Here is a 144,179-nt window from a genome sequence, read left to right on the forward strand (position 1 = left end):
TGGAGCCTATAGCTTTCTTTCCCTTAGGAAATGGCATCAAATCCCAAGTTTGAACACAACCATTTTTCATCCATGGCTTTTTTCCAATGCACATGACCAATAGCTTGTGGAGCACTTTACGATCCCTTTACATTAGCCTTGTCTTTTTTCATACCGAGTGCACACATAAGTGGAATACCAAAATTCTATCCATGCTTTAATTTAAGCCATCACACTCACCGTCTACATGTGAATAGCCTACAGAATCATGTTTGGCACACCAAGTGGTTCAATCCCTTTTTCTTTTTCCTTTCATGACATATTTTCTACACTTTTAGGAGTGCTATTTGCATGCAACCTGCTAGTTCACAATCTCTTAGTAGGCTTACTAGACAATGACTCTTCTAGCCCACTCAATATTTGTGACTATGAACCCATATTTTTGGCAATCACCTTTTTGTTTGCATAAGCTAACAATATTTTTTTTAAATCAATATACCAACTTCTCATCTCATCAAATACTACATCTCTACTCATCCATGTGTTATGTGTTTTTCCTTAGCTCATTAGGCACATATATATATGCAGCATATCCAAATACTTTAATGTGTGATAGATCTGGTTTCTTGTGAATAAACTTCTCCTCTCATATCACAGCATGTACTACAACAATGGGATTCTTGTTCATAATATGCACCAAGGTAGAGAGAGCTTCAATCCAATAATATAAGATGTGATTTTTAGTCAAGCTTTTACAATCTCTATAATGTGCATGTTCTTTCTTTTAGCAACACAATTTTGTTGTGGAGTACACTTTCATGTAAACTGCCTTTGAACTCCATGTTGTTTCGAAAAATTGCTAAATTTATTAAAGATGTATTATCCCCCTCCATCTGACCTTAGACACTTAATCTACAATACTTATTTCTTAACTAGATTTTTAAAATCTTAAAAGTGAGAGAATACCTCATTTTTCTCCTTCTTGAAATGCATCTATATCTTCCTTATGTGATCAATCAACAAATGTTAGATAATACTTACATCTACCCATTGATATAGTATTTATAGGATTCCATATATTTGAATGTATAACATCAAGTAAATGCTTACTTATATATTTATAATGTGAAAAAATGTATGCCTTGTTTGTTTTCCAAATTGGCATGCTTCACAAACTTTCTGCATATCAATCACTTTAAATGTAGCTAAGCCTATCACAATTTCACATGTCTACATATTCTTCAATCGATACACATTTACATGGCCAATAGATTTATGTCAAATGTCAAAATTAGCTAAAAATTTTGTATCTTGTGTAAATATAGCGGTCTCATCTCAAGTACATTTACATCCAATCTAAATATTATTCCCACATGCTTGCCTTTTGTAACAAATTTACATCCATTCTTGGAATCTTCTATAGAGTAGCCATTCTGATTGAATTTTATTTGCAATCCTTGCTCAACCATATGCCCAATAGAAACCAACTTCTTCGTGATATTAGGCACATGCAGCACATCAATCAAACACATAACTTTTTTTATCTTGCATAGGTAATGGGACACTCCCAATATGAGTGATAGAATACATTGTATTGTCACGTGTTTCCTATGAAAATAGGCATTTCAAGTTTTTTAATTCTCTAAACCATTCTCCATGAGATATCATATGGTTAGAGGCACCTGAATCTACGTACTATACATGATCACTCACTATTGATGTTTTTGCATTCATTGCATTCATCATGTGTTGCATAACAAAGACCTTATTATCAACCTAAATACTAGTAGATGCATAACTGTTATGCAATCTTCTCCCATTTCTATTATTTGTACATCTATTCTTTTTTGGATAGTCATGTGCAATATGATCTTTGTAACCACAATTATAGTACTCTCTGTTATGATAACTTGTGTTTCATCTTCCACATGCTCTATGGCTTCCCCAGTCTCAAGAGACTAGTCTCTACCACAACATGTATGTGATTGCTCTTGTGAGTCATGAGATTGCCCTTTATTTTTTCCATAATAGGCATCATCGCTGCCTTTACCACCATGAGTCTACCTCTACTTGTGTTAGAGTGGAGCACCTAGTTTGAATTATTCTTGCTTTGTGACAAGGATGCAATAAGACCTAAGTTTTCCTCTTCTAATTTTAACATAGATTTTCGATCTATAGAATGAAGGATGGTGTATTGATGGAGATTAGAAACTTCTTGTACTCCTCACCCAATTTATCCAAACATGTAGCCATTATATTGTCATCATCAACATGCACTTTAATAGATCTAAGAGCTTCAACAATGCTCTTAATCTTCAATGGATAGTCATTGATAGAGAGATTTCCATGCTTAACTTAGTCCTCAATTGTAACTTTTTGACTTTAGTATTTGTACCATAGCTTTTTGATCCATAGCTTTGGTATTTGTACTAATAATAAAGTGAAAGTACAACAAGCATAATACACAAGCAATCCATCATGTGAACATGCTAACAAAGAAGATGACTAGATAGATATTTCATAACTTGGACATGTGGACTTCCATCTATCCATGTTGAGCTTGACATCTCAATAACCATGCTCTCTTACGTGCAACCAATGGGGTAACTGCTATGTATTAAAGAATTAAATGAAAGAAATGAACTTAATTTCTTCAACATCCACCTTAATGTGCACTTCTTATGGTGTTTAACACTTTTCAATCACTCTTTCATTTTATTATTGAGTTAGTGCAATTCCTTCATTTTAAAACCCATTGACAAAGTAGCTGCTCCTTTTCTAGGTTACACATTATGGTCATATCCATTCTTCTTTGCCATGTTCATGGTCTCGTGCTCCACCAATTTGTCAATGAGATTAATTAGGTCATGTAGATCCACTTCTCCGATGGTGTTTGTCCTTGCTGCACGCCTGGCTTCTCTGTTGCATTTTCAACTTGGTCCTACGCTTAGGGGATCAATCACCCAACTATGTCTCAGGGTCTTCTCCTACTGGTGGGTTCCTTCAGGTTATTACATCTGAGTGAGTTCCTTATTAGTTACAAGCAATTCTCAATTACAATCACTCAATGTGTGTGTGTGTGTGTGTGTGTGTGTGTGTGTGTGTGTGTGTGTGTGTGTGTGTGTGTGTGTGTGTGTGTGTGTGTGTGTGTGTGTGTGTGTGTGTGTGTGTGTGTGTGTGTGTACTCTTTTCCGTGCACTATGCGCAATCAGGCTTTCAGCTTTTCTTAAGTGTACTTCAACTGGCTAGAAAATAGCATGAGTGTGAAGACAAGATGACTATTCAACTTCCGCACTCCCGCTTGTGTTTGTGACCTGATTGGGCTCTAAGCTCAATTCCTGGCCTTTCTTGCTATGCTTGCTAGGGTCTATGTTGTGTCATTTAGTTTGTTCAATGTCAATTTGTGATCAGTTGGTCAGTCTACAGCTCTAAGCGTGTCGAATTTGTTGCTAAGTGTGTCAGCACTATTCCCAATCATTCGGCTATGATTTCTAGTTCTGAAACTACCTATAAGGCATTAACTGAATTCTCCTAGTTCGAGTTGTGCTCTACATTGTCCGAGATGTGACAGATTCTCAAATTTGTCTTTCAGGGTGTGTCCAACTCTGCAGGGTCCGATTCTAGAAATCAGATGTCCAATTTACCAGTGGTCTAATTTGGTCTAGTCTGATTTAGATATGTTCAATTTAGCTATGTCCGATTGTCATAATCAAACAAGGTGTGCCCAATCAAACAGGGTGGCTGGCCCAATTTGGATATGTCTGATTTTTGGGATCAGATGGGTCAAGCGTCCAATCGGCTAGGCAGTGGGTCCAATTCTCACATGTCCCATTCTTGAATGTCTGATTCTCAGGATTGAATGTCTAATTTTGGGGTTGCTCCGATCAGTCGATCGGAGGGGGTTCGAGTTTGAGTGGTGACATAGCAGATTCCAATTCTAATTGTTCGATTTTCAAAATTAAACAAGGCATTTGGTCCAAGTGTCTGATTGTGGGAATTAGACACTAGTAAACCTGTGTGATTCCGACAGTCGAAACACAATTTTGACTATGATTTGATTAAAATCTAGCGATTCGAGCTATGACAGCTAGCAAGACTTTCCAGAAATCAAATATGGGTGTAGGACAAGGGCCTCATATACCTGAATCTCACAAAAAACTCCGACATGCTCCGATCAATTCAACGTAAGATCATGGCCTCCAAGCTCTCTCTCTCTCTCTCTCTCTCTCTCTCTCTCTCTCTCTCTCTCTCTCTCTCTCTCTCTCTCTCTCTCTCTCTCTCTCTCTCTCTCTCTCTCTCTCTCTCTCTCTCTCTCTCTCTCTCTCTCTCTCTCTCAAAGCTAGGATTGCATATGAGGCTTTCCCTAGCCTCTCGAGGTCTTAAACCCTTGCTAGGCACAACCTTAATCTTCCCGATCACTCCCCTTGTGATTCCAATACATCTAAGCACTCATTTTTTCCCTATTTATGCCTTGTTTAGACATGTTTCACAATAGCAAACCCTAAGCTTTCCACTCTTATTTCTTGATCCTAACCTACTCTAAATGCAACAAAAATAAAAAGTAAAGTACTGAAATGATTTCTCCCACTCAACTAATTATCAAAAACCAAAAATACTTACTTGTAGTATAGATTAAAAACCCAAAACCTCCTATCTAACTCAAGCTTTGATTTGGGGATAAAACCCTTACTTCGATGCTCGATTTGAGGCGCGCAAGCGCTCAAGCTTGAATTCGTTGGTCCCAGTAATGGAACCAAAATGTAGAGGGAACTCACGCTCAACCGCCAAGACCCACGAACCATTTATTCCTTCAAGTGTTTCAAGCGAGCACCTATGTCTATCTCTCACCTAGCGGATGCACCTTCCATCCTATCGGGGTGTAGTGAGCTTACTTCAATGCCCGAATGAGCCTCCTCCCTCAAGCACGCCGGTACCTCCACGATTCTTGATGTAAGCTCAAGCATCCTCAAGCCTCCACCTCCAAGGTCCATCCTCCATAGCCGCACGCGAGACAAGAGAAGAGAAGAAAAGAGAAGAAGAAGAGAGGAGATGATGGAGAGCTTCACCTCCAAGATCCCACACAGTCTCACACTCCCTCTCTCAAGCACACACAAGCAAGCAAAGAGAAGAGAAGGAGACAAGAAGATGAGTCCACTTTTGCCACACACCAAAGGATGGGCTCTCATTCACTTTTTGGAGTTTATATACATGCCCTAAAATCCATTGGGCACCCATCTCTTTTTTACATGACTAGCCATTGTGGCAAGATCCTCTTTTTCATTTCCATTCTACTTGCCCTATTCTTTAGCCTATGCCTGCCTACCTTTTACATTTTTCACTGGAGGGAGCCTAGCACTCTTTTACAACAATCTTTAGGGTGCCTTACATTTAAAAATGTGATTTTTGCCTTCGACTTGATTTTTGAGACTGCACTTTCACCTTGCTTGTTCTCCATCCTACTTCTTCCATTACATCTGTATTTTACTTCTTTCTCTTTTGGTGAAAAACTTATGGACATATTATCTGAGTACCACCTTTTTAGTATTCAGAAAATGGAAATTGGGAGATTCCCAAACTCACTAATATTGTGTTGAAGATAGCTTATATAGCATTTAGGGTAGATTCCACCTTTAAGTAAGACAACAAGATTTGACCATATGGTCAAATAATAAATGTATTGGGGATTCCCAAAGTGCATGTAAATTCCCAAATTCCCTAATATAGTGTTAACAGAATTTCCGACTCTCTATGACCTTCTTAACTATGATGCACTATGTGATTCTCTCTTATGAAGTGGTCAAGCTGGGGTTAACACTCAGTGATATGACTAGCACCGCACGATCAATGTTAGCCAACCAAAAAGTAAACTTAGAGGAAAAGAAAGCATTTGAAGAGTGCAAGCTCATTATAATGGATACACTTGCCTCCTCTGTATCTAGTCTATTAGATGTAATCAAAAGTCTTAAAAAGGAATGATGGTTTCAATAGTAGATGAATCTGGAATTTAAGTTTACTTATACATCTCTCTTAAATTGTCTCATAAAATTTTGTCAAATCTTTTGACAGGTGAATGGACAATGAAAGTCTTTTGATAATGTGTGTCATCGGTGCTGTAGTTGCTATCATGGCAATGTTTCAACTATTGTTAAGTGATTTGGATGATGAGGACGATGACGGTATGCAATTGCATACTTTGATGGAATGCATGGCTCGAGGTTATGTTGCACATCGAGCTAGGATAGGTCAATGAAGGCACAATCTACGGTCATAATGGGCCTATCCAAGACCACAAACTTTTATGAAGCAGGGGCTTCTAGGGAGTTATTAAAACCGAATGTTTAAAAGTAGGTTACGAATTAGCAAGTGTACATTTGAATATCTCGTCGTAAAGTTAGCACCACAAATGCAACACAAGAACATGAACTATAGAAGAGCAATAGCTATGGAGAAGTGGGTCTATGTGGCTCTACATCGCCTGGCAAGTGGCTCAAATTTGGAACTTGTCATTGATTTGTACGAAGTATCAACTTTGTTTATAAGTTGGATGTTATGCACTTTTGCGATACACTGGCCACATCTAGATTGCATGGTATATACATAAAGTGGCCAACATCACAACAAATGTAAAAATATGCAGATGCATTTCAGGTCCTTTGAAACATAATATTAGTTAGTTTGGGAATCTCCCAATTCCCATTTTTGGAATACCAAAAGGGTAGCACCCGGATAACATGCCCATAAGTTTCTCAAAACCATATAATGTGACCTATCATTGGAAAGCGCTTGAAAAATGGAATCTATTGAGCTATAGAGCTCTTGATTTGTAGTTATAGTGTTCAAGTTATGACAAATCCAAAGATTTGACCATGTGTCCCAAACTTATGGGAAGTTCCCATATTCCCCAATATGGTGTTTTGAGGTATATCATATGTTGTTGGTGCAGTAGTAGATGGTAGACATATACCCATCATTGCCCCAAGAGAGAACCATGAAGATTATTTTAATAGGAAGGGCTTCCACTAAATTATTATACAAATCAGTGTGGCAGCCAATTGTATTGTTTGGGACTATGATGTTGGGCAAGTTCTATGCACAATTGGAATGTTTTTCAACATTCAGATCTAGAAAAACGATGCACAAACAAAGCTCTGGGACAATACTGTCTACTAGGCGATTGTGCTTATCCTGCACGCTTTTAGATTCTTCCTCCTTTCAAGGGTAGTAAGGATGGACTATCTCCAGGGATCTCCGGGAATGTTATTATTGGAATTACATACAATCAAGTACTCGTATGCCAGTTGAGAGCATTTAGCATCCTTAAAGAGTGATTTTGTATATTGTTGAAGAGATGTGGCATGATTTTAAAAAATGTACCGAAGATGGTGGCAACATGCCTTGTTCTACATAATATATGCATTGTGCATGGAGATAGTTTTGATGATGCATGGATACATGAAACGACAAAGCGAAACTTGAGAGAGAAAGTAATGCACCTTTTCAAGACATGGACTAGCAAAATATCTTGAGGAATGGATTAGCAGAGGTTGCTACGCTAACAAACACAAGTACCACACAAGCAATACAAAGAGCTCAAACAGTTGAGCCAACATCGAGGGCAAGCAATCCTAGGGGAGCATCTTGAAGAGACAACATTGCTTGAATCATGTTTCGAGAGAGGGAGAATGCAAATGTGAGAACAGTCCTTGGTGATTCTGACTCTGCGGAGGAGATCAACGATGAAGACAATGGTGAGTAAACTTTTGTAGCATCTGCAACATTGGAGGTGGAAAGATGGAAAGAGAGGTGGTATGCTAATAAATTTTCCCTCTTTCCACCTTTCCACAAAGAGCTAGATAGAAGCATCCCTCAATAGCATGGTGAAGGGGTTCAACTCCCCTGCTCTCTTTTTCATTACTGATTTGTGTTAGTTTTTTAGTCGTTTTTTAAAGTTTTGTAATGCTTTTAGTTTTATTAGTCTTTTTTTTAATATATCATCAATGATTGTGTTTAATCAGGTATTCAAATAATTATTATTATGTCAATAATGATCAACATCCATAGTGTCCCTTCATTCACATGTGATCCAGGAAGTGTCTGGTGCATAGGTGGTGGCCGGTGTGTAAATGATTGCGAACGAAAGATGGACGGACACTTATTGACCACAAAAAGTGTCTACCACCACCCAATCTGTAAGTAGTGGACAAGTGACCGCCCAAATCAACTTTTCCTGTGCCCACACCACAACTGGGCGCAGATTGGGGGGTGGCAAATGGCGATGTGTAACCAGCCTTAGAGATCTCTCCCAAGATATGCAATGCCCTCTTATGGAAATTTCCCATAATAGGAAACTTCTTATTAAAGGTTTAGCTTAGAAGCATTAAATACAAATTGTTACTTAGGGTGCAATTGCAGTTCCTTTTAGCTTAGAAGCATTAAATACAAATTGTTACTTAGGGTGCAATTGCAGTTCCTTTGAGACTTCAATAGAAAGACAATTTTATCCTACAAAGTACAGTGGGAAACATAAGTTAAATACAAGAGTTCACATACTATGGATTCTATGATCTATTGTTCTTTATAAATTTTATTGAATTGTCTGATGCCTAGAATCTCTTATTTGAGTATGCTAGTACAAATATGACACTACACACTAAAGTTGTGAATATCAAACTAGGTGACACGAAAGCTATATGGGAGATCTACAATGCTAGTTGTATTATTGCAAGTACTTAAGATGAGATCCTCTAAGTTGGAGTTAAATCATCTCTATCTCAAACTAATTATCACAAAATAAAGGTAAATCTTCTAGAAATTAGATATAATAATCAAGTCCTTTGAGGTTATATCCTTCAATTCTAAGGGGTTGATTGACCCTTCCAAATCCAAATATCCTTAAACTTTAAGGAGTTGATCGATCCCTCAAAATCCAAAGTCATCAACAATTAGATGGCTCATAATAATTCTTTTAGCATTATTTTTCTACAAAATATGAAGCTACAAGTTTTGTTATAACCAAGAATCTCAAGAGCATCTCTATCAATTACTCTTGGCACCATATGAAGCACATTCATAGAAGTGGAATGATGTATGATGCTCTCAACCTATAATAAATCCCCTTGTTCCTAGAGGGGTCCTTGGATAGTTAGTAAAAACTTGTGGGTCAATGAGCAACACCATCCAATCCCCTTGTTGAGAACCATCTACTTTGCAAGAGAAACATCAAGAGGTCATCCTACAACTTTTGTTCAACACCCATCCAAGACTAACCAATAGAGGCAAAGGGTGAATACCACTCTTCTTAGTTCAAGGAGAGTGTGAAATAAGGGGGATCTAAGCATTGATCTCCTTTTTGTAGCATAATCACTCTCCTTTTCCCCAAAAAGAGTGTTGGGCTAGGATTTACTACATTGGGAGTGGTTACATTCTAATACCTTTTCCCATTTATTTATTTTTGGAATCTACTTGTCTTATCCCCATTCAATTAATCCAGAAAGATACCTACCTTATCGAGACCTCTCATCCCTAGATTTTGATTATCAAGATTAGGTTCTCTCACTTTATATGCACTCACTCAAATATTCTTTAGTTTTATAAACTATTTATGTATGCTATCACACTATGAAGCACATTTCAAAATTTTATTTTATTATTTGCACATAATTTGTCTTGCATTTTCATAGACCAAAAGAAGCAATTGAAGCACATTGTATTATTCAAAGGTGTACCCAATATCTTACTCCTAAAAGAGTGGCAAAAGTATCGTAGTAGGATGGGACCTTCTAACATTAGGCCATGTGTGATCTCACTCTCATTCTTGAATAGAGGGGAAATTATATTCTCAAAGTTCCACTAAGCTCCCTTACACTAGAGTACTATCATACACTATTGGGGCACTATTGACTTGGTTATTTTCCATAAAGGTATTCAGTCTACCTAGTGCCACTAGTGGATATAGTTCTATTATGATTATAGTGGGATAGACTAACAAAGTGAATACATTTCATCTCACTCTTGTACAAGACTACCTATAACACTAAAAGGCTTTTCATCAAATACATCTCTAGATCACATGGATTAACAAAGATAAAAATCAATTACAAGTATTCAAAGTTCACATCTAAGTTCTACACCTTTCCAATTCTAGGCTATTGGAATCCATCTTTGTTTTAGTACTATGTACCACCCTCCAATAGATGGATAGGAAAAAAGAGTGAATTAATTCATTTATATACATACAATCTGTTATGAGTGTAAACCATGAAGATGAAACAAATGTCCACATTTAGTAGAGTTTGCCTACAATCGTCTGTCAATAAAGTGTTAATTTGCCACCATTCTAAGCTTTATGTGACCAAGAACTTTTGTCACCCTTGAACTTCTCAAAACTAGCTCTTCAAGTAGAAACCGCAATGTCATTCTAGGAGAGATAGAGTAGCAAGTCACCATATTCCCCAAGATATCAAGGTAGCCACTCAAGATTGGACAAAAGACTTATTAAGATCCTTAAAGAATTGAGTGGTTGTATGAAGCCTTCCTTAATTAACTACCTTAGACATTCCCTAAGTTATTGATTTCGATGAGCCTCCACTATAGACATCTTATAAGGCCTTTTTTAAACTCTAGTTCAGATTAAAGAATTAACTCAATTTTATGACACTTCCTTGTTAGGAAGTAAATTTGTCAACTCATCAAGGAATACATCACAAAGTTATTTATGTGTGATGATTTGATTTCTCTTCCTTGATCTTCTATTTTGTTTTGTCAAATCAAATAGATGGGTTGGCCTTTCCTTATCCATTTCTAAATTCAACTAGCTTTGGCTAGTTAAACTCTAGCCTTTCTCCTACTTTCCATTGGGTTATAACAATTTTATTGAGGATATTTTGAAATATTATCTATTTCTCAAGGCACAATAATCAAAATCATTTTGTTTAAGTCAATCCATGCCCAAAATAATCATAATATCCTAGCAATTATACCTAAAGTTTGGTATAGTTTTTTATTCACCTAACTTGATATCAATTTGTACTATTATTATAATAGACATTGCCTCTTTCCTACTTATCATCTCAATAGGACCCTATCCATGAAATAGTAAGGTACAATACCCAATGCATTTAGGAAATATTTACAATTTCTTCATTTTAGATGCTTCATGTGTTGCAAGGATTAGCTACCCCAACAATGTCCAATGATTTCAAGGATATATGAGATGTAAATGAGATGCATTTTTGCTACCCTAATTATGATCCATTTCACAAAATTTTGATATGTATTCCAAATTGTAATGAAGACTTTGTGTTGTCAGTTCCTACGTGTGATACTTATTCCCTATAAACCCATAGATTTGTGCATCACAGATACTTTCATGCATCTAACCCCTCCTTAATACCATGATCCACTAGAGATTGGAGTAGGAGCAATGGGGTTGCATCAATCATAGATACACAATGGAAGGACTTGTTTATCAACCAAAACACATTCACCAAAATAAAATCTATTAAGATTTTAATCTTATCAATTTTGGTACAAAAGGATGATGATTAATAGTTAGTTGACCTAGCACATTCTCTTAAGCCTTCCAACCAAGATGAGCACTATTATGTGGAGTATTGACTCTCATTGACTCCAAAAATAGCCCTTGAAACTCATGATGCATTTCACACTTATCTACAATAGTTCTCTCTCTCATCCATAGCCACTTCTCTCTGATCTAGAGATTCATCTAGCATTGACACTGAGCATCACGCTCTTCTCCTTAGTCTTGTGCTCTCCTTCCCATTTTTTTGACATAGTCTTCATAGAAATCCTAAATGATAGCAAGGATGCAATAACCATTCTCTTGAAGCTCAAATGTCTTGAAGATTTGTCAATACTTTGGCTTGGACACTCCTCTACAATGCTTATAATTCAAGATTGAAGCAAGATTGCAAGTTTTTATGGTCATTGGGCATCAAGAGACCATTATGGGCTAATATTTAGGGATTCTTCATCTCATGGCTCATTTTCTTCATGAATGAGCTTTCCACAATGTTGAAGGCTCTTCTATATGGAAGTTCTCTTGATCTACAAGCATTGTGACTAGTCTATTACTTGGCATTGGAGCTATTAGGTCATTTTAGGAGCTCTCCTATTTGCATATCGATGAAGATTGATTCATCAAGCTCCAATAATCATTTGATGAGATAATCTACTACACTTAACTCTAAAATCTCTCTAATTCCACTTATTGTAGCCTACATCCACTTGGTGATGATGAGAGATTACTTTAGTTGTAGCCTTTAATTCAATGTTAAACTAGAGGAATACATCTTCTAAGATTGTTAGAACCTATTAGAAAAACTCTCAACCTATTTTTCATTCTAATCAAGCTTCCATTTCAAAGTATTTTGCATGGATTGCATAACCATGTGCTTGGATTCTTGGATATTCTCAAAATATATTGTAAAAGGGTAAGCTAGCGCAATCAATGATTTATTGAATTGTAGGGGTAAACCCCTATTCCAATCCTTGATTTTGATTCAACCTTTGCACATCATCAAAGTTCAAAGATTTCCTTTGAAGCAATACATGTCAACTTGAATTTCTTGATCTAGAATGCTCTTGCCATGCTTAGAATACCCACCAAGGAAAAAGGTGGATGCCAAGGGAGATAATGGAACAAAAGAGAGGTGACCCTTCCTCATTGTTAATGAACCCAAAGGGGCACAACAACTTGACCTGAGGGAAACTTTGCCCACCTCCCAGTGATTCGAAGTCCATGTAGGGAGCCTTATTCCTCACACAAGTAGTACAATGAGAGAAGCATGGAAGATAGAAGTTGGAATGAAGAAACAAGGTATTTGTTTAGAGCGTACCATAGCCTAGAGATAATAGGTTACATGTGGATACAAGTGAAATAGGGAATTTCAAACATTCCATAGGTGTTTCTCAATCATTACAAGGTAATGTAGGGGTTTTTTGGGCTTACACAAGTAAAATGCAAGCGTTATAGTATTTCTTTTAATACGTACAAGTCTTATAGTGATTGTTACAAGGTTGACACTTCAAGATATAGGCCTTATACTGATATTAAAAATGACAAAAATGTAAATAAAGAAACTTACCCCCGTCATCGCAAAAAGCATCGTTATTGACAACGCCATGGAACAGTCGGTATTAGCATCGTTATCAGCGTTGCTATTTGTGTCGGTATATCAGTCGCATACCGACACAAATAACAACACTAATAACAATGCTCTGTGATGCTAATAACGACATCAATAACAACGTGTGCAAGTAATTTTGTGACGCTGATAGCGACGGTAACAGGGGGGAAATTTGTGGCAAGGTAGCTTGGGCAGGGCAGCAAGCTACCCTGCCACATATAGCACTATGTGCTATATTTGGGCCATACAACATAGTTTCTGCACTGTGTACAATGCTCATGTAGATAAAAACAAAGTGTACTTAAATCATAACACTGATACATGAAATAAATACATGATCGCATAATGAAAGCGATTGGTACAATGATGGCAAGATATCATTAGTACATAGAAAATGTCTACACAGATCAGGCAACCAAAAAAGAAGGGTGTGTTAGCTCCAGGGATCCAAGGGCGAGCTATACATCCTCGCTGTCTAAAATCCCATCCCGTTGCAAAGGAGCATCAAACGGACTCTGCAAAAAAAGAAACAACTACACATCAGTCCACCATACAATAATGCATTCTAATTAAACATGGTAACTACAGACAAGAAAGATGAGTGACTTATAGGGCCGCCGCGTCTATACAATCGGTCGATCAATGCAATGAGACTGTGCCTCTTTGCATATTGAGTCTCAATGCCGGTCAGATCGCGATTTGTAATGGAGTGCTACAAAGAAAACAAAATACTAACTGTTAGAAACATGATTGTCCGTACAAAGGATATTGCAAAAAAATAAGCAAGCAAAACAAAAGAAAAACTTACAAAGACCTCCAGATATGTCGTGTGGCCGCCACTCCCAAGATGATGGGCCACTCCGGCCTCTAGTCATGCCCTCGCCGCCTTGCGCTGCTAACTCCAACATCTTGGAGAATCTGTAGATTCCTTCCTCATTCGGCGCCAGTCGTCCACGTCTAGCCACTCGGGCTTCGCAACCCCACTCTTGAGTGCCTTGCATACGTTCGATCGTCTGTGTGACATATATGCATACATGTAGTCCATCATCCATCCTGTAGCAAATCTATTTGCTGTGGCTGGAACTGGAAACTCCTCATGCAAGAATGCTACTATGTAGTCCTTGCTCCCCTCCGGTATGTTTTTCCAATGATCTCAGACGTTGTGTCGAAAAACTTGTTGGCACAACTCTCTCATGCGAGCCATCACCCTTCTCCCCTCATCATTTATGATGATGGCTCCTGACCTATCATCGACAAGATAGGCATATCCCTCTGGGGTATGCCTAAGATGGGTCCTCTCCCACGTGCGACCACGCTCCTAGGCATATCCAAGAGACCCCTGTACATCTGGTGTACCGACCAGGGTAGTATCTATCGGTGTAGCACCCATAGGGGTGCCACTTGCAAATGGCTGAGAAAAAGCCAGAGTAACTAGAGTAGACGTCCCCACAAGTGTGGCAAATCCTGGAGGTGACGCAACTCCAGCAGAACGATGAGACGGAGACACCGCGTTCGTGCCTCCACAGCAACCACCTGAGCCACGCTCCCTAAAACCACCACCAGAGCGTTGTAGCGCTTGTAGCGCTTGACATATAAGTTAGGATCTGAAGATTAAGAGATAAAATCTTGTTTTGTAAGGAAGAGATCAATCTTTTGATACCAAGCTCGTGAAGATTGTTTGAGACCATAAAGGGCCCGATGAAGTTTGCAAGCAAGATTTTCATTATGTTTGACTACAAATCCCTCTGGTTTCTCCATGTATATCTCTTCCTTTAAATCACCATTAAGAAAAGTAGGAGTAGCACTTGATCCCGTGCCGATCGTGGGCTCACTGCCTCCGTATCTCTGCAGCATCCCCCTAACCCTGAAGCACTCCCTCCCTCTGGCCCAAGTCTGGAGTGTCGACCTCGTTTGCTCGAAGCTGAAGCATCTGATCGCGTCGAAGTAGATCTAATAGAGCAGCCTGATGATGTCCAAGACAGCTCCTGGTCTGCCATGTCTCTAAATCTCGCCATCTGATCTGGAGACATGCCCGTGAAGATATCCTGCAACTTCTCATCGCTCATCCTTCGACTCATCCCGATGATCTAAGTATCCAAAAATGTCACCTACACAGACAAAAAATAATGTTAGCATAATCAATTTAAATCATACAAAGCACAGTAATATAAATCCTAAAAAAATGATCTCACTTAAAATGCATATCTTATGTACCCTTATAAGCAATTAGTCAACGAATTGAGTAAGTGGATGCTCCAACTATGAAGTATCCTATGGTCCCATGTCAATCTCCTGACACAACTCCGCATACACTGGAAGGTCGATAAACATGTCACCACAAAAGGATGAGTCCACCTCATTCTCAAAGAATTCTTAGACTCCTGTATTTCCATCATTGTTACCTGATACTGGCTCCTCTACATGCTCCAAGCTTTCGATGGCCTCCACCCCTTGCAATATCGACCCCTCTATTTGCATATTGTCCTCTTCTATGCATGGAACATCGCTTTGATCATATACTCTCACACTTCGAGGAGATGAAGGTATAACATACCACCATCGAGGTTGTCGAGGGTTTGGATAGAAGATTACCTATTCACAAACACGTACAAGAGAGATTAAACTATTGTGACATGTACCATGTCGTAATACAATTAACAAACAAATGAGTTCATGCACTTGTTCACAATGGGCCGACAACACAAAGGTGTCACGCAAATCCGTCCATTTTTTTTCGGAATCTATTTTGAGAAATCCAGATGAACCTCGTCGAACTGTTGCTCCAGCTCCTTCAAGTACCACTTTGAACCACTGCACATCGAATAGTATCATGGAGAAGCTATGGTAATCCACCGTAATAATACTTTGCAAGTTTCCAAAATACTCCATCTCATCTATAACCGTGTTTGGATCTGTTGCTCGTCGTCGGCTCTCTTGCTCGAACCTTGCCATGATACCATAGTCCATTGTGGAGCGCATTTTGTCAATATGCTCCACGCGAAAATGTAGTCCACACGTCCACGCTACACTATATATTTTGTACTATACATTGAAACACTCAAATTAGTTATCGCATATAAAATATAGATACGACAAATCCTAAACACGCCATCACCTTTGGACTACATCTCCTCGAGAATTTCCACTCCTCGATTGAGACCTCCGCACCTTCGAAAGATGCTGCGGTCAAAGTTCCATGCAACCATCACGTTGACATGAACCGCGGCATCTCCTCCATGCCCTCGAAATATCAAATCGGTCGATAGCGCGTACTACATCGAAATTCAGATCGCACTTCCTTTCGATCTTGCCTAGCTTGCTGGTACCTGGCGAGCCACGTCTCCATAGAGGCATGGTACAACATACAAAAGCGATTCACCTTCTCCTCCATTGCAGCATCCATTGTTTTTTCTACCCCATTTCCAACCACCACATCTCCGGTCAGTCTATCATCGTCCGCGATCATAGCATTTTGTTGTCTGGATCCACCGTTGGTAGCCATTGTGAAATATACACTAGCGCCTCAGACACCAACAAACCTTTAGCCATGCTACCTTCTGGCCGAGCTCATTGTCGCACAAAGCCTTTCAGGGTTTTCATGAAGTTTTCCAAGAAGAACATCCATTGCATATGGATAGGTCCAGCAATCTCCACTTCATCTAGAAGATGCACAAGAAGGTGGATTTGTATCGTGAGCATGCTGATAGGCATGTATTTCTCAAAGAGATGGACCATCTCCACTACTCCCCGCCTCGCGGATTCAATAGAGGACATCTTAATCTCCTTCTGTGAGATCCATTGCACTAAAGTCAACAACCTTAAAATGGCCCCGCGTATTTCTAGAGTAAGGTATCCTGCGATCGCGTTCGGTAGTACAAACTGCCACAAATGAGAAAGAACTATGAGCAATGGATACACTCCAAATAGCAAAATGCGCACGCCAATTACAATCCATTCATAGTACAAACCTTACATATCTTATGCCAGTCATGGGATTTTAGCCCTGATAATTGGTCATCTTTAGAAAATGCAGACCTGAGAGAATGCATCATATCCGTTAGAATGTGGATAGATTTGACTATTTGCTTCACAACGTGTTCTTCTTTAGTGGACAAAACCCAAGGAGTGCGAGGTAGCTGCACATGACCATCAGCACTCGACTGCGGCCAAAGCGTCTCAATCTTTCCTACCTCCTTCAAATCCATTCATGCCCCTATAGTATCTCTCTTTCCTGTGATGTGATCGCATAGCAAGCTGCCCACGTTCTTGAAAATATGCATGGGATCCAACACGTGATTGATCTGTAAGTGAATCCAATATGGAAACTCATAGAAAACTGAGAGCCGTCACATTCCTTTTGGATGTGACTCTGCGTGGACCATTTTCAGCTTGTACCAGCTTGCGGCATTCATACGTGTTGGAGGTCGTCTAAGAAAACCTTCCCTGAGTTCATGACCCTCTGGCAAGAAAGCGTCGTGTCCTTGATATACCATCTTCTTCATGGTTCGTGACCTTCAGGAGTCTAATTGTGGCCCGCACAATGGACATGCATGATAACCTGAGGTAACCAAACCTGTTCCAACACCTCTATCCAGTGAATACAAACTTGAACGAGCTATGATAGATATTACCAATCAGAACAGAAGCCTATTTACCTGAGCACTCTCTGAATCCCGAAAAGTCATGCATCATCCACATGAGAATGGCTCGAATATTGGCAGACCATTGACCATCGCGCTTGCTCATATCTTGCACAATGACCCCCTCCTCCCACAAAATCTTAATCTCATTGACTAATGGACGAAGATACACGTCCATATTTTTGACTTTGTAGCGACCGGGGACGAGTAAGCTAAGGATGAGATGTCCTTTCTTCATAGAAAGCCATGGAGGGATATTGTAGTTGACAAGGACTATAGACCACACACTGTAAGAAGTTGAGCGCAGACCGAATGGGTTCACACTATCCATTGCAAGACCGAGCCGAAGATTCCTTGGCTCTCAGGCAAAGCCTGGGAAGGTAGAGTCAATGTGGCTCCATGCGCGTGAATCCACTGATATTCGTTGAACTCCATCTATGGGCCTATTCTGCACATGCCACGTTGTCAAGCTCGCCATGCTGGACGTACAAAACATGTGGTTTATGCAGGGGATAAACGAAAAGTTTCTAATAACTTTTTGAGGGATGGTTTGCCCTTGCAAGTCCTGTCGATACCTGTGAGCACCATACTTTGGACATGTCTCCATAGTCTCGTATTCTCCTTGAAACAGTATGCAATTGTTGATACATGCATGGATGCTATTGTAGTCCATGCCAAGCTTTCGTAAAACATGTCGTGCATCATCACGAGACTCAGGCATGGTATTTGCAGGTGGTAATATATGATATTTCAGTAACCTCAAAAAAAATCATAAAACACCTTGAAAAAGCACAAATATTTTTAATGATAGTGCCGAAAAGAAATCAACTCAGCATACGTACAAGGTACCTGAACAACTCGGTCACACTCACATCGCTCCACCCCTATTTTGCTTGCACACTTAGGATTGCAAGCAGTGTCTTCAAGCGAGATACTCGGCACCCATCATATAATGGTATGGATGCTTTCTCTCTAAGCGGATCAGAAGTCTCGACATCAATGGGAATCAATGCATTGATCATTGTCTCCATTTCAGGCTCCAAGATTGTAGGTAGGTCTGGAAGGCTGCATGTCTCCTCTGGTATTGATGGTATAGATTGGGTAGTACCTTCCAAGTGGTGGATTGGCTCAGGCACTCCATCCATCTCATGCCCACGAACTCTTCTAATTGGCCACAAAGGATGCACTCTTCCTTGGGACGAGACGTCACCTCCCTAGATAGAAAATTTACCAGCCACACCCAATCTTCTTGTATATGGTATTCAATTAGCTTGCGAGTATAATGCATGATTAATATTAACTTTTCTTACCGTATGCTGAAAATCCAAGATCGCCTAATCAATTATCTCAGATCGAATCTCACCGAAGCATCGTACGTGTTCTATAGACAATCGACATTTTCGCCTAATTACCAGCTTGCATTGAGAGCAAGGACATGGGACACGCTGATTATGATACGCCTTGCTATCTTGAACAACGACCTTCATCATTTTCCGTTTTGTCTACGTTATGACAAACAATTTGTTTTTATTATCATTCTTTTTTTCTTTCTTAAATTGTTTGAGAAGGGATTTCTTCTCTTGTAACTCAGCAAAAATTAACATATGTAAAGTCTCGACCCACCCACCCACAAATTAATGTATATATGTCGAAGTGTTTCCCATCTCGTGGTGTTGCACCCAGACCTTGCCACCACTCTCTTTGTTTTTTATCCATTTATTATCTCCTCTCCTTCCATCTCTCTCTCCTTTTCTCTTTCTTTATTATGTTATATGTTTATTCCCTGTCTCTCGTTCCTTCTTCTTTTTTCTCTTCCTTCCCCTCTCTCATTTTATTTAACAATCACGACCATGACCACGACCACGACCAGGGTTACTACTACAACAACAACAAACAACAACAATTTCATTTTCTCTCTTCTTCTCCCTCTCATTTCCTCTCCCTCCCTCACCCTCTCCCTCTCTTTCTCTCTTTCCCTATCAGGTTTAATGTTTTTTCTCTCTTTTTCTCTCTCCTCTCCCTCTCTCATTTCCTTTTCTCTCTTTATCTCCTTCCCTCACCCTCTCCCTCTCTTTCTCTCTTTCCCTATTAGGTTTAATGTTTTTTCTCTCTTTTTCTCTCTCCTCTCCCTCTCTTATTTCCTTTTCTCTCTTCCTCTCCCTCTCCCTCTCTCATTTCCTCTCCCTCCCTCACCCTCACCCTCTCCCTCTCTCTCTCTTTCCCTATTATGTTTAATGTTTTTTCTCTCTCTTCTCCCTCTCTTTCTCTCTTTCCCTATTATGTTTAATGTTTTTTCTCTTTTTCTCTCTCCTCTCCCTCTCTCATTTCTTTTTCTCTCTACTCTCCCTCTCTCATTTCCTCTCCCTCCCTCTCCCTCTCCCTCTCTTTCTCTCTTTCCCTATTATGTTTAATGTTTTTTCCTTCCTCTCCTTCTCTCATTTCCTCTCCCTCCCTTTCTCTCTTTCCCCTATTATGTTTAATGTTTTTTCTCTATTCCTCTCCCTCTCTCTTTCCCTATTATGTTGAATGTTTCCCTCTCTTTCCTCTCCCTCCCTCTCCCTCTTCCTCTCCCTCTCTTTCTCCCTTTCCCTATTATATTTAATGTTTTTGCTCTCTTCCTCTCCCTCTCTCATTTCCTCTCCCTCCCCTTCTCTTTCTCTCTTTCCCTATTATGTTTAATGTTTCCCTCTCCCCCCCTCTCCCTCTCCCTCTCCCTCCCCCTCTCTCATTTCCTCTCCTCCCTCTCCCTCTCCCTCTCTTTCTCTCTCATTTCCTCTCCCTCTCCCTCTCTCATTTCCTCTCCCTCCCCCTCTCCCTCTCTCTCATTTCCTCTCCCATTTCCTCCCTCTCCCTCTCTTTCTCTCTCATTTCCTCTCCCTCTCTCAATACACACGAATTATACCAAAAACAGGTAAAAGAGAGAGAGAAAACACAAAAGCAAAGCAAGAATGGAGAATGCACTCATCGTAAAGGCTTGAATAAGGGTTTGGCGGCTCCTCTTCGCCCTCCGTACACCTCCTCCTCTTCTTCACGAACGGCGGCGGCGGTGGTAAGAGCCTTCTTTCTCCCTCTTTCTCTCTTTCTCTCCCTCTCAGATGCAAGATGTTCGCTCTCTCTTTTGTCAATGCACGCAAAATAACATGCTTGGTTTTCGGGCCGCATTTTTTTCATCTGAGTACCGTCGCTATTTACATTGCTATTTGAGACCATATATAGGGTGGCGTACATGTGATTTAATATATGAAATAAAATTATTGGACTCTTATGTACAACCATTAAAAAGTATTCCTAGCATATTTTGACTTTATTAAGGACTCGGGGGGGGGGGGGGGGGTCACTTATGAATATATGTATATATAACGTAAGTTCAAAATAAAGGGTTTTTAAAATACAATTTTTATACATTTTTTACATACAAAAGGGTATCATATAAAGGGGTTACTTACAGATTGAATAGAAAAGGGTTGTGTTTTATTCAAGAAAATTTCACAAATAAAGATATTTATAAATAGTCCATGAACGCACGTTATATAGAGAATATATATATAGTGAACCCCCCGAGATTAAGGACAATCCTAATAGTTCATCTCAAAGAGCTCATCCTTAGTTTTGATTTGAATTAGAAAACATGTCATTTGAATATCAAGATCAAAAGATATTACCATTTTTGTGGGAATGAGTCTATTTTGATAGTACTCAAAAATGGTATAAAACATGGGCAAGAATAAGGTTAATGACAATGTTTAGCAAAAATTTAGAGATTTCAAAGAAACATTGACTAACTACCCACAAGGTGAGTATATTGAGGAGTCATAAAAGTATGGAACATGTAGTGTACTTAATGCCATATTTTGTAATCATGAGACGTGACATTTGGTTGGGCACCTTGAATAAGCGTTCAAATTTTTCCCAATAGTGAAACAAATGGCTCATTCTAGTGCAAAAACCAAATAGGCAATTGAACATATAATCCAATCCACAAAGGATTCTTTGGACAAGTTAATGGCACAAATCTCACAACTTATGGCAATGCAAATGGCTGATAAAGAGAGTATGGAAAAAATTAACTCAAGACACTCATTTCATCTCTCAAATTTGAACTCTCAACTAGGTATAGTTGGACACAAAGGGATTTCTAATAGCAATGATGAAATTGATGAGCTATCTCATAGAACTAAGGAGCCCATTGTAAGTGTTGATGCAAAAAATCCACAATGCATAAGGATACAACAAGCAGGAGAACACTACATTAGGGGGGATTCAGGAATTTCCACGCACTTTGGGAACCCCTAATATCTTCATTATTTGACCACATGGTCAAACCTTCTTGTCTTACTTAAAGGTGGAGTCTATCCTAAATGCTATATAAGCTACCTTCCCAAATCCTACTTTCAAATATGGATCAAAATTTATCCACGTGCTCAAATATTTATCACTTATTTGAAATTGGGACTTGGGAATTTTCCAAATTCTCTAATATGGTGTTGGAGGAAAATTGTAGACTATATCAAAGGAGTTCCTCTAATAATTTAGTCCCCCACCCCCCACTAAAAGTTATTTGGATCAACATCACAAGCTTCTAATGGACAATGAGCTTTTGTTAAAAGAGAGCTCCATGATAAAATTGTGTTGACTAAATATAGTGGGCACTCATCTTCCACATTTAATTTGAAGGAATGGACACCCAAGCTTGAGCCTACTTTGATATTTACCTTAGGTGAGATGATCAAAAGATTCACTTTGCTACTCTTCATCTAGAGGGCTTTGCACATACATGGTGGATGTATGTGAAGAGAAAAAACCCAAAAATTAATGGTTCGAAATAATTTAAGGCATAGATGGCCCATGTATTTGTATCTCTAGTTGAAAAGGAAAAGCTAGCTAGAAGGTGGTACCAATTGGACCAAATGAGCATGACAATTAGAGAGTATACTATTCAATTTTTGAAACTCACAATGTATTTGGAGAGTGCAAGTGATAATGCCAAGTTGCATAAGTATATCTATGGTTTGGAGCCTAGCCTCTCAATAGATATTATGCTCCCAAAACCAACCACGCTCTTCTAGGCAATAGAATTGGATAAGGTGTATGCTCAAAAGTATAGAAACGAAGTGAACATTTAGCCATCATTGAGGCAACCTAAGGCTATAAATAAATAGGGTCACTTTTGGGGAGACTTTTATGGATCTAGCATATCATATGGTAGCCCTAGAGTCCCTATATGCCCACCCTTCAATGATGCAACAAGACAGTAAGGTAACTCTAAGGTATCAGTCATCCCCAAAAGTGAGAATAATCAAGGAGACAATAGGCAAGGTAGCACTTCAACAAACGGTGGGCAAAAATTCATTCATGTGAATCTCTTTAGAGAAAGAAATAAAATGGCCTATGTTTTAAATGCGGATAAAAGTATTCAACTGACCATGCTTCAAACTGTACCCTCAAGAATGGAAAGGTAAAGAATTATAATATGATTGTCCTTGAGGGTGTGGAAGAAGAAGAAGTTGAGGATCCAACTATTGTAATGCATGCTGAAAATGAAGATTATGAGAAGGATTGATCAAGAGCATTTTTATGATCCTTTGGATGGCTTTTCTTTTAACACCAGTGGATATGTCTCTTTTGATCTGAGTGGGATTGAGTCATTAACTGCTACCACTACACTTTGTTCTATCTCTATGGATGCAGGGGTATATTCTAGGAGCCTGAATACAAGGTAACATCCATGGGAAAAAATGTATTCATTTTGATAGGCAATCCCAATACTAATAACTTTGTAAAAAAATCAACCATTGACAAGTTGAATTGTCTTCTCATCGACTTACAGTAGCCCATTCAGGTACATGTAGTTGAACTCAAATGTGCTCACAAGTTTCCATACACTTGGCTCAAAAATATGATGCAGGGAAACTTGATAGCCTTGGAAATGGACCCATAGGTGTGGTAGTAGGGTGCAATTGGTTGATGATATTGAGCAAGATTACTATGGATTTCTCACACCTATGTATGGAGTTTTCCAATGATGGATAGATTTTATGATATGATGAGAATCCATTATAGATCTAATTTTTAGCTTATTACTACAAAGAAACTCAAGAAGAAGTTGAAAAAGCACACTAAAATATTTTTATCACACTAAATAAAGAGGTATCAAATCATCCAAAGAATCATTACCTCCTAAGAGAGCAATTGATCACCCCATTGATTTGGATCCTCAGTCAAAACCAATGAATAAGCCACCCTACAATTTCTCTAAATGTGAGCATGAAGAGATTGTCAAGAAAATCGAGGAGCTATTGGAGATGGAATTCATTGAGCCTAGCTCTTCACCTTACGCCCCACTAGTATTGTAGTTGGTTAAGAAGAAAGATGGTTTCTTCACGATATGCTTTGATTATAGAGACCTCAATAAGATCACAATAAAGAACATGTATCCCATTCCTTGAGTAGATGATTTGCTAGACGAGCTCAAGGGGACAAAGTATTTCATGAAGATAGACTTGACATCAAGTTACCACCAGATTTGTATGAGAGAGGGTGATAAGTTTAAAATAGCCTTTAGGACTCTGATGAAGAGCTCTACCATTTTTTGGTTATGCCAATTGGGTTGAGTAAGGTCCTATCCACTTTCTAGAGCCTAATGAATTAGTTACTGCTACCATTTCTCTCAAGAAATGTTTTGCCATATTGTCACAAATTTTCATGAGACTTATGGCCCATTTATGGAAGGTACGGATCCAAAACTAGTGAAGTGGGATGACGCCTTTGACATGGAGTGGTTTACTATTTATAAGCAATCATAGGAGAATAATCACTACTATATCAAGAGTACAATTGCATTCATGCCAAAGTCTATAGGTAATCATGTTGTTTCACTATAGTGTCTATTAGAAAACACCCAACATTATAGGGATTACTTTAGCATTTGCTAAAGAATTTGTCAAGGAGTTTAACCATATACAGTTCTTTCGAATGGGATTGCCATGAAATTTAATTAGGCATTGATTGCATTTCAATATTTGCAAGACCTTCAAGAGAAAAGGTACTTTGATGGCCACCTCAACAAGTGGAGGACTTGTAACCAATATTCTGGGGCTTCAAATGAGGATGAAGAGAGCACAAATATGGGTGCTAAGAAATACATGGATGGCATATCAACTTGCAAGGCCACACCCTATCTCACCAAAGCACCGAGCATATATTTCCCAAGAGGCATAGAAACTTGCACTCAATTTAGTTCAAAAACTTGCGCTCAATTTGAGGAGAGAATGGATGAAGATCCCACAAGCCCTTACATTAGAGTGGTGAGAGTTAGGAATGGTGAGGATGCAATAACCTAGCAATGAAAAGGTCAACTTAACCATCAATTCCTTGAGGAAGAAATTGAAGGATGCAGAGGAAGAGTTATCTTTGACATAGAGTAATAATGTAGAGATAAAGAAATAGGTGAAACTTGAGATAAAGATTGAATTGTTTAAAGAGAGTTTGCAAATTTTTGATTTTTTGCAAACTAAATATTCATTCCTTAATCAATATAATGTTGATGTTGACATTGTCCACTACCTAGTAAATTTCTAGCAAGACCTCTCGTGAAATTCGCCTATCATATTTCACCAATGTAGCTACTTATCAGCATTGATTTTTCTTTTTTTTAGCATTTGAGTGGGAGGAGCTTTAGAATTATAAGTTCAAAACTATTAACAACACATGTAACTCTTTATGCATTTGGAGAACTACCTCTAAGCATCTTTCTTTCCAAGATGTTTGTGTAATTTGGCCATTACCGCACTAATAAGGTGTGGAGTCTCCACTAATGAACTATTGTAGTGGCTATGGCCTTTTTCTTGATTCAATGGAAGTTATGGGAATGGTCAAGCTTCCTTGTGGACATGTGTATCACCTACTACTATTGCATGCTCCCTTGGGTCAACTTGCAAGGCTCTCAATTGCAAACAAAAATTGACAATGAAATGGTTGTCTAAGGCTACTAGGGAAGACATTCTCAACAATCTAGCCTCAAGTGAGTGAAAACTCTGGTATATTAGCTAACATGCCATATACACAAGAAAAACAATCTATTTTCCATACTTAATTTGATCCAAGTATGATATTTAGTATGCTAGCTATGCCAATATACCTAGTGAGTAAGCTAGCTAGCATACATTCAATGTTAACATGCATACATGGTAATCTCTTACTAGAATGCTTACTAAAAGTATTCAATTCTTGTTGATAGGACTCTCGAATGCATAATATCATATAAAGTGACTAATTAGCGATGTTAGTTAGCATTCAACATATGTTGGTTTAGCAAATTTGATATGCTACCAATTTCCATTCTAGGAATGTTAGTTAGCAAGCCATGCCATTAGTTAGCTAACTATTAGCATACCAAGTATCTTAGCAAGCATACTTCAAATATTAGAAAGCATACCAAATTATGTTAGTAAGAATACTAGGTATGTTAGCTAACCAACATACAAACTATGTTAGCAAGCATAATAAGTATGTTTCCATAGTAGGACATGTTAGTTAGCTAACCATCATACTAGTTATGTTAGCAATCATACTTTTAGAAAACATTTTATGCTAGCTATATTATCCTACATGCTAACGACCATGCTTGTAGCATATTAGGTGTGTCAGCCCCATCATGGTTAGAGTGATCATATCTCTTTTCAGATTATATAAACCATGTGTTGTGTCATGCAAAGGTATGATTAGTAGCATAACTCATCTACTCTAAGTTTGCTAGTTATGCTACAAGTAACGCTAACTCACATGCACGTATGCTTGGTAGCATACCTTTTGTGAGCTTTGAATACTTGATATCATACATGTTATGAATTTTGTATACTTGAGCTATTGTAGACTTCTTAAGATGAGTATCAAGCAGCAATCTTATAGCAATTTGGTTGAGTTTTGTATATGCGGTCATACTAATTTTGTATACATGCATGTTAAAGTTTTGTATATATGCTTGTTTATGGGTACGTCTTATATATAGCCATATTCAAGTGTTGTGTATGGTCTAATATCATGTTTTTCTACAGGTATTACAAAACAAAGCTATGATGATGCAAGGGTGATGCACAGATTGAGTTTGATCAGGTCCATGATGAGTTTGTTGTCATGAAGAAAGTGGAGATGAAGGAAAGGAGCCTAGTGAAAATAGCCCTCTTGATTTGATATGTGAAGATTAGGATACTAAATAGGAAAGGCCCTAATGGGAGCCTTCAATGCCTTTAGCTAGACTCTTTGAAAGTTTGAAAGTGGCATTCAAAAGCTACAAGACAATTACTAGATTGTTGCAATAGGAAAAGAAAGCCACCCATTTTTGTGCATGCAAAAAACAATATTTATTGGCATTAATTGGAATGAATAATCAATTATGCCCTTTCTAGTTGTTACCTTCTTTCTTTGATGGGCCTTTTGTAAACTTGGGAAACTTCTAATGAAAAATATCATTCTTTTTGCTTGTGTTATTGTATGGTTTGTTGGAACAATGCACTCCTTATACTATAGGCCTAGCATTATTAAGTATGTCCAAGCCCAAGCTTAGCATGTATGTTGACTTATGCCAAGGAGATGGTTAAATAAGTCATGGACAATAGGTGTTACATCTTCTTTTGACCAAATGATCAATACTTTTTAGAATTGTGCATCCACTTTTTCCGTGTACATATGGAGGACAAGCATTCTTTGCAAAGTAATTTAGTAAAATTGCCTTGTACTACAAGTATATCATCATAGGAATAGTATCTAGCATGTATATTAGAATATGTATATTAACATAAGAATAGTATATAGAAAGTATATTAGCATAGCAATAGTGTGGTGATGTTGATTAGAGAACTTAGGATAAACCTATCTTCTTCAAAGTACTAAGTAATTTTGGAGCAAAAACCCTAGTTACTTTTTTGAGAGATGATATATAAAGTACACTTTTTGTTGATGATAATACATTGTTTGTAATAGCAAAGAAAATTGTAGAGCTCTTTGTCAAAGCTCTATAATTTGAGACCTTTGTGATGGAAAGAAGTACTTTTCTAATGGGGACTATTTTTTGAGGATCTTTTGTGATGAAAGAAGTACTTTTCTAATGGGGATGTTATCGCTTAGTAGTATTGTAGTCTCATAACTCTCTAATTATTCTTTCAATTGGTATTTTCTTGATGTCATAATTGTCATGGTACATGCATACAATACAATACGGCACGACATAGTTACATTCGTACTCATATTATTGGAATTCCAAATGTATGAAAAACGTATGGAATAAGGGAGTATGAAGAAATACTTCATACTTGCTCTTTTCTAGGGCAAAAGATAACATGTTTTTCCTTTTGGATATCAAGAAATTACTTGTAGCTAGTAGTTTGGATATTTGATTCTTCAATCTTGAAAAGTTGAATGGTTGATATGGTAATGATGGTGAATTTTTCATTGTGAAACATAAATATTTTAGGTTTTTCTTTTTTGGATGAGCATATTAGGTTGTCTAGTACAAATTTTTGAATCGAGTAGTTTACTCAAGTTGTTGATCAAATTTCTCAATCTTGTATATGTGCCTACATTTAATCACATAATCCTTAATATTTTGAATAAAAACTCAAGGCAATGTATGATCCAACCCAAGTTTTGAATCATAGTTGGTAAATAGTGTAAGTTTTTATAAATTTAATACATTATGATAAATACATGGCAATTCATTACAACTTTTAGAGTACTTTAAGATCTATCACCTCACTTGATATTGGTTATTGCTTTTGTTGCACACTCCTTAAGTTAATTAGCTTACTCAACACCTTATACTACATTAATTATCATCTATAGTATGATGACTATTATGGAGCATGTTAAATACCCTCTGCACTCTGCAGTATGTTGACCAGTATAGTGAAACTAAGTTTGTTTCTATCTTGATAAGCTAAGTTGAGCTAAATATTCTCAAAGACACTAAAAGGACATCCAATTAAACATAAGGAATAAAAATGTATTAAAAGAAAATATATACTTACCATGCTATAAGAGTCCTCACCTAGTACGAGTTCCTAGTCTAGTTGTCCTAAAGTTGGGTCCGTAGTTTGGGCCACCACCGAGGATAACTACCATACATCTGAATGTACAAGGGTCATGAGCTATTTCGTAAATGTCTCATAAATGGAAACTGTGTCTACTTTCCAAACTGACATGCATCACATACATGTCCAAAGTCATGATACTTGAACTTAGGTAGTCCAAGCACAATCTCCTTCTGCTGCATAGATTTCAGCTTTTGTACATTCACATGGCCAATCTGCTTATGCCATATCTCAACATCCCGTATAGCACTACCATCATGTGCAAACATGCCTACTTTCAATTCTGGAATTGACGCATCAAGAGTAAACATTCTGCCATCTCTTCCATCTCTAGTAATCAATTTGCAGCCATTACCATATTCTTCAACAAAGCATCCATCTCTATTAAATCTCACATGCAGATTCTATTCTGCCATGTGTCGAACTAAAAAAAGATTCTTGGTTATTGTAGGTACATGTTGTACATCATGCAGGCTCTTTTTCTTGCCATCAGGCATCAACAAAGGTACAGCTCTTTTATGTTGAATAGTATGCTAGGTGTCATCCCCAGTACAAACATGTGTATTGAGCAAGCTATTCCATCAATGATCACAAACGAAACTTCTTCAAAGTTTTGAAGTCACTATTGAGAAACATTATGGGAAATATAAACCAACAAAGCAATTAAGCAATAAGATTGGAAATTTTGAATTATGAGAAAAACAACAATACACTTTTATCTATAGCAATTTGCCTTGACCCTATAATGCTTACCTTTGATGAGATGTGAGACAATCACAAGCCTAAGAGCTTATCTTGGCTGCTCTAATACTACTGATCTATAGATCACACCAATACATAGATCACATGTGAGACACATACATAGTGATCTCTCTCTCTCTCTCTCTCTCTCTCTCTCTCTCTCTCTCTCTCTCTCTCTCTCTCTCTCTCTCTCTCTCTCTCTCTCTCTCTCTCTCTCTCTCTCTCTCTCTCTCTCTCTCTCTCTCTCTCTCTCTCTCTCTCTCTCTCTCTCTCTCTCTCTCTCTCTCTCTCTCTCTCTCTCTCTCTCTCTCTCTCTCTCTCTCTCTCTCTCTCTCTCTCTCTCTCTCTCTCTCTCTCTCTCTCTCTCTCTCTCTCTCTCTCTCTCTATACTAAATTCAACCTAGCACAAAAGGGAAAGTTGTGCATGACATCAAATTGGTACAATATCCCCCTCCCCCCACATAGAAAGAGGGTCCTCTTCCATTTACATAATATTTATGTGTAATGGCTCTTGTAATTTCTATCCTCTTTCAATTTTGGCTACTAAAAATGTAATCATTATAATATATATGACTATATAGTCATAATAAACCGTTGGTGTATGTGATTAAATCTGATAATTGGTTATGCACCTAATCGTTGAAAAAATAATAGTTACAAATCTCCCCACTAAGTAAAACTCACTTAATAAATATCTTAATTAGACAATCATGATTTGCCACACCTTTCTACATCAACTAAATCAGTCAATATATAAAAGTTAGCATAAGAATCAATAAATTGAACTACCACATTGAATTAAGAATGTGAAATAGGCAACCTGACCATAAAAAGTAATAATTAAGAAAAGCTAAAATCACTCTAACAAGATAATGCACTCTCCAAATCACGACATCTTGGAAAACTAATTATCTAAGTTATGAAATCACCTACTTGTGCTTTCAACAACATATATATCTATAATCTTGATGACTGAAAAGAATTGTTGTCTTTGTCAACTCTCTACCCAAGAGAAAACCATATCTCTTAAGAATGTGACCCTTATGAAAGGGGAATCCATTAAGGCACTCATCCTTTCAATGACACACACAAGAAGAACCATTTCAGATACTCATCCCCTACATAGGTGCCTCCTTGCAAACAAAAGGTGCACATCTCTGTGTGTTTATGTTACAACAAGCGAGTAATGAGTCGATAGTAAATTGACTAAAGTAATAGGTTGACTTAGCTAGAGATTATTCTACACTACAACATAAATCTTTGCATAGGACTACCATCTCTCTTTGCAATAAAACCCTTCTTCCCTCATGGAAAGAAAATAAATGGGGTGAAATATCATGAAGGGATTTTCAATCTTATCCATTCTATAAATTACATTAATGCCCATGCATAGATATGAGTGTGATCAATTGGGATGCATGGTTGTAAACCTCAATATTAATTACGTTTTCCCCTTCTTGGTCTATTGGCACACAAGCCCACCATTACTATACTATAAGGACTTGTATTATTAATGTTTGAATTGCACTTATGTATTTTGCAACAATATTGTCTACTATAATGATATAGAACACCATCAGCAACCTATGTGAAAAATCCCTCATCAAGAACTTCTACTAGAGTTTGTGCTTGAGATCTTTCTACATGAGCATATCCTTTGCAATTCCAATATTGAACATGTTAAAGAGCCCCATGGCAATTGTTAGGGAGAGTATACAAGAATGTTGATTGTGGTCTTGTTTGGATACTTCCTCCAAAAGGGAGCATTACACATCTCTAAAGAGCTAAGTTATTGTAGACCCCATTATTACATGAACAAGGATAAGCTAGTCGAGGAAGTTCAAATCTACTTATAATAGTTGCAATCACCCGTAAGTGTGCTTCTTGTTGAGTAATTCATAATGGAAGTGGTAATAGAAATATATTATTGCAAGTAAGGTAAAGAGTTTTTAGTATGCCTCTCAAGTGCAAACTCATTATGCAAGTATATATTCTACATGAGAACCTCCTTGATAGTCCTCTTGTCAGTCTCTATCTTGAATCCCTTCACCCTATTTTTCCAAAAAAAATATTGAATGTATTTGTAGTTTTTGTCTTCTCATTAGGGGAAATTTTGAGGCCTCAAAAATTCCCTCTAAGGAGGTTTGACCAAAATATTCCCTTAGAAAATGGGGGCACATTCATTTTTTTTGTAAATGGACTCCAAACATGTCAAAGATTGCATTTTAAGAATCTACTCTTCAAGAGCTTTCTAGTGATATATGGGTTAATAAGGTTTGGAAGTGGAATAACGAAATTACATCAAAGATTCTCTTTTGCCTAGGGAATATTACCATAATAGAATCTTTTAAAAGAAAATAAATCTTTACAGAATCTAACCTCATCCAATATTGAAATCCCATTATGCTATGCTAAGATACGGTTGATGATGACAAGATTGTCAATTAATGCGGTGATCAGGCGTCACATTTGCCTGACTTTATGCTGCTTGTGAAGAGTAGGTCCTAAAAAATGCAATTTCTTACAAGTTTGGAGTTCATTTGCAAAAATTTTAATGTGCCCCATTTTTTGAGGGAATATTTTGGTCAACAAACTCCCTTAGGGGTCATTTTTGACACTTCAAATTTTCCCTAATGCTTAGGCCTTCGTGATTTCATGAGAACCTAATAACTCTTGCTAACTTGAACTTCAATCCACTGATTTTGCTCATCTATAGAGGTAGGTGTAACCCAAAAAAAAAAACTACAGAGCATGATCTTCTACCCCCCTTGCAACCAAGTTTTCCATGTTTCACATATAGGAGTGAAATGTTGATATCAGAAACTAAGAGTCTTTTTCCATTAGATGAGCAGATGAAAAGGATGGATATGGAAGAATAAACAAATGGTGTAAGATCGTGTCAAAACTAGTAGAATCGAGAAGGATTGAGTTTAAAGATGAGGAGAAGGTGGGATTTGTGGTTGATTTCTCCAAAACAATAAGTGTGATAGTATGGTGACTGCAATTTCAATGAATAAAGAGAAGCCTATTTAATGTCCCTTTTCCACCATTTATGTATTCAGCTATAAAACAATCATCTTTGCATTAACACAGATAATGTTGCAAGTAAAAATGGATATGGTTAGATAATTTACACTCCAAAAACCATTATTGAAATGTAAAGTTGTACCTCCTCTCATTACACCCGATCTTCTCTCTTCTTTAAGGGGTCCCTCCACATGAGCTTCAAAATCTCCTATAGGTTCTTTCTAAGGATGACATAGATGGGACTAGATATTTGACTCGATTCAAGTTGGTTAGATATTTGACTTTGATGGGACAAGATATTTGACATAGATGGGACTAGATATTTGACTTGATTCAAATTGACTTTCCACCATCCTATTGAAGTTTTTTGTATTGGATAATCATTATCTACTAGTAATTTTTTTCATATCATGACTCATATATCTAATGAAAGATCGTCCATACCCAAATTGAATGAATTATTAACTAAATCAACTATTTGATTTGGGAAGGTTGTTAGCTCATTCAAACCTATGGGAGAGCTATATTAAAAGCATAAGGTGAGAATCATATGAGCCATGTATGTTTCAAAACTTTTAAGGGTTTCTTGTAGCCATTGAAACATGGTCCTTGAGGGTTGAGAACATTTCAAGTTTATGAGAAAAACAATAATATGATAGTGTAAATATTCCAAAGAACTACTAAAGCCTTTTCTTTCGTGTAAAACAATGAGATGGACTTGGGGAGAAGATGCTTAGAATACCTTTTCGAGTGCAATCAAGAACATGTTGCCTCATATTTTCTTATGGTAGAGTCTTTTGCAAGTTTTAGCAAGTGGACTTATGCAAAAAGACTAACATAGGAGATTCGTGTTAGAGTGCAGTGATGTGGAAGCATGGGACCAAGACTGAGAGAGTAGGGTGGACACACACACACACGTAGAGACAAAAGAACAAAAAGATTTGTTTTATGAAGTATGTTGAATGCAAAGGAATACAAATATGTAAATGGGTGCAATTTGTATGTGTACGTATCTTGACCTCAACCATGTCTCCCTATTAGACACCTCAAAAACGAAAAAACTATCAAGTCGACTGCATTAAATGCAACTGACTATACTACAAAACTGGACAACTATACTACAAACCCATTGTGGCAATCCAACCGCACCTTGCCTATCTGGCTACTAATGTGGCACTGCTAATGTGGCACTAGCACATGGTGAGCCTACTCTGCACACCCAAAACACTCTCGAACGACTACTCAGCGCGGCTAGAAAAATACATATATACACAACCTAACTGAGGAAAATGCATGTCTAGGGGATGACAATCTCTAACACCCCCTCTTTGATCCTGGAGAAGGTATAAGGCTAAGGGATCTCGAATGTCGTCAAAGGAGAGCCTTGGGAAGTCCCTTCATAAACAGATCTGCAAGATTGTCCTCCTTCTTGCAGTACTCCACATCTATGGTCTCATCCAAAAGCTTCTCCTTCCTAATGAAGTGGTACTAGATCTCTATGTGCTTCGTTTGGGCATGGAATACGGGATTCCATACCAAGGCAATGCATCTCTCATTGTCACACCGCAAAATAGTAGGACAAGTCATTTGGGGGCGACCAAGCTCCTCCAACAATATCTGAAGCCACACAGTCTCACATGTGGTATAAGACGCAGCCCGATACTCCACCTGAGTTAAAGATAGGGCTATTGTGTGGGCTACTTCTTACTACTCCAAGATATAACACTTGCACCCAAGGTAAAACAATAGCTTATAGTAGACCACCATTGGTCTACATTGCCAGCCCAATCTGAATCACTCCAACCGGCAAGGACAAGAGCGAAAGCACATGTACCTACTATGGGATAGTAAATCCCTAGATCAAAGGTCCCCCTCAGAAACCATAGTATCCTTTGATCAGCCTGCCAATGCACCTACTTAGTTTCACTCATGAACCCATCCGAGAGACCTACAGCAAAACATAGATCAACATGTGTGTTGAGAAGCCAAATTAATGATCCAATCAGCTGACGGTAGCGGGTAGCATCCACCAAAGGAGAATCTGAGTGTGAAGTGGTCTTCTAGTTCGAGATCCATGGGAGTAGAAATGGACCTGCAATCCTTCATCTCAAAAGTCACCAAGAGCTCCTGTACATATCTCTGTTGCGAGATGAAAATCCCCCTCCGAGTATGATAAAACTTGTGGCCCAAAAAGAAATGGAGAAGTCCTAAATCCATCATCTCCAACTTCTCATGTAAGGCTGTGTTCGTCTCTTCGACCTTCTATGCATGGTCACCTATAACAATCAAGTCATCAATATACAAAACAAACAACACATGATCACCCACGGAAGTGTGCACATAAAGCTGCGGATTGGCCTTGGAGTGCCGATATCCTAACTTCTCCTGTAGGAATGAGTCAAACTTCTCGTTCCAAGCACACGAAGCTTGCTTCAGGCCATACAAGGCCTTCTTCAACCTACAAACCTTCCCACCATTTGAGGAATCAAAGCCAAGAGGCTACTCTACATAGATCTCCTCCTTCAAGTCGCCATTCAAGAAGGTCGACTTCACATTCAACTAAGGACCATCTCCTATGACCAGCTAAGGCAAGAACAGTACGGATCGTCACCATATGAGCAATGCGAGCAAAAGTATCATGGAAATCAATGCATGGGTGTTGAGCAAAACCTTTAGCAAAACAAGGTAGGCCTTGTGCTTGTCCAAAGAGCCATCATTATGGTACTTGGTCTTGAAGACCCTTTTGACACCAATCACCTTCTAATGAGAGGGACAAGGCACAAGGTACCAAGTGCCGTTCCTCTCATAACCTCCAATGCAACTTCCATTGCTTTTCGCCCCAATGATTAGATTGTAAAGCCTTTTTTTCACAAGGTAGGCTCTCTATCGTGCATAACACAGGACATCAAGCAATAGTTAGAGCAAACAAGCTCCATAGAATGTGCCTGGTGCCACTGTGACCTCTACGATCCATTCTATTGTTGCCACTCCTCAAGGACCCCCTCAATCCTTGAAATCTCAAAGCGTGTCACGGGCCCAACGAGGAGGAGGCCAGATCTCGCCTCATTGCTCTCCATCTTACTAAAGTTTCTGGAAGTTCCACCAATGACAAAGCAACAATTGGTGAATCCGATGGCTGAGAACTAAGCTTCTCATCAGAAGAAGAGTCCTCAAGAGGCAAATGCGCCAAAGGAACGGTCACTGGGGCCCATCTATCATCGGGATCTCCAAGAACAGGGTGATCCTCAATCCCCTCTATTGGGGTTGGAACTTCCATGAACTAAACATTAGGCTTGTATAGACATCCCACTTGACTGGATCATACAATCGGTAGCCTTGAGACTACGAGCTATAGCCCACAAAACACCTATCTTTTGAAAGCTACTTCAAATTTGTCACACCGTGTCTTTGGGATGTGAACATAGGTATCACACCCAAAAACCTTGAAATAAGAAACATCTAGCTTGGACCCAAAGTACGCCTCATAGGGAGTCATACTAACAACAACGGAAGTAGGGGAATGATTAAGGATGTGAATTGTAGTAGCCAAAGCCTCCATAGACATTGAGGTGTCTAACAATGCTCTAGCATGGTATGGGCCATCTCAAGATCACACTGCGATTCTTTCACTTCAAGTTGCCATTCTCTTGAGCAGTGTTTGCATTGGCAAACTCATGGTGAATACCACGATCTGCACAAACCAACCAAATGCATTAGAAACAAATTCTCCGTCGTTATCCGATCATAAGGTCTTCAGCTTTCAATCTGATCAGTTCTCCTCAAAGAGCAACCAATCCTTAAAGTTGGAGAAAGCCTCCGACTTTTCAGCTTCAAGAAATAGGCCCATGTCATCCTGCTATAATCATCCACAATGAGCATGAAATACAAGCTCCCTTTAAGGGACTCCATCCTCATCGGTCCACCAAGATCGATAGAAACAAGCTCCAAGGGTGCTGAAGACTGCCTCGAAGCCTTGCTAGAAACAATGTCACAAGTCTGCTTCCCACCAGATGCAAGATACACAAGGCTTCTGGCTCACCACAATATCTAGCAAACCTCAAATGAGTTGTCCCCTTAGACGCCTTCCAAAGATAATCATAATTGAGGTGACCAAACCGAGCATGCCAAAGCTAAGATTGAGTTTCTAAGGTAAGAAGAAGAGAAGTCAAGGCAAAAGAAGACCGCAACTTGTAGACCCCATTCTCTCCTTAATAACCTGAAGAAAGAACCTGCCTCGATCCTTGATTAAGAATCCGAAAAGAATCCACATCAAATTTGACCAAAAGGCCGAGGGCACAAATCTTGTGCACTAAAAGAAGATGATACCCCAAGGCTAGCGCATAAAGTACCTCGAAAGTATGGGCACCATCTTGTCCATCTGGAATAAGATGCATGTTGCCCCGTCTGTATTGGAATAAACAACCTATCACCAATGAGATTCTGGCCATGCGAAGGCCGCAAATGAGCAACACATGCTGAAGGAGTCATGTGCCAAGAGGCACCATTGTCAACAATTCACCCCCGAGTGTATGGGGCCGTCAACGCAACATCAAAAGCCATTTGGGGCAAATCCTCAACCACCTCCAAATGGAGGAAAGCAATTGATGAGGGAGAAGCCACCGCTCTAGAATCCTTTGAAGATTTCTCATTCTCCTTCTTCTCCTTGTTGAGGCAATCCTTCTTCCAGTGACTTGTTTTGCCACAAATGTGACAAATAGACTCCTTGTCTTTGTCCTTCTTAGATTTGTCCTCCTTCTTCTTCTTTTGGTCCTTCCCCTTCTTCTGAGAGGATTGACCAACCAAGGCCTTAGATTTCGAAGCATTGGTTCCTTTCAGTTACTCCACTTGGTCCAAGACCATAGGAACCAACTCTTCCCACCGAAGAGTCTCAGACCACCCTAGAGCAATCAAGGTAAAATAAAACCCACTAAAGCGGAGCAGTAACTGTGAAAGGAGAGTTATCACCATGCCTTCAGAAGTGATCACCTTCCTTGCATCTTGAACCTGCATCTGAAGCTACCTTAGCTTGTTGATATGCTCCCTTATGGAAGATGACTTGTTGACTTTCATGGTCCAGCATCTGCACTTCCACAAAAACTCACTTCATGACGGCCATCCAATTGTACATCTGATCCAACTCCAACTATATCTCTTGGGCTGCCGTCAAATTGTCAATATTAGACATAACTGTTGTAGTACATGAGAGAAATAAAAACGAGTGAATGCGAGCATTGAGTTTATCCCAATGTGCCTGAGCCTTTGCCAACTCCACCTTATCACTAGAAGAGAGTCTAGACTCGTCTCGCAAAGAAGGACAATGAATAGCCTCTGTAACAAGCTCCGCCAAATCATAGGACTCCGAAATGGCAAGCATCACAACCCGCTAGATGTCATAATTCTCGCCATCGAGCTTTTGATCTAATGGAAAAGTCGATAGGACACCTTCCGGTCCATAATTGCCTAAAACTCTATCTCAACCTCAAAAGACATCTTCACCTACAATGACTGCACAAAACACAAAAAATGGCCCCCTCTGACTATCAAAAGACAGTTGTCACTAGGACTATGGTTCGCTTGTCCCGATCCTTCCTCACTCACTGAAGGCGATGAAAATGTAAAATTCACACTTGAAGGCCAAAAAACTCAGTCTTCCTCCTCTTGGAACAACAATAAATAGCAGCAACTTCACCAACTTTGCTCCATTCTCACACGCCCACACTCGCTTCAGTCTTTTTCAATGCACAGCCCTCCCGCTCACCCTCAAGCACTGGAAACACAGCCTTGTGTCACACTGAAATATCCTCTTCATATGGGTTCTTCACTCAGTCAGTCCTTCACTACTATGATACCATGTCATAGTGCAGCAATGCCAAAGCGTGGGACCAAGACTGAGAGAGTAGGGTGAACATAGAGAGAAGTGAGAGAGAGAAATAGACAAAAGAACAAGAACATCTATTGTATGAAGTATGCTGTATACAAAGGAATGCAAATATGTACACGGGCACAATCCATATGTCTGCATATCTCGACCTCGAAAATGTCTCCCTATTGGACACCTCGAAGTCTACTATAATCTGCTTAATCTCTACCCTGAAATCTGCAATTGCAAGTGTAGGAGAGTGTGCTGGAGTCATGTTGTTTATAGCATGCTAAAAAAACGAAAAAATTGTCAGGTTGATTGCATTAAATGTAGCCAACTATACTACAAAATTGGCGAATTGTACTATAGTTCGACTGGGCTGCCATGTGGTAGCGACTACACCCTACCTATCTGGCTACTGACCTAGCACTACTGACATCAGTGGCACTGGCAGATGGTAAACGTGCTCCACACACCCAAAACACTCAACTGCCCAACTGGAAAAATACATATATACACAACCTAAGTGAGGAAAATTCCTATCCAAGGGATGGCAATCTCTAACAATTCAAAGATATGAAAATTTAATATCAACTTTCTTATTCATCATTCATAATAATACATTCAATTTTATTGTGGATAATGAGCACCAATTATGGTATATTAGCAATACTAGACACCATGAGTTTACATCTGAATTATGCACTGCATGTTTCAAATTGATATATGATATGATTTCTTCCTATATAGAAAAAAAAATTGTGATGAGATTGTAGGATGATTGTTCTTAGACATTGTGGATTTAGATAAGACTTCAAAACATGTCTACTAATATGAAGGCATGTCCATTATAAGGATGTCTACTATTAGTGTCTTTGAGGATTCTATATGGATTCAACCCATTATGGCATTCTAAACATTTTTTTGGACATTTTAATTGCATATAACATATATAGAGTCACCACCATTGAGAAACATAAAAGGAATACAATAAATGTTGTCACTTCACCTAGCCAATGCCATCATAAGATTAAGATACTACATACCTTATATACTAATGTTTAGTACAAGCATACGATTCTATTTAACATCTGTTTCTATTCAAAGCTACTCGTTGATAGCCAGCATTGTTTTATAACCCACATTGTATCCTAAATGGATTCATGCATCATAGGTTAGTATTGTTATGGCTTGCAAAGGGTGAGAATTTTCTTTTGTTTTTTGCTTGGAAAATGATCCTCTTTACTATCTTGATATACTGCATCAAGACATTTTGGTTTTTCTATTATCTCTCATGGTTATAATAGTAAGCACAATGTTTTTAGTGATTAAAACTTTTGAGATGAATGACAAAGTAATGTGCTTACTTTGAAAACACCATGAAGCGTCATGGACTTAAGGAAACATCAAATCAAAGTCTATTGTACCATATAAGCTCTCTCTCTCTCTCTCTCTCTCTCTCTCTCTCTCTCTCTCTCTCTCTCTCATATGAGTTACATGCAATAACAATGAAAATTTTCTACTCTTTTTTGAAATTGTAAAATACCATATGCATGAATGTTTAGTCATGAAAACATGTATGCATTTAATCTCATTACAGAATACTTCCCATATTCACAAGCTAATCAATAGTTGGGTTTATTGCCTTTATATTGGTTGTTCAACTCTCAATGGAATATGTTGATGTGACTCATTTGCTCTGCAACAATGCCTAATACATTGATGTATGCATGAAAGCATTATGAGCAAATATAAATTGACAATGCAAACTATTGTTCTAACTTGTACACTCATCAGTTTATATGCACAAAAGCACTATGATCAAATTTGAAGGATGCAACCTTTTTGTGTAATTTGTTTACTCGAGTTATAGCATTAGCATATGTTAATAATACAATCATTGGTTTTATTTGTATGCTCTACTCTATTTGCATAAAAGCCTTATATGATCAAGTTTGAACTAAGAATGTAATCTATTGTTGTGATTTGTTTGTTGTCATATGCTAATAATCAATGTTTGGCATATTTGTAATCTATTTGCTCATGTTAAAGTATTTACATGTTTACATAACCTGTTTGCCTAGATAAATGCATGTGTGCCTCTTGGCACATAGTCTATGTTTTTTAAACCTCATTATAGTCTATGTTTTTTTAACCTCATTTGTTAAGTACAAAAAGCAACATGAGATTTCCATCTCACAAGTGTACCCCAAACACAATCCAAATGAGAAATCTTGAGTGGGCCAATGAGAAGAGGGACAATGTTTGATATGATTAGGGGTGAAAGCAAGTTAACGTCATTTGTTGAGTGCAAAAAGCAACATGAGAATACCATCTCACAAGTGTACCCCAAACATACTCCAAAGGAGGAATCTTGAGTGGGCCAATAATAAGAGGGACAATGTTTGATATGATTAGGGGTGAAAGCAAATTAGCCTTTAACCCCTTTTTGTACTCTTTGGTAGTAACATGTTGAAAAAATAGGTGTATATAATAAAATTTCTAAAAATACAACTGTCATTTATCAAAGATATAAATTATGTGGGACCCCTCTTCTAATATGTGGAGAGAGAACTTTTTTTAAATCATTATCTTCAATAAATGGCAAACTTTACACAAAGAAAGATCAATTGCACATAGACATCACTCTACTCATACCCTTCATATACAATGGACAACAACGAATACGACTCCAAATACTATTTGCCCTAATCTTGGGGATACACCTAAGCAATATGTGCAACAATGAATATATTCTAAGCGAGGATTTGCCCTATCTTGAGGCTACACCTAAGCAATCATTGGCCAACAAACTTTTTTCAACGTTTTAGCTATATGCTTCTCTCAATCAAGTACACAAGTGATACAATGGAGATATCCGGTGGGATCATACCACCCAACTCCCAAGTTACAACTCCTCAATGAACACAATGGATCATTCACCAAATACATAAGATCAAAAAGCACATCCCATGAGATTGCGTTACCAAGCAGTGAGATAGATTTAAGATCGTGGGACAAGTTTAAGATAAATGCATCAAATGTTATATCTTAGCATTGGATTTGAGAGGCAATCTTGCTTTACCATCAAAATGCATGTACTCGTACATGGGTTTAAGCAATGTCATTTTGTTAAGATGCAAGTTGAGAGGCACCTTTGCTATATGATCAAAATTCATGTACTCGTACATGGATTTAAGCAATGTCATTTCTTTGGTGCTTGCATCTTACATTGTTCTCACTTGCGCATGGTCGACATGTGATTCATGTATACTTGGGTACAATAATGTGCTTCATGAACACTTACTTGGGTACAACCATGAAGCAACAATCACCATAACAAGTAGGCCAGCTAAGCCAAGTTGCATAGCACTGTCCAAAACAGCAATCCCTTCACCTTGATAACACCACTCCCAGAACTTTTCTTCAAATCCTTGAGCCTATTAAATGCAGACACAAGGACACAGGTAGATACAGAGACACAAATCAGATACAGAATTACAAAACATTTTCCCAGTTTCTCAGGAATGCCTAAGCTTTACTAACCTTGTTGCTGTGTGTACTTGAATCAGGATGATGCATTTTCAAATCTGTGTTACTCTGGCTGCAAGTAGGGGTCTCATCTACTTCAGGCTGTGTTGAATCCAAGCTCTGACGGCTCTTGTCACCATGGAAACCAACGTAGGGAGACAATGTATGGACAGTCTCCATAACAGATCCAAAGAAGTTTGTCACAGGCACCTGCATCAAGAGAGTTCACTCCATTCAATTTTCAGGGTGTTAGACTTGGGCACAATGCAATACTTTAACAAGAATACTCTTTCATAGAGACCACGATTACTGGACTGACAAAACTGCAGAGATTTAATTATGAGACAGAAAGTCATATGTATGCAGAAAATTTATGAAATGCTTTTGTTCTCTTCATCCAGCAATATTAAATAGCAAGTACATGCTAACCAACCTGTTCTTGGCCTTGTCACTCATTCATCAACAGTATTCCCCTGTCTACGGACATTATGGAAGAGTTACAGTAACAAGACTGTTTAGAAGTTGGCAAGTTAGCCTTTGTTAGACTGAACTATTTGTATATGAAGCCCCCAATCGTTTTAATCACTCTGGTCTAGAACTTACTACAGGTGGAATTAAGAGTTTTACGTTATGGATCTCACTCTTTTTTACACTAAACTGAAGCTCCCCTGAATTGACAAATTGACCGGTCAGCAGCATCTGTCAGCCAGCGTAAGCTGGTGGTATGGGACACCAGCTCTTGGAAAGTGGTTGTGAACCAGGAACTTGCTAGCTCCCTCAGGGGTGAACCTGTTTGGGCTAGCAGCAGCCATACTAGCCTCTTTCACAACCAGTTTAGAATAGTCTCCATGACATTCATTATCTCTTGCCTTACAATACTTGCAATAGCTTTTACCATCATTTTTCTTCTCTTCCTTATCAGCCTTCTTTGTCTAAAGAGTATTTGCAGATTTCTACTTACTAGCAAACAACTTTAGCTTCACTTTTCCAACTTGCCACAAAAGCTTGATCTACATACCTGCCTTGTTATACTGCTGCTGATTTTAGGGCTGCGATCGCTGCCAAATTTAAGTCGCCTCCATCTTCTCTCTCATGTTGTGCATTCCAATTCTCCCTCCCTCCATCTCCCCGCCCCGCCCCCGCCCCCGGTGTTCACTTCGTCTGTAACTTCCCTTCTCTCTCCATGTTTATGATCTGCTTCCATTATGCACCCTCATATGATGCCAAGGGAGAGGGACTAGAGCTGCAAAGAGGAGACCTTCCCAAAGTGCTATAAATCACTCTAGGTTGCACAGTTTCCAGCCTAGCGAAGCACCCTACTACTAGTCAACCATCAAACAGAGTTGTCCAAGTACGAGTGTCACCTTTTCCAGCCCCGAAGTAGCTTTTATATCTCCCAAACACAGCTCTCTTATAGCCGCCCTCACCTATCAGAGCCCCTTGACACCAAAATGTAGTGTTTTCTTATGTTTTTGCAAGTTTTTTAAGGACATCCATAGTTGACTGGTATGATTGGCAAGATCGATCAGAACATCAATATGGCAAAGACCATGACGACTATAGACCATTGAGATCAAGAAGATCAATGCAAAGACCGTCATGACCATGCAAATCGAGTGGATCGTCATGAAGACCACAAAGATCGTGGCATGACTTATGGTGAGGATGGTAATTAGCCTCCTTTCCACCATCATTCCTTCATGTTTCTGCCCTTGATGACGCAAAGGCCCCTCAACTTGCTATTATGGCACCCTCTATGTAAGGTGCATGTTCTTCCTTTCCTCCCTAAGGCGAAAAAGTTCGATGGCTCCAACTACGCCTTATGGTCATGCAAGGTAGAGTGCAACGTTGAGCAACCAAAGTCATTTAAGTGCATGAAAAAATAATTGTACTGCATTAATTCCTAATTTTGGTCTCTATTTGCGGCCCCAAAAGGGCTTTATTTGTATTATTTGGCATTTATTACGCATGGTAGGACAAATGCCCAATTTTCCCCTATAAATAGGATTTGGCATTGTCAACGATGATCATCTCACTCACTCTTCATGAGCTCAAACTCAGCACTCTCCAATGCTGTCCAGAGTGTGTGGGGAAGTTTTGGTAACAGCAGGAGCAGAAATAGCAAAAAATGGAGTTTCAAAGTTTCAGCCTATTTTGGAAACAAGGGGGAGTTTCGCATTTTAGCATTAAATCCATATGTAGATACTTTAATATATCAATGCAGAGATACTCTAATATGTAAAGTATTGAATCCATATAAGATACTTCAATATATAGATAAAAAACAGAGTTTCGGAGTTTCAGCCTATTTTGGAAAAGTGGCTGGGGTGGAGGGGGTTGGGGCAGTTTCGGATTTTAGTATTAAATCCATATATAGATACTTTACTCAGATTTTACATAAAACTCCCAACCTTCATGTCACATGAACTTGTCTTCATCTTGTCTCCAGCTTTCATATCAAAAGAACTATGACAAGTTGAGGGTGGGTTTCAAGCCTTTCTGTCACCATTTAGCAGCTACAGATTGTTAGCAAGAGTTGAGAGTTAATACCACCTTAGTTATGCAAATCTTTGTGTGACTACTCCCATCCTCTCACTATAAATGGCTTTAATAAAAGAAATAGGCATGCAAACACATGCAATAAAAGTGTCTTGTTAAGGCTAGAATTAAGAGGTGACAACTAAAACACATTGCCTATCTGCCAGAAACTGAAAGAAAGATGGGTAGAGTTCAAGGCCTCTCCCCCTAAACAAAAAACTTTTTTCACAAATCAAATTTTAACTTTTTTTAAACTCCAGAAATACATTTCAGAGTTTTGGAGTTTTGTAAACATTTCAGAAATGGTGTTAGGGGTCTGCGACACACCATTTTGGGATACTATGTCTCCCCACACTGCAAGACAAAGGACATCTCAGATGGTGGAGTGTTTCCAAGTGTTGCCACTTATTCCCAGTGGCTGTCCAGCCTGCCCTAACTAGTTCAAGAGGTCTTGCAGCTGCTGATGACATCAGCTACTGCTGTGTTTTACTAAGCTAGGAGCCACCCTGCTTTCCTATTCTGGCACACTCCATCAACATTTTGACTGCTGGAGAGTCTTTTTTGGCTGGCCACAGCATTCTCCCTATTTGCAACAAGCTGGATTCTCCTTTTCTTCTGCATTTTTGAATGGGCAGGCTGTCTGTGTAAAGTAAACAGCATTCAACCTGATTTTCAGGCTGTACAATCCTGCAGCAATCCCAGCAGCCACCCAACTTCATGTGTAGCTCCTCTGCAGTCATCTACATCATCTGAACCTGTTCGCTGATTCTGGCCCTGATCCATCAGCTTCAGCTGCATTTTGGCCTACAGCAGCCTGCCCTGTTGGTCTCTACATCTGGAGCACACTTGGACTGCTGGTCATTATCTTCTTCTTCACCAACAGCTGCTGAGGATTGTGTTCCAATACCTCTACTGCTGTCCTTCATCGCTGGTGCCTTTTCCGACATCCCCCTTCCCAAAGGACTACGTTTCAGTCCCTCTGCACTCTCACACAAATGTATCAGCACGATCCATTCAACATGATTCAGTGTTCACTCATCTTCATTCTTCTTTTGTGCTTCTGAGTTCTTTGTTACACTTTGCTGTACACAATTTGTGTTCCTCCCTGCAAAACCTGTTGTTTCTTTACATGCATCCTCGATACTTTCGACCTTATGTGGTCTTGTTACTTTATCCACCCCCGGACAATAATGAACCCCCACATTGGATCCACAGCTGATCCAGCATCTCTTGGGGTCTAGTCATTTCTCTTTAGCAGCTATCATGACTCCATACCTGTTTATGTTTGCCGGATCCACGCTACTGCAAATGCCTGGACCTAGCTTGCTTCTCTTTACCAAGTTTGGACGCTGGTAGATCAATGACCCTTGAGATGCGACTTTGTCATCATGAAGGACCATACCAACAATATAGAGATGATCAAGGATGAGCTTGAAACCCTTGGAAAGAAGGTTTAATTGGAGCATACACCTATGACCTTGTTATCACATCTCCTCCCCCAAATACAAACCTTTTCTACACCAATCTTTTCACCTCTAGGGTTTTGGGGAGCAGGATGCCCAGCATAAGGAGACACATTCAACGAGGACAGTCAGCCATGCCTTTGCAGTTGGCATTGGATGCAAGATCTCCAAGACAAAGGAGTTCAATCACCATTAATGACAATTCTTTTGTGCCTATTCAAGGTGTAAACATGATACCACTTCTTTCAGATAGACAATATTCTTCAGTTGAATTCCTGAAATTCCAAATTTGGGCTTCAATCTTCACTCAGTTCATGACCTTACTCAAATGGGTACCTGCGTGGTTTTCACCCAAAGAGCATTACAATGGAAGATATTTCTGCAATTGTTTGTTAATGGGCCAATACACGAGGGTTGGCTCTGCAGGCTCAGAACCCTTGTTGCCCTTTCTCCTCCGAGAATCAGACTTCTGTGGCATGCCCATTACGGGAACCTAAACTAGAAGAAAGTAGTTAAAGGGTTTACCAAACTTCCCTTCCAAAATTCCATCGTGTCATAGCTATTTGAGGGGTCACCAAAATTGGCTAGGCTGCCCATTCGGAAGCATCTACTCCCTTGGAGCTTGCCCATACCAATTTTTCTGGCTAGGGTGTCCATTCAGAAGCATCTACTCCCTTGGAACTTGCACATACCGATTTTTCTGGCCCCATGTGCACAACTTCCTTGGGCAAGGCAAAGTACCTTAAGCTACTGGATGTTGATTTTTCTAGATATGTTTGGCATACTTTCTAAAATTAAAATCAGAGGCTTATCCTATTCTGTGAGCAGAAAACATTTGTGGAAAATCAGTCTCCTTCGAGGTATAAGGAGCTTGAGCCAATCTTGGAGGAGAGTTTGCCTCTAAAAAATTTGATAGCTTTCGTAGCCAGCAATAGAACCAAGGGTTGTCCCAAATGGAGCAATAGAACGAAATGGCTTGTTCTATGCTTTAGTACCAAGGGTTGTCCCATACCACGTAGACTGAAGCGATTTTGACAATTGCTCATTTACAGAACATGTCCTTAACAGTGGCCTTGCAGGATATGACTCCATATGAGCCTTTCTTTGGACAAAAGCCATTAGTTGCCTCTTTGGATGCAATGCCTATGTACATGTCAATAGGAAAAAGAGGTCTATTGCCCAATTTCACATCATTAAATATGATGCTTATGTTGAAGAGACAAGTTTTTTTTGGTTGCAGCCAATCACCAAAGGATACAGACTCTACATTCTGATTCCAGCAAGGTGATGATGAGCTAGGGAATTATGTTTAATGAGACCATTTCCCCCTCTTTGGACCCTCCCCTCAATGATACACCAGCAAGTGGATCCTAAGTTACTCCCCTTCTAGCACACTACGCTCCCCCCCCCCCCCCCCCCCCCCCCACCACTAGAACCCCCTTTCTCCCCATAATCACCCCTCCTAGGTTGCCTCTTTGCACCCCCTACACGCTCTGCACCATCTCAACTACTATATTCAATGGCCATTCAACCTTCTAAGGTGCAAATCTCTTCCACCGATGAGGAATTGTTATCGAACACAAGTGCACCACAGGTATTGGAGGCTTCACAGCGTCCCTCACAAGATCAGTAGCCTTTTATCATGCCTCCGCGATTCCAGCAGTTGATGTGAGAGGCTTGAGTCACTTCTTTTCCAAAGGCACCAAAGGATCCTCCGAGTCAACAAGATTTCAGCAATAACTTAGGCATTCACTTTGTGTCAATGCCTTGATGATCAAGATTTTGGGAGATCGTGAGCCTATCACCCTTTAGGAGGCTCTTGCATGGGATACTTAGCATCATACTATGCAAGAGGATCTTGATTCCAAGTGAAGTGACACATGGGAGTTGGTTCTGCACCCCTAGAGGTGAAAGATCTTGGATGTGAAGTGTGTCTACAAGATCAAGTAGTTGGCAAATGGCACCTTAAACAAGCATAAGGCAAGGCTTCACACAAAAGCCAAGATTGGATTATTTGGAGATCTTTGATTTGACTGCCCGAATGCCTACCATTCGGACTATTGTAGCCCTCACATCCATAACCATTGGTCCGTGCATTAGGTGGATGTGAAGTCCACCTCCTCAACATTGTCCTACAGGAAGAGATCTGTGAGGATCAGCCTCTAGGTTTCAATGTGTCAAGCAAGGAGAATCATGTACATCACTTGTGTAAGTTTCAATGTGTCAAGCAAGGAGAATCATGTACATCACTTGTGTAAGGCTCTCTATGGCCTGAAGCAAGCTCCCAAGGCTTGGTACTCTGCTCTAGAATAGAGAGATTTACCAAACCTACGCAAGTTGCTCCTAAGTGTAAGTGTTTTATTCTCTCTGTTTCTCAAAAACGCTCTAAAATTCAGATCTTTTTCTTTTTGAAAGATAGCATGAACTCAAATAGAAATACTACCTGATGTATTTAGCGTGCATGTCATGGCCAAATAGGTAGAGAATGGAAGCCTTTCAAAGTTCAAAATGAGCAGATCAAAGTTGCATGCTGACCAAGGGTACATGGATACCACACACAAAGACTCCACCAGAGAGAGATGCTGGATATCCACCAAACATAGTTGAAAGACTAATCCAAATGCTATCCATACACCATCTCACCAAGGATGTATGATATCTTATACCCCGCCAATCCTGACTAGATGGAGTTCAAAACAGGATGGCACCACATGGTGGTAGCATTGTATCCTTGAGACACACAACCACCCATCATTCAATTGCATAGCTAGTCATGTGGTACTAGTGTGCTCCATTTCCCCACCCCTTTTTTGTATCCCTGTAAAAACATTGTATTCTACATTCACTTTACACTTTGCTTTGCATTGCATATCACCAATCATCACTTGGCATGTCACACTTTGATATCCAATGATTACTACCAATATACACAATTCTATCTCATAGGCCATCTCTCTCTCTCTCTCTCTCTCTCTCTCTCTCTCTCTCTCTCTCTCTCTCTCTCTGTGATGGGTAATTGTATTAATTACCAAAATAGCAAAACTTAGAACTCAGGAGCATGACTACAAATATAAAAGGTCTATATGACAGACAAGGGAACCAAAGAAATGACAATGTACAAAGAAAGTGGATCCTGTCAAGGAAGAGCATTTGCCAGCTCAATGATGTCCAGCTGCCAATGGTCTCTCAACTAGCCGAGGTAACTTTGCACTCCAAAAGCAAACTCAAAAATGAATGCATTCTGAATAGTCCATATGTGACAACAGTCCTAGAATCGCAAGAAATGGAAAAGAACTTTCATATCAGGCTACATAGCATTCGAGAAGTTAGGCCATCCAAAAACCCAGGCCTTTGGAGATGGCCGGCCTACCATTCAAGACTAGATAGTAGAGAGTAGAGACCAGACATTCCTCACCACTGGACAAGACAAAAACCGATGACAGCAAGTTTCTTCACATGTTGTATAAAAGAAGCAGCATCCATTGGAAATACCATGTGTCAAGAGTGCTGATGCAAGGGGTAAAGCACCAACCAACATTTTCCCAAGAAAAACTTTGTATTTAAAGAGAGCTCTATTAAGCCAGCCTGGTCCTTCTCTCATATAAGCAAACAGTATATCTGGTTTAACAATTAAGCATTTAATTTTCCCAATGTGCATCCTTATTCAAAGGAGAAAAAGGCTGCAAAGCCCGTAAGCTCTCTCAAGCTCTCTCTTTTTTTTTCATGATGGATGTTATATTTATAAAGTACTAAACAACAAAAGAGTTACAAAAGTCATGGCAAAGACGCAGAGGAAATTGCCATATGCCAGGGAAGTAAGTCCTCCCAAGGGAGTAAGTCAGAGTGCCAAATGAGATCTATCTGCCAATGCAAGAGACCTTTAAGCCTCGCAATATGTCCCGGAACATTAGAGGCCAAATCAAAAAGAAAGGCATTCCGAGTGGTCCAATTGTGCCAGCAGCCCCAGTATCCAAGAAAGTGAAACAAGATCTTCATATGAGACTGTGCCGGTGTGGGGTATTTGGGCCGTACAAAAACCCAATCAAAAGGGCTTAGCGAGAAACCAACCACTGCTCGCCAAACCGCTGACAAGAGTGACCAGATTTTATTAGCGAGAGGGCAAGAAATAAATCAATGACGGGCCGATTCCACACTGGTGGTGCAAAAAAAACAATTGCTGTTAGAAATTCGACGCTTGGAAAGGGCTGAAGCAAGAGGAAGACCACCAATCATCACCCTCCAAAGAAAGACCTTGCATTTTAAAGGTGTCTTGTTCAACCAGCCCTCCATCACAGTTGCCTTCCACCATGACTGAGATTTACGCAATCCCCATACAGTATTAGCTTTAGTAACCAGCCATTGATGATCTTTAATCAGAAGATGATACACCTGGTTAGCTGAGGCCTTTTCCAAATTCAACAGACCTGCAAGGTCCCAATCCTGCCAAGGACGATCCAAAGCAAGGGCAGGAAAGGGTTGTCTGCTCTGGAGCACTAGCAAAAGCTGTTCCCATAAATCACGGTATCCACGAGGGATTTTGAAAAGCCTCCTGGCTGTACGAAACGATATTAACACATTGCGACTAGCAAGGGTGGCATCTGCAAACAACTGAAGTCAAGCCCAAACGTGCCATGAGGTTAAATTTTGGTCTGAGCTCGTGTTTGCCTTCCCAAGAAAGTAATCGCGAGACTGCCAACAATTCCAGTTGAAAAGAGTTAGTATCTAAGCGGTCCTCCGCTGGATGCCACCGAGCCTTCTGGAGAACCAATTTCCAGGAGCATACCAAATGAACAAGCAGGGATGAGGAAGGACTAGAAAACCGAGAGTCTGCATTAGGAACATGCCACCAAGAGCTCCGAATTTGGGTATTACCATGCACAAGCCCGTGATCCTCAAGAAAATAACGGGCTATAACGACCCACAGGTGATGATCAACAAGAAAATAACGGGCTATAACGACCCACAGGTGATGATCCAAGCACATGGCACAAAAAAGAGACCAACCAAGGGCCAACATATGAGTTTCGGCATCCAAAATAGCCCCACCACCCATGTGTTTGGGGGTACATGCATGCGACCAAGAAATCCATGAAATGCCTGCATCCAAGGAGTCCTTCTTCCATAACATGAAACGAATGTACTGAGTAAGAGCATTCAATGTAGTAGTAGTCCAAGGCAGCAATGGCAAGAAATATGTGAGCATTGGCAACATAATTGTCTGAGCCACTTTGAGGCGAACATGGAAGGGCCAAGCCTACGACTTCCAATACAGAAACTTAGCTACCAATTTCTGTGAAATCCACTCTAGTAGTTGCTTTGGCCGAACATCAACACCCAAAGGGTACCCAAGATGCCTGACAATGGAACCACAGGGAACAACCAGTCCTTGCCAGCCCAATGACTGTAAATCTGACTCCATGCAACTGAGAATGGCTGATTTCAAAGCATTGATATGAAGACCAAAAGCATGACCAAAGAGCGTCCAAACATCTAATGCTTTGCGAGGATTATCCTTGTCCGCATGTAAAATCATAAAGTTGTCATCAGCCAAAGATTGCCTAATGAAGTGATGTCCAAAAGTAAGAGACAATCCAGCCAACTGAGTAGAAGCTGCCATATAAGATAACATCGAAAGAACCGGATGAGTCATAAGGGCAAAGAAGAGAGGACTCAAAGGGCAACCTTGTCTCACAGAGCGTGCAAGGACAAATGGCTCGATAACACAACCATTTGGCATAACTCGTGAAGAACCCGCAACACTAATGGTGTAGATCAAGCGGGACATCCGAGTACCAAAGCCCATAGTAGACATAAGTTCTGCAATGAAAGACCAGTCTAAATAATCAAAAGCCTTTTCCAGGTCCAATTGAATCAATACCACTTCTTGATTAGAGTGCCTTGCATAGTCAATAGCCATTTGCACATTTAAGATATTATGCAGAAAGTTTCGGCCCTTAATGAAACCATATTGAAGAGGAATCACAATGGCCGGAAGATGCTTGTGGAGCCGATTCGTCGTCACTTTGGAAAAGATTTTATACATCGAACCCATCAAAGAAATTGGTCTCCAATATTTCAACATTGACGGCGAAGGAACTTTTGGAAGCAGTTTGATAAGACCTTCTTTCCATAAGGAAGGCATGAACCCCATTTCCCAAACCTGCTGAAACATAGTCGTCAATGGTTTCACCAGTTGGGTAGCAAAAACCTCAAAGAATTCATTGGTGAGACCATCCCAACCGGGACTTTTATCCTTGGGCAGGTGTAACAAAACATCCATAACCTCCGCCTCATAAATATCTGTCTCCAAAGTAGTTTGCATGTCATGTGGAACCTGATTGCGAACCAAATCATAGAAAACTGAGCGTGCATGAGTAACTTGGTCAGAGGGTGAAGGAGAAGAACCAAGAAGGTCTAGAAAATAATTCCTGCACATATTTACAACAGTCTGAGGATCAATGACCATTTGACCTTCTGGATCTTGGAGTCTAGTCATATTTTCTCGAGCAGGAGATGCATGTAGAGCTCGAAAGAACTTATGAGTCTGACAAGCACTATCTTGCAAATTCTCAGTCAATTTTTGCAATTTGGCCTGCTGATAAGATTTCAACTGAAACTCTTTAATAAGATCAGCCAAACGCATCGCCAGTGACAGCAGAAATACATCATCTAGAGTGTCCACCAGCAGAGAACGAACCAAAGCCAGTAAGTCCTCTGCTGCTTGTCGACGCCGCCGACAAAGAGAGGCATGATGGATCCCATACTGCCGAACAACCCGCTGCACATTAGAGAGCAATCCTTCAAAAGAAGCATCGCCCTCAAAGGAGAAGTCCAATAAAAATCTATCAATCAATTGCTACATATAGCCCTGAAAGATTGAATGCTTCAAATAAGACAAGTTGAAATGCAAAGGGAGTCTATCCAGAAATTGCTTAAAAGGTGCAATGGGTTGTGCAAGCATCTCAAGTTATAGAGGGAAATGATCCGACAAGGCATATTACTGCAACACTTTCATTTCCAACATCTCAGGAAGAAAATCATCATCCTGCATGATGTACATGCGGTCCAACCGCGACCATGTAGTTGTATACTGCATAGAATGGAAAGTAAACCCTGTAGAAGAAGGGTGTAGCCAAGACCAGAGATCTTGCTTAAGTACGGCAAGAGTAAACGCATTCCACACACGACTTTCCGGAGCGTCCATCACCGAATGCTCCGATGTGGATTGTGAAGAATCAACACACATATTAAAATCCCCCATGAAAAAACCTCGTCTGCCAAGTGACAATGAGGTCTGCAAAGTATTCCAAAGATCCCGGCGGGATAAAGGGTCATTCAGAGCATAGAGGCCAAGTAACCATAAGATCTCTCCTTCAAATAAAACTTCAATCACCACAAAACGGCCATGTATATCATTTTTAATAAGAAGAAACTGATATTTCTCATGTACAATCATAAGCACACCAGAATAATGTGTGGCATGTGTCCCTGCATAAAACAAGCGAAACCCATGGCAATCCACAACTTTTCCTGCTTCACCGTGACTCGTGCTCAACAGCACACAAGACATCCCATTGATTCTCATGCAATACAGTCCACATGGCATGTTGCTTATGGCGAGAACAAATACCTCACACATTCCACGTGGCTATCTTCATGTGCATTCAAAAAAGAAAATCAGGAACGAGGCAAAGCTTGCATCGATTTAACCTTTTCTACTAGATTGTCAAGGATTCCCTCATCCAAAAAATCAACTAACACGGCAAAAGAGTTCTGACGGCCAAATTTAGAGGTAGACGGTATATCCACTGCCTTGGGGATGGGATGGGGATAACGACGATCCCATGGGGTAATCACATTACCTCTAGTATCAAAAGCCAACTTAGCAGGTGAGCCCTTTGGACCGTCCGTATATACTTTCCTAGTAGGCTAATTACGGGGAGCAGAAGAAACCATAGCATGAGCAGTGTGCTCTAAAGACAACATTTCTTTCCTGCGCATATAAGTGTGCATGGAATCTTGTGAAGCATTAGGCACAGTATCCACCATGCCAGCATCAAACCTTTTACCTTTTTTGGCACGTACATCTACCCAGTCATTGCCACGGGAATCCAAACCCGAAACATGTTGTTTACCTTTATCCAAAACTTTAGGTAGCTGGGTTGCATCCTGCGACGGAGCATCAAGCACCATATCTTCCATGGGCAGCACAACATGCTCAGCATCTGAAGTCGGTTGCTTCTTTGGGCATTCGGCCATAAAATGCCCCAATTTTCCACACGAAAAGCAATGCCCTGCAAAGTTACCCCATTTTAAACGAAAGTGCAAAGGATGCATGCCAGAGCAATTAAGACGTAACCAAGCAGGCCTTTTCCTCACAGTGTCCCATAACATACACAAACCGTTATGATTCATGGCCCTTAGGCTCGGGGGGACCAGAACAATGCCCGCAACGGCCATGGCATCCTTTAACACTGGCCAATAGACAGCCGAACAATTTTCCATTTCAACCCACACCAAGCATTCACATTGAAGCAGGCGCTGAAAATCTGCCATTGGGCGCCATGGCACAACATGGACCAAACGGCGATCAAAGAACAATAGCAATTTAGACAAGAGATCAGCACGATGCTTCTCAGATTTCAACAGCACCTCATAAAAGCCTCGGGGCCCAACAAAAATCTCTTCAACACACTCCCCTTGTAGTAGACTGTGCAGCCAATGGCGAATATGGGAAAGCACTGGGATCCTACCAATGAAGAAGAGTATAATAGCACGTTCATAAAACACTGAAAATGAGCGCAAGACATTTTTCGGGTCCACAGTGGCTTCCAGAACATCTTCAGTTCCAGAGTCACAAAACGCTTCATGATTATGTTGAACATAATCGCCAAGCAAAGTGTTGGCAAGCTCTAGCAAATGCTCCCAGTCAACATCCTAAGAATCCACAGAATCAAAGGCAACCTGAGCATAAGAACGTTCCTGATGATCCATTGTCTCTTCCGAAGTATGCTTGGTGTGTTTGCTCGCAGGCCGGAAGTCAGGACCAAGGGGCATCTCCTCTGTGCAAGGAACATATCCTCTGGTTCCTCTGTATCAGAATCTGAACCAAGGGCTGCCACTGTTTGGTCGATAAAAGCCATATCCAAACCAGCCATGTTGTATCACCACTTGTGCAGGTCAGATGCAGAGCCAGGAGCTCACGGGAGGTAGAAACGGTGCAGGCCTCTCTCTCTCTCTCTCTCTCTCTCTCTCTCTCTCTCTCTCTCTCTCTCTCTCTCTCTCTCTCTCTCTCTCTCTCTCTCTCTCTCTCTCTCTCTCTTTTTCGTAAAGGGTAATTGTATTAATTACGAAAAAAGCACAAGTTTACTTGATTACAAGATACATGATGGCACTAAGCCATTATGTGAAACAGTTCTAGTTCTAAGAGTTACAAGGTCATGGCAAAGATATAGAGGAAATTGCCATATGCCAGGGATGCAAGTCCTCCGGGGAAAGTAAGTCAGAATGCTGAAGAAGATCGATCTGCCAATACAAGAGCCCCTTAAGCCGAACAATATGCCGCTGAACATTACAGGCGGAATCAAAAAGAAAAGCATTCCGAATGGTCCAATTGTGCCAACAGCCCCAATAGCGAAGAAAGTGAAACACTAGTTTCATATGTGGCTGTGCCGGTGTTGGGTATTTGGGCTGCACAAAGACCCAATCAAAGGGCCTTAACGAGAAACCAACCATTGCTCTCCAAACGGCTGACAAGAACGACCATATTTTCTTAGCGATAGGGCAAGAAATAAAGCGGTGACGGGCAGATTCGACACTGGTGGTGCAAAAGAAACAATTGCCATTGGATATTCGTCGCTTGGAAAGAGCAGAAGCAAGCGGAAGACCCCCAATCATCACCCTCCAAAGAAAAACCTTATATTTGAAGGGTGTCTTGTTCAGCCACCCTTCCATCACAGTTGCCCTCCACCATGACCGGGATTTACGCAATCCCCATAGCGCATTAGCTTTAGTGACCAGCCAGTGATGATCTTTAATCAGGAGATGATAGACCTGGTTAGCGGAAGCTTTATCTAAACTCAGCCGGCCTTCAAAGTCCCAATCCTGCCAAGGACGATCCGAAGCAAGGGCGGGAAAGGGTTGTCTACTCTGAAGCACCATCAGAAGCTGTTCCCATAAATGCCTGTATCCACGAGGAATCCTAAAGATTCTCCTGGCTGTACGAAATGATATTAGCACATTGCGACTGGCAAGGGTAGCATCCGCGACTGAAGTTAAGCCCAAACGTGCCATACGGTTGAATTGTGGTCGAAGCTCTTGTTTACCTTCCCACGAAAGTATCCGCGAGACTGCCACCACTTCCAGTTGAAACGAATTAGCAACCAAGCGATCCTCCGCTGGATGCCACTGAGCCTTCCGGAGGACCAATTTCCAGGAGCATACCAAATGGGTAAGCAGGGATGAAGAGGAACAAGCGAATCGGGAATCGGCATTAAGGACATGCCACCACGAACTCTGGATTTGGGTATTGCCATGCCGAAGCCCCTGCTCCTGAAGGAAGTAATGGGCTATAACGACCCACGGATGATGATCTGAGCACATAGCACGGAAAAGAGACCAACGGAGGGCCAACATGTGGGTTTGGGCATCCAAAATAGCTCCTCCACCCATGCGTTTGGGGGTGCACGCATGCGACCAAGAAATCCAAGAAATGCCTGCATGCAAGGAATCTTTCTTCCATAACATGAAACGAATAAACTGAGTCAGAGCATTCAGAGTAGTAGTAGTCCAGGGCAGCAAGGGTAAGAAATATGTGAGCATCGGCAACATAATTGTCTGGGCTACTTTGAGGCGAACATGGAATGGCCAAGCCTGAGACTTCCAATACAGGAACTTAGCTGCCAGTTTCTGAGAAGTCCACTGAAGAAGCTGCTTTGGTGGAACATCAACACCCAAGGGGTAGCCAAGATGTCTGACAATGGAACCACGAGGCACAACGATACCCTGCCAATCTCAATCTCAATCTCAATCTCTCTCTCTCTCTCTCTCTCTCTCTCTCTCTCTCTCTCTCTCTCTCTCTCTCTCTCTCTCTCTCTCTCTCTCTCTCTCTCTCTCTCTCTCTCTCTCTCTCTCTCTCTCTCTCTCTCTCTCTCTCTCTCTCTCTCTCTCTCTCTCTCTCTCTCTCTCTCTCTCTCTCTCTCTCTCTCTCTCTCTCTCTCTCTCTCTCTCTCTCTCTCTCTCTCTCTCTCTCTCTCTCTCTCTCTCTCTCTCTCTCTCTCTCTCTCTCTCTCTCTCTCTCTCTTTTTTTCGTAAAGGGTAATTGTATTAATTACGAAAAAAATACAAGATTACTGGATTACAAGATACATGACGACAATACAAGTCATCATGTGAAAAGGTGCTAAGTACTACAAGTTACAATTTCATGGCAAGGATGCGGCGGAAATTGCCATATGCCAAGGACGAAAATCCTCTGTAGAGAGCAAATCAGAACGATGGAGAAGATCTAACTGCCAGTACAAGAGGCCCTTAAGCCTCACAATGTGCCGCTGAACATTATGGGCGGAGTCAAACAGAAAAGCATTCCGAATCGTCCAGTTATGCCAACAGCCCCAGTAGCGAAGAAAGTGATACATGAGCTTCATATGTGGCTGTGCGGGAGTAGGGTATTTGGGCCGGCCCAAAACCCAATCAAAGGGGCGCAGTGTGATGCCAACCACCCCTCGCCAAACAGCCAACAAAAGTAACCAGACTTTCTTAGCGACGGGGCAGGAAATAAATCGGTGGCGGGCGGATTCCATAGCAGTGGTGCAAAAGAAACAGGTGCCATTGGAGATTCGGCGCTTGGAAAGAGCCGAAGCAAGCGGAAGACCCCCAATTATCACTCGCCAAAGAAAGACTTTGTATTTAAAGGGTGTCTTGTTGACCCAGCCCTCCATCACAGTGACCCTCCACCACGAGCGGGATTTACGCAATCCCCATAAAGCATTCGCTTTAGTAACTAGCCATTGATTATCTTTAATCAGGAGATGATATACTTGATTAGCAGAAGCTTTGCTCAAAGGCAGCCGGCCTTGTAGGTCCCAATCTTGCCAGGGATGATCCAAAGCAAGAGTAGGAAAGGGTTGTCTGCTCTGGAGCACCGTCACGATGAAGAAGAACTGGAAAACCGTGAGTCCGCGTTAAGAACGTGCCACCAAGAACATCGGAGTCGGGTATTGCCATGCCGAAGCCCATGACCCTCGAGGAAAGAACGGGCAATAGCGACCCATGGATGATGATCATCCGAGCACATGGCGCGGAAAAGGGACCAACGGAGTGCCTGCATGTGAGTTTGGGCATCTAAAATAGCTCCGCCACCCATGCTTTTGGGGGTGCACGCATGTGACCACGAGATCCAGGAAATGCCTGCATGCAATGAGTCCTTCTTCCAGAGCATGAAGCGAATAGACTGAGTAAGAGCATTCAGAGTCGTAGGAGTCCAGGGCAACAATGGCAAGAAATATGTGATCATTGGCAACATAATTATCTGTGCTACTTTGAGGCGAACATGAAAAGGCCAGGCCTGAGACTTCCAGTACATAAACTTGGCCACTATCTTCTGAGAAATCCACTGCAGAAGCTGCTTTGGGAGAATATCAACACCCAATGGGTATCCAAGATGCCTGACAATGGAACCTCGAGGAACAACCAGACCCTGCCAGTCCAAGGACTGCAAATCCGACTCCGTGCAGCTTAGAATGGCTGATTTGAGCGGATTGATACGAAGGCCTGACGCCTGGCCAAAGAGACCCCAAACATCCAATGCTTTTCGAAGGTTATCCTTGTCCGCACGCAAAATCATAAAAGTATCATCCGCCAGGGATTGGCTAATGAAATGGTGTCCTGTAGGAAGCGACAATCCGGCCAACTGGGAAGAGGCGGCCATATGTGATAACATGGAAAGAACTGGATGTGTCGCAAGGGCAAAGAATAAAGGGCTCAAAGGACACCCCTGTCTGACAGAACGGGCAAGGACAAATTGCTCAGTAACACCTCCATTCAGCATGACTCGCGAAGACGCCGCAGCACTAATGGTGTAGATCAAACGAGACATCCGAGCACCAAAGCCCATAGCGGACATAAGGTCAGCAACAAACGACCAGTCCAGATAGTCAAAAGCCTTTTCCAGGTCCAGTTGAATCAACACCACCTCCTGATTAGAGTGCCGGGCATAATCAATGGCCAATTGGGCATTCAAAACATTGTGTAAGATATTTCGGCCCTTGATGAAACCGTACTGAAGAGGGTGTACAAGGGCAGGGAGATGCTTATGGAGCCGATTCGCCATTACTTTGGAAAAGATTTTGTACATGGAACCCATCAAAGAAATGGGGCGCCAGTGTGTCAACTTAGATGGCGAGGGAACTTTTGGAAGCAGTTTAATAAGTCCTTGTTTCCATGAGGGAGGCATGATCCCTGTTTCCCACACCTGCTGAAACAGGGCCCGCAAAGGTTTTGCCAGTTGGGTAGCAAAAGCTTCAAAGAACTCATTGGTGAGACCATCCCAACCGGGACTTTTATCTTTGGGCAAGTGTAACAAGACGTCCATAACCTCTGCTTCCCCAATATCTGACTCCAGAGTAGCTTGCATGTCCTGCGGTAGCTGATTGCGGACCAGGTCATAGAAGACCGAACGGGCCTGAGTGATTTGGGCTGAAGGAAGAGAAGCGGAACCGAGAAGGTCACGAAAATAGTTGCTGCACATATGCACAATAGTCTGTGGATCCAAGATAAGGTGGCCTTGTGCATCCTCGAGTCTGGTCAAATTCTCTCGCGCAGGAGAGGCATGGAGAGCTCGAAAGAACTTATGGGTCTGACATGCACCATCTTGCAAAGTCTCTGTTAGATGTTGCAATTTGGCCTGCTGATATGATTTTAATTGGAATTCTTTCAGAAGATCGGCCACCCGCAGGGCCAGTGTAAGCAAAAATGCATCATCCGGAGTATCCATCAGCAAGGAGCGAACCAAAAGCAGCAGGTCCTCTGCTGCCTGTCTACGGCGCCGACAAAGAGAGGCATGATAGATCCCATATTGCCGAGCAACCCGCTGCACATTAGAGAGCAATCGGTCAAATGACGCAGTGCCCTGAGAGGAAAAGTCCAAGGAGAATCTGTCAAGCAATTGCTGCATATAGCCCTGAAAAATTGTATGCTTTAAATAAGAGGAGTTGAAACGCAAAGGGAGTCTCTCCAGAAATTGCTTGAAGGGGGCAATGGGTTGTGCAAGCAACTCGAACTGCAGAGGGAAATGATCCGACAAGACATATTGCGGCAACACTTTTATTTCGAGCATCTCAGGCAGAAAATCATCATTATGCATGATATATATGCGGTCCAACCGCGACCATGTTGTGGCATACTGGGCCGAATGGAAAGTAAAGCCTGGAGAAGACGGGTGTAGCCAGGACCAAAGATCTTGCTTAAGAACAGCAAGAGCCAAGTCGTGCCACATACGACTTTCCGGTGCATCCATGACCGAGTGCTCCGATGTAGACTGGGAAGAATCCACACACATATTGAAATCCCCCATGAAGAAGCCGCGTCTGCCAAGTGACAAGGAGGTCTGCAAAGTCTGCCAAAGCTCCCGGCGAGATAGCGAATCATTCGGAGCATAGAGGCCAAGTAACCATAGGATTTCCCCTTCGAATAAAATTTCAATCACCAAAAAGCGGCCATGAACATTATTTTTAATAAGAACAGGCTGATATTTGGCATGGACAATCATGAGCACCCCCGAATAATGCCTGGCCTGTGTTCCTGCATAGAACAAACGAAAGCCATGGCAATCCACCACTTTACCGGCATCACTGTGACTCTTGTGCTCAACAGCACACAGGACATCCCACTGATTCTCATACAATGCAGTCCACATGGCATGTTGCTTGTGACGAGAACAAATTCCTCGCACGTTCCACGTGGCTATTTTCATGTGTATACAAAACACACTTAGGTACGAGGCACAGCTTGCCTCGATTTGACTTTGTCGGCGAGAATGTCGAGGACTCCCTCGTCCAAGAAATCTGCCAACACCGCAAAAGAGTTCTGAGGGCCAGATTTGGAAGTTGACGGCATATCCGCTTGCTTGGGGTTGAAACGTGGGTAACGACAGTCCCACAGAGTAACGACGTTGCCTCTCGTATCAAAAGCCAGCTGTGCAGGTGGACCCTTGAGACGATCCGAATACATTTTTCTGGCGGGCTGATGACGGGGAACTGAAGAAACCATAGCAGGAGCAGAACGCTCGGACGACATCATTTCCTTCCTGCGCATATATGTTCGCATGGAATCGTGTGAAGTAGTAGGCCCAGTACTGTCCATGCCTGCACCAATCCTGTTGCCTTTTTTGGCACGGACTTCAACCCAATCAGTAGCACGGGAATCCTGTCCCGAAACCTGTTGTTTACCTTTGGCCAGAACTTGGGGCGGGTGGGTAGGATCCAGCGACTGGGCATCGCACACCATATCTTCCATGGGCGGAGCAACATGAGCTGCATCCGAAACATGTTGTTGCTCGGGGCATTCAGCCATAAAGTGCCCCAACTGTCCACAGGAAAAACAATGGCCAGCAAAATTGCCCCATTTCAAACGAAAGTGTAACGGATGCATTCCAGAGCAATTGAGTCGTAACCATGCAGGCCGTTTCCGTGCGGTATCCCATAACATGCACAAGCGGTTGCGATTCACCGCCCTGAGACTGGGAGGGACTAGAACCGTGCCCACAGCGGCCATAGCGTCCTTTAATAGCGGCCAATAAACAGCCGGACAATTTTCCACTTCTACCCACACAGGGCATTCACGTTGCAGGAGGCGCTGGAAGTCTGCCATCGGGCGCCATGGAACCACATGTACCAGCCGACGATCAAAAAACAAAGGCAGTTTAGACAGAAGCGCAGCACGGTGCATCTCTATTTTCAAAAGGACCTCAAAGAAACCCCGGGATCCAACAAAAATCTCTTCAACACATTCCCCTTGTAGCAGACTCTGCAGCCATTGGCGAATACGGGAAAGCAGCGGGATGCGACCAGTGAAGAAGAGTATCACCGCGCGATCATAAAATACCGAAAAGGAGCGTAGGACAGTTTTTGGCTCGACGGTAGCTTCCAGAACATCGTCTGGAGCAGAGGCAGAGAAGGCTTCCTGGTTATGTTGAACATATTCACCAAGCAGAGTGTTGGCAAATTCCAACAGATGCTCCCAGTCCACCTCCTGAGAGTCCACCGGATCCGAAGCGACCTGCGCATAGGAACGATCCGGAGAAACGCCTATCTCTTCCGGGGTGTGCTTGGTACGTTTGCCCGCAGGCTGGATATCAGGACCCGGGGGCAATTCTTCAGTACACGGAACCATATCCTCGGGTTCCTCAGTATCCGAGTCCGGGCCAAGTGCTGCCACCGTTTGATCTAGGAAATCCAGATCCAAACCAGCCATCGTGAATGACGAACTGATCTCACAGAAGGCCTGACTGGCACTCTCTCTCTCGCTGTCTCTTGCTGAGTACAGAGCAGATGGCACGCGATCCCGGACGCTGCCTAACTGACGAAGGTCAGTTTTAGGGTTTTCACAGGCGCTGGGCGCCTGGCGTCAAGGGTAGGCTACTGTGAATAGGGCGGCAGAACTGAGGATGGCGGGATGATCGAGGGCGCAGGGCAGAGGGCTCGCCAGCAGAAGCCCTAAACGCAGAGGGCAGACGAGCAAGGCGCTGGTGCAGAGCCCGCCACTCAGGCGGGCGACAGCAGGGCGGGGACCGCTGACGAAGGGCCAGCCAGCAGCGGGGCGGGGGACTTAGTCACGTCCGACGGGACGTGAGAGACACGCGACTGGGCGCCAGGGAGCTGCGGCCGACGGATCGTCAGGGGCGGGCGACGGATCGTCAGGGACAGGCCTGCGGGCGGTGGGCAACGGACGACGACGCGGACGAAGGCGAGGCGGCGACTACAGGCGACGACGTGAACCCGGCAGGCTATGGCGGCGCGACAGGCGACGCGACCTCCCCGCGATCATTCTCTCTCTCGTCGACCTCTCTCTCTCTCTCTCTCTCTCTCTCTCTCTCTCTCTCTCTCCCTCTCCCTCTCCCTCTCCCTCTCCCTCTCCCTCTCCCTCTCCCTCTCCCTCTCCCTCTCCCCTCTCCCCTCTCCCCTCTCCCCTCTCCCCTCTCCCCTCTCCCCTCTCCTCTCTCTCTCTCTCTCTCTCTCTCTCTCTCTCTCTCTCTCTCTCTCTCTCTCTCTCTCTCTCTCTCTCTCGCGTTCATCATCACCCAATGTGCCTACATGGCAAGCTCACAATCCTTTACACATCAAATTCTTATCAATCCTTTTGCTTCAATGACTTGCTCTATCCCCATCCACATCAAATCTTCATCAATCCTTAGCTTCAATGACCTGCTCTACCCCTATCTCAACTATTCTCCATTAATTGGTATGCTCTACTTCTGTTCAACTTGTTCCCCATTAATTGAACTTGCTCTACCCCTTTCTTTGGCTACATCCCCATTAATTGGACCTGCTCGAACTTTGTTTGGCTTATTATCAATCTAGCATGACCACCAAAATCAAATAGAGCCAAGGATCTAATCTTGAATGAAGATCAATGTGTCCACTCCAAGCACCATCATTTACTTAAGCTCCACAAGTTTGTATAGATTTTCCTCATCACTTGCATGGAGAGCAACCTTCCTCAATTTTCTTGTGATACATTAGTACTCCCAAAGGTCTACCTGTCCAGTATGCAAAGATTGATTTTTTTTTTTAATTCATGGTGCTAGTTGTTCAAGTTGGATGGTTCAAAGTATTGTCACTATCACGTTCTTTCCCATGTTTACACAAGCCCTTGAGAATGAAACTCTCTCACTATGTTCTCAAAATCTCAAGCTCCCTTGACTTTCAACCTCCAATTCCCTCCAGCACTAAATGTTTGAAGTAAACACTCTCCACATTTTAAGTGTGTTGTCTTAAGTCTCAACGTTAAGTATAGGCCTTGAATTTATTTTTCTTCATCAGATGCAGCATTGGATGTATGTCTAATATTTTTTAGTCTAATTAGTACCGTAGTAGCATTGGGACAGTACTAATCGGACACCATCAGATGTGACAACTCTGGTCCATGACATCAACAAATCCTTCCCAATTATGCATTGATCAGTTGCATCTGAATACAACAAGTAAATAACATTGACTAATTATGGCAAAATCCCAGTTTTAACATAATATGCAAAATGAAATCCCAATGCAAATGTCAAATGCTTTTGCCAAATCCACTTGCTTGATCATACACAATAACAATAGGAGCATTTGCAATATTATCATTAATCTGTCGTCTCACACGTGCACACAAAACACATGCATATTGAACTTGCACAGTAAATAGGAATTGAAATTCAAGCTGATCATTTTGTGAGAAATTCGAATTGATTGGCTTTACTATAAACTCACTTTGACTTTAGAATGTGAAGATTATTGGGTAATTAAGGATCATTTCCCTTACAAGGAATAGAATTTGAAAAGGCTACAAATCCATGTCAGCAAAAAAATTTCAAAAGCTGATTGCCGGCATCACAGCTTGGTGAATGTTAGGGAAATTCACAAGAGCAAATAGATTTTCATAATTGTACCCATCAATTTTGCACATAGTATGTCCACATGCAAGCAGTAGTATATCCCTGTTCCTAGAGTTACACAAGCTTTCTTTTTCACCTGTCCCATATCAACTTACAGACTATCCGCTTGCCAATACTACTAAAAGCAACGAAATTGAGCTCTTATTATCTTTATGTTCTAAGCATGAGACTTTAACAAAAAAAAAAAATTGGAACTGACAATCAATTAAAGAAGACACATAATTTTTTGTTTGGTCTAACTCAAAGTTTCTTTCAAATAATAGCATGTGTACCTCATCCAAAGAGCGACGGAATAAGTCCTCTCGATAATCTGCATGTGACATAAGCAATGCTGGATTGTATGATTGAAACAACCTGTCTTACAAATGAAAAGCTTTGTAAAGTTATGAATCAAAGAGAAAACACAAGACAATATGATCTGGACGATTATGAAACTATTCCAGTAATCAACTTATTGGCAAATCCAACATACTTTGCACTTTATCTCCATTAAGAAGAACTGTTAAATTGTACGACTTAAGACAACCCTTTTCATCCTTTTAAAGCACATACTTGATACATAAACCAAGGCTACATTTGTGATTCTTTTGGCATACCTGATGAGAGAAGCATTGCTATAGATGTCAAGGTTCTCAAAAAATGCAAGTGTGTAGTATGTAAAGCGATCAACAACCGATACTCCCACCTGATAACAAATATTCTTGATAAAGAAGTGTAATTGTTGACATTATACCTATAAACAAATACGGCGAGTAGGATTGATTTTTTGTGGTTAGAATCTCCCTCACTAGCCCCACTCTCCCTGTTGGATGGAAACTATCTACTTTAGGTGACCTCCATGTGCTTAAAAGCAGACAACAAGCTCAAGTTATAAAGGTGCCTCTGAAAATGCAAGATTGACACCAAGTGGTGAACGCTCATTGGTCTTAGGACACGGAGTTTACATTCTAAAACCATGCATAAGATGGAAGATGTGTAAACTTTGCTAATGTTGAATCTGATAACAATGGTTAAAGGTCTGTGACCTGTACGGGAAAAGATATTAAATGCACATAACTTCCTAGCAGAGAAGATCCACACTCCTTTGGTGAATAGTCACACATTTGATCAAGTCTTCAATTTTAACGATACTTTAAAGAAGAATTTCAAGCTCTTGGGTGATTCTTCCAGGTTTCATAAATTACTGATATAAAATGATTTTGTTCTTAGGTGCACACATGAACAATGAAATCAGTTCACAATCTGCACTGTTGAGTCTCTATTATGAACTAATGGTGTCATGTTCTAGGCTACAAACACATATCAACAAGAAAAACTAGCAGATTAACCCTTACTTCAGAATCCAGATGATGAGAATATGAATTCTCCCCCTTTCGACTGCTACCAATCGCTAAAACTCCAGGTGAATATAACTGCACAAGCTTAGCACCTTACTATTAAAAAAGTAAGATTTGAATACTGATCTAAGTCAGCAAAAACAAAATATCTAGCTGAATGACTATCATGACTTTGAAATCACACCGTGTTTGTGGGTCAGAAAAAACAATCACACAAATGTCTGCTGCCATAAAACCTCTTTTCCTCAAAATGCTCAAATGGATATATTCTGCCTCCTGTCACATGTTATGAGGCCACCTGAAATTACTGAACAATCTAAATGAAATCCCCCTTACAGATTTTAACACCATTTCCGCCTATTAAACAAGCATAAACTTAATAAAGTCATGTGGAACACAGCGAGTCCGATGTAAAATTCCAGTTCTTACCTTTAAACAGAGAGAAACAAAGTCTGCAAAATGTTATATTTACTCCCTCAAAACGTGTGAACAAAAAGCATTTCAGCAGATGCACCAACTTCCACATCTTTCTGGGAAAAAAGTCTGGCCAACCTTTTTATAAATCCTCACATTGTACCCAACAATCAGAATAACAGTTTGTTTATTTTGTGTCATGTTCATGCTCTTCCTCCAAAGTTGCAAAAGGACTCTTTTCACCCTTTTTTTTTCTTCCTGTTTCATTTTTGTTTTTGTTGATTCTCGTTAAATTTTGCTTTGGAGTTTCTGACATTTTGGATGTTTGTAGAGTTTGATGTTTTGGCATTAAAAAGATTCTCATGGAATATCTCCTTTTGATACACCGTTCCTACCAAACCTCAACACATGGAGGATGCCCATCCGGCTTCTCCTAAACCCAAGCACATGTACATTTGATGGACATTCATCACTAGTGGCCATTCTCGAAGCTCAAATCAAAGACACGTAATGGCAATTGGCCGAGATGCACACTCATCAATTCCAACCTAATCACTTTAAAGGGGAGAAGAAGAAATGTGACAAGTCAAACATCAACTCATGGCTGGCCAAATGAATGGCTTATTTTGATCTGTATCAATTAGATGACACTCAACATATCAGAGAAATACAAATCATGTTACAAGGAAGGTGCATGCTTGGAGGGCAAGGCTACGCCCCAAATTAGAAACATGGGCAGATTTTTAATCCATTTTTTAGAAGTATTTTGTAACCAATGATCAAAGTGACAATACCCATAAATTGTTTGAACTCAACATGGGAAAGAAAACCTTGGATGCATATTCACAAGATTTTCAAGATCTTCTTCACAAAACAAAGGCTTTGGATGATTCTCACGCATTACTCTACGTGGGTTATCTTTTTAGATTGCTACCAAACTACCAGAATGAGGTGCTCCACAATCCATTATATTTGTTAGAGGATGTTGATAGGTATGTCAAAAACTTTGATAATGCTTTGGTTGCAAGTAGAGGCAACTAGTCGACAAGTGGGCCCCATTGAGTTGTCTCCATCTTCAAGCTAAAGAAACCTTTTACCCAACAGTAACTCATCAATCATCTTCAAAGTTGCATAAGAAAAAGACAATAAGCTAAAAGTAATTCGTATTGAGGATCGCTCAAAGGGTCGTTGCTTTGCCTACCATCAAACGAGGCACTTTTGTGGTGATAGGGAGTGTCCCCAGAATAAGAAGGCAAAGTCTACATCAAAGCCTTCAGTAAATATGGTAGAAGCTCCAAGTATTTCTTTTGAATTTTTATCGAAAGATTGTTTTATTAATGCAAGTAGTTGTAATGGTTGCTTCATAAATAAAATTGTGTTTGGCCCGCATGACCTTTTAAAGGTCACTAATTATATTAATGGCCAATAAGTTACAGTTTTGTTCGATAATGGGTCTACATATAATTTCCTTTTTTCTCAATTGGTACAAAAATTGCAGCTCCACATAGTACTCGCTAACCAAGCTTATCATATCCATTGTGCAAAGGGACCCTATTATGGATTGTTGAGATCAAATGATGCCGAGTTTGCATCTTTTGACCCAAAAATACTAGGAGTCTCTGGACTTCCGATTGATGGGCCACCTTGTGTTGAGAAACCCTTCACATGTAGTTTGCATTCTGTGTTTTGCATTTAGGGTTTCACAGTGAACAACCCCAAAAAGGGACTGGGCACCCACAATGTGGCGCCACCCTAGACAGCTGACGCCCTCCCTCCGAGCGCCACCCTTGATAGTCTCTTGCCTATTTATAGACTGCTTCTGTCACTCATTCTATATGGCTAATTCATTCAATCCGTCACCTCTTCTCTCCAGCCTCTCCATTGCCCTCACACCCCTTCAGAAGGACATTGCGGTTCATGGCTAATGGTTGCCTTCATCATCTTCCTTGTGCTATGGCACCCTTGTTCCCTTGTATCACATTCACTCCATGATTCAGAACTTCATCATTCCATTCATCAGAGTTTCTTCTCTCTTCTCTTCTCTTCTCCATGTTTGCCGAGTTCACTCCGTGTTCCTCCCTCCAAACCCTACTGTCTCGCTGGTATGCCATCTTTTGACATGGTATCAGAGCTGGATCTGCTCAAACAGCGACAAAGATCCTCCACTCCAATGAAGGCAAAGACCAGTGGCGAGTTTGGCATCCACTTCTCTTTTTCTTCCGCTGCATCAACACCTTACCAGGCGGCTACTCTCCTCTACACTTGCTGTTTTCTGCCTATTGTTATCTACTAACTGGGGGCAGCTATTCTCTGCTGCTGGCGGCTCCTCCTTGTTGCTAGCGGCTCAGCCAAACTACTAGTGGTTGTTCTCTGTTGCTGGTGGCTCAACCAAACTCCTGGCGGCTCCTCCCTGCTATTGGTGGTTGTTCTCTGCTGCTAGCGGCTCAGCCAGACTGCTCACAGCTCCTCCTTGCTGCTGGCAGCTCACCCAGACTGATATTCTGCAGCCGGCAACTCCTCCCTCACTACTGCAGGCTGCATTTGCAACTGGCGGCTCCTTGGCAGCTGGCAGCTCACTTCCAGCCCTTCCATTGCCCTCCCAGCCCTTGAGGCAGCCATTGCAGTTCATGGTTCATGGCTGACCTCTTCCTTCTTTAGCAAGGCACACTGATACCCATGGCTTCTTTACCAAAAGATGACCACACTATTGGGTGCTCCTATTGTGACATCACCGGACACACCACTGATGCTTGCCGACTTCGACCTTTGCTCCCCACCCCCCAGAGTATATGCATCTCCCACCTGGCACTACTTTTGCCACCTCTCCTTTCTGGGCCACAAAGATTGTTCTGCATCGGCTATCAAAGTACTATGCTCAAGGCAATAAGACGCATCCGATGCGCACTAAGTCCTTTCGAGCACATGGAGAATCGATTGGTGCTACGACCTCCGCGAGATCGTTGTAATGCCAGCGGCAGTCTTCTCCTACCTTTTTTCGAGTACAATGGCTACCACAGCCCACGGTTCTACAGTCCACTCCATGGAGAGACAGTGATTGTTTAATACCATCTCCTCGTCACTCCGCTCCTTCAAGAGACAGTGGCTGCTCAAGTCCTTCCTCTTCTTCAACTTCCCGGTCCGCTCCATTGAGAAGCAACAACTGTTGCCTACTCATTGCTCAGTCTGAGCCCCACCCTTCACCCTCACCTACTCAGGTTCCAAAGGCCACCTTTGGGAGTTCTTCACCACCTCAGATACCTTCTTCGGCATGACCGGCCGCACTTCCTTCATCCTCAAACATTTCAGCATCCATGATCCATGAGTTTTAGATTCCCTATCTACCTCAGAGGGGGGTTCAGAGGGGGATGATCTTTCTTTGCCCTTCAAGGGGGCATCTACATCTACTACGACTTTAGAGGGGGCTCTTATTTCTCCAATTTCAAAGGGGGACCCCATCCACCGCTCAGTCCTCCGCACACCTTGGCCGAGGCCTTTTACCTACTTCTTCTACCCTTGGATGGGGTGGCTTCCTTCCAGCGCACCGCTCAGTCCTCCACACACCTTAGCGGAGGCCTTTTACCTTCTTCTTCTACCCTTGGATGGGGTGGCTTCCTTCCAATGGTCATCTCACCTATTAATTCCTAAGATCTCAAGGATCTGCCTAGATCAGGGCCTTGGAGGTTCAACCGCAACTTGGTGACAAGGCCTTCGTATTCCTTCTTGCATGGATGCATGGAGATAGTGGCTTCACTCCCGAAGTTGAGTTTCAGGTTCTCCAGTTCACTCTGTCTACTGTTCTTTACTACAAATTACCTTTCAAGTGGAAATCTTGGATCCTAGGGATCCTCTACATCTTCTCCCTCCTCTTCTTCTTGCCTTGGTCACTTGGTCAGCATAGAGTCAACTCCCAAGATCGAGTACGGGCATATCCTTATGGTTCTCGGCACCACACAAAGTCCAACATTTCTCCTATGCATTGCACGATTTAATCATCTTTGTACTAGGGTGCTTGGGCAAGTGAACAATTTCCCCACGAGGGACACTATCCAAGTGGCACCTGCTACATGAGCATTCTTCTGCTTGTAGCATTCCATCTCCACCTCACTCTTCTCTTCTTTCCCTTTTTTGGCCTGAGAGGGGGCCTTAAGAAACCCTTCACATGCAGTTTGCATTCTGCGTTTTGCATTTAGAGTTTCACAATGGACAGCCCCAAAAAGGGACTGGGTGCCCACAGTGTGGCACCACCCTAGACAGCTAATGCCCTCCCTTCGGGCACCACCCTAGACAGTCTCTTGCCTATTTATAGACCGTCTCTGTCACTCGTTCTATATGGCTGATTCATTCAGTCTGTCACCTCTTCTCTCCAACCTCTCCACTGCCCTCATACCCCTTCAGGAGGATATTGCGGTTTGTGGTTCGTGGCTATCTTCATTATCTTCCTTGTACTACGGCACCCTTGTTCCCTTGTATCACATTCACTCCATGATTCAGAACTTCATCATTCCATTCATCAGAGTTTCTTCTCTCTTCTATTCTCTTCTCCATGTTTGCCGAGTTCACTCCCTGTTCCTCCACACAAACCCTACTGTCTCACTAGTACGTCGTCTTTTGACACCTTGACCATATTGATGCCATTCTTGGCATACCATGGTTTTTTTTTTTATAGATATTTCTCTTTATACGTCGACTATAAAACCTATATGCTATCTTTTGAACTTGATGATTGTTATCATGTGATCGAGGGCTGTTCACTCTTTGGAATCACCAAAGGTGATATGCATATGATATCAATTTTGGAATTTAGTATATGTTTTCCTGATCCAGATGTTGTAACTTATGTTTGTTTCATTAAAAAAGTTCAATCATCTCATTCGCAATGTAATTCGATTTCTTTTAATAATAACTAAGCGCTTTGCACTTAGATTCTCTCAACACTTCGCGCCAGTGTTCTCCCAATGCTTCACACCAAGTTTCAAAAGCATGCTTCATGTGGCAAGAGGCTTTATGGGAGGTTGATATAAGAAACATAATCTGAACTTCAAAATCTATGGCAACTTAGACTAATGCAATATTGAATACACGAAAATGCAAAATATGAAATGTGGCACGCACACTAATATATAGAGAGTGAAAAACTAACATTAACATGATCACACTAATATGGCAACTTGAACTAATGCAATATTGAATACACAAAAATGCAAAATATGAAATGTGGCACTCACACTAATATATAGAGAGTGAAAGACCAACATTAACATGATCAAGCAAGAACCCTTATAGCCATTTCTCAAAGTTTCTCAAGGACAAACACATTTAATGGTGATTTCTATTCACATTGAGCCTATCATCGCATGCATATTATCCTCACACACTGAGCCTACAACATTACATAAATTAAACAATCCATAAACTATATTGAGAATTACTACTATTACTACTCTAGCTAACATGTGTAGGAGGCCCTCTATATCTATCAACTAGAGCTCTTTAGTGTTTGTTAGCTTATAGCCTTTTTGTATCGTTCATTATATCTTTCATTTACTGTTCTCTTTAGACAATTGTATGATCATGTAGATGAACTTAACTCATGGTCCCATAGATCACTTTAGCCTTTTGCTATATCATCTTGTTTTTTCGTGAAGATAATTCAATTGAGTAGCAATATTTACATCAGACCATCACGTCAGCTAAGAAAACAAAACAGACACAAATGAAAGGCTACCAAGACTCTATCACACAAATATCACACAGAAAGAACAGTTGATGTGGATCGAATAATATCTAGCCAGGGAGCAACAATGTCAGGAAGAACCAAATCAACTAAAACCATAGAGAAAATCTGCCATAACACTGAACCACGAACACGGGCCACATAACCATGAATGCCCAGAGCCGAATCAAAAATAAAAGCATTCTGAGTACGCCAAATATGCCACAGAGTTGTCCATCTAAGGAAATGGAAGAGGCAAGAATAATCTGATTGCAAAGCAAACATAGAAGTCATCCTTCCCATAATCCACGAACGAGCTGATATCCGCCATTGAGTCGCCGAGGACCACACACGGCAAACAAAACTCCAAATCTGTCAAGCAACAAGGCAAGAGACAAAGAGATGAAGAATGTCTCATCACATGTAGTGCAAACGACATAGTGACCATGGGAGATCTTGCAAGCATGCAACACATCCCCAGTTGGAAGACATCCAATAATTTATTAGCTGTCGGGAATAAAGGCCCCGTGCCTTTAAATGTGCTCATGTGTGAACACGCCCTTAGCACTTGTACTTACACATATATATCTATCTAAAAACCTAAAGGTACACACTCGTCATTGTACCTACAAACGTGCTCACTCTCTACTCTGCTCTATCTCACTCTCAGTGTCTCTCATTGCGCGTAAAGACTAACTGTCTCGATCTCCGTGCCTAACCCGTCACTACAAACTGGTATCAGAGCAGTGGTTACAAGGTTCGTGTTTCCAAGGAGTGTCAAGTCGCAGGACTGACAGAAGTCCACTCAACAAGTGAGGCAAAGTGGATCATGTGCAAATGACATGTGTAGCATAGGTCGTGCAGAAGACCAGCAGGCAGTCATGTAGAGAACTAACAGCGCCAAGCGAGCAAGTCGAGTAGAAGACTAATGGCACCAGCAGCAGTCGACGCTAGCAGCAATCGGCGCCAGCAGCAATCAGCGACTAGCATACGGGTCCAGCGTGTGACGAGGGCAGTAGCCGACGCCTGATGGGCAACAACTAACGACCAACGGGGCAGAACCAACGGGCACTAACGACGCGCAACGGCAGGCATGCGACGGACTGGAACCGCAGCCGGGCTCACAGCACACAACTGACAGGTCAACAGACCTGTCATGAAACTTTTTTTTCTCTTCAAAATCTTTTGAAATTTCCCCCCTCTAACCAAGGTTTGTACGCACAAGCACAAAATCTCAAATCTGTGCAAAATTGAGCCAAAAATTTGAGGCTTTTTCCGAATTTGGAAATCTCAACACAAAATTGGACAATCTGACTCAAAAATTGCAAAGTCAATGCACATTTGCTTGGGAATTTTCAGATTTTAGTGAAATTCTTTCAATTTCACTGAAATTAATGCACGCAGGACTTGGAAAATTTGGGGATTTGTCCAGATTTGGTGCAAGCAAGATGCAATAGTGATATCTGTCTCAAAATTTGCAGGAATTTTGTGACATTTTGTACGCGACATTTGGGACTTTTCATGTACATGCGCAAATTTGGCAGAAATTTACCCGATTTCTCGACATTGAAGCACATTGAACCCCATGCAATTTGGGCAAAATTTGTGCAGCATTTGGTCAGTTTATGTACATGCAGGTTGACTTCCACGCAATTTGGACATCGACACTTTGTAAAATTTGGGAGTTTAGCAAAATTGCTCTATTTTGGCAAATTTGGTATGTTCTATGCATAATAGAGAAAATACAGATGTGTGGTTGATGCTTTGAGCACAAAATTTTGGGGCTTGTGGCCATTCGTGTCAAATTTTATGCCCATGGGTACATGTACAACAGAAATTGCAGCTAAAATTTGGGATTTCTCATGTAATGTGATGCATATGCCCTTGGAACAGCTGTAATCAGTTGGATACTGCTGTAGCACATGGTTTGATGCTTCTGAAAATTTAATTACAGATCTGAAATCTGTATTGATTGCTGGTTGGTACTTGTTTGTACCTTGGTCACTTGGGTGACAGTTTTGGGCCTGTATTTGCTGGTTTTTGGTCACATATGGGCTGAAAATCATGGCTGGCAGCAATGACAGCAGTAATCTGATGCACATAAAGAAGCTTGAAGGCGCACATAACTTTGCAATTTGGCAAAAGCAGTGCTACAATATCCTGTTACAAAAGAAGCAAGCAAAGCCGATCAAGACACAAGGGGCAAAACCCTCAGATATGGAACAGGATGATTGGGATGAGTTAAATGAGCTTGCACCTCAACCATCGAGCTATCAATTTCTGATGCCTTGTTGTTTAACATTGAAAGTTTGGATTCTGCATATGCTATATGGACTCGACTGGAAGAACTGTATGCACAGAAAAGTGCTGCAAGCTAAGTGTATTGGTTGAAAAAGCTTATGGATTTGCGTATGAAAGAGGGTACAGCAATGTCTACTCACTTGAGTAAGTTTAACTCCATTTTCAGCCAGTTGGTTTCCTTGAAATTCATGATTGATGAGGAATTTAAGGCTACTTTCTTGCTTTGCACTCTACCAAAGAGTTGGGATACATTCAAGACTGCTATGAGCAATTCTAATGTGATCTTTTTGTATGTTGATGTAGAGAGTGCTCTACTCATGGAAGAAATGAATTGGCAGAACAATGCATCCAGTAAGTCTTCCAGTGCTTTGTATACTAGGGGCAGATCACAGCAAAAGGGAAAATAGATAGCAAGGGACGCAGTAAATCACGTGGCAAAGATATTGAATGTCATCATTGTGGCAAGAAGGGTCACTTTAAACGTGATTGCTACAAATGGAAGAAAGAGAAAGAAAAAGGCAAGAAGACGGACGATAGCAAGGAAGAGAAAAGGGACAATCAACCTAAGAAGAGCAATGTAAAAATTGAAGAGGTGAATGTAGTCACTCATGACAGTGATAGTGGGAGTGACGTACTCTTTGTCTCTTCACACTTTGATGCACATGCTTTACTTGCAAATACAAATGATGATATGTATACCTGGATTCTCAATTCACGTGCTTCCTTTCATGTCACCCCTCATCGTGAGTGGTTCTCTGCCTATACAGGGGTCAATATGGTATTGTCCATCTTGGGGACAACTATGCATGTGACATTGCAAGTATTGGCAGTGTGCAATTGTAGTTTCAGCATGGCTCTGTCTTCACACTTCAGCATGTACGGCATGTACTTCAGCTCAAGAAGAGCTTGATTAGCATAGGGCAGCTAGATGATGATGGTTTTCATACCACCTTTGGTGATGGAAAACGGAAGATCTGTAAGGGATCTAGGGTTATTGCCAAAGGTTACAAGAGTGATACTTTGTATCCACTTCATGTATCTAGTGTGCGTGACCATATTGTTGCCGTGACTAAGCAACCAAGTGTTTCTTTGTGGCATGGCCGGTTGAGACACATGAGATAAACAGGAATGAAAGTGCTTTCTCGTTTGGGTTACTTGCCTTATCTTCGTTATACTGATTTTGAGCACTGTGATCATTGTATTTATAGCAAACATGCACAAACGTCTCATAAAAAGTCTCTTCCTTTGAAATCTTCTCCTCTAGAGTTAGTACATTCCGATGTATGTCAAATGCCAAGATTATCTTTAGGGGGAAAGAAATATTTTGTCACCTTTGTCGATGATGCTACACGGAAGATATGGGTTTACCCTATTCGTAGCAAGGATGAAATGCTTGACAAGTTTAAAAAATTATTGGCATTGGCTGAAAATCAGACAGATAAGACACTTGAGTGTCTTCGCTCTGATAATGGGGGGGAATATGTATCCAAGGCCTTTCAAGCATTTTGTGACAGCAAAGGGATAAAGAGGAAGCTCACTGCCCCTCATAATCTGCCCCAAAATGGAGTTGTAGAGCGTATGAATCGGACCATACAGGATAAGGTCCGTACGATGCTGTCTCATTCTGCATTACCCCATGGTTTTTGGGAAGAGGCTGCTATGACAACCGTTCACTTAATTAATCGGTCACCAAACAGGTCTTTGGGGGAGGGGGGGGTTTTCCCAAGAAGCATGGTCGGACAAACCACCTTCATATGCTCATCTGAAAGTGTTTGGCTGCAAGGCTTTTATACACATTCGTAAAGAAAAACGCAACAAACTTGAGCCAAAGTCCTGTAAATGCATTTTCCTAGGATATGGTGACGAGGGTGAAATGGGATATAAATTGTGGGATCCCGAGAAAAGGAAAGTAGTACACAGCAATGACGTTATCTTTCGGGAAGATCGCATGCATAAACAGCCCAAAAAGACTGAGGAGGTCCGTAGGGTTGTATTCCGGGAAGGAATACCTTTTGGACAGCAAAATGTGCCCACTGTACAGCAGCAAATACTTGCTGTAAATGAACCTGTAAATGCAGAAAATGATGCTGGAAATCATCAACCAGCTATTGCCCATGATAATGAGAAACTACATGTGCAGGAACAGTCAGGACAGCAAGCTGTTAATGCTGAGTTGCAGGCTGAAATGCTAGGACAGCATGCTGAAAATGGAAATTTGCAGGAACAGCCAGCAAACAATGATCATTGGGTTAGGAGATCGTCTAGGGCCACTAGACAACCTGACAGATTTGTTCCTGGTGCAAATAATGTGGCTGAATATGTCATGTTGACAGACTCTGGTGAACTGTCTTGCTTCAAGGAAGCAATGGACAGACAGGACAGCAAGAAATTGTATAAAGCCATGTTGTCAGAAATGGAATCTCTTGAGAAAAATGGCACTTGGGACTTGGTGTAGTTGCCTAAAGGGCAGAAAACACTTCCATGCAAATGGGTTTACAAGATGAAGGTCACTTCTGGTTCGTCACCAAAGTACAAAGCAAGATTGGTTGCAAAGGGGTACAAGCAGGAGCAAGGAATTGACTTTGATGAGATATTCTCTCCTGTAGTCAAGATGACTACATTGAGAACCATTTTGAGCTTCGTTGCAGTTGAAGATATGGAACTCATACAGATGGATGTAAAGATTGCATTTCATGGTGATCTACATGAAGATATATATATGCAGCAGCCTGAAGGGTTTGTTGAACAAGGAAAAGAAAAGATGATATGTAAACTCAAAAGGAGTTTGTATGGGCTGAAACAAGCACCAAGAGAATGGTATCATAAGTTTGATACATTCATGTAGTCCCAAGGCTTTCATAGAAGTCAAGTGGATCACTGCTTGTACACCAAGAAGGCAACAGATGGCAACCTGATTATCTTGGTTCTATATGTTGATGAGATGCTGATTGTTGGCAAGGACACTCATGCCTTGGATTCACTGAAGCAAAGTCTTCATAGCAGATTTGACATGAAAGATCTTGGTGATGCAAATCACATTCTTGGCATGTGAATACTCAGAGATAGATCAGAAGGCTTACTCTATCTATCTCAACAGGAGTATATCTCCAAGGTTTTGCAGTGTTTCAATGTGGGGGAGAGGAACAATTGGGGTTCCATTGCCTCCATATGTGAAACTCAGTGCAGAGGACAGCCCTACATCTGATGATGAGAAGGCTGAAATGGCCAAGATACCATATGCTTCAGCTATTGGCAGTTTGATGTATGCTATGGTTGCTATACGTCCTAACATTTCCTTTGCAGTGGGAGTGGTTAGCAGATACATTGCAACCCCTGGCAAGAAGCATAGGATGCAATGAAAGGTATTATGAGATACCTCAAAGGCACAAAGGAGTTGTGCATCTGCTTTGGGAAGCAGAAGGCATCTGTTGTTGCCTTTACAGATGCAGACTATACTGGTCATGCGGATTGCAAAAAGTCCACTTCAGGGTATGTGTTTACTTTCACAGGAGGAGCAATCTCTTGGAACTCCATGCTACAAAAGTGTGTTGCATTGTCTACTACAGAGGCAGAGTATGTGGCTGCCACTGAGGCATGCAAGGAGGCTTTATGGCTTTCACGTGTGGTGGGAGAGCTTGGTATCACAGAGTTACATGTTCTCCATTGTTATAGTCAAAGTGCTATCATGCTAGCACAAAATCCTGTCTTTCATGCAAAGACAAAGTACATACAAGTGAAGTACCACTTCATTAGAGATATACTTGACAACAAGAGCATTGAGCTTGTCAAAGTGCATACAAATGATAACCCTGCAAACCTTCTCATGAAGGGTCTTCTAGCAGAGCGGTTTGCTCATTGCCGACAAATGATGAGAGTTGGATAGATATATATATTTCAGCTTTGTACATACCTAGACTTAGCAGATTCTTTTCTCCTCTTAAGGCACATTGCCTTTAGGTGGAAGGTTGTTGGGAATAAAGGCCTCATGCCTTTAAATGTTCTTGGGTGTGAACACACCCTTAGCACTTGTACTTACACATATATATATCTATCTAGAAACCTAAAGATACACACTCGTCATTGTACCTACAAACATGCTCACTCTCTACTCTGCTCTATCTCACTCTCTTTGTCTCTCGCTACGCGTAAAGACTGATTGTCTCGATCTCCATGCCTAACCCGTCACTACATTAGCCTTTCCAGTGACCCATCCCTTGGCCTTGACCATCTGATGATAGATCTGATTAGCTGACCTTTTCTCGAAATCATCAACAAGCACAAATAATCTCGCCACGGAGACGAAGACTATAAAGCAGGCAAAGAAGAGAATCTCAGAAGCTTGTCCTATATGGACAACCAAATGTCATGATAGCCATGAGGCACCTGAAAGTACTGACGAACACCCTGGAAAGAATAAAGACGGGACTGCCCAGGAATGACACCATCATGCACTGTCCGCAACCCCAAACAAGCCATCCCATTAAACTTATCTCCCTACAAATCTTTATCACGCCAATCCAACAACTTGGAGATAGCCAGCACCTCTCCTAGCAGCAAATTCTCCTCCTTATGAAGATCAGAAGAGCACCAAACTACAAAATGTAACATCTCCTACCGGGATGCAATCAAATGAGAAAGGAGAAAAGATTGGGAGACCTTAATAGGCCCGTGTAATTAAGCACATGCCACTAAGAAACTTGAATAACCGAACTACCATGAGTGATACCAGTCTTTTCTATGAAAAATTTTGCAATTTCTGACCAAGGATAATTGTCTACACAGTGCCTGCAAAAGTGCTAGTCTCAAAGCAACCATATGCAAATTAACGTCCAATAAAGCTTCCCCCATCCTTTTGGGAGTAGTCACATGCTACCACAATTCCACACCTAGCCCAAACAATTCCCTTTCTTTTTCCACAAAATGAAGCGGATAGGCTGAACCAGTTCCAAAAGAGACTTCTTAGTCCAAGAAAGTAATGGCAAAAAAAACGAGACCATACTAATCATGATGCATAAAGCAACTTTAAGTCTCACATGAAGAGGCCAGCCTTGAGACTTCTAGTACATGAACCGATCATGTATATGGGATGACATCCAATCAAGCAAGGCACAGGGAGCTACATCCATACCAATAGGATAACCCAAGTATCGGATAATCTCTCCCTTATAAATCACTACTCCTTGCCAACCCAAAGCTTGCAAATCATTCTCCGTACAAGAAAGCAATGTAGATTTTTTAGCATTAATATGAAGTCTCGATGCTAAAGCAAAGAGATTCCATGTAACCATCGCCTGATTAACATTAGTACGATCAACATTAAGAAACATAAAGGAATCATCAGCCAAAGATTGACCCAAAAGTTGGGCACCACTGGGAAGAGACAAACCAACAATCTCACCTTGATCAGCCAACTTTTGCAACAATGAGAGCAACGGGTGAGTGACCAAGGCAAATAGCAAAGGACTAAGAGGGCAGTCTTACCGAAGAGACCGAGACAAGGCAATTTCATTTGTGATCCCTCCATTAAGTGCAATACGAGCCACAGCACCCTGACTAATGGTATCAACAAGAGAAGTCATGCGAGGACCAAATCCCATGGTGGACATTAGCTGCCGCAAGAAAGACCAGCTGAAATGATCAAATGCATTTTCAAGATCAAGCTATAGCATAACAACCTACTAGCCTGAGGCTTTGGCATAATCAATCCCCAATTGAACATTCAAAATGTTATGCATTATATTCCGTCCCTTAATGAAACCATATTGATGTGGATGAACCAAGTGCGAGAATACTTTTTGCAATCTGTCGGCAATGATTTTAGAGATGATTTTATACAAAGAACCCATAACAGAAATGGGTCTCCATTGTTTCAAAGAGCTCGGAGAAGGAACCTTAGGCAATAACTAAATCACATCAATCTTCCAATCTGAAGGCATCCTACCAGAATTCCAAACTTGCTGACAAAGCGAGTCAATGGGTCCTTAAGCCACTCAACATGGGCTGAAAACAGCTCATTAAGAAGCCCATCCCAGCCAAGGCTTCTCCTTCATGGTAAATGGAACAGCACATCCTCCACGTCAGAAGCAAGATCAGTCACCATAACACCTTGCTCATCCAACAAACGCACAATATTTTCCCGAGCATATTTATGGCATAAACAAACAAAAAACTAATGAGATTGACAGTTATTATCATGCAAAGCTTCCGCTAGGGCCAATAATTTGTATTTAGCATATTCCTCCTCTTGAAGAGATTAAACTCTATGTTTCAACCATTCAATGCATGTGAGCAAGTCATCAGTAGTATACCCTAACAAATGAAAGACAACGAGTGAGCCAACAAAGTTTGTGAATGTTGTAATTCAGCTCGAAAAGAAGCATACTGAATACCATACTGTCGGGACAACACACGCGCAGCCCGTGCTTCTATCCCTCTAGATAGGACCCTCGAGCTAAAAGAAGCAATAAATTAATGGATACATTCCAAAAACAGATTTTGCAGCAAAAGAGATTGGTTGAAACGTAGAGGCAAATGAGCAAGCAAAGCCTTAAAGGCATGAACAAGCCTATGGGTCAAATCCAAAACCAAAGGATAGTGATTTGACAAGACATGTTGTCGCTCAACCCATATATCAATGATTGCAAGAAGAAAAGAATCGATCTGACAAATGTAGATCGTATCACATCTAGCCCACGTGTTTGGATGCTGAAGAGAACGATAAGTATAACCCGACTGAGAAGGATGCATCCAGGACCACATGTCCTGTTTCAAAGACATAGCTGCCATTGGATCCACAACCTACCACTCAAGACTATCCATGACTCAGTGCGGTGACGTAGCATGATCTGCAGATACACATGCATTAAAATCACCCATAACAAAACCTTGATGAGCCATGGAAAGGCAATGCAAGTCAACCCATAGCTGACGATGTTCCCGAGCATTAGTAGGAGCATACATGCCCACCAACCACAAAACCTCCCCCTCATATATGATTTCCAGCATCAGAAATCTACCGCAAGGGTCCTGAGAAACCAAGGATGGTTGCAAGAAAGATCTAACGGCCAACATAACTCTTGATTTCTGTGGAACCCGACCACTAAAAAACACTGTATAATCCTTGTATACATAAAAAGAACCTGCCAAAGCCTGTGGTTTGTGCTCCACAGCACAAAAAACATCCTGATTACCAACTAACACAATTTTTCACAACCGATACTACTTACCACCCGAAGAAATGCCTTTAACATTCCATAAAGCAAGTCTCATGATAAACGACAAGAGAGAAAACTACTAAATCGCCACTTTTCCTTTCTCTTTAACATCCGTAGCTTTAGCAGCTTGAAATCTCTCCATCTCACTACGGACCACGTCTACAAGATCCGCCTTCTGCAAACTAGCAATCAAAGCACAAGAAGGGAACTGCTATTGCTGAGAACGAAAAACATCCCAAGGAGACACAAGCCTCCCACACGCGTCAAAGTGCAAAGCAAAATCGGAAGCCCTTTTATCATCCACACCAACTGCAGGTACACGTGAAGATTGAGACTTCATATAAAACCCCTTACCTCTACGTTGAAAAGTCTGAGCAATAGGGTGAGGAGATGGGTGAGCAAGAGTCAACGAGATTCCTGTCTAGCATTATGTCTAACCACAATGACCCAAGAATCATCTTGAGGAGGCAAATTCCAACCAACCGAATGCGATGCATACTCAATACCAAGTTGGGAGACATCCTTATTTCCATCATCATCATGTCCATGCAGGGCAAGAGGCACAGGAGCAGCATCTTGCTCCTAAGCCATCTACTCAAGATCATGCTCTTGCATATCCATGTGAGGATCCAAAGAACGCCGCAATACCTCATGGCTTCTATCACATTCGGAAATAAAATGGCCCAATTGGCCACATCGAAAACAGTGTCCACCAAATGTATCCCATTTAAGCTCAAAAACCAACGTTTGCAACCCAAGGACCTCAAAATGAACTTTGGTTGGCCGAGGGTTTCCCTATGTCCCAAAGCATACAAGTCCAGTTCCTATTGCGGGAGGCCAACCAAGGCTCCATCAACACCTCACCAAGGGTTTTCAAAACCAAAGGAAGAAGTCGCCAAAAATGTACCAAAAAATCAACCACCTCCACCCAGATTGGGCATGCCTGCTTAAGCACCTCCTAGAACTCAATCATAGACCTCCATGGAACCATATGTATTAGTTGACCGTCCATGAACAAAGGAATGCATTGCATAATGCGAGCACGCACATCCAGGGTACAAAAAAGGACTTCAAAGAACCCTCTCAGTCCATCATAAATCTCTTCAACGAGAGGGGCCTGCACTTGCCCTGAAACATCATCTTGACGCGCATCAACATTAACAAGCATGGACTGCAGCCAAGCACAAATCCTAGTAATCAAAGGAGTTCTTCCCGTAAAATAAAAGATGGTTTCCCTCTCATGGAAAGCAGCAATCTGCTGTAAAACCAGGTCAGCTTTCCCATGACAGCAACCACTTGATCCCTTTCCGATAAAGAGCTCGCTTTACCCCATTGTCATGAACATAATCTGACATAAGAGCAGATCACGGCGCACTTATGACAGATGGAGGTCGATGGAGAAACCCCTAGTGTCCATGATATCCAGGATGATCAGATGTAAGGCCTCAGTGCCACATGAGATCATCAGAGCTGAGCTAGCAGCTACACCGATTGTGGTAGAGGCCCACACCCGATCGGTCACATACATACATAGCCTATGGGACTTACCCAGACACACATATGCATGGTTGGCCCTTGAGTCCTCCAGGCAGCTTGCCAGAGAGGGTGATACTTCATGTTGGTATGCACAGATGCCGGCCTGGTTTGAGCTGCATGGCTTTAGCATGGACAAGTTACCCCCCTTTCAATACTCCCTTGATGCACCATCTCTTGATCTGAGCAAGTTAGAGATCCGCAAGATCATTAGGATGGATCTTACCCAGTTGGATATCAGGTGGACATGGTTGATACCAGGGCAGGAGCTAGGGACAAAGATGGCTTTCTACCGCAAGCATTTCCTTCATACTACTACAGATGATGGATTTATTGTTCGCCCGAGATACATGGACACCCACCTTTCCCATGGGATCAGATGTACTATTGAGCAGGTTAGAGATCCGCAAGATCATCAAGATGGATCTTACCCAGTTGGATATCAGGTGGACATGGTTGATGCCAGGGCAAGAGCTAGGGACAAAGATGGCTTTCTACCGCGAGCATTTCCTTCATACTACTGCAAATGATGGATTTATTGTTCGCCCGAGATACATGGACACCCACCTTTCCCATGGGATCAGATGTACTATTGGCCAATTGCGCACCTCCTCACATCAGCTAGAGATTGAGACTTGCAAATATAGATCCATTCCACCAAAGGAGCACATATGCCAGATATACTAATTAGAGCCAAAGACAGAGGAGCATTATATCTGCCGTTGCCCAACGTATTATGAGGTCTGTGGTCATTTCCACTGTCTCTTTAGAGACGGATTTGGACCACTATCCAAAGTCATGGATTTTACTGATCAACGATGCCTTGGCCTCTTTCTTCTTGAGATACAACAGCTTCGTGACATGAGCCTCAGGAGTACAACTGCTAAAGACATCGAGGCCCTTCACAGAGGCAACTCACAGACTTCTTTGCAAAGGAGACTCAGAAGACTTCAATACAATTACAGCCACAACCCACACAAGAGCCTCTCTCACCACCATAGTCCACACACAGACAAGGAGTACTAATTGGTTGAGCCGTTCAACTTAGCCGATCCAAACGTCCTAGGCCTCGACACAGACACCGACGACAACTTCATAGGCGGATACAGGGGATTATTGCTCGGGCTAGAGCTAGGTCCTCCATACCCACATAAGATTGTACCATTTGGAGCTCATTGTTACTAGATAAAGCTCTATGTTTTACACATAGCCATAGTTAGTTTCCTTTCTTATTTTGCTTTGTGCTACATACATATTTTACCCATGCAGTTGTACCATCATATACATGATTGTAACTCATGGTCTCATAGGTCATTTTGGCCTTTTGTAGACATTAATATATCATTTCATCTCTCTCTCTCTCTCTCTCTCTCTCTCTCTCTCTCTCTCTCTCTCTCTACGTTGCTAAACTCAATTTGTGTGCCTCTCTCTTGCTATTGAGGCCGCACATCAGTTGAACCACAGATCTTTGTCTGCTGTGTCAGAAACTAGAACTGAGAACAGCAGTGTTGTTTAGGGTTGCGCAGGTCTGCCCTTCAATCTATTTGCATGTAATCACTTGAACAGTGCCCACCACCTCCTCTCCCTACCACCAAGTCGCAGGGTTGCAAGGCGACACCTTGTGCAAAAGGCAGAGATCCCACAGTAGCTTGAAGGCGAACAAACAAGAGCTGCAAACAATTATCGTTGCCTCTCTCTCTCTCTCTCTCTCTCTCTCTCTCTCTCTCTCTCTCTCTCTCTCTCTCTCTCTCTCTCTCTCTCGTAGGCTGCCCTGTTCGCTGAAGGCACAAGTAATAAGTAGGGTAAAAGGAGACAAGTGGGTGGGAGAGAGGGCCCAAGCCTACACGAGGCCAAGGCGCATAGACAAACCAGGGAATGACAACGATACGTGCCAAGTACAGCGACTGACTAACAAGCAGGGCAGCAGCTCAAGGCACGTGAATGCAAGGCGCATTGATCAGGTAGGTGAGCGCACGTACAAGAGCGCCATCGACATCTCCTCTCTGGCTGACGAGCTATTGCATGCAAGTCACCAGGCAGCTAGGGTTAGCAACCGTCGTCAGGCAACTAGGGTTTGTATCGGTGAAAGTGCATGAGGATAACGAGGTAGGTGGCAGTGACACCACGAACAAGCCCAACATGGCCTCATCAGACTGACTCTCTCTCTCTCTCTCTCTCTCTCTCTCTCTCTCTCTCTCTCTCTCTTATATGTGTGTATATCTGTATATGTGTGTGTGTAATGTGTGTATAGATTGGGGGTCTTGTTTTTTCTATGTTTTGTGTATGTACGCATGCATCCACATATATATGTATATGTGTGTGTGTACACGTGCACATGCGTGTATGCATGTGTTTAATACGAATGTCTATTTGTGTGGTCTTGTATATTCTCTCTCTTCCTCTCATTATTTTTATTCTCTCTCCTTTTTTTTTCTTTGTCTTGTCTCTCATATTTTTTCGTCTCGTGTTGTGCATATATGTATGCATATGTATATATATGTATGTATGTATAATGTATACACACACATATATATGTACATGCATATGTTTGTGGATGTGTGCACTATGTATCTCCATATGTGCATGTTCTCTCTCTCTCTTTCTCTCTCTCTCTCTCATATATATACATGTATGTGTGTGCATATATGTGTGTACAATCTCTCTCTCTCTCTCTCTCTCTCTCTCTCTCTCTCTCTCTCTCTCTCTCATATATATACATGTATGTGTGTGCATATATGTGTGTACACATACATATTACATGCGTATATATTGTTAATGTGTTTTTATACTCTATGTACATTTGTATGTGGTTTTAGAGCATCTATACATTGCATGAACATGTTCATGTATTGTTAATGTGTTTTTATATTCTATGTACATTTATATGTGATTTTAGAGCATGTATACATTGCATGAACATGTTCAACCGTTAAAATTATTATCTCCTCCCATATATCTAGTAAAGAAAGAATTTCAACTCTTTTTTATAGTGTATATGCATTTGTGGATGTTTTAAGAGTATGTACACATTGCATACACATGATGAACCCTTAAAATATCATATCATTTCATATGTCTAATTAAAAAGAAATTCATCGAGAGAGAGAGAGAGAGAGAGAGAGAGAGAGAGAGAGAGAGATTTTAGAAAATAAATATAACCCCCAAGCCCCCACTCACCCTTCAAGAAAAAGCCATCTTTATTTCTTGAATACCAAACTTCTCCTCCTTATGCCAAATAGGCTTAGGAGCCTTCTGGTTGGTTCAGGATCCTCAAGGCAAAGCTCTAATATATGGAATAGATATTGATATAAATTCAAGCGTGAGTAATATTTGGATCCAATTCGCTAGAAGTATATTGATGTCTTTCCGTTCAGGGTGTGGACAGCAAAGACGGGTGCCAACTTATGGGACAGAAACACTCTCTAGAAACATACACCATTTAATGGATCTTTGGTAATGATTGAGTTTTGAGGGTGTAATAAAGAGCTAATCGATTTATAATGCATTTGTTAGCTCAATAGAAGGTTCCAAGGAGAGCCACCTACTTCCAAATCCTTGAGAGGGCCAACCTTGTTGCACATGGCCTCTCACATTTTCCAACTACATTTGCATGTGCTTTTTACAGTTCTCAAGTTTATGGCGAGAGTTGTTCGAGCCATTCTAAAGGATTCTCACTCCTCCATGTTGCCTCAAGCTTTATGCCTTATTCAAGGACCTTTGTGTGTTTGGATTCAACATGATTGAGGATTTTGATTCAAGGATTTACAAGCTCAAATTTATGTTAGAGGTCTCAAGATCTGTGCACTGTTGTGTAAGGAGTAAGTGCACTCCAAGGCTCATCAAATAAGTATCTACTACGACAAACACAGCCACATTGTCTTATCTGGAAACCCGTTCTTCCACTTCTTGGAGATATTTTGTATTGTGTTCAGTTGGACCACCTTGATTGTGCTCTTCGTTAGTTAAGAAGAGAACCATGTTTTACCCCACACCCACTGCATACTCTTTAGCTCATTTGGCTTCTTATTCCCTGAACTGTTGTAGAAATAGGGTGTTAGATCATGTTATTTATCCTTGTCTGGGACCCATTTGCAGTCATGGCCATCTATGCCACATGGTGCATGCCACATTTATTTTGTCCAACATTTGCCCAATTCAAGGCAGCATATTTGTCATCCTTTGCATATTTTATAGGCTCACACACTTGTACATACTTCAGTTCTTACTTCAGTATATTGTGCTTGGGAGCCTCCTTCATTCTCTTGCATTCATGCTCTTGCCATTGTCTGCTAGCCTCTCCACCTCTGTTTCCATCAAAGAAAGCCTTTGGATCTGACCCCATGGTTCTGATACCATACCAAAGTCTGCAATGAACGAAGAAATGGAGACATGAACCATACCTTTGGAACTGACCCCATGGTTTTGATACCATACCAAAGTGTGCAATGGAAGAAGAAATGGAGACATTAACGTGGAACCCAAGGAACTCCATGGATGACAAAAGCGAGGTATGAGATAGAATATGGCAGCACCAAACAAGCAATTCCAATTTAGGCGAGTGGGGGTGTTTCTCGAAGAGGAGCTACATACCCACCATGCGGTGTCTAGGCTAAAAGACAAGAAAGAAAGTAGCATTACAGTCTATATATAGAAACCCCTAGGCATGGACTAAACATGCCTGAGTGGACACAAAGCGTCCAGCCACAACACAACTAGCCTTTCTCTTGTATTCAGTCTCTCTTTGCTCTCCACTCACCTCTGCGCCTCAATTTCTATTAATGAAAATCTCTGGATCTCACCCCAAGGCTGTACTACCAAGTCAAAGTGTGCAAAGGAAGAAGGAATGAGCACGTGTCATGAATTCAAAAGCCAAGGAACTCCATAGACGACAGTGAGGTACAAGATACAGGATGCCAACCCCAAACTTGATCTTATTCAGCATGCCAATACTTTGTCTGCAGAGGATTTAGTACCTTGGCATCGGGCAGTCTCTTCAGTGAACCTGCCCTGACTTTCATATTCCTTGGTGTTCCTTTTTCATGTTGCTTGTAAAAGAGAGTTGAGTTTGATGGCCTAGAGTTATCCTGCATCTTCCAATCATGTAATCTTGTATTTTCTTCGTAATTAATACAACTACCTATTACGGATTTAAAAATATGCCAGCCCCAAGCAAGTGCAATGTGCATGAGCAAGGGCAGCTGTTGAGAGGGAGGGGCTACAGAACCATAATGTGATATCTAGGCCAAAAGGCAAGAAAGAGAGTAGCCCTAAAGTCTACATAGGGAAAACCTTAAGCAGTGACTAAACACATCTGAGTGAACAAAAAGTGTTTCCAACTAGCCACGCTGGACTAAAATGTCCAAACTGATCTTATACGGACTAAAAATGTTAAGAGTTCTGAAATTTTCCCAGTTGACTATATGATAAGGCCCAAAACCAAGAGATGATGTACACCTATACTATTAATAGATGAAAGGAAAAGGTTTCATTCAGGAAGCAAAAATGTTTTTCCTAGCAAAGCTTGATGATTATGAAAGGGCCGGTGGGCTTCCTCTAGGAATTGTCCAAAGGCAAAAGAGGGGAACAGAAAGAGTAAAGAACACAACCAAAAAGGCATTGCTGGATCATCTGATACATGTGGAGTTGTCCTTGATGACTATGCAACTGGCCAAACTGCTGAAATTATCCCATATATGCAGTGGTATTCGTTATTAAACCATTATAAATAATTTGCAACTCTCATGATACTGATGGCTAGAGTAAAATAGGCAAATACAATCCTTAATTCCAAAGCTTTTAAAACATGCTGTTAAACACAACTCCATGACAAACTCACTAAACATATTATGTCACCATACCACTTAATAATATGTTTATAATTTTACCTGTGAATAAAGTGTTGCAGCTTGACATGTATCTACCATAACTAGAAGTTCTTTAAATCTAGCATGAAATTCAACACCACATTCTCATCAGCATAATCATCTACAACTCTGTTTCCAAATATAAAACGACTCTTCTTTAGATGCTTCCATGCATACTAACTTTCATTTGATCACCTTCTCTTCTCGCGCATCTGTTCAATTGCATCAGCCAGGTCATGGCTTTGTATTTCTTCTGAATCTTGAAATTTCAGGAATTGGTCGCCTCCATGTCCTGTCATGTAAAGAAGAATATGGCTACCTTCATCACTAAGCAACCGCTTAGAACGAGGTACAGCTGAATCATGTCGTCCAGTCAACACGCGTAAAAAGTTTTCAACTGTCACCTCATAACCTCTATAATCAACCTGCATCAGTTGCAAATCTCTTATCAAACTGCATCAGTGTAAATCTCTCTTTTTTTTTTTTTGTAATGGATGTTATATTTATAAAGTACCAAACAACAAAAGAGTTACAAAAGTCACGGCAAAGACACAGAGGAAATTGCCATATGCCAAGGAAGTAAGTCCTCCCGAGGGAGTAAGTCAGAGTGCCGAATGAGATCTATCTGCCAATGCAAGAGACCTTTAAGCCTAGCAATATGTCCCTGAACATTAGAGGCTGAATCAAAAAGAAAAGCATTCCGAATGGTCCAATTGTGCCAACATCCCCAGTATCTAAGAAAGTGAAACAAGATCTTCATATGCGACTGTGCCGGTGTGGGGTATTTGGGCCGCACAAAAACCCAATCAAAAGGGCTTAGCGAGAAACCAACCACTACTCGCCAAACCACTGACAAGAGTGACCAGATTTTCTTAGCGAGAGGGCAAGAAATAAATCGATGACGGGCCGATTCCACACTGGTGGTGCAAAAGAAACAATTGCCGTTGGAGATTCAACTGGAAATGGCTGAAGCAAGAGGAAGACCATCAATCATCACCCTCCAAAGAAAGACATTGCATTTGAACGGTGTCTTGTTCAACCAGCCCTCCATCACAATTACCTTTCACCATGACTCAGATTTACGCAATCCCCATATAGTATTAGCTTTAGTAACCAGCCATTGATGATCTTTAATCAGAAGATGATACACCTAGTTAGCTGAGGCCTTTTCCAAATTCAGCCAGCCTGCAAGGTCCAAGTCCTGCCAGGGACGATCCGAAGCAAGGGCAGGAAAGGGTTGTCTGCTCTGGAGCACCATCAAAAGCTGTCCCCATAAATCACGGTATCCACGAGGGATCCTGAAAAGCCTCCTGGCTGTACGAAACAATATCAACACATTGCGACTGGCAAGGGTGGCATCTGCAACTGAAGTCAAGCCCAAGCATGCCATACGGTTAAATTTTGGTCTGAGCTCATGTTTGCCTTCCCAAGAAAGTAATCGCGAGGCTGCCAACAATTCCAGTTGAAAAGAGTTAGTAGCTAAGCGATCCTCCACAGGATGCCACTGAGCCTTCTGGAGAACCAATTTCCAGAAACATACCAAATGAGCAAGCAGGGATGATGAAGGACTAGAAAACCGAGAGTCTGCATTAAGAACATGCCACCAGGAGCTCTGAATTTGGGAATTACCATGCACAAGCCCGTGATCCTCAAGAAAATAACGGGCTATAAAGACCCACGGGTGATGATCCAAGCACATGGCACGAAAAAGAGACCAACGGAGTGCCAACATATGAGTTTCGGTATTCAAAATAGCCCCACCACCCATGCATTTGAGGGTACATGCATGCGACCAAGAAATCCATGAAATGCCTGCATGCAAGGAGTCCTTCTTCCATAACATGAAACGAATGTACTGAGTAAGAGCATTCAATGTAGTAGTAGTCCAAGGCAGCAATGGCAAGAAATATGTGAGCATTGGCAACATAATTGTCTGAGCCACTTTGAGGCGAACATGGAAGGGCCAAGGCTATGACTTCCAATATAGAAACTTAGCTACCAGTTTCTGTGAAATCCACTTTAGTAGTTACTTTGGCCGAACATCAACACCCAAAGGGTACCCAAGATGCCTAACAATGGAACCACAGGGAACAATTATTCCCTGCCAGTCCAATGACTGCAAATCTGACTCCGTGCAACTGAGAATGGCTGATTTCAAAGCATTGATATGAAGACCAGAAGCATGACCAAAGAGAGTCCAAACATCTAATGCTTTGAGAAGATTATCCTTGTCCGCACGCAAAATCATAAAGCTGTCATCAGCCAAGGATTGACTAATAAAGTGCTGTCCAAAAGGAAGAGACAATCCAACCAACTGAGTAGAAGCTGCCATATGAGATAAACAAAAGAACCGGATGAGTCGCAATGGCAAAAAAGAGAGGACTCAAAAGGGCAACCTTGTCTCACAGAGCGTGCAAGGACAAATGGCTCGATAACACCACCATTCAGCATAACTCGCGAAGAAGCCGTAGCACTAATGGTGTAGATCAAACAAGACATCCGAGTACCAAAACCCATAGTAGACATAAGCTCTGTAATGAAAGGCCAGTTACGAGAACCACGCCACCCCACACCCATCAATGACCCAAAGACATGGCACTCCTATATAGAGGGACTATATGATGTACCACACCAACCACCAATCCCTCACCCACCGGTGCCTCGCCCCACGCAATAGAGTAATTATAGCATGGACGATCAAAGGATCATACAAATATACAAGGTAAGCACTTCATTCATGCACTTCACATTTTGGCCCCTCTCCTTCCTTTCATGTTCAACAAGGCCCTAGCAAAAGCCTTTCCAAATGAGTGGACCATGCATACCATCGTGTCCATCCACAAGTCTGGAGACCCCTTAGATCATGGTAACTAAAGAACCATCATGGTGGTGTTGAGAAACCATTCACCTGCAGTTTTGCATTTGCGTATAGCATTGTGTTTTACGTTTAGGGTCTCATGTTTGCATTTAGGGTTTCACAGTGGACAGCCCCAAAGAGGGGCTCGACGCCCACAATGGGGCGCCACCCTCCCTCCGAGCACCACCCTATACAGTCTTTTGCCTCTTTATAAGTTGCCTCTGTCACTCATTCTTCATGGCTGATTCATTCAATCCGTCATCTCTTCTCTCCAGTCGCTCCACTGCCCTCACACCCCTTTAGAAGGACATTGCGGTTCGTGGTTCGTGACTATCTTCATCATCTTCCTTGTGCTACGGCACCCTTGTTCCCTTGTGTCACATTCACTCCATGATTCATAACTTCATCATTCCACTCATCAGAGTTTCTTCTCTCTTCTCTTATCTTCTCCATGTTTGTCAAGTTCACTCCGTGTTCCTCCCCGCAAACCCTAGTGTCTCGCTGGTACTTCATCCTTTGGCATGGTATCAGAGCTAGATTTGCTTAAACACTGGCAAAGATCCTTCACTCCAGTGAAGGCAAAAACCGGTGGTGGGTTTGGCATTCACTTCTCTTCTTCTTCCGCTGCATCAACATCCTAATTGGCAGCTGCTCCCTCCTGCATTTGTTGTTTTCTAGCCTGCATTAAGGGACTGCTTTTGTTTCCGCCTCCACCTCCAAGTCTGCAGGCAGCTCAACCAGAGTGCTGGCGGCTGTTCTCTACAGTTGGCCCCTCAGCAAGACTGCTGGTAGTTCCTCCCTGCTAATGGCAGCTCAACCAGACTGCTAGCGGCTGTTCTCTACTATTGGCGGCTCAATCTGACTACTAGTGGCTCCTCCCTACTGCTGGCAATTCTTCTCTACACCCTGGCGGCTCAACCAATCTAGTGGCAGCTCTTCTCTACAAGCTGACAGCTCCACCATACTACTGTACCCTGCGTTTTTCTACTGGTTGCAACCACTTATTGTTGGTAGCATCCTCCTCCCACTGGCAGTTGACTTCCAACCCTTGCATTGCCCTCACACCCCTCGAGACAAACATTGCAGTTCATGGTTCATGGCTTACCTCTTCCTTCTTCAGCAAGGCACACTAGTACCCATGGCTTCTTCCCCAACAAATGACCAGACTACTGGGGGCTCCTACTATGGCGTCACCGAACACACCAACAATGCTTGCCGACTTCGACCTTTGCTCCCCATCCCTCCAGAGTATATGTGTCTTCCACCAAGCACTCCTTGTGCCACCTCTCCTTTCTGGGCCACAGAGATTGTTCTACATCGGCTATCAGAGTATTATGCTCAAGCCAATAAGCCGCAACTGACACGCACTAAGTCCTTTCAAGCACAATGGAGGCTCTAAGACCTTACGAGATGATAAGCCCTCCTGGAGACCACCCTACAGCGTAGAGGTTTCCACCGCCCACTTCCAGGTGCAGTGGCTACCACGGCCCACATCTCCTCCACAGTCCACTCTCCTGAGAGCCCACGATTGTTCCCCACCCTTGGCTCATCCTGAGCCTCCTTCTTCCCCACCCTCTTCCACTCAGGTTCGAGATGCCACTTCTAGGTGCTATCCGGCTTCTTCTTTCGAGCCCCAGATACCTTCTTCGACACGACCAACGGCACTTCCTTCATCATCAGATGCTTCCCAGTCCATAAGCCATGAGTGGTTGGATTTCCTTTCTCTCTCAGACTAGGATTCAGAGGTGGATTTTCTTACTTTTCCCTCAAAGGGGGCTTCTAGTTCTTCTTCGGCTTCAGAGGGGGCTCCTACTTCTACTCATTCCGATTCAAAGAAAGACTCTATGTGCCATGAAGTTCTTCACACACCCCCAGCTTTCACTTTCGAAGAGTGGCTCTCCTTAGAGCAGTCATTTCCTCTACTCATACCCAAGATCTAGAGGATCTACCTAGATTGCGGCCCTTGGGTCTTCAGCAGCAACATGGGGACTAGGCCTTCGTATTCCTTCCAGCATGAAGTCATGAAGCTAGTGGCTTCTCTACGAAGGTTGAGTTTCAGGTTCACAGCTCATCCAGTCTCCTGACTATCTTCAAAGGTCTCCTTTCAAGTGGTATTCTCAGATTACAGGGTGGATCTGATCTCTTCGTTCCTTGGTCAAGATGAAGCCAACTCTCGAGATTGAGTACGGGCATATAATTATGGTTCTCAGCACCACACAAAGTCTGACATTCCTCCTATGCATTGCATGTTTTCATCATCTTTGTACAAGGGTGCTTGGGCAAGTGAACAATTTCCCCAGGAGGGACACTGTCCAAGTAGAACCTATTGCATGAGCATTCTTCAAGATGTAGCATTGCATCTCCACCTCGCTCTTCTCTTGTTCCCTTTTTTGGGTCTAAGAGGGGGTGTTGAGAAACCCTTCACACGCAATTTTGCGTTATGCGTTTTGCGTTTAGGATTGTGTTTTGCGTTTACGGTTTCGCGTTTTGCGTTAAGGGTTTCACAGTGGACAGCCCCAAAAAGGGGCTCGACGGTCACAGTGGGGCACCACCCTAGACAACCAGCACCCTCCCTCCAGGCGCCACCCTACACAACCTCTTGCCTATTTATAGGCTACCTCTGTCACTCATTCTTCACGGCTGATTCATTCAGCCTGTCACCTCTTCTCTCCAGCCTCTCTACTACCCTCACACCCCTTCAGGAGGACATTGCAATTCGTGATTCATGGCTGTCTTCGTCATCTTCCTTGTGCTACGGCACCCTTGTTTCCTTATATCACATTCACTCCATGATTCAAAACTTCATCATTCCATTCATAAGAGTTTCTTCTCTCTTCTCTTCTCTTCTCTTCTCCATGTTTGTGGAGTTCACTCCGTGTTCCTCCCTACGAACCATACAGTCTCGTTGTTACATCATCTTTTGACATGGTATCAGAGCTGGATCTGCTCAAACAGTAGCAAAGATCCTCCACTACATTGAAGGCAAAGACCAATGGCGGGTTCGGCATCCACTTCTCTTCTTCTTTTGCTGCATCAACATTCTAACTCGCACCTGCTCCCTCCTGTGTTTGCTGTTTTCCGGCCTTTGTTCAGGGGTTGTTGCTGCCTCCACCTCCCAAACTGTTGGAACCTCATCCAGCCTGCAGACGGCGCAAACACAACGTACAGGTAATTTGTCATGTAGGCAATGATGCCACGTGGCAAATGAAGGACTGATCGCTGATTATTTTATTCATTTATGTTGTCGTCAACAGCTATTTTATCAAGTCGGTCAGTTTGCTGCCCAATTGCATTATTTCCTCCTATTTAGGCCCGGTTGGCAGCCTGCCCTCCTCACTTGCTTTTCAGGTGCTAGTGGGAGAGATACAATCAAAGGAGATTTGTCTACAGCCCCTATATATCTGCCCTCTTCATTTCAGCATTCGTTGACTATAGATTCTTCCATCTCTTCTCTCTCCCTTTCTCGTGTTCATTTTCTTTCAGTCTTGTCCATACGCTTCCACATTCACTACACTCTGACATGGTATCAGAGCAGCATGGAAGGGCTGATTATTTGCGGGCAAACTTGATTGGGAGGATTCTTCATGAAAAAAGCCTGAGTTTTCAGCCTTTTGAGGCTAGGGTGAACAGGTTGTGCATAGAGGAGTGAAGTTGCTGTTTTTTGCACGTCCTTGCTGTACTCGAAGGAGGAAAGACTGCGTTTTCAGCCTTTGGCTGCAGATTTTGAGCTATTGTCGCCTCCAATGAATGAAACTCTTCAAGGATGAGCAGAGGAAGCCCTAGCAGGCACTACCACCATGCATGGAGTCAAAGGAGGCTGCCCTTGTTTTTGTGCAAGTCATTCTATTTACAATGTCGACCAAAATTGACACGAAGATTAAGGCTATTATGGACCGTAAGGTCCCCATGTTACCCACCCTTCCTTCAGATCAAAAGCTTGATGGGAAGAATTACTACATGTGGCATGTAATGATGCTTGCCATCTTGGAGTCTTATGATTTGGTGGAGCTCACAACAGAGGCGTTAGACTGTCCTACAGTTTTGAAAAAGGTACAGGCGCTTTGGGATAAACTGAATGCCCGCATATGTTCTTTTCTCTTTCTCTCCTGCACTCCAGCAGTCATTGCTCACATCGAGCACTTGATTGTGGCTCCGGACATATGGCTAATGTACATGTGAGAGAGGACAGCAAGATCAAAGCTCAACACAGAAAACAGTAGACAGTTTGAGAGTGAAGCACGACACCCAATGGAATAGACTGAAAGAGTGTAAACTAAAAGTAGAAGGTACAACCCTTAAACCTTAGGGTTGTAGGGGGTGTTCACACTCAAACATGGTAAGTGCATGTAAGTGTGTGTCATAAGCACATGCAAAATAATACCATAAGTCTGGGGGAAAAAACCTCTCCTACTGAGAGTAAAAAGTGCCCTAGTGTCCTACTAATCACTGACACTCCTATGTGAGCATAGGTATAAGTGAGGCATGAGTGAAATACCCAACAAACCCCCCTGGAGTGAAGAGTGATTAAGAGTACAAGGATCATCCACCACCAAAGGAGATCAAATTTAAAGCATTGCGAAATGCTTCAAATTTTTCACGAGGAAGAGCTTTGGTAAAGATGTATGCCACATTACTGGTGGTAGGACAATAGACAAGGCTGATATCACCTGCATGTAGCCTCTCTCTGACAAAGTGATAATGTATCTCAATGTGTTTCGTGCGTGCATGAAACACTGGGTTCCGTGCCACTCCAATGGCACTCTGACTGTCAATAAACAAAGGAGTAGGCTCTGTAGCAGATATATCCAGATCAGTTAGCAAGCGTCTAATCCATACGCATTCAACTGTGGTAGTGAAAGCTGCCTTGTATTTAGCTTCACATGACGATGTGGCAACAGTGGACTGTTTCTTGCTAAGCCAAGACATGCAAGACGAGCCAAGAAAGAAACAATTGCCACTAGTGGAGTGATGTGAATCATAATCACCAGCCCAATCAGAATCACTGTAAGCATGTAGCTGCAGTGGTCCCCCCTTGGCATAAAGCAATCCAAGAGATCTAGTGCCCTGCAAGTAACGGAAGACACACTTAACAACTTGCCAATGTGACATGTGTGGCTGATACATATATCTACTCAAGGTTGAAACTACAAACTGTATGCCCGGCCTAGTGTTCCATAAGTAAATAAGACATCCAACTGTTGGAGCATATGTGTGAATATCAAACAAATCACTGTCATCATGTAACAACAGTTTAAGTCCAGGTTCCATTGGTGTACAAATTGGCTTGCAATCCTATAAGCCAAACTTCTCAAGAAGTTGACCAATGTATCTTGACTGTGATAACCCAATACCTCTAGTATCATATATGAACTAAATGCCCAAGTAATAATGCAAAGACCCCAAGTCTGACATGTCAAAAGTTTGCTGCAAATTTTGTTTAAATGCTGAAATCTAAATCAATATGTGTCCCTGTAAGCAAGAGATCATCAACATAAAGACAAATGATCAGCATGGATCCCCCTTCTTTACATACGTAAAGGGTAGACTCAGATGAGTTGTTTATGAACCCTTGGTTGAGCAAGAAAGCATCTATCTTTGCATACCAAGCTCTAGGAGCTTGTTTTAAACCATATAAAGCTTTTTTCAGCTTGCAGACCAAGTGTTCCAAGCCCTCAACTGCAAAACCAATGGGCTGCTGTACATATACTTCCTCATGAAGTTGCCCATGTAAAAATGCAGTTTTAATATCCATCCATAAGGAGCAGCCAAAGTAACCATAGACCTGATGGTCGTCATGCGGGAAGTAGGAGCAAATGTCTCCTCATAGTCAATGCCTTTCTTCTGTGCATAACCTTTAGCTACGAGCCTTGCTTTGTTTTGGTCAATGGATCCATCTGCATTCCGTTTCAACTTGTAGACCCATTTTGTTCCAATGGCTTTCTTCCCAAATGGCAAAGACACCAAATCCCATGTTTGATTCTTAGTGATAGAATCCAATTCAACTTGCATTGCTGCCATCCAATGCACACTCTGTTGTGCATCCTCAAAGCATTCAAGCTCCTCATCATCAAGGGTGCTTGCTGCCATAACGAACTCCATGGTATGTGCAATATCATGCATACCAACTTGCCTTCTAGTACGACCAGCCATGGGTGCATCCAGATGACTATCTTTCATAGTCTGTAAATACCATCTAGGCATTTGTCTTGCCTCCTGACTGTGCATAAACTCTTGCTGAATTTCAGTTTCAGCACTTTGCTGAATATTCAGATCAGCCAATGGCTGGTTTTCTGCATTTTAAAAGGAGCACTTGGTTGAACATTGAGTTCACTTGCTGAAACTCCAACTGAATCACCAAATGTAATGGGCAGCAGCCCTTCAAATACATCACAGGCTGCCTGATATGTGTCTAAACCAGCCAGGAACAATTCTGATTTTTCATCAAATAGTACACCCCTACTAACAAACACCTTTTTAGAAACAGGATCATAGAGTCTGTAGCCTTTGCTCTCACTGCTATATCCCACAAAAATGCATTTAACAGCCTTGTTATCCAACTTTTTCCTGAGTACCTTTGGAATATGTGCATATGCAAGGCACCCAAAGGTATGAAAGTGTCCAACAAAAGGTTTCCGGCTGTTCCAAGCCTCAAAAGGTATAATTTTCTTCAAAGCTTTGGTGGGGCATGTTGAGCTAAAATATGCATTACTTGCTGATTAGCCTCATAAACAGCCCCAAAACACACTAAAAATGCTCTTTTAGAGTAAAACCCTAAAACGGGGAGCGGTTCGAGAGAGTTCGGTGGAAACCCTAAAATGGGGAGCGGTACGAGAAAGTTTAGTGGAAACCCTAATTTTTGGGGCGCCCTTCCACATCTATAAATAGACAGGCTGCCCCCATTCAGCAATCATCCTTGTTTGCAGGTTACACCATCCCACACACCCTCTGCTGCAGTTGGCGCCCAGTTTCCAGCCTGCAGCCCGCCTCCATCTGCTATCCAGCCATCATCGACTGCAGCCACATCATCTTCAGCCTGTCCATTGCTGCCGGCGACAGCTCTCAGCTGCTGGCGACTGCTCCAAACTGTCCCAGACTGCTGTTCAGCCTGCTGTCCATCTCCAGGGTCAGCCAGCCTGCGTTTTCAGCATTGCGAGCCCTGACACTCTCAGACACTGTTTCAGCCTGCTGTTTACAGCAGACTATGCACAGTTTCCAATCCCCCGATCGATGGTACACTGCTGCATTTACCAGTTTCCAGCCTCCAGACTGCTGTGCTTTGGTGACCAGCCTGCTGCCATTCAATATTCAGCACTCCGACTAGTGGTCACAGACTTGGGATCCGTCTTCGGTGGACGTCAGACTCCGACATTGCTCTGCCCTTGAGCACACTGTACACTCTTACATCCATTTAGAGCATTCATTCACTTCAGAGTTGTGTTATCTCTCTCCCTTCTTCTATTTGTGTTTGAGTTTTGAGTTTTGCGTTTAGGGTTTGAGTTTTGAGTTTTGCGTTTAGGGTTTGAATTTTGCCCTCTATGTCTACGTCTGTGTCTTTCTGTTTCTATCGTGGTCATACACTCTGTGTGTCCTCAGTGCAAACCCTAGCACTCTTCTTAACAAGGCATCTGTTCAAAACATGGCAAGTACACATGACAGCTTCTATCCAAAAACTGTGAGGCAAGCTCTTTGCCTTTAGCATACATCTGGCCATCTCCATGAGTGACCGATTCTCTCTCTCTGCAATCCCATTCTGTTGTGGAGTATAAGTAGTAGTGTACTGATGGGCGATGCCCTTCTACTTCAAAAAGGAATTCAACATAGAGGACATGTATTCCCCCCCTCGATCCAAACGGAGAGTCTTAATTTTACAACCAGGCTGGTTTTCAACAAGTGCAATAAAAGCCAAGAATGCATCATACACTTCTGATTTTTTTACCAAAGAGTAGACCCAGCAAAATCGAGTAAAGTCATCAATAAAAGTCACAAAATAGTAACATCCTCCCAATGACTTTGTCTGCATAGGCCCACATACATCTGAATGCACTAACTGCAATCTGGTTGTTGCTCTAAAAGCAACATCACGGGGAAACGAAAACCAATGCATTTTTCCCAAAATACATCCTTCGCACAAGTGCTCAGGAGGTCTCTCCAGTAGAGGTAATCCATCTAGCATCTGCGTACGCTGCAAGAGCATCAAGCTGCCAAAGTTCACATGCCCCATCCTAGCATGCCATAACTCTGCCTGTATCATAGTAAGAGTAAGAGTGGAGGTCAAATACGTTGACTGATCAACTGAAAGAGCATCCAACTCGTATAACCCATGACATAAAGTGCCTGTCAAGACCAAAGTCATGTGTTCTTTGTCTCTCGCCATGCATCTGTCATCATCAAATGTGACTTCCAATCCACAATGTGCCAAAGAAGAAATAGAGCGCAGATTCTTCTTTATGCCTGGCACAAATAAAGCATCCTGTAGGCAAAGAATAGAGCCATCAATGGCTGTGAGCACAATCTCCCCAATACCTCGAACAGGGTATGATGCATTATTGGCACATTGTACAAACTTGCCAATTGGAGCAGCACTAACAGAAGCAAATAAATCTCTACGATATGTAATATGTCTAGAAGCACCACTGTCAAAAAACCAAGTGCATGCATCCTCAATAGAGCTAAATGCTCGATTTACCCAAGATGTGTCATAACTGCATGTGTAAAAACAATAGTCCCAGTCTGCAACAAAAGGTACAGACTTGGTAGCAATAGAAGAAGCATCAGAAACATACATTCTTAACTCCTTTTTCTTCTCCTTGGCAATGCACTTTCTGCACTCAGTAATATAGTGGCATGGCTTCTTGCAATAATGGCATTTGGCCTTTTAGGCTTGCATGTCCCCTTGTTTTTTTTTTGCCTGTGATATGCCAAAAGTCCCAAAACTCTGCGGAGCATTCTTCACTTGGCTGCCTTTGCCTTCCGTCTAGCCATAAAAACCTGCTCAGAGGCTATAGCATCCACACCACTATTTCTTCTTGTTTGCTCCTCCTCTAGAAGCAAACTGACTAATTGAAGAAACGTGATTGGCTGCACGGCAATCCTCATGGTGAGGTTTAAGGCCGTATGAAAAGCCAAGTACGAAGGAGGTAATGAGTTCAAAGTGGTAGATATCATATGTGCATCCGAATAGTACTCATCAACATTCATGAGTTGTTCTCGACAAGTCCTGAATTTTGTTCAAGTGATCCTGAATAGAATTACCTTCATCCATTTTCAATGTCTCTAGCTCTTTCTTTAAAAAAGAGATGCGAGTTTCATTCTTGCCTGCAAACATCTGCTCCAAAGTTAGCCAAGCTTCTCGTGAAGAAGCTGTTGAACGAATGTGGGGGATGATTGACCGTTGAATTGCCAGTGCAATCAACAACAAAGCCTGTGCATCCCATGTATCCCATGCTTTTTGAGCTGTTGTTCTTTGGGGAAGTGGCTGAAGTGGAGTAGACTGAGGTGTCCGTTTGTGCACGTCTTCCTGGAGGACGAGTAGCTGGAGCCACAACTCCAGGTCTAGCTTCTTTTCCACTGACATAATCCCAAAGATTTTTTGCCACAAGTACATTCTTCATCATGAAGGACCAAAGTGAATAGTTATTTCCATCAAATCAGTCCTCCTTGGATACATAGGTGAAAACATCTCCTCCCTGATTTGCCATGATTTTCAATTACCAAATAAAGATGCAAAAGAGCAATGTCAAAGTAGGACCACACTAGAAATCTGAAAATTTTCAAAAATTGCTGGAAATAACTTTCTGCAATTAGTATATAGATGTGCACTCTGTCAAAACTGTCTTTAATGCACGCAATTCAATGTGCATTTAGTGTTCGGCAACACTGTACCAGCAAAATCCCCAAATTTTCCTGCCGTAAATTTGTTCAAAACAGTCTTTCTGTGATGACTGCAACTGCAGTATATATGCCAATGTCCTCAAAAAACATAAAAGCCCCAAAATATTTGATGAATATGCCTAAAAATTTGTATCTAATGTGTCCCAGACACGTTTCTGAATGCTATGCCTATTGCGTAGGAACCCCTTCTTCCACAAATTTATGCTGGAATTAATTTTTTTTTAAAACAATTTACCAAAAAAAACGAGATGACTAGCGCAGAGACATCAAGCAGGTGTCAGGCGGGTTGACTGGCGGCGCTTCAAACAAGCTGTTGCTGGCGGGTTCGCGCGTCGCAGTAGGTTCCTCACGGCTCAGTCGGCGGGTCAGATGAGTGGCGAGCAACAGGTCAAGGACTGCAAGAGGGGACAAGCGGCTACAGGCGGGCGTGACGACTGGTGACGAACGTTTGGCGGGGCATGCAGCAGCTAGCAGCCGATGTGGCGGCTGCACATTGATGTGGCGAAGGGAAGGCATCAGGCGGGCCAGCTAGGGTGGCACATGGGCGCTGCAGGCAGCACTTCTGGCGCTGGTTATTACTAACGGAGCTAGTAGTCGACTAACATACAGCAGATTGGTGGGTGGCTGTCTCAAGAACAGGCAGTGTGGAGGACGAAGCTGGCTGGGCGCAGAGCAAGAACTTGAGACTTGAGCAAAAGCTCCCGGAGGTTGAGCAAAGCTAAGCAGAGCAGAGCCAATGCTCTAATACCAAATGTGAGAGAGGACAACAAGATCAAAGCTCAGCATAGAAAACAGTAGACAGTTTGAGAGTGAAGCACGACACCCAATGCAATAGACTGAAAGAGTGTAAACTGAAAGTACAAGGTACAACCCTTAAACCTTAGGATTGTAGGGGGTGTTCACACCCGAACACGATAAGTGCCCGTAAGTGTGTGTCATAAGCACATACGAAATAATACCATAAGTCTAGGGGAAAAAACCTCTCCTACCGAGAGTAAAAAGTGCCCTAGTGTCCTACTAATCACCGACACTCCTATGTGAGCGTCGGCGTAAGTGAGGCATGAGTGAAATACCCAACAATACAATCGGATGACCGTGATGAAGGGGTGCCTCTGAAGGTTCAAATGAGGACTTTGGGTCCTAACAATTCTTCTTATAGACGAGAGTATTTCAATAAGCTTTAGCAATTGCAGATGCAGGTCTGAAATGCAAGGAAGGCGATTACCTCATAGGACATGGCGATAACTCTTCTTTTTCAATTATCGCCCCGATTCAATGCATTTTACTCCACCTTGACTGCTCCAAGGCAGTCAGAGACTCTTCGTTGTGAGAAGAGTTGGATCCTATGGTTTTGGACCAAGAGGAGCAATTAAAAGGAAAGAGTCCTTCCAAATCAAAGGCATTGACAAGTCAATCCTCTCAAAAGAAGGGGAAGAACCAAAAGAAGGAGGACAAATCAAAGAAGGACAAAGAGAAGGATTCCACTTGTCACATTTGTAACAAGATAGGTTACTAGAAGAAGGATTGCCCCAACAAGGAGAAAAAGGACAAGGAAAAGAGGGAGAATTCTTTCAAAGGATTCAGGAGCAGTGGCTGTTCCCTCATCAGCTGCCTCCCTCCACTTGGAGGTGATTGAGGCATCGACCCCTCGGGCTTCTAATGCTATGTTGACAACCCCACACTCTCGTGAATGGATTGTTGACAGTGGTGCCTCTCCTTCTGCGAAGCAAATGTTGCACATTTGCGGCCTTTGCATGGAGAGATTCTCATAAACGATAGCTCTTCTATCCCTATTCGAGGGAGGGGTAATACACAGCTTATTCTAAATGGGCAAGATGGTGCTCATACTTCAAAGGTGCTTTATGTGCTAGGCTTAGGTTATCATTTGCTTTCACTACACAAGATTTGTGACCTCAACCTCTTGGTTGAGGTTGACAAGGATTCCTTTCAAATTCTTGATCATGGATTGAGACAGGTGCTTACTTCTGGTTATGAGGAGAATGGATTCTACAAGCTTAAGATCCCCTTCTATCTTTACCTCTCTTCTTCTTACCTCTCAAACACATTCCGAGCTTTGGCATGCTTGGTTTGGCCACCTAAATTATGATTACCTTCGAAAGGCATCTAGGGGACAGCTTGTTCAAGGTATGCGGACATTGTGGTGAGCCAGCAGCCGTGTGTATCGTGCATTCGTGGGAAACAACATCGCGATGCCATTCCCAACAAGGCTTCGAGGCCCGGTCTTCAACACCCTTCGAGCTTGTTTCTACACATTTGTGTGGACTTATGAGGACGACATCCCTTAAGGGAAGCTTGTATTTCGTGTTGATTGTGGATGATTTTAGCACGATGACATGAGTTTATTTTTTGCAACTTTTTTCCCACTTCAAGGATTGGTTACTCTTTGAGGAGAACTGATCAAGCCAAAACTTGAAAACATTATGATCGTATAAGAGAGGAGAATTTGTTTCTAATGAGCTTGCTACATTTTGTGCAAATCTTGGTATCCACCAGGAGTTTGCAAACACAAACACACCTTAAGAAATTGGCATATTGAAATGGAAAAACCGAAATGTAATTGAGATGGCTCGTACCATGATGGAGCATAAACAAACACCTCAATGTCGTTGGACCAAGGTTGTGGCTATTGCATTCCACATCCTTAATCAATCCCCCACTTCAACCGTTGTTGGTATGATACCCTATGAGGCAAATTCTGGATCTAAGTCTGATATTTCTTATTTCACGGTTTTTAGGTGTGATGCCTGTGTCCGCATTCTGAAGACACAATGTGAAAAATTTGAAGCACCTTCTCGAAGACGGGTGTTTGTGGGCAACAATTCGTCATCCCAAGGTTACCAATTGTATAATCCCGTTAAGTAAGATGTCTACACAAGTCAAGATGTTCAGTTCATGGAGATTCCAATCTCAAAGGGGGGTGAGGAGCATCCCGTACTTGGAGATCCAAGAGATAGTTGGGCGCTAGCGACTGTATCTTTGGAGCCTGCACCTGATGTAGATGCTTCCTCTTTGGATCAAGATACTACTTTTCCATTGGCTTCCCCGACTGCACCACCGCCGATGGATGTGCTAGAGACTTTAGCAGATGGTGCACATAGAGAAGTGATCTATCCTCCTCCTCGTTGGGCATAAGACACGCTCCATGATTCACAGACTGAGGAAGTCCTTGACGAGTGGCAACCACAGGATGGACCATGGCAATCTCGGAGGAACCAGGTATATGCTACCGAGCTTATTTATACTAACTATTGTTCAATGACCCATGCCATACAGCATAGGGAATGTAACCAGTCTTTCTTCTCGGATAGGATAGTAAGTCCCTGATTACAACTTAATTACAGCAGCAAACAATAAATGCAAATCTGAAAATACAAATTTACCTACTAATCTTGGACAATGCACACCCGATTGGCCCTAAAATTGGCGCCCCTTCCGGTATTTCTTTAGCTTTATTGAAGAAAAAGTTGATTTACAATGGGATTCTCCCAATCCCTTTCGGTATTTCAACTCCCCTTGCTGTCCAAAGTGACCAGCAAGTCTTCAATCTATTTTGCCCCTTGATTCGAGCACTCAATTTGGCCTTCACCCACTTCATAAACGATGGAAATTCCCCAAATTCAATGGTTAGCTAGTCCTCCACCTAAATTCAGCTGAAATTCACCTTCAGCCTTGTTGAATCCAAGTCTTAGAGCTTCCAATTTCTGGGACGCTTCCCAAGGCTGCTGGTAAGCCTTAATTTCTGCTGTAAATTAGAATTTACAACAGAGAAATTTGCAATTTCTCAACCTCCAAGGATCCAAATGCTGAGATCTTCAGAGCAAGGTTGTGAAATGACTGGGAGATGAGAGGGAAAGGTGTAGAGAGAGAAATTCAGAGTTTTGTCGCGAAGAATGACTGAAAATCAGTCAAATGCATTTGTTGCCCTGCCACAACAGCATGTAGATGCAAAGAACTGAAGAAAATCAGTCATTTTCTGTTGCTGCCCTACCTCAACAGCCTATAGATGCTGCCTATAGATGCTATCTCCTACTATTGATTGGTCTTCTTTTGCCCCTGGCTGCCTCAGAAGGTCCTATTATGGCTGCAAATCAAACCAGCAGCCTCCCCTCCCTCTCTCTTGTAGGCTGAATTTATAGAAATGCTTCTCTTCAGCCTCTAAAGCCGTTTTTCAGTCTTGCATGGGCATTTTTGACAAGTGGCAGCCTTCCCAAAGGGTTTTTCCAGCATTTTTCATAATCAAATATTAATTTTCAGTCTTTAAATACTGAAAACTAATCTAATAACTATTTTGGTGCCTTGAAAAATAATCTGACTGGCCAATAATTAAATCGGCTAGGCAACTTCCATTCCCGAGTGTCTTTGTGCCATCTTTGACCATCAGATTGGCATTAGGTACCATTAAACGCCACTTCTCTAGTGTCACCACTGACATTTATGGCCAAATGGATGACCTGGGCCAACAACTGGCACCAAACACCACCAAGTACCTGTGCGGCATAACTTATAGCAACTTTTGCCTTTGACATCCTGTGATTTCTTCAGGTCCCAGGCTCATAAATTTACTTTAACCCCAGTTGCACCTCACATGTGCAACATTTACTTAATCATGTGATTAGAAATTAATCCACATGTTAAGTGAGGTTTCAAAAATACATGTCCTCATGACAGGGAGCCCATCTCCATGAAGGAGGCTTTGTAATCACAGCATTGAAGAAGGCTATGGAGCAGGAGTTGGATGCTATTAAGCGGAATGCCACTTGGAACCTTATGCCTCGGTCCATTTATCAAAAGGTGATTGGTGTGAAATGGGTCTTTAAGACCAAATATCACAGTGATGGTACTTTGGATAAGCACCACGTACGGCTTGTTGCAAAGGGCTTCGCATAGCGGCCAGGGGTGGATTTCCATGACACCTTTGCACCTACAACTTGAATGGCTACCATTAGGGTTGTTCTTGCCTTAGCTAGCCATAAGAGATGGCTAGTTTATTAGCTTGATGTGAAGTCTACCTTCTTCAATGGTGATTTGAAGGAGAAGATCTATGTTGAGCAACCTCTTAGCTTTTTCTCAACAGATGGATAGGTGTACAAGTTAAAGAAGGCCCTTTAAGACCTCAAACAGGCTCCACATGCTTGGCACGAGAAGACAAACTCGTTTCTCCAAGGGAAGTTGGGGTATCAATGTTCCTCTTCCGATCCCCAATTGTACGTCCACACCTCAGCTGGAGAGCACGCATTGTTTATGCTTTATGTGGATGATCTTATTTTGACAAGTGACTATGCCCAAAAGGTCAAGGAGACCAAGGCGGCACTACACAAGGTGTTCAAGATGGTGGACATGGGCCTTCTTCATTTCTGTTTAGGCCATGATATTTACCAAACTCCGAGGGGGATTTTCATCTCCCAACAACGGTATATGGAAAAACTTTTGGCCACATTTGAGATGGAGGCATGTAAGGCCATTTTTACTCCTATGGATCCAAACTAGATGGCAACGGCCCATGCAAATTCTCTGGCAGCAAATGCTACCCGCTACATGCAATTGATTGGATCCTTGATTTGGCTTATTAACGCTTGGGTTGATTTGTACTTTCTTATAGGTTTGTTGGCACGATTCATGAGTGCACACAAGATGGTATATTGACAGGCTACTATGAGGAATTTGCATTTCCTAAAGGGGACCCCCAATCTTGGTATTCATCATCCAACTGGTACTCAAGATTCCTCTTTGGTCCTTACAGGCTGGTGGATTCAGATTGGACCGGAGATGTTGACCACCGGAGGTCAACAACAGGATATTATTTTACTTTGGGTGCAAGTGTTATCTCATGGAGTAGCGAGAAGCAACCCATTGTTGTCCTTTCTTCCACACATGCGGAGTATCAAGCAGCGTCTTCTACCACATGTGAGATGGTATGGCTTCAGAGGTTACTAGGAGAGCTTGTGGCTATCCTCAAACAAGTCCTACGACACTTCATTGCAACAATGAGAGTTGCATCGCTTTGGCATGGAACCCCGAGTTTCATGCTAGGTCGAAGCACATTGAGATTCAGTATCATTTCATTTGGGAGAAAATCTTGGATGAGACCATTAATGTGGTTTGCTGCAAGACGGAGGATAATCTCGCAGATTTGTTTACAAAGACACTTCCTCAACTTCTTCTTCGACAGCACTCCAGATCCCTGAGCTTTATGCCACGTCCAAGATCTGAGAGGGGGAGTTAGAGATTAGTCATCCCCAAGACTAGCATTTCTCAAGTCACCATTGGTGCAATTAGTTCGCATGGAGGTACTCTCGAAGCACATTATTTATTATTCCTATCAGTTAATGGGCATTTTCTACAAACATTGTATACAGGCAGTTTGTCAGGCAAGTGACGATGCCACATGGCAACTGGAGGACTGATCACTGATTATTTTATTCATTTATGTTATAGTCGGCAATTTTTTAATTAGGTTGGCTAGTTTTTGCTGCCCAACTGCATTATTTTATTACATTATTTCCTCCTATTTAGGCCCGGTTGGCAGCCTGCCCTCCTCACTTGCTTTTCAGGTGCTAGTGGAAGAGATATGGCTCGAGGAGATACGTCTACAGCCCCTACAGATCTTCCCTCTTTATTTCAGCATTCATTGATTGCAGATTTCTGTGTTCTTTTGTCTCTTTTCTCTCTCCCTTTCTCTCGTGTTCATTTTCTTTTAGTCTTGTCCATACGCTTCCGCATTCGCTACACTCTGACATCAAAAACCATCTCTTTATTGTGATTTTGTCATCCAAAATGTTTCTTCTCTAGGCAAGTTGAGACTCGTAACCTTCCACACTCCGTGGCACCTAAAACATCTTGTCGTGTCAATAATCTATTGATTCACGTTGCCACAATCCAAGGTCCTGAATTTTTTGCACTAGCCATCTTTTCCCTAGTCTTAATGACACCTAAATTACCTTCTACACAATTGTCAAAGGCAGTACCTTTTTGAGCCCATATAGAAAGTTAAAAGAAAATTGCATAGGCGATTCCTAAGCCTCCCATTGTTCCCAAGTGATGAGTTCTCTATCCCAACTGATCGATAAGTACTCTCCTCTCTACGGAAAGGGTATGTCTAGCACTAGTTGAATAGTGGCAGTGAGCTTCCTTCTACTTCTTTCTACCCATTCTCTTCTTCTCTATAGAGCTTCCGTAATATTCTCGGAGAGGTGAGTGCTTTTTCTATTTCTATAGACGTTTCTGGGTGTGGGATTCTGACTGCTCATGTTCTTCTCCTTCCCACTTCGTTTCAAATGCAAGGAGTGATGACGATGGTGCTTCCATGGTTTGGACGGGTTCTTTAGTGATGACCTTTACAATCATCCTCAATTCATTTGTGGAGAGCCCCATTTCCCTAAGCCTTTGCACCCGTTCTTCCTTCGTCATGTTGTACTCTCATTGGGGAACTATCACCTCCAAACTGTGCTCAAGTGCCTGCTTGGTAAGTCGCAGTTTCTTCTTAAGATTGTCCATTGTGCCATCCTCACATGGCTTCCACACCTCAAGTAGTGTGTTGACGAAGCCTTGCTACTAAACCTACAACACTACTTCAATTGCCTTGCTCTTTCTACTCCCAGGCTTCTTTCACATTCTGCTTGCGCTAAACAAGTGGCCATGTTCTGCAATGCATCCACGTTCTTTTCTCCCAGTGACTCACCCTTTACTTTGCTATCTCTAGCCCTTGGTTTTGCCATTTAGCAAGGATTTCCAGTGTTGTTTGTTGTTCTTGCCAAGTTTGGGCAAGGATGTTTCTTTGCTGCACTTCGCAGTCTAAATGCTTTTGAAGTTCGACATAGTAGCGCAGATTTTTCTATCTCGTTTTCTAGCTCCACTAGCTACCAAGTCTTTTGTTAGTCCTCCTCTTTGGTTTGCTTGGTCTCCTCCATCTCTCTTATTCATTGTTTCTGGACTTTCTTCATCTCCTCCAGTTGTGCTTCTAACTTAGCTTTGTCTTTCATGGCTTAGGCATACTAGCCTTCAAGTTACACACGGCTTTCTCTTTCTACTTCACATTATTCCTACAACTCTTTGTATCATTTTTCCTTGTCATTGCCTTCCCTTACAATAGCCAATTCTCTCTTTAGACTGAAAATCTCTATTTTCTGTTGTTGGTAAGTGGCAAGGGCTCTCTTTTCCTTTTCTAAAGCTTCCAAGGCTGACTTCCTCTCCTCATCTAGCTGATCCCTTTGCTCTTCTAGCTCTTTTAACAACTCTTCAAAACCTAGTGCTAGGCTTAGGGCGGTCACAGATAAAGAAGCTTAGGGATCCTTCTACTCTTAGCTTTTTAGGCGCCTTTTGACAAACTCTCCATCCGCAACTACCAATCATTTGATACCAATGGCTGTGGCTTCTTTTGATCTCATCTATGACAACCTGTGTAGCAAGCTGATAGACCATACTCTCCAATCTACTTCTAGCCAAATCGTCTACTATGGGGGCTAGGATGGGTGATATTGTGGCTACAAGCAAAGGGAAAGGCGTTTCTAGTGGAGCCTTACCTTTGAATAGGGTGACTGGTGGCCTAGCTATAGGTACTATTGCTCTAGTGCCTGCCTCTAAAGACCCTCCCAGGTTGAGGTTCATTAGAGCCAACTCTTCTACTCTTAAGGATTGCTCTATTGATCTTCTAATCGCTAAGGCTATGTCTTTCTGCTCTTGCTTTCAAAGGTGCTCCTCCTCCTCCTGTTGTTTTCACTTTCATTCCTCTTTCTCTCTTTTAAAGGCTTCTTTCGGATTTTCGAGTTCTTTTTCCTCCTTTGTCATGCCCTTCTCTTGTTCGGTTGACATTCTAATGACAAATTTTCCCCCTTCAATTCTTCTAACGGAAGTGGATTATGGCTTCTATTGCTACTACTAGGTTTCTAGCCTCTTGTACTACAAATCTTGGAACCTCTTTCTCCTCAACTCGAGTGGTCACACTGGTGCCATGGCTTGAGCCTGAATATTAGTTATTGTATGCCTAGGCTAAGTTGCTTCCTGTTCTCCAACTAAGCTTGTTATGGGGCCTTCAGTTGCAACTCTTTTACTAGGTGCTTTCTTGGTTTGGAGCTTCTGTCGTGTGGCACCAAGTCTTCTCGCAATCTCCTCTACCTCCTATTGCAATCTCCTGATTTCCTCTTCCTCTTGCTCCTTGGAGGGTCCCTACTCTAGAGTTTCAGTGCAAGTGGATGACATCTCCTGCATTGTTATGCCTTGTGGTAATTGTGCTAATTATTTTGCTCCTAGAGATCTGATTCTTTGGTGACTTCTTGTATAATGATTGTTAGTACCCCACCAAATCCCACCAAAGTAGCCTTGGTGGCTTAGTGCAGGTTGCCCATGCAATGCAAATTTAAGGCCTAGACTCTTGTGACTTGATGGCACCCATATATACTAGGGTCAAGGATTGTATACCTAGGTACTTACAAGCTCTAAAATGTGCTTAGCCTTGGTATGTAGGAGTTAGTACCAAGTTCTGGCTCACCTCGGTCTTGCAACTTCTTCTCATGCTAGAGAATTACAATTGTGATGCTCATGTATGCTCATTGGGCCTTAGCAAGTACCTACAAGAACCTAATCTTCCTCCTCGGATAGGGTGGTAAATACCTTATTTAACACTAATTACAACAAGCATAAAATCCACAACATAAACTGAAAATGCACACTTTACCACTTTAATCTTGGATATTAGACATCCTATTGGCCCCAAAACTAGCGTCCCTTGCGGTATTTCTTTAACTTTTATTGCAAATGGATGGAGTACAACTGAGATCCTCTAACCTCCTCTGCTGATCCAAGTGTCTCTTACTATCAAAACTAACCAGCAAGCCTCCAAACCAATTTGCCCCTTGGCTTGCTTAGGGATTAGCCTTCACCCTGTTCTCCTTGAAAGACAAATTCAGCCCCAAATCTGATATTGCCTTGTTGGCCTCTTGAATCTCCTTGAAATTCCTCAATTTCAACTGCTAAAATTCAAGTCCAAGGCCCTCAATTCTAAGAATGCATCTCAAGGCAGCTATCAAAACCCTAATTTTTGCTATAAATTCGGGTTTTTAGCAAAGATTGACTGAAATCTCTTCCTCTGATGGCTCAAACTGCTTAAAAATGCAAAGATAGCTTGAGAGATGGATGGGTGATAAGAGAGAATGCTGTAGAGAGAAAAATTTCAAAGTTTCATCGCAAGAAACACTGAAAATTTGTTTTTGCCCTATCAAACAGCAATTGAAGCTGTCAGCTACAACTTAAGACCACCAGAAAGATTGCTATGTTCTCCTGTATGCTGTCATTTGTACCAAAAGAACCTTGTTGCTGTCACCTACTCTTGGAGGACTCCAAACTGATGTCACGTGCTATAGGACTACTCCCTGGTGGTTACAAATCACATCAACAGCCTCTCCTTGCTCTCTAACAGTCTCCTTCTCTTTCACAATGTCTGGAATAGACTCCACAAGCCCCTAAAAACGTCTCTTCCACTTGCATGGCAAGTTTTGCCAAGCGGCAACCTTTTAATTCTACTTTGCAAACATTATTCAACTTATTAAATTAATTTTTAGAATATTAATTTAACATTTCTCCCACTTGCATGGGCAAGTTTTGCCAAGTGGCAGCCTTTTAATCCAATTTTCTAGCATTATCCAGCTTATTAAATTAATTTTTAGAATATAATTTTTTGAAAATTAATTTAACTAAGCCTCAAGCCTCAAGCAACAATTTACGTGGCTCGGATGGCCCATTATTAAACTCTTCAAGCCTTAAGCCCTATGACTCAAGCTTCCACTCGAACGTAAGACTTAAAGTTTCATGGCTTGAAAGCCTCATGGTTTAGACACCTCATGTCTCGAACATTAAAAACTAAGTTATAAAACGTTAAGGCTTAAGCCTTACAACTCTCAAAGTGGGTCTCAAACGAACATCATGTTAAGGTTTAAGGCCTTAGGCTAAGGCTTAAAGCCTTATTATGTGACAATCATACCAAGGCTTAAAGCTTAAATTTGTTCTTTGGACATTTAAGCCTTATTATAACAACTCGGTCTTTGCTCTTCAGACGTTTATGGCTCAATAGGTCCATTAGGTGGCTTAGACATTAATGTAATACTCTCAGACGGCAAACGTCAACTCGTCAACACTAAGGCTTGAATAAGGCTAAGTTCAATTCGGACTAACGTGATAAGGCTGAGTCTAAAAGCTTGACAACTCTTTAGATAGCATTAAATCCTTTTAGGCTAAAAGCATTACGACTCGGGCAGCATCTTTATGGCTCGAATGGCATGTTTATGGTCATGAAACGTTAAGGCTTAAGGCGTCTTATGATGGCTCTCGGACGAGCATCTTTGCTAAGGCTTAAAGCCTTATGACAACTCTCAAACATTGAATGCTAAGACTCAATGCCTTGTGGACATTAAACACTAAGGCTTAAAAACTTTCGACTCTTCAAATATCACCTTGCACTTCATTAAGGTTGAAGCCTTATGGCTCATGGCTCTCGAACGCATGTCTAAGCTGAGATGTGAAGCCTCAAAGCCTTATGGCTCGTGCTTTAAGCCATGCTCATCCATGTGTGCTTCTACAAAAATCATTCTCTCCATGTCTTTACGGCCAATTCTCTATCTCTCGTCCGAGTGGATAAGTGGCCTTATGGGTCTTCAAACAAAATTCAAAGGCAAGATCAAGTACAATGAGAAGCGACGAAAGCATACACAACTTACACCAATGATGGAAACAATTTAACATCATCGAGAGGCCATGATAGTCATGCCTACAAGTCCGAGTGGATTGGAGTAGACTCAACCTTTGTCAAGCTCACAATTTCCTCTATCATCTTTGCTCTCCTCTGCAATGCAAGATTCGTTCTCTCGTCTCCCCCTTACTCTTATTGTTCTCCCACTATATAAGGTTTTTACCGAAAGCAAACACAAACACCAAAGCGAAAAGCAAACTCCAAACTTTAATGCTAAATCCAATAGAAAGGCAAGAAAGAGGGGGAAGGAAAAACAAAAACCTTGATTTTGGCCAACTCACAAGCCCTCTATTTGCAAGGCCCTTACTTACAACTCTATGGAATACACAGAGACTAAAATTTCTTTAGTTTTTTGGTTTTTTTTTCTTTTTCTTTTAACTAAAGCACCTTCATATCTAAACTCTACATTTATACGCAATCTTAAACCTATCTACACTTTGCAACCAATCATCCATGCAACAAAAATGAAAGATCCAACACACAATCATGAACTGATTGCCTCTCAATTTGCCATCCTACACTAGTCCACGCAATGTTTCAAAGTGTGAGCTCCTATTCCGCCACCCAACCTAGAGCACGCATGCCTAGTTGCTCGAACCCAGTCCCAACAGCCTAGAGCACGCACGCCTAGTTGCTCAAACCTGTGTCTTGACAACGGAACCAAAATGTCACCACTCTCACAAGCAACCCGCCAGGTCTACGAACCGCTTATTGATTCAATCGTTTCAAGCAACCGAACTATGGCTACCACTCACATAGCCAACACACACTCTCCAATCAAATGTAGTGAGCTTCCTGGCTGATCCATTCATTGTAATCAAGCCGCACAAAGCTGCACGATCCAAGGGATGCACTTAAGCAAGCTCCATCTCCATGCTTCACCTACTATGCTCGTCGCCAAGAAAAGAAAAGAGAAAACAAGCAAGAGCTTCTCCAAGCCAATCCCTCACTCTCATTCACACACACACACTCTCTCTCTCTCAATCCCTCTCTCCCTCTCACACAACAAGATAGACACAAAAGCAAGAAGAGAACCACAAATTTGCACACACCAAGAATGAGCTTATCCTCTTGTTTTTTGACTTATATACATGTCCTCTTTTTTGGGTATCCACCCCCTTTGGTCAAACAATGACCCTTTCTCAACACGTCTTATATTCTTTCTAAGCCTACAAAGCACAAATCACTCTATATGTCGTCATGAACTTTTTGATTTTACAACTTGCATAGGAGAAAGCCTGCCGCTCGTAAAACTTGAATTATTTTTCTTGTTCGGTCCAATTCAAGGTCTTGCTCCTGCGTTTGCTTGAGCTTCAAAAAAAATTGTTGTACTTTTTCTTTTGCTGCTTCCATCCTAGAAGGGATCAACCACGATCTATTACCTATCAAGTACAACTTATTACAACTTTTACTTTTACAAGGATATGCTAACTCTGCTTGGGCAAAAGATCCTCACACTCAATATTTCCATAGTGATTACATCTTCTCCTTAAGCACAGCTCCCATTGTTTGGTCAATCCGCAAACAGGAGACATTGGCTGCCTCCACTACCTAGACTAAGTGTTGGACTCTTTGCGATAGCACCACAAAGGCCAGCTATCTAAGGAGCTTACTGGTGGAGCTTTAGTTTCCATGCACCTATTGTGATCTTCTGCAACAACCAGAGTGCCCATCGCACTAGCTAGTAATTCTATCATCAGTCTAAAGACAAGGCAAGCTGGTGTACACTATCATTTTACTAGAGAACAGGTGAAGTTAGACACCATTCGCTTAGATTTTATATCTTTATCAGACAATTTTGCAAATATTTTGACCAAGCCAAAACCAATCACCCGGTCCTTTGGTATCTACTTCTACGGATTGGCATAAGAGCTCCTCCCATCCCTTTGACTCCAATATGATGGGAAGAGGGAGTTCCCATAGCTTTCCTTCCACCATCCAATAGTGAGAGGGAGCAGCCAACCACAAGGAGAGAAATCTCTCATAGAGACACAATACCTTTGAGATTAAATAAACTCTATTTATATATGCTATAGGGGAAGGATGAGGACTACTTGAAGAGCCTTCATAGCACAACTTCTAATAAGCAATCGAGGAATGACTACTTGATATACAGCATAGCATGCCAGGAACTAACATACACCAAGTATAATCACTTATAAGGTGTTTGCTACACTAAGTAAGGCTGAACATTTCACCATAGTGGCATACTGAGACTGGTGGACTTGGCCTTCATGTTCCTCAAATCGCAACTAAAGCATCCATAGATCCAAGATTTGCAGCTATTGCCGCCTGAGAAATGGGCAGTGCTCTTTTGCAACGGAGCTATTGGCAAACTTGTGTAGCTGGACAGAGAACATGAAAATGGACTGACGTTTGCATGTGTATAGAGAATACAAGGATAGCTTTTAATCTTAGATTGAAACTCAGATTACCTCAACATTGTCTCCATAGAGGTTAATCTGATGATTCTCATTGTTGAAAACCTGGGCAGGATAGCTATTCCGAGCATTGCAAGCCATATCATCAGCAAGCATCAGGATGATGCGATCATCAGGTATTCCGAGGCGTTTCACAGTCCTGCACGAGTTCGTCAAAAAAACGTGATGAAGGGAGAGTACAGATAGTTTGCGAGCATCGTCGCACGTCACAATTGTCCATGAAAAATGCATACATTGTGGCACTTAACTGACCGGTAAAGGGATAGTGTGTTTGCCATATGGCGATAATTGAACCTGATTTGCACCGGTAAAGCAATGCTTCAATACAAATGGAAGGACCCTGCATGCAGAGAAAAGAAAAGTACCCAAATGGCGATGCCATTACCAGAATCTTGATGTGCATACGAGAACGGCCCAATTGTTGGTGTGCACTGAGAAGGAGTGCGCAGGGCCCAGACAACACAGCAGTGCCAGAACGCAGGCGAACAACGAGGCACGCATGGACGCCATGGATGCAGGTCCTCTCTTTCAACCTAATAATTAGGAGACCATACCTCCCCTTATAGCTACGTGTATTGGACCTTCAGATGTCTGTCACCTGCAGGAGTCTACGTCCCTTACGCTTTGAGAGCCAAAGATTCGCTGTAACATACATATAGGCGCGAGAGAGAGAGAGAGAGAGAGAGTAACGAGTTGTAGAGAATGATGTGTTTCATTTCAAAATTTGCAAGTAGCCTAGGTATAACTTAGGTAATTTGCAAGTAATTGGGGAGTCGGGACGTGTGTGCATTCATTGAGTAATAAAGGCCCATTACTCTCCTACTAGGTGGCCCCACCTATTGTGACATGTAGGCAGGGCCATCTCGCCCCTACCCCAAACTACTACATGCATGCAAACCTCAATGTGCACTACATGTGACGCTACTATTGATCTAAATGAGGTTGAGAAGCAACTTAGGTAGAACCTCTTGACATACAACACCACTAAAAGAGCCAACTCTACAGGAGGGAAGTTGACCATTAAGGCACCAATTACCTTCTCCCTCTCAAAACTTAGATCGAGATACTAAAATTTCTAACAAGGATGTCTATACTTTTGCTTTAGGAAATCCACACCTCGCAAAGAGGAGTTCTAGAAATGGTTTCCTCAAACTTATCATATAAAGTTGACTCTCTCGTAATATCGCTTTGTGGGCAACAGTTTTCTCTTAACATTTGTCAACTCTCAACATTAGCAAGATTGGATTTTCAGTTGTGTTGTTGGCTATAAGGGAGATTTGGTGCATGCTTTGCCATGGAGTACATGTTTATCAACTAAATGAGTCTTGGTACATGATTGCCTACATTGGATTACCTTTCCTAGTCTCAAATACCCTCAATAAGGTACTAAACATGCCTACTTCAACGAATGCTAATGGAGTTCTTCAAGGGGAAAAGCACGCTTGGATCCTCTTAGATAAGAGAATGAACCACTAAAGAATTGGATGTCTTTGATGCCAAGAATGTTGCCTCTTGAGGTGTTTGTGGAAGTCAAGTTTGCTCTATTCCCAAGTGCATGCTTTTATTACAAAAAATATGGACACTACATGAGGCAATGTCTAAAGAAGAAGCAATTTGAAAGTGCAGAAGGCCCCAAGGCTAACAAACATGTTGAGAAATAGAATGAAGAATAGAATTTCTGAACCTATCTTCCTCTCTTTCAACAAGAAATTGCTTTCTTGTTGCTTGATAAGTAGTTTTAGGCAATCTCTATTCTTGTCAAAAAGAAATTGCTTTCTTTTTGCTTAACAAGTAATTTTAGGCAAGTCTAATTCTCTAAGGTAAGTCTCCTCTTTATGATAATGGTAGTGTAATACTCATTCTACATTCAAATAGAAATGCATTACTTTTAGATACAAAGTAGTTATTCAAGCAAAGTTGATTCATGTGAAGTGATGATACCTATATCCACCGAACATCTCTACTGGGGGGCCAACCTATCTTTATATTAGCCATGCCAAGCTTTTGGACCATCAAGGATTCATATCCAAGATGCATCCTCATCATTTTGGCAAATGTAAAAAATAAAATGCAAGAATTTAATACATTCTTCTAAAAGTGAAGATAGATATTAGCTCATTGTTTCCATGATGGAATATTAAAAAAATCCACAAATAAGTTACTTGACCATAACCAAATGTAGTTCACACAAGATAATAAAATGGACACCATTATTAACTAGAATGTATAAAGATTCAAACCCATACATCAAGCACATGGGTGTAGAGATAAGATGTAATCAAATATATAATTTTAATCTCCATGAGAAAGCTTACCATTGTTGTTTAGTATTATAGTCCTAATTCAAACAACATAATATAAAAGGACTACAAATGTAATGTAGGTAAATTATGAATCTATATGAGGAACTATAACATAACAGCAAAACACCATTATGGAACCACATAGAATGATGAGGCTAAAACAATGATGTCAAAGCATGATAGATAGACACTAAATTCAAGGAGCATCCATTCCAATATTGATTCATCATAATTTCCAATACATTTCCCCATCAAGAAGTTCAATCACAATGACTACATATAACATCATAATTTCCAATATATTTCCCCATCAAGAAGTTCAATCACAATGACTCCATATGATTTTAGTAATAACAACCCTCGACTATCCAATTACATGATACTTAAGGACATTTATATAGGGTAAAGCATAAGAATCAGGTGTAATAGTAATCTCAAGGCCTAACACTTGGCATAGCCCGGTGGTTCACTAATGACAACCAAGACCCAAATGCCCCACTTGAAGCCTTCTATCTCAAAATGAGCCACACTGTGCTACCATGAACAAAGACCTTGTAGTATATCCATAGTTTTCAACCTATTTTCAAGAAGTTAGAAAAACAAAATTGCAAATATAAGACAAAAAAAAAAGAATACAAAAATTCAAGAAGTTAGGAATCAAAAGTTCAAGCACAGGAAGTAAGGGTATATTAATTTTTGAGTCATGCTAACATTATTTTTTGGGTTAAGATTTTTATTTTTTGGGTACTTGTAAATGACATTACATTGTAATTATATTTTTAAAGAGAGTTAGTTCACTCCCATACAAATTGTAAAATATTTTTGAGATAGGAGAATCGATCATAGTGGACATGAGGTGTTACATCCATTATTAAACCAAGAAGTATACATAAATCAAATGAGAACTAGTTTTGGACCAAAAAAAGGGGTAGGATGCCCAATCCTCCCTTATGTATAAAAAGCAAAAAGTGAATGGATAAGCTCATTCTAATGGTGTGCAATGTTGGGAGCTTTCTTATCCTTCTTGCTTCTACTCTAACTTCTTGGGCTTCATCTTGAGAGTGAGGGAGAGTGTGAGTGTGAGAGGTAGGGAAAGGGAGCATGAGGGACTTGGAGAGTGAAGCTCCTCTCTTGTTTCGAGCTCTTCTTTTCTTCCCCTTCTTATTGGGAAAGAGGTGGATTTCAGGAGGGGTGGGTTTAGTTTTCTTATTTTTTATGTTTCCTCTTGCGAACAGAGGAGTGCTTGTAGATTGGATCAGGATTGATGGAGTAGAGGAGGCTCATCAATGACCACTTGCATAGATTGTGGAGCCACTTGCAAGCCTTTATGTTGCGATATCAAGGAGAAAGTAAGAAAGTGAGGTTGTTATACCCTTATCAATGTGTATGTTCTTGCTTTCATGAGGTTTAAGAGAAGGATGGATAGATCAGTGAGAGCAAGAGCTATATCACCTATGTGAGAGGTAGCCATTAAAGACAGAAAGGAGCAAGGGGTTCTGTCTCATTTTGCTTTTTGAGTGGAAGTGAAAAAAGAGAGAATACAGGGCAAGCTTGTTGTGGATTGCTTTTTGAAGTGTTATGGAGAGAAAAAGGAGAGCAAGCATGTTCTATTTAGTTTGAGAAAATAATAGGGAAGGTCCCCATTTTTTTAAAAAGGGAGCTCAATGAGAAGGTTGAGAGGGCTACCCACAACTATAACAAGGGAAGTAGAGAAGACGGAGGGTTGTTGATTCCACCTTGACCCAACATTGCTCAATCATTGGATTGTGTTGTTAGGGGATGGCTCAGCCATCCACATTGATGCTCAGCCTATCACTCTCATACTTGACTCTTGTGGCCTTGAATCTTGGCCATGCAATCTTTCTCAACCCTTCGCCACCATCATAGACCACCACTAGGCCCATGCTGTTGGTTGCAAAGGCAAAGTCCACCATTTGATCCACCATAAGACCACGATTGCTCTCGGACTCTAGTCGAATAGTCTCTCTCTCTTCCTAGAAACCAACTTGAACTCCTTTTGCACCAAGGCTTATCCCATGCACATGAGACATATCACTCAGTCCTCCTCTCTTAACCTCATCCAAAGCCTGCTTGGCGCTCCTCTCTCGACCTTGGGCAAAGCCTACTATAGCTTAGACTATTCAACTTAAACTTAGACTACATTGTCCCACTTGAGCTATGGAGCCCCTTAGATTGTAGAGTTCCACTTGGACTCAAGTTGCAAATTTCCAGTTGGACTCTGACTCACCAATAAAAAACTTGAATTGGAACTAATCAAGAACTAGGACATTGCAACCACGGAACTTTCCATGCTTCTCAAATGGTTCATGCCTACGTTTTAGCCATGTTAGAGTGCTCCTTGGCCTATGACAATTTCTTGGATGTGTGGCTTGGTCCATTAAGGGCCATACTCAATTGTTGACTTACCACTTGCCTTTTCCACAAAATCCTTATGATGTTGCATATAAATGTCTTCATGCAAGTCCCCATGTGAAAAGTTGGTATTAACATCCATCTCATAAAGATTCAAATTCAACTAAGTAACGAAGACCAAGACCAAGCATAGGGTAGCCATCTTGACTATAGGAAAGAAGATCTTATCAAAATTGACTCTCTTTTCTTGGTTAGAACCCTTTGCAACCAAATTGGCCTTATATGCTGGCTTAGGGTCACTAGGGGTGCTCTTCAACTTGTACACCCACTTGCATGGCAATGCACACTTTCCATTAGGCAAGGAAATAAGCAAAGGGTGGAGGCTGTCAACCTTGGCATGTCTAGTAAAAACATGACTACCATGGGTGATCTTCCATAGAGAATCGCCAAAAGATATATGGTACATGTCATCATTTAACTATCTAGTTGAAGTAAGGCTTTTAGTTAAAGCTGAGACATGACATCCATCATGAAGCACAAAAGTAGTACCAATACTAAACTGTAGTCTGACATAACCTATGGCAATGATATCCAATGAAGTATCATCTCCTAGTCTAATAGACCCCATAATACTATGGTAGCTGTGAAGCCAATGACAATGTGGGGTAGCATGGAATGAATTCCCTGAATCAAGAAGCCGATGTTGAGAGTAAGAACACGGAGTATCTTAACTGATTAGTATCAAGTAATAAAACAACAATAATGTAGTCATCAAAACTATACTCCAAGGAAATTAACTCCTCTATCTTCACACTGGACTTAAGCACAATCTTAGTGGACTTTGCAGTTTCTTGTACTTTTCCCTTACCTTTCTCATTAGCCTATCATTATGCATTTATGCCGCAGTGGCCCAATGCGATTTTGCTACCCACAATAATTACAATTCAAAGAGGATGACAGTGGGACTTACTACAGGATTACCCATGAGATTGAGGCTCCCTTATTGGGCTGTTAATCTCTACCACAATTATTATTACCATTGCCACCATTTTTGCCTCTAACTATAAGTGTAGGAAAAGTGCGAGCTGCATCAATATTCTTCATATTTACTTTATTTGAAAGTAAAGCATTCTCTATATCACGACATTTAAAACCATTCTTAGGAGGATTAGCACTTATAACAATACATAAATATATCCCATGACTTTGATAGTATGACAAGCAAGAATAAATACTATATTATCCTGAAACTCGATATCTTGTGAGATAAGCTAGCCGAAAATAGAGTGAAACTCATTCAGATGAGTAGACATAGGGGTGCTCTCCTTCATGCAAAGATCCACAAGCCTCTTTAACGAATACAACTGAGATGTAGGACTCTGCTTATCAAAGATCACATATCATCTTCCATAAATTATATGCACCACCAGTAGTAGAGATAACATTGAAATATACCTATTTATATAAAGAGTGTATGATAGATGACTTACATAACTCATCCAGCTCGTCCCAATCATTTCTTTGCAATTTTCTAGCTTTATGTTCTTAGTTTTCAATGGCGTTATCTACTTTTTCTACACCAATACTTGTCATATTTGTGTCTTCCAATATTGGTAGTTGTTACCATCTAGCTTTTCAATGTTGAAAATAGCACTATTCATTGATGCATTAGAAGTGCTTGCCATCATGTCTACAAATGATTGTAAAGTATAAGACTATGGGCTGCTATAATTACAGCAAAACACCCAGAAGTGAGCTAAAGGGGAGGGCAAGAGGTGGGGAACAAAATGATATATAGCTGTCTACAAACAGTAAGCAGTAGAGTGCTCAAACAAGGTGTCTATGCTTAAAAAAACTACTCATAACATAATATTCAACATTACTTTCCATAAAAATGTTGAAAATAAATATACATCAATAGGCGAATAACCAACAGAGTAAGCTCCCATTGCTAAGAATATTCGGGTAGTAAATTGAGATATATAGAATGCAACTACCAGTGTAGCAACCAAGTACTAAGAACTATCAAAGCATAGAGAGTGTTAGATACATAGATGCATACAACCAATGCATGCTAAGCATTCACCACTGATAATCCGCTAACAATGATAGGTATAGGGTATCCAAATGCTCAAAAGCAAATCAATCCACAAGATTTAGTATCTACAAGAATAATGTTTGCATATATCAACTGAGTATATATATGAGCAATAGATTCTTACCGTCTCTAAAGAATTAAGGTTTGCAAGAAAAATAAAAGTGTCTTTCACTAGAAGTGAATGTGAAATATCCATACTATGGAATTATATCTATATTACTATATTATTTTCGTTGGACGTTTAGGAAGCCTCAAACATCTAGAAGGCTTCCCGAACTTACCCCCTTTCCAAACCTCCCCTTTTTCATTAAGATCCTCTCTCTCATGTGTAATCTCTCCCTGTCTCTCCCCCCTCTACTTTTTAATTAACCCCCTCTCTCTCTCCCTTTTTTAATTAAATCAAACTTTTCACAAACGTATCTTTTTCTCCCTTTTTGAATCAAAAGGTTCTCTCTCTCTCTCTCTCTCTCTCTCTCTCTCTCTCTCTCTCAGTTAGGTTAAACTTTTTAATTTAAACACTCTTTTTTTCCCTCTTTTAATTTATTACTTTTAAAACATTTTTAAAAATTATTTTATTTTTAATGAAACATTTTAGATTTTTTTTCTAATTTGAAACTTTTTGATAGTTTTTCACATACTTTCACAAAGAGAGAGGGGGGAACACAGAGAGAGAATTATAATGAGAGGAAGGATAAATTTCAAAAGAAAGAGAGAGAATGAAAAAAAGAACAAAGAGGAGAGAGAGAAGAAGAAGAAAAATAATAATATAAACATAGAGATTGAGAGAGAGATAATAAAAAAATAAAAGAGAAAATGAAAAGAGAGAAAAAAAGGAAAAAAGAGGAGAGGAAGAGAGAAGGAAAAGAGAGGAGAAGAAAACGAGAGAGAGAGAGAGAGAGAGAGAGAGAGAGAGAGAGAGGAGGAGGAGGAGGAGGAGAAGAAGAAGGAAAAAAAAGAAAAAGAAAGAGGAAAAGAGGGAGAGAGAGGGGTGAAAAACAGAAGAGTCTTTTTTAAATTAAACCTTTTTTGACATAGTTTTTGGAGAGAGAGAGAGAGAGAGCGAGAGCGAGAGAGAGAGAGAGAGAGAGAGAGAGAACAAAAAATGAGAGAAGGTACAAAGAGAAAATTAAAAAAAGGAGGGAGAGAGAGAGAGAGACGAAAAGAAAAATGAGGAGAGAGAAAGAGAAAGAGGGGGGAGAGAGAACAAAAAGCTAAGAGAGAGATACATAGAAAGAAGATAAGAAAAAAGAAGAGGGGGACAAAGAGAGCAAGAGAGAGGGGGAAGAGGAAAGAGCAAATTTTAATATAATTTTTTTCTCTTTTTAAATTAAGTATACTTTAAATATTTTATTACAATTAATTAAATATTTTTAAAATATTTTTAATTTAATTTTTTGACATAGTTTTTAACATACTTTGAGAGAGAGAGAGAGAGAGAGAGAGAGAGGAAAAAAGACGAGAAAGAGAGAAGGAAAAGAAAGGACAGAGGGGGAGAAGAAAAAGGAAGAGAGAGAGAGAGAGAGAGAGAGAGAGAGAGAGAACAATAAACTGGGAGAAAGATACACAGAGAGAAGAAAAGAAAAAAGAGAAGGGGGAGAGAGAAAGAGAGAGGAAAAGAAAAATGAGGAGATAGAAAGAGAAAGAGAGAAAGGAGAGAACAAAAAATCGAGAGAGAGATACAAAGAGAGAGAGAGAGAGAGAGAGAGAGAGAGAGAGAGAGAGAGAGAGAGAGAGAGAGAGAGAGAGAGAGAGAGAGAGAGAGAGAGAGAGGAGGGAAAATCAACTATGAAAGAGGAGAGAAAAAATTTTAAAAATGGGGAGAGAGGAGAGAAGAAAAGGGGAGAGAGAGAAGAAGAATAAGAAAAGAAAAAAGAGAAGAGAGGGGGAAAAGAGGACATAGAAAAAAGAGAAAAGAGAGAGAGGGAGAAAAAATTATGATAGAGGCGACAAAATAAATGACAAGAAATATGATAGAGAGAGAGAGAGAGAGAGAGAGAGAGAGAGAAGAAGGTGATGATGATGAAAAGAAAAAAGAGGGGAGAGAGAGAGGGGGGAAAGAGAAAATAGAAAAAGTGAGAAAACATTTGAGAGAGGGAGGGAAAAGAGAAGAGAGAAAAGAGGGAAGAGATAGAGGGGGTATAAAGAGAAAAAAATAAAAAATTTGGAGAGAGAGAGAGAGAGAGAAGAGAGAAGGAAAAAGTAGGAGAGAGACACTACAAGATATAGGCCTTATACTGGCGTTAAAAGCGACGAAAATGTAAATAAAGAAATTCGCTTCCGCCGTTGCAAAAAGCATCCTTATTGGCAACGCCATAGAATAGTCGATATTAGCGTCGTTATCAGTGTCACTGTTTGTGTCGGTATTAGCATCGCATTTGATACCGATGCAAATAATGATGTTGATAACGACGCTTTGTGATGCTAATAACGACGCCAATAACGATGTGTGCAGGTATATTTGCGACGCTAATAGCGACGGTAACAGGGAAAAAAAATTTTGTGGTAGCTTTATTTGGGCCATACAAAATAGTTTCTGTACTATGTTGTGTAAATAAAGACAAAGTGTACTTAAATCATAACACTGATATATGAAATAAATACATGATTGCATGATGAAAGTGACTGGTACAATCATGGCAAGATATCACTACTACATAGAAAATGTCTACACAGACCAGGTGACCAAAAAAGAAGGGTGTGTGACCTCCGGGAATCCAAGGGCGAGCTATAGATCCTCGCCATTCGAAACCTCGTCCCACCGCAAAGGAGCATTGAACGGACTCTACAAAAAAAGAAACAACTACACATCGGTCCACCATACAATAATGCATTCTAATTAAACATGGTAACTATGGACAAGAAAGATGAGTGACTTACAGGGCCGCTACGTCCATACAATCGGTCGATCAATGTAGTGAGACTGTGCCTCTCTGCATATTGAGTCTCAAGGCCGGTCGGATCACAATTTGTAATGGAGTGCTGCAAAGGAAACAAAATACTAACTGTTAGAAACATGATTGTCAATACAAAGGATGTTGCAAAAAAAAAAAGCAAGCAAAACAAAAGAAAAACAAAGTCCTTCAGATATGTCATGTGGTTGCCACTTCCAAGATGATGGACCACTCTGGCCTCTAGTCGTGCCCTCGTCGCCTCGTACTGCTGACTCCAACATCTTGGAGAATCTGTAGCCTCCTCCCTCAGTCGGCGCCAGTCATCCGTGTCTAGCCACTCGGGCTTTGCAGCCCCACTCTTGAGTGCCTTACGTGCGTCCGATTGTTTGTGTGACATATATGCACGCATGCACTCCATCATCCAGCTCGTAGAAAACCTATCTTTTGTGACTGGTACCGGAAACTCCTCATGCAAGGATGCTACTATGTAGTCTTTGCTCCCCTCTGGTATGTTTTTCCAATGATCCAAGACGTTGTGCCGAAAAACTTATTGGCACAACTCTCTCATGCGAGCCATCACCCTCCTCCCCTCATAATTCATGATGATGGCTCCTGACCTATCATCTACAAGGTAGGCATATCCCTCTGGGATATGCCTAAGATGGGTCCTCTCCCATCTGCGACTACGCTCCTGGGCATATCCAGGAGACCCCTATACATCTGGTGTACCGACTGGGATAGTATCTATTGGAGTAGCACCCATAGGAGTGCCACCTGCGGACGGCTGAGCAAAAGTCGAAGTGACTGGAGTAGACGTCCCCAGAGGTGTGACAAATCCCGGAGGTGACGCAACTCCAGCAGAACGGCGAAACGGAGACACCGTGTCCATGCCTCCACTCCAACCACCTGAGCCACGCTCTCTGGAAGCGCCACGAGAGCGAGGAGTAGCACATGTATCCCGAGCTGACCACGGGCTCACTGCATCCGTATCTCTGCAGCATCCCCTGACCCTGAAGCACTCCCTCCATCTGGCCCAAGTCTGGAGCGTCGACCTTGTCTACTCGAAGTTGAAGCATCTGATCGCGTTGAAGTAGATCTAATAGAGTAGCTTGATGATGTTCGAGACAGCTCTTGGTCCGCCATGTCTCTGAATCTCACCATCTGATTTGGAGACATGTGCATGAAGATATCCTGCAACTCCTCATCGCTCATCCCTCACCTCATCCTGATGATCTAAGTATCCACAAAGGTCACCTGCACAGACAAAAAATGATGTTAGCATAATCGATTTAAATCTACAAAGCACGATAATATAAATCTTTTAAAAATGATCTTACTTAAAATGCATATCTTATGTACCCTTATAAGTAATTAGTCAACAAATTGAGTAAGTAGATGCTCCAAGTATGAAGTATCCTATGGTTCCATGTCAATCTCCTGACACAACTCGACATAAACTAGAAGGTCGATAGACATGTCACCACAAAAGGATGAGTCCACCTCGTTCTCAAAGAATTCTTGGACTCCTATATTTCCATCATTGTTACCTGATGATGCTGATTTCTCTACATGCTCCAAGCTTTCGGTGGCCTCCACCCCTTTCAATATCGACCCCTCTATTTGCATATTGTCCTCACCTATGCTCGGAACATTGCTTTGATCATATACTCTCGCACTTTGGGAAGCTGAATGTATAACATACCACCATCGAGGTTGTCAGGGGTTTGGATAGAAGATTACATGTTTACAAACACGTATAAGAGAGATTTAACTATTGTGACATATACCATGTCGTAATACAATTAACAAACCAATGAGTTCATGCACATGTTCACAATGGGCCCACAACACAAAGATATCGCTCAAATCCGTCTATTTTTTTTCGGAATCTATTTCAAGAAATCCAAATAGATCTCGTCCGAACTGTTGCTCCAGCTCCTTTAAGTACCACTTTGAACCACTGCACATTGAATAGTATCATAGAGAAGCTACGGTAATCCACCATAGCAATACTTTGCAAGTTTCCAAAATATTCCATCTTATCTATAACCGTGTTTGAATTTGTTGCTCGTCATCGGCTCTCTTGCTCAAACATTGCTATGATACCATAGTCTGTTGTGGAGCGCATTTTGTCAATACGCTCCACGTGAAAATATCGTCCTCACGACCACGCTGCACTATATATTTTGTATTGTACATTGAAACACTCAATTAGTTGTCGCATATAAAATATACATACGACAAATCCTAAATACATCGTCACCTTTGGACTACATCCCCTCGAGAATTATCACTCCTCGGTTGAGATCTTCATCCCTTCACGAGACGTTGCGGTCAAAGCTCCATGCAACCATCGCATTGACATAAACCGCGGCATCTCCTCCATGCCCTCGGGATATTGAATCGGTCGATGGCGCATACTACCTCGAAATTCAGTACTCTATCGAAATTCAGATCACGTTTTCTCTCAATCTTGCCTAGCTTTCTGGTACCTAGAGAGCCATGTCTCCATAGAGGCATGGTGCAACATACAAAAACGATTCACTTTTCCTCCATTGTAGTATCCATTCTTTTTTCTATCCCATTTTCAACCACCACATCTCCAGTTAGTCTATCATCGTCCTTCAGCGACCATAGCATACTATTGTCCGGATCCACTGTTGGTAGCCATTGTGAAATATGCACTAGCGCCTCACACACCAGCCAACCTTCAACCATGCTACCTTCTGGCCAAGCTCGTTGTCACACAAAGCCTTCCAGGATTTTCATGAAGCGCTCCAAGAAGAACATCCATTGCATATAAACAGGTCTAGTAATCTCCACTTCATCTATAAGATGCACAAGAAGGTGGATTTGTATCGTGAGCATGCTGGTAGGCAGGTATTTCTCAAAGAGACTGACCGTTTTCATTGCTCCCCGCTTTGCGGATTCAATAGAGGATGTCTTAATCTCCTTCTGTGAGATCCATTGCACTAAAGTTGACAACCTGTAAATGGCTTCGCGTATTTCTGGAGTAAGGCATCCTGTGATCGCGATCGGTAGTACAAACTGCCACAAATGAGAAAGCATTATGAATAATGACTACACTCGAAATAGCAAAATACACAGGCTACTTACAATCCATTCGTAGTACAAACCTAACATATCTTATGCCAATCATGGGATTTTAGCCCTGATAATTGGTTTTTAGAAAGCGCAGACCTAAGAGAACGCATCATACCCGTCGGAGTGCGGATAGACTTGACTATTTGCTTCACAATGCGCTCTTCTTTAGTGGACAAAACCCAAGGAGCACAAGGTAGCTACACGTGACCATCAGCACTCGACTGCGGCCAAAGCGCCTTCATCTTGCCTATGTCATTCAAATCCATTCGTGCCCCTATAATGTCTCTCTTTCCTGTGAGGTGGTCCCATAACAAGCTACCCACGTTCTTGAAAATATGCATGTGATCCAACAAGTGGTTGATCTGTAAGTGGGTCCAATAAGGCAACTTGTAGAAAACTGAAAACCGTCGTATTCCGTTTGGATGTGACTCCGCGTGGACCATTTTCAGCTTGTACTAGCTTTGGGCATTCAGTTGGAGGTCGTCCAAGAAAACCTTCCCTGAGTTCATGACCCTCTGGCAAGAAAGCGATGTGTCCTTGATATACCATCTTCTTTATGGTTCGTGACCTTCGGGAGTCTAACTGTGGCCTGCACAATGGACATGCATGATAACCTGAGGTAACTAGACATGTCCCAATACCTCTATCCAGTGAATACAAACTTAAACAAGCTATGATAAATATTACCAACAAGAACGAAAGCCTATTTACCTGAGCACTCTCCGAATCCCGAAAAGTCATGCATGGTCCACATGAGAATGGCTCGAATATTGGCAGACCATCGACCATCGCACTTGCTCATATCTTGCATGGTGACCCCTCTTCCCACAAAATCTTAAGCTCATCGACTAATGGACGAAGATACACGTCCATATTTTTGACTTTGTAGCGGCCGAGGATGAGTAAGCTAAGGATGAGATGTCCTTTCTTCATAGAAAGCCATGGACGCATATTGCACTTGACAAGGACTATAGGTCACACACTGTAAGAAGTTGAGCGCAGACCGAATGGGTTCATGCCATCCATTGTAAGACCGAGCCTTCCTTGGCTCTCGAGCAAAGCCTGGGAAGGTAGAGTCAATGTGGCTCCATACGCATGAATCCGCTGATATTCGTTAAACTCCATATGTGGACCTCTTCTATGCATGCTACATTGTCAAGCTCGCCATGCTGGACGTATGAAACATGTGGTTTATGCGGGGGATAAGCGAAAAGTGTTCAAGAAAATTTTTAGGGATGGTTTGCCCTTGCAAGTCTTGTCGATACCTGTGAGAACCACACTTTGGACATGTCTCCATAGTCTTGTATTCTCCTCGAAACAGCATGTAATCGTTGATACATGCATGGATGCTGTTGTAGTCCATGCCAAGCTTTCATAAAACATGTCGTGCATCATCACGAGACTCAGGCATGGTATTCGCAAGTGGTAATATATAATACTTCAGTAACCTGGAAAAAATCATAAAACACCTTGAAAAAGCACAAATGTTTTTAATGATAGTGTCGAAAAGAAATCAACGAAGCATACGTACAAGGTACTTGATCAACTCGGTCACACTTACATCTCTCCACCCGTATTTTGCTTGCACACTTAGGAGTGCAAGCAGTGTCTTCGGGTGAGATACTTGTCACCCATTATATAATGGTATGGATGCTTCCTCTCGAAGCGGATCAGAAGTCTCGACATCCATGGGAATCAATGCATCGATTATTGCCTCCATCTCAGGCTCCAAGATTGTAGGTAAGTCTCGAAGGCTGTCTGTCTTCTCTGGTATTGACGGTATAGATTGGGTAGTACATTCCAAGTGGTGGATTGGCTCAGACACTCCATCCATCACACGCCCATGAACTCTTCTACTTGGCCGCAAAGGGTGCACTCCTCCTTGGGATGAGACATCACCTCCCTGGATAGAAAATTTGCCAGCCACACCCAATCTTTTTGTATATGGTATTCAATTAGCTTGCGAGTACAATACATGATTGATATTAACTTTTCTTACCGTTTGTTGAAAATCCAAGATCGCCTAATCAATGATCTCAGATTGAAACTTGCCGAAGCGTCATACGTATTCTATAGACAATCGACGTTTTCGTCAAATTGGCAGTTTGCATTGAGAGCAAGGACATGGGACACACTGATTAAGATATGCATCGCGATCTTAAATATCAAGACCTTCATTGTTTTCCATTTTGTCTACGTTACAATAAACAATTTGTTTTTGTTATCATTCTTTTTTTCTTTCTTAAATTGTTTGAGAAAGGATTTCTTCTCTTGTAACTCAACAAAAATTAACGTATGTAAAGTCTCCATCCACCCACCCACAAATTAATGTAACTTGGAGTGTTTCTCGTCTCGTGGTGTTGCATTGGACCTCACCGAACCTCGCCACCACTCTCTCTTTGCATTCATTATCTCCTCTCCTTCCATCTTGTTTATTCCCTCTCTCTCGTTCCTTTTTCTTTTTTCTCTTCCTCCCCCTCTCTCATTTTCTTTAACAAAACATATCTCTCTCTCTGCTACTACAATAATAACAACAACAACAACAAAAAACAAGAAAACCACTACTACTACTACAACCATAACTACGACGACTACGACCACGACTATGACTACGACCACAACCAAGACCACAACTACGATTATGACCACGACCACGACCATGACTACGACTACGATTACGACTACGACCATGACCATGACCACGACAATAACCATGATTATGACCACGACTACGACTACGACCACGACCATGACCATGACCACAACCATGACCATGACCACGACGACGATGACTATGATGACGACGATGACATCGACGACTATCGCTACCGCTACCATTATAATAAACAAGAAAATACTTATTTTAAAAAAAAAACAACAACAACAACTACTACTACAATAACCACGACCATAACCACAACTACAACTACGACTACCACTACCACTATAATAAACAAGAAAAGAAGAAGAAAAAAAAAACAACAACTACGACTACTACAACAATAAATAATAAAAGAAGAAAAAACTACTACTACTATTATAACAACAACAACAAAAAACAAGAAAATTAAACAACAATAAATAAGAAAAGAAAAAAACTACTACTACTACTACAACGACAACAAAGAAGAAAACAACAACCTCTCTCTTCTTCTCTCTCTCCCTCTTCCTCCCTCTCCCTCTCTTTCTCTCTTTCCCTATTATGTTTAATGTTTTCTCCCTCTCTCTCTCCCTCTCTCATTTCCTTTTCTCTCTTCCTCTCCCTCTCTCATTTCCTCTCTCTCCCTCATCCTCTCCCTCTCTTTCTCTCTTTCCCTATTATGTTTAATGTTTTTTCTCTTATCTCCTCTCCCTCTCTCATTTCCTTTTTTCTCTTCCTCTCCCTCTCTCATTTCAACCTCTCCCTCCCTCTCCCTCTCCCTCTCCCTCTCCCTCTCTTTCTCTCTTTCCCTATTATGTTTAATGTTTTTTCTCTCTCCTCTCCCTCTCTCATTTCCTTTTCTCTCTTCCTCTCCCTCTCTCATTTCGACCTCTCCCTCCCTCACCCTCACCCTCTCTTTCTCTCTTTCCCTATTATGTTTAATGTTTTTTCTCTCTTCCTCTTCCTCTCTCTTCCCTATTATGTTTAATGTTTCCCTCTCTTTCCTCTCCCTCCCTGTCCCTCTTCCTCTCCCTTTCTCATTTCCTCTCCATCCCTCTCCCTCTCCCTCTCTTTCTCTCTTTCCCTATTATGTTTAATGTTTTTTCTCTCTCCTCTACCTCTCTCATTTTCTTTTCTCTCTTCCTCTCATTTCCTCACCCTCACCTTCCCTCACCCTCTCTCTTTCTTTCTCTCTTTTTCCCTCTCCCTCTCTTTCTCTCTTTCCCTATTATGTTTAATGTTTTTTCTCTCTCCTCTCCCTCTCTCATTTATTTTTCTCTCTTCCTCTTCCTCTCTCATTTTCTCTTCCTCCCTCACCCTCTCTTTCTCTCTTTCCCTATTATGTTTAATGTTTTTTCCCTATTTCTCTCGTTTCTTCTTTCATTTTCTCTATTTCTCTCCCTCTCATTTCCTTTTCTCTCTTCCTCTCCCTCTCCTTCTCTTTCTCCCTTTCTCTATTATGTTTAATGTTTTTTCTCTCTTCCTCTCCCTCTCTCATTTCCTCTCCCTCCCTCTCTCTCCCTTTCTCATTTCCTCTCCCTCCCTCTCCCTCTCCCTCTCCCTCTCCCTCTCTTTCTCTCTCATTTCCTCTCTCTCTTTCAATACACATGAATTTTAACAAAAACAAGTAAAAGAGAAAGAGAAAACACAAAAAACAAAGTAAAAAGGAATAATGTACTTATAGTAAAGGCTCGAAGAAGGGTTTGGCCTCTCCTTTTCGTGACGGTGGCTCCTCTTCGCCCTCCGTACACTTCCTTCTCTTCTTCGCGAACGACGGTGGCGGCGGTAAGAAGCTTTCTTTCTCCCTCTTTCTCTCTTTCTCTCCCTCTCCCTCTCAAATGCAAGATGTTCGCTCTCCCTTTCGCTCTCTCTTTCATGTATGCACGCAAAATAACGCGCTCGGATTTTGGCCCGCATTTTTTTCGTCTGAGTATGCTAATAGTGACGCAAATAGCGACGTTGCTATTTTCGTCGAAAACCGCCGTCGCTATACCTCCATATCCTTGTAGTGAGAAAAGAAAAAAATGAGAAAAAAAGAGAAAGGCAAAGAAAAAAGAGGAGAGAGAGAGAGAGAGAGAGAGGAGGTGAAAGAGAAGTGAGAAGAAATAAAATAGACGTAGAGAGAGAGAGAGAGGTGAGAAGAGAGAGAGAGAGAGAGAGAGAGAGAGAGGAAAATATGGGAAGGAAGAGGAAAGGAAAAAAACAAAGGAGAGAGAAAAGTGAGAAAAAATTAAGAGAGAAAGAGGGGTGAGAAGAGAGAAGAAATGAAAAGATAAAGAGAGAGAGAGAGGGAAAAATCATAAGAGAGAAAGAGAGAGCAAGGTTTGACTTGAACTTCAAACCTCTCTCTCTCTCTCACATGCAGGCTCTCTCTCTATCTCTTCCCTCTCCCTTTTTTTGTTAAATCAAATCTTTCACAAATCTCTCTCTCTCACCTCCCCCTCTTTTAGTTAGATTAAACTTATCTCTCTTTTTCACTTTTTACACTTATTTTATTTAAATAGTTTTAAAAACCTTTTAAAATGTTATTCTCATTTTTTAAAGTTAAACTTTTTTGATAGTTTTTCACATAATTTTGGAGAGAGAGAGAGAGAGAGAGAGAGAGAGAGAGAGAGAGAGAGAGAGAGAGAGAGAGAGAGAGAGAGGAAACATAGAGAGAGAAAAGATGGAATGTCCCGCTGTTAATCGTCAGACGAACAAGGTGGAAAATCAAGAAAAGCTAAAGCAGAAGACAAAGGCCAAGGCAAAGTGAAACGGAAGACGAAGGCACCCCAAGAAAAATCTAGAAATACAAGAAGCACAGAAAAGTCCTAAATAAGAGAAAAAGTCACACAAGGAAAAATGCAAGTCAATACTTTTGTAAAAGAGCACAAGCGCATCATGATTTAATTTAAGGAGCATCAGGCTCTCACCTGTGCAATTTGTAAATGTAGACGCGCAGTGGAAAGGAAGCTAGGAAGATAGAAGGACAATGGGAAAAAGGCCCTAGACCATTGTCGGCCATTTAAAAAAAGGGATAAGGGGATGACCACCCAAAAGGAATTTAGGGTTTTGTATATAAAGTTGAAAAGTGAATGAGAAGCTCATTCTTGTGTGTGGCCAAAAGTGACTCTCTTCTTCTTCTTGTTGTTCTTGCTTGCTTCAGCTTGTGCTTGAGAGAGGGAGTGTGAGAATGTGAGGGAGTAAGTGTGTGAGGGTGAGGGACTGGGAAGGAGAAGCTCTCTATCTTCTCCTCTCTTCTTCTCTTCTATTCTTTTCTCTTGTCTTACTCACGGTGATGGAGCTTGGAGCGTGGAGCTTGAGGATGGAGCTCGCTTGAAGCTTGCACTTGGATCATGGAGCTACCGGAGTACACGAGAGAGGAGGTAACTCAATCGGTATGGATGTAAGCTCACTACACCCGTAGATATGGATGGCGCGTTGGCTATATGAGAGGTAGCCATTAGTGCTTTGCTTGGAACGCTTGAAACAATAAGTGGTCCGTGGGTCTTAGCAGTTGAGCGAAAGTTCCCACATTTTGGTTTTGTTGCCGGGACCAATGGATTCAAGCCTTGAGCGCTTGTGCCCTTTGAATTGAGCATCGAAGTAAGGGTTTTCCTCGAACTGGTGCTTGAGATAGATAGGTAGGAAGCGAGGGAGTTTGAAGAGGTATTCGATCTCCTTAGCAAGTAGATTTTTGGTTTTTTGGATTTGGAAAAGCATGTTGGAGTAGTGTAGTTATTTGTTTTGTGATTTGGATGCATTAGGGTAAGAAAAAACAAAGAAAAAGAAGAAAAATAATGATACCAGGAGGCATATTCCACGCTGGATTCTGCGAGATTTTACGGTGGATTCCGTAAAATTTTATTATTACCGGGGCTCATACACAAAGTGGATTCTTTGTGTGAGAAGTTGATGGGAACGCCTATCCTTTTCAGGCGTTTTGTTAATTTTATGTGTACATGGGCGATTCCATAGCGGGTGATTCCGCAAAATACATATTTAAATTAATAAACATTTATGAGTTTAGAGTGCACACTCGTAATAGTTAGGATTGATTTCTAACCATTTATTTATGTAGTTGAAGACTGCTAGGTATCCACTTTTGTCGGTTTAATTGTATTATTTTTCTAACAATTGTGAATGCTTCAGTTGATGTGTAGAGCAAGCAACGGTGGCAGTGGGAAGCATTGGAGGATAACGTCTATTCAAATTATCATCAAATTTTTATGGGCACGTATCTTAGGCATGGCGTCTATATTTTGTCGCGCTTACTTATTAAAGCATTTATTATTTATTTATTATTTTTGTATGTGTATGGGCGCGCGATTTAAATACTTGTATTAGACATTGTATTTGGGTACCGCCTGACTTCTTGGGCGCCCATTAGCTTTAATTCTTTATTGGCACAAAAGCAAACTCAAAAGCAAAAGCGCATTATTTTGTAAATTGGGCTATTATTTGAGCTTGAAGATAAATATATTAAATACATGCTTTGTGGAGCGCTCACACAAGGCATGGGGGGAGATTGCACCCAATTGATCTCTTGTTCATGTCGTGCAAGCTTTCTTCATTGGTTTTTATGTAAAAAGTAGAGTTCTTTTGTTCTTGGGGACCTTCTGACGCTCACTACGTGTGCATACGACGACCAATCTGTGCACCAGTGGTATCAGAGCAAAGCTGAGATCAAGAGCTTCCAATCGCTTACCATCTCGCGTGAAGCGGAGCTCCTGGAACAATCAAGATCTACAGTCAGTCTCATCGCAAACGGTTGATACCAGCATATTCCTGGCAGTCAAGAACCCCCTTTTGCACCCTCTGATCGCGAGAGACCAGCCTCTATAGGCGGAGGACCACACAGATACTTCCTTTATCAAGTCGTGATACAGATAATAAAACTTTCCCTCCATAGCTCAAAGCTTAAAGACTAAGCTTATTAAGCTTTATAATAAGCTTATTTAAAAGCTTAATAACACGAATTTCTGCGCCTGCGGCGGCAGTATGTACTGCCCACTGTTGACGTTGGCGAGAATATACTCATGTCCTTTAAATCCACGCTTAATAAAAAAAGCTTAAAGCTTTTAAGTCCTCCAAGTACTCCAAGTCTCCTAAGCAATTTAAGTCACAAAGGTCACTAAAGACTTCCTCAACAACTACCTTGGACGCAGTTCATACGTAGAAGCACACGAATCAGTCTATTGCTCTCTGGAAGTCCCTGTTCACACTCGCAGACTTGCTGAACTAGTTTCAGCAAGAGCAGAAGTTCACACGCAGACTATATGCAGTCTAGATACAACACTATTCTCTTGAAAGACGGTTGTGTCAACGAATACCGCAATCGTAAAGGAGAAAGACTACAAAAGCCAAACAAAATATACAAGCCTTGTAAACCCACCTTTGAGCTACGCTCATCGCATTAATAAGATTTCGAGTGTGTGAGGTCTTTTGGAATTTTGCAGGATGACTGAACAAAACATGGACGGTCTTATGGCTGAAAGTGATCTACTCAAACCAACGATGGAGCAAAAGTTGGATTTGATTATGATGTAGCTCGAAGAAGAACAAAAAGCCCGACAAGCTTTGCAAGTTCAATTGGTCAATTTGCAACGATCTACCACCGACCAAGATGGATCGCAACCCAAAGATCTTATACAACGTACCATCGATGCAACACTTGAAGTCCAATCCATTCGCAAAGAAACAAAGAAAAGTAAAATAAACTTCAAATTTCGTATTTTCAATGGATCACGCGATAGAAAGATTGTACTTGCTTTTATCAGTCAATTTGATGATTACTTCCATGAAGAAACATATGCTAAGAAAGACAAAATTAAATGTGTCACTAACCATTTAGTTGATTGAGCATCCTTATGGTGGACTGTGGTCCATAAGAGCGTTGATTGTCCCACTACATGGGAGACTTTCCAAATGAAATTTTTGCAGAATTTCCTTCCTCCTTAATTCCATGAAAAAGCCATCAAGCAATGGGAACTTCTACAACAAAGGGATTGCAAATCTATTTCCCAATACACTGAATGTTTCTGGAATGCTCTACTACAGCTACATATGCTCGAAGATGTACCTGAAGCAACTCATAAACGCAAGTTTATGTTTGGCCTACTTGGATATTTCTATGCGGAAGTTAATATGTTCAAGCCAACAACACTTGAAGATGCAATTTCCTTGGCCATGACACTGAAGACAAGATTCGCGGATGAGACAAGCGACCAGAACAATTCTCAACTAATGATAACTTTGGTTCCAAACAATTCAATTCAAATTTTCAAAGATTCAATCAAAGTTGTTTTCTTCCATCTTCATTTCGTAAATCTTGGACACGACCACCTGCCTTGCCATCAAACACCAATCCAAACCTTAAGCCATCCCCACAGTCAAATCCCAACATTCCTAAACTTCCTGCCATTACCAATAATGTATCCAAAGCCAAACCCATAGTTTGTTACAAATGCCATCAACCTGGACATCTAGCAGCCAATTGTCAATCCTAAAAGCCATATGTCCATATCAATTATCTGGGAGCAATAGAAGAAGAAGAACGTGAGAAAATGTCGGACTTTTACGGAAGATGATGACAACATTGGTACAACTTCGGGCCAGGTATGCCAACTCCCCATTCTTTATTAACAATGAAATGTTTTGTGCATGGTAAAGAAAAGACTATTTTACATGATGATGGGAGCACACATGATTTTATTTCTGCAAAATTAGTCAAAGAATTGAATTTTACAAACTGTTCCTACACATTATCGCATCAAGGCTGCATTCCTAGGAACGAGATATAATGGAACACAAGAGGTGCATAATTTAGAAATTAAAATTGGTGAATATACTGAACGAAGAAATTTCTTAGTTGTACCTTTGCAGTCTAGTGACATTATCTTAGGAATGCCTTGGCGTCATCAATACAATCCTGATATAGATTATTCTACGCATTCAATTAAAATTTATTTTTAAGGAAAACAAATCACACTGCATGGTATGCACGCTTCCAATAATTTTCCACTGCTTACTCATACTCAAGCTAAATGTGCATTACGTAAAAGTAGCAAATCCTATTTAATATGGGTGAATGAAATTCAAGCTAAAGAAAAATAGATGCATCCTAGGCATACACAATTTCTTGCCCAATTTCAAGATTGTTTTGCTGCTGATTTACAACCTGGATTACCACCTTCACGTCTTGAAGATCATAAGATAGATTTAATTCCTGGAACACAACCACCATGTAAAGCACCATATAGACATAACGAAATTGAATAGAAAGAAATTCAAAATCAAATAGAAGAATTACTTAACAGAGGATTAATTAGACCTAGTAGTTTTCCATTTGGTGCACCTGTTTTATTAATGAAGAAGACAAATAATACTTGTCGCATGTGCATTGATTATCGTGCCCTAAATAAAATTGCTGTTAAGAATAAATATCCAATCCTTAGGGTAGATGATCTTATGGATAAGCTACAAGGATCCGCCATATTTAGTAAGATAGATCTTAAAATCTGGATATCATCAAGTAAGATTGGACAAATCTGATATATTCAAAACTGCATTTAGAATACAATTTAGACACTATTAATTTCTAGTTATGCCTTTTGGTTTAACTAATGCACCAGTCACATTTAGTCGTATAATGAATCGTATATTCTTGAAACATCAGCATTGTGTCATAGTTTTCTTTGATGACATATTAATATTCTAAAAAAATGAGAATGAGCATTATCAACATTTGTCTTTAGTTTTTAAGTTGTTAAAAGACAATCAATTATATGCTAATCCAAAAAAGAGTGAATTTTTCCAAACAAAAATTGAATATCGAGGACATATTATTTCATCAAAATGTATTAAAGTCGATCCTAAAAAGATAGAAGCAATTTTAAATTGGCCCATACCCAAAAATGTGCATGAATTACGTTCTTTTCTAGGTCTTGCTAGTTTTTACAGAAAATTTGTGAGAAATTTCTCATTACTTGCATTACCTTTGGCAAAACTTTTAAAGAAGGGTATTGTGTATAATTGGTCTGATAATCAACAAAAGTTATTTGATTTACTGAAACATGCTTTAACTCATGCTCCTATATTACAATTACCTGACTTCAATAGACCATTCTTCTTAGTAGTTTTACTAACGCTAGTGGATTTGGAATAGTAGCAGTCCTTATGCAAGATAATCATCCCATAGCCTACTCTAGTTGCAAACTCAAACCATCTGAACTTAAATATTCTATCTACGATAAAGAATTGCTAGCTGTAGTAAAAGCCTTATGTCAATGGAAACATTATTTAATGGGATCTGAATTTATGATCGAAACTAACCAACAAAGCATTAGATATCTCCTTAGTCAACCACAAATATCTGACCGATACATTAAATGGGCCGCTTTTATTCAAAGTTTTCATCCTCTTATACAATATCAACCTGGAAAAGAGAATGTTGTAGTTGATGCTTTGAGTAGAAGACTCACAATTCGCAATATTTCTATGATATCATTTGATTCCCTTATCCCTATGAAAGATACTTATCATCAGGATTCTACTTTTCAAGCTGATTGGAATAAACTAGTTGCAAACAATTGGATTCCTATTGATTCACTGTCTTATAATAATGGATTCATGTTTTATGAAAAAAGATTATGTGTGACAGTTTCATTTCGATCATTTGTTTTGTATGAAATTCATTGTCCTCCATATCAAGGTCATATAGGAATTATATCTACTTTGCGTACATTGATTGAAGATTTTTATTGGCCACATATGGACACTGATGTATCTAACTTTGTATCTGAATGTTTAATTTGTTAACGAGTTAAAAGACACCATGGTAAACAATATGGTTTACTAATGCCATTATCTATTCCATCACGACCATAGGAACAGATTTCAATGGATTTTATCATTGGTTTACCTAACACTAAAGCTAATCATGATATGATTTGGACTGTTGTAGACAGGTTTAGCAAACAAGCATATTTTATTCCATGCAAGAAAACTTTAACTACATCTCAAGCTGCTCAATTGTTTTTGAAAACTGTTTTCACTAATCATGGTTTACCAAAAGTTATTATTTTTTATCGTGATTCTAGATTTTGCAATAATTTTTGGATTACTTTGTTTGCTAACTTAGGAACAAAGATTGATTTTTCATCAACATTTCATCCTAAAACAAACGGTCAAACAGAAGCTACTAATAGTACTATTTTAGATCTTTTGCGTACTTACACAATTTCAAAACCACACACATGGGATACACATTTACATTTACTTCAGTTTGCATATAATAACACACCACATACAGCTACAAAGAAAGCACCATTTGAAGTTATTTATGGATATCAATTTCCTGCACCTGTTGCATCATTATCAAACAAAATTCAGACTGCTGATGATATTGCTAACATGCATGCCACTATTTTTTATGAAGTTAAAGATATGATTGTGCCAAAGCCCAGCAATCATATACAAAACAAGCAAACAAGAAAAGACAGGTTATGACTTTATGTTTGGTTACGAATAGAAAAACGAAGATTACAAAGTGTAGATAAGCACCTAGTTGTGAAATTAGCACCTAGATTTTATGGACCATTCAAGATCACACACAAAATCAATGACAATGCATTTAAACTAAAACTACCACAAGATTGGAAAATCCACAACACCTTCCATATAAGTTTATTATGACCTTTTAGAGGCCAATTACCTGTACACCCTGTCTATGAAAACCCTCCTTTACTAGATGATGAAACTGAAATCCTTGAGCCTGAAACTATTATAAATACTGACTTTATGACCACTAGAACTGGCCGTAGATATTCTAGATATTTGGTCAAGTTTAAAAACCATTCTGTTGAAGAGGCCCAATGGATGCACGCTAGAGACTTAAATGCTTTCCCCACTCTGTTAGCTCCACATTGAGCTAATAGCAATTGAGGACAATTGCTATCCCACCTCGGGGGTATGATACTAGGAGGCATATTCCACGGTGGATTCCGTAAAATTTTATTATTACTGAGGCTCATACACAAAGTGGATTATTTGTGCGAGAAGTCGATGGGGACGCTTATCCTTTTCGGGCGTTTTGTTAATTTGATGTGTACATGGGTGATTCCATAGCGGGTGATTCCGCAAAATACATATTTAAATTAATAAACGTTTATGAGTTTAGAGTGCGCACTCGTAATAAATTAAGGTTAGGATTGATTTCTAATCAATTTATTTATGTAGCTGAAGACTGCTAGGTATTCACTTTTGTCGGTTTAATTGTATTATTTTTCTAACAATTGTGAATGCTTCAGTTGATGTGTAGAGCAAGCAGCGGTGGCAGTGGGAAGCATTGGAGGATAGCGTGTATTCAAATTATCATCAATTTTTGATGGGCGCGTATCTTAGGCATGGCGGGTATATTTTGTCGCACTTATTTATTAAAGCGTTTGTTATTTATTTATTATTTTTGTATGTGCATGGGCGCACAATTTAAATACTTGTATTGGACATTGTATTTGGGTACCACCTGACTTCTTGGGCACCCATTATCTTTAATTCTTTATTGGCATAAAAGCAAACTCAAAAGCAAAAGCGTGCTATTTTGTAAATTGGGCTATTATTTGAGCTTGAAGATCAATAATATATTAAATATATGCTTTGTGGGGTGCTCACACAAGGCATGGAGGGAGATTGCACCCAATTGGTCTCTTGTTCATGTCGTGCAAAAAGTAGAGTTCTTTTATTCTTGGGGACCTTTTGACGCTCACTACGCGCGCATACGGCGACCAATCTGTGCAACAAACAAGCATCAAGGTTTCTGTTGTCATAACAGGGCATGAGGATTTGATTCGGTTACCAATTTGCATTTTGGATTTTATTGGCTATTCCAGGTATATACAACTCTTCCCCTCCATCCATAGCTTTGATCTAGAGGTGTGTATGATAGGCCGTGACTTGAATAGTGTGATTTGAGCAATTTATTGTTGCACCGCCAAAAATCTCGTCACGCTCAGTCTGTCCGAGTGACGACGATTCTGGGCCGAGTCCTAGAATTGGCCATTGGCCCACTACCTCTTGGACCACCTGACTCGAAACACTCAACTCGGACACGTCGAAATTCGGCCGTCGACCCATTCAACTCGGATACCCACTGCTCGGCCCGACCATATTGACCATTTGAACCAACTTTGAAATTTGGCCCTCAGCTCTACCGACTCAGCCCAACCCCACTCAGACAAGTTGACATTCGACTCGATTGAATTCACCATTCGGCCCTCGACCCCCTTGACTTGGCCCTCGGCCACTCGGCCCTCAAACAAACACACCCGAACTTGCCGAATTTGACATTCGGACCAGCCCTTTCTCATTCGGCCCTCGGGCCGAATATCGAGCATTCGCCCCTGCAATTCGGACTTGTTGGGCCAAATTTGGGTTTGTCCAAATTTTAACCTGTAGACCTTGAAACTAACTGAGAGACTATATAGAGCCAAAACCATATCATAGATCGATCACTGGGCTAAAATCTAGAGCAAGTAGTTCAAAGTTTGGCTACGAACGGTCCTTCAAATCGTGCATGGCATTTACCATTTAATGGCATGCAGGTCAGGGGGGACCCCCCTGCGCACGGACCCCCGCAGAGGGGGCTCTCTGCCCCCTCTACACCTCCCCCAAGTAGGTTGGAGAGAAAACACGCACTGTGATAGGTCCTCCAAATTAGACCCTAGTGTAGTAATGGCTTTACATGAGCATGAATTCTCACTTGCAAAAGAGCAACCAAAAGCCCGTACCCGAACGAGACAAACAGAGACCCTAGAACCTCAATGGGCCAATCTAGCCAACAAGGGCAAAAAGGCCACACTTCAAAAACACATACGTGTTGCATTCGGCCTGCATCTAGTCAAAGAGGAAAGCAACAACATCAAGCCACAATAGCGAGAATGACTAGCTATGACAGTCCTGAAGATAGATGCTTCTTGAATAGCACTACACTGACGATCCAAGACATCAGTGGAGAATCCATATCTGGTCGTGCAGTTGGGGACTCAAGGGCATTTGTCAGAAGGCTTAAATTTACAAGCCAAGACCTGGAAGACAAAGACATAGTACCACTTGCTTATCTTAGGGTCAAACTCACCATGAAAAGAGAGCATACTATCAATGTTCTGATTGATGAAGGAGCAAATTTTAATATCTTGACCTATGAATCATGGACCCTACTAGGCCAACTAGAGCTCACACCGACTAATGCAACTCTTAGCCCTTACGGGGGACACCCACAAGCACTCATAGGAAAGTGCAAAATCCTTGCGACAATTAAAACTGAAAGCTTGCCTATCCTATTTCATGTTCCTCCAAATAGTGCTAATTACAGGAAGGAAACCCTCCTAGGAAGACCCTTCAAAAGGGCGACCAAGTGTGAGGCCGACTATGTAGCACAAAGGATACACCTGATACTATCGGGTGTGAGGATAGTCACAACCTTTAGCAAGGGTGACCTCATCGAACCTCGAGGGAAAGGCAAGGAAGGTGTTGACATAATAGTCAAGCCTACTAACGAGAGCAAGGACTTATTGGAAGAGTTGATACAAGCACATGTCGAACAACGAGAACTAGTGAGTGAGGCCATGCTTGAAATAAGAAGATCGGGAACTAATACCAAGGACAGGCTTTGGACTTATAAATATCGTAGAAGACCCCAAAAGAAGCCTAAGCCTTATAGATGAAGGCATCGATGGAGAGCCAATACAACACCAAGATGGATATCCAAAGTGTTGCTATGTGCTCAATGGTATTATGCAGGT

At 41.4% G+C, this 144,179-nt stretch overlaps 1 protein-coding gene across 2 annotated transcripts; it reads right to left on the reverse strand.

Annotated features, from left to right (window-relative positions):
* Positions 1-41,376: 41,376 nt before the first annotated feature.
* Positions 41,377-116,682, reverse strand: LOC148018478 (Peptidase C13 family). 2 transcript variants are annotated; one of them, XM_087661651.1, is made up of 10 exons: positions 116,375-116,682; positions 116,242-116,283; positions 115,984-116,128; positions 89,238-89,467; positions 89,064-89,121; positions 66,001-66,078; positions 65,263-65,351; positions 64,939-65,020; positions 42,026-42,220; positions 41,380-41,919 (listed from the first exon to the last, which is right to left on the reverse strand). In XM_087661651.1, exons 1-10 carry the CDS (start codon positions 116,497-116,499, stop codon positions 41,773-41,775), a joined length of 1,191 nt encoding a protein of 396 aa, XP_087517777.1. In that variant the 5' UTR covers positions 116,500-116,682; the 3' UTR covers positions 41,380-41,772. The 2 variants fall into 2 exon arrangements, with proteins under 2 accessions (XP_087517778.1, XP_087517777.1); XM_087661652.1 differs by lacking the exon at positions 116,375-116,682 and having other exon boundaries at positions 41,377-41,919; positions 116,223-116,244.
* Between the last annotated feature and the right edge of the window lie 27,497 nt (positions 116,683-144,179).

Source organism: Lygodium microphyllum, chromosome 21 (genome assembly GCF_053477565.2).
Source record: "Lygodium microphyllum isolate KBCC chromosome 21, Lygodium_microphyllum_v1.1.10, whole genome shotgun sequence".
In the NCBI taxonomy this organism is placed as follows: Eukaryota; Viridiplantae; Streptophyta; class Polypodiopsida; order Schizaeales; family Lygodiaceae; genus Lygodium; species Lygodium microphyllum.

Coding starts and splice junctions, on each gene's coding strand:
- LOC148018478 (XM_087661651.1), bottom strand. CDS start 116,499: ATGGCGTCCATGCGTGCCTCGTTGTTCGCCTGCGTTCTGGCACTGCTG. Junction 116,284..116,374: donor GTATGCACATCAAGATTCTG/GTAATGGCATCG, acceptor GGTGCAAATCAG/GTTCAATTATCGCCATATGG. Junction 89,122..89,237: donor CAGATGCGCGAGAAGAGAAG/GTGATCAAATGA, acceptor ATTTCATGCTAG/ATTTAAAGAACTTCTAGTTA.